The sequence below is a fragment of the Micrasema longulum genome, unplaced genomic scaffold (assembly GCF_059751315.1).
Source record: "Micrasema longulum isolate JH-2025_06_02 unplaced genomic scaffold, ASM5975131v1 h1tg001663l, whole genome shotgun sequence".
NCBI lineage: Eukaryota > Metazoa > Arthropoda > Insecta > Trichoptera > Brachycentridae > Micrasema > Micrasema longulum.
This window is the reverse complement of record NW_028278842.1, coordinates 62,775-206,953: the sequence shown is the minus strand read 5'-3', so window position 1 is coordinate 206,953 and position 144,179 is coordinate 62,775. Positions and strand designations below refer to the sequence as shown.

The window sequence follows — 144,179 nt, the reverse complement described above, 5'->3', positions numbered from 1 at the left end:
TTGAAATATTCTGGTGTAAAAGCACGCTTTTAGTGAAATATTGCGTTTTAAAGGTACGGTGCTTTATGCACCACTAGGTGTGGAAAGGAGGATGCTGATGATGATGGAAATATACTCATACTTCCAGGGTTCTGGTTCTATAATATATCTTACACAAAACTGAATCCACTATTGGTCCAGAAACCGAAAAATGGAATCGTTCTACCATATGTTTATGTTAGGTTTTTGGTATTTTCATTGTGTGTTTTGCTATAAAAATAATATAGATGTACATAAATACCTTGTTTTTAAAACTGTCTGAATATTTGTTAATTATATTCGTTTTTTTTAAGTAAGTCTTCTTTGTGTATTCTCAAATGTAATTTAAAAATGTATATTGTTAAGTGTCCTCGGCACGGGAAACCCCATAAGGTCACATTATTTTTATTATTAATTATATTTTGTGAGCAAAAAATATGAATAAATAAATATACTTTATATTATTAGGGATGATTTCTCGATATATTTGACATGATTAATTTAACCCAATTAAGGTTGACAAAAGAGCAGTTTAGTAAATAACGAGTCGATTGCAGCCCTGTTGGGCAGACAAGGGATCTAGCGACCAGGAGAACTGGAGACCATAGGGGTAAGGGGGGTGCTAAGGAGTCAATGTCCTCGCCCTTTGCATTTGAAAGTCTCGAGAACGGACTTACAAGGGCTGGAACATTCTGTATGTGACTTAGAATTTTTCTTTTTTTACCTGTCAGTCAAAGAAGGATTTTTCGTGGGATTGAAAAAAACATAATGTAAAAAAATGTATCCAAATAAAAAAGCTAATATGGATATCTCGGAGGGCGGGTCGAAACAGCGATTTCGGTTATCAAATTCAAAAGGCGCAGTTGGTTAGACGGCTAGTTGTGAAACTGGCGTCGCAGGTTCGATTCCCACCAGGGGTGATATTCTGGATCTTTTCTTCTCTAGAGAGTGATTAATTTGAGGAATTTTATTATTTTAAAATGACGAGGGTATGCTTCACATAATGGTCACACTGATGATTAAACGTCAAAAAATATAAACAGATGAAATCAAACATAATAATTTTCATTTAGAACATTTTTGCGACCTTAAGAATAACTCAAAACACTTAATTAAGTTGATTTGACCAAACCGTATTAATTTTATTTCCGTTTTTCAATCATCAGTGTGGCCGTTACATAAAGCAAAGTGTTGTCATTTAAAAAAAATAAAACTCTTCAAATTAATCACTCTGTAGGGAATAGAGAAGTTTCATAATTGCACTCCAAGTGCACGTAAAAAATTCAAGAAATATTTTTTTCTCAATTGATGTGGTGCTGTGGATTTTTCATAATTTCCTTCCTTAGCCTGCCCCTTCCTTAGCCTTCCCAACCTGCTAACAGGTTATTACATTTTTAAAAAGGGCTCAAAATTCTCGTATTATTAAGGGTAAAATACTTTTAAAACCCCTGCATTGGATCATTTGTCAAACGAACTAAAGTTTGTAAAAAATTACAAATAACACCGAATTTTATTTTTTCTCTCAAAATTATTTAAGTAACTTTTCTAACTTTATATAACATATAATTTTAAGTGCCTGATGATAGTAAAAAATATTTTAAAGACGTTTTAAGTATACGTTTAGCATTGGCGTGTCTCTATTATTTTGTTTTTGTGATAAATGGTTTATTATGGGAAATAGGACCATCCAAAAACTCTTAAAAGCATTTAGTTTTATCTTCGCTTATTATTTGAGCCTTCTTCGAACGCACAGTATACAAATGAGATAACTAGTTTAAAAAATTAATTAATTAATCAGAGAAGGTACATATAAACTCGAGAATCCTTTAATGCAACTATAAATACGTCTTTTATTACAATCACACAAAATGAAGGTTTAGTGATTCCAAAGACAAGCAACAAATATGGGGAAAGAACTCTAAAATATGTGGTTCCAGTTATGTTCAATTTATTACCAAACAATCTTAGAAATGGCACTACCAATAGGGACAAGGGCGAAATAATACACTGGCTATTCGATCAGGAGTTTAAATATTAATAAAATGGAATATTTGTAAATATAGATATATATAAAACAGAATTTATAATTATGTAATATTCTCATGGATATTTATATGTATGCATATGTATGTTCATATGTATGTTTGTGTATATATGTGTATATATGTATGTATAGATATGTATGTGTGCATGTACGGGTATATATACATATATATATATATATATATAAATATAGATATGGATAAAGATATGATATAGATATAGACTTAGATACAGTTATAGATATAGATGTAGATATGTTTTTTTCATTTTGTTTCTTCGACAATCTGATAGATGGAAAAATAATTCAATTTTTAAGTAATACATTTGTTAGATACACATTTATTTTCTAATTACACATGAAATGCGATTGCATCCTGTTTCTTTAAGATCCTAGGAGTATTTCTACATTTTAAAAGGATACAACACGGCATAGTTGAATTCAAATCAAGAGTTGCATACTGAGCGACGTCTACAAAGAAACTAATGGGTGAAACAAACTGTCCATTATTTATTATAGGAGCAAAAATTCATTAACATTTTCTTGTATACCCACGAACAGGCCATGCTTTGTGGGATTTTTTTGTTTACTATTTTTACTATAAATATGTATTTCATTGCTATGTAATTATGCTTTATTTTTTTTGAACTCTGTTTTATCATTTATGTTTATTGTAAAAAAACAAAAAAAAAATTAACAAGAATTAAAAAAAAAAAAACGAAATCCTACTCATTTATGAGTAGTTGAGTCGCCTTCTGTTTGATGTACGTATGCGGTTTCTGGACTATTCTTAATTCTATGTATAGAAGATTAGTAGCTCAAAAAACATCTTTGAGTTTTTAATTTTGATTTCCCGCTTCATTGAATTGGCCGCGCCCCTTATACGCCACTTTTCCCATTAAATTTTGTCATTTTGTCATTCCAGTACGTACTTTGTATGAAGAGACCGTCGTATATTCATCCGCGTTTATTTGCATGTATTACAACTATTTGTGTTTATTATGTCTGGAAGATAAGGTTATAAATACTGTATAGTACCCAGATGCTCAACGAATATCACAACGCCAAAATCCTTCGTAAAAACCACGCGACTTTATCGGCCCGTACGAATAATAAGAAAAAAAATACAAATATTGTATATGAACATGAATCTTGACGTCACGAGTGTCACGATCAATCATGGCGCGTTTTCGTGAAGGCACATTTTTTAACAATTTTATTTTTAAAATTACGGATGAAAACATTTTTCCACAATATTGTTTTTCTTTAATTTTTTTTAATTTTTTTATTATTATAATTATACATTTTTACAGTTTTAACATTTCAACTGTCATATTTTTACTAAAACTAAAATCCCACCAAGTCACTTTATGTAGCTTGTTGGTGGAGATTTATATTTATATACTAACTTATATGATATTATTATGTTTAAAATATATATTTAAGAACCAAAATTTATTTACCAGCAATTCAAATAGATCAAGTCAAAGAAGGAATCGTGTGTTAGAAATACCACATTGTAAAACGAGGCTTGCACAGAGACATACATATTTTATTAGCCCAAAAATTTTTAATTCTTTTTTTACTGATAATATTTCATTGATTCCAAACTTTCAAAATTTTCCTTCTTTTAAAAAACATGCACTATCCTGGATTCAAACTAAAGATATGAACTCTTTTTTCGATGATTTATTTTGTTGCCCTTTAATAAAAATGTATATTTTGTGATTTTTAAAAAAATAATTTTTATTTCCTTTTTTAATTACTATAAAAAAATGCCATATAATCTTTTACATAATATTTTACATTTTCTTTCTTATGATACACAAAAATTCTAACTGTCCATTTTTTATTATGGGAGCAAAAAATCATCACATTTTCTGGATACCCACGAACAGGCCATGCCATTGTGGAATTTTTTGTTTACTATTTATAATATTTTTGTGTAACATAAGAAAGAAAAAATAAAATATTCTGTAAAAGATAATATGGTATTTTTTTATAGTAATTAATAAGTAAAATCGGGTTGTAGCCCTGTGGCTAGGGTCTCGGACTCACGGACCAATGGTCCGTGGTTCGAATCCCACTCTACTCCAACTTTATTTCCATTTTCTAATAGTGAGTTATTTACAACTCGTCGAAAATGGCTCTAAAAATTAAATATTTGAGTAAATCATAAGAACGCAAATATTTTATTTTTTTTAATATTTAAAAAAAACACAATAATATTCCTTATTATTAAAGGGCAACAAAATAAATCATAGAAAAAAAGTGTTCATATTTTTAATTTGAATCCAGGATAGTGCATGTTTTTTTAAAAAACTACGGATACGGATAGGGAACTCATAGATGATGATCATCATCATTCCATGTCCACTCCCTAGTTAAAGCATATGGTGTCCACTAAGATCCACTGACCATCTCTGTCGGTTGCCAGCTGTGCATCCTCACAAGTCATATTCGCATCCCATAGTTCTAACGAACAGTCAGCAGTGAACGTCCAGGACCTCGAGAACCTGGGCCCCGATTAGAATGGAAAGTTAACAGTTTTATCTACAAAGTAAAATTATGTTTTCTGTATGAAAAACAGAATATGCATACAATTTTTTCTTCTAAATATGTTCAATTATAGGTTACCAACGAAGACACTTCAAATGTTCATGCAAATATACTCATTTTCGTACACAAATATCGGTTTTTCTTTATAGACAATCGCAGATAACTCTCTTCACTTCCCATTGTCATAGGGGCCCTGATGCCTTGTAAAGTAGACAACTTATAACTCTCCGGGCTGGTATGTAAATACACGAGAAAAACTGTTTTCTCGTGCCGCGAGAGTGGTTCAGAATAGCACCCCTGGAGGCATCCGCAGCACATGTCCTACCACAGTTGTCACCGGAGTTTGTCACTGCGTCGGTTCTCTTATTACTTCATGATGATGATAGAGTTACTAAAAGAGCATACTCGCATTACGAAGTTACCAAAGAAGTGTCGATTATGGTGTATTCACTATTATAACAGTTTTTTATAACGGAGTTGAGATCTCTGTAAGAAACCAATTTGATATTTTAATGTTTTATTAAAATCCCGCTACAAATTTATAATGATAATGTTTTAATAAAGACCCAATTTTCGTGTCCATTGAAGCGCGTAAAATGTATCTAGTAGAAGTGAAACAGGTTGAAGAACTATGAAATTTCGTATCTAGAAATGTAGGTCTGATACTCTACACAAACTAAATTGAAATCAATTGCAACAGAGACGAAAAGCATGTTTGAGAAGGGAGTTTGGAAGTCTAGGTATTTTAAGGGCTTATCTAGTGACTTTACTAATATGTTCACGGTCAAAACACTATATTGCTCACTTGTTCGTCCTCTTTTAGAATATGCATCCGTGATCTGGTCTCCCTTCTATGTAGGCCGGATAAATCATATCGAATCGGTGCAACATCGTTTGCTAAGAAAAGTAGCATGGATGATTGGCCACAAGAGGGGAGACTACACTTACGGAGAAATAGAGTCAATGTTAAAAATCTCAAGTCTACAAAAACGTAGAAAAAGATTATTTCCTTAAATTCCTTATAATTTCGAATAATTTTTTTTTTTTTCACTGAATTTTTAGGAACGAAAAGATTGTATTGGACTCATATTTACGTATTCCTATCAGTGCAGTCTCGTATGTAAGAAGAGCTACGCAATTGCGCCGCTAGGCGTAGTTTGACGTTTACAAAAAAAAATATTTATGTTTGAATATTAGTTGTTTTAAGCTTTCAACAATAAATTAGCTATGAAAAGTTACACAACCCTCTTACACTCTTTCGTGACATAAGCAGGCATTTATGTTTCGATTCTGAACGACAAGTCGAAGAATGATTAAATATGCGTTGGGCATGACTGAGCGTTTGGTCATGAGTTTAGTGCATAGAATTAAGAATAGTCCAGAAACCGCATACGCACATCAAACAGATGGCGACTAAACTACTCATAAATGAGTAGGTTTACGTTTTGACCCATTAGTTTCTTTGTAGACGTCGCTCAGTACGCAACTCCTGATTTGAATTCAACTACGCCGTGTTGTGTCCTTTTAAAGTGTAGAAATACTGCTAGGATTCTTAAAACAACAGAATGCAATCACATTTCATGTGTAATAAGCAAATGAAAGTGTATATAATAAATGTATTAGTTAAAAATTTAATTATTTTTCCATCTGTCAGATTTTCGAAGAAACAAAATGGAAATTTCGTTAGTGTTGCCAGGGTAGTAATTTTTTTTACTCTACTTTGCTCATCTAATGAGAGAATTAATGAAAATTGGATTTCGTATTATTCAACTCTGTTCTGGAAATTTGACCGATATTAACTTTAAAACATCAAATATTATTAAACATGATATAAAAATATCCGTTTTATGTAAAATAAATTTTGTTTTGTATTTTAAGTTTAAAGTTCATTACTCTTATTAAATGACCCTTTACGTATCTACTCTATTGTGTCAATTAATATTTCCGCGTGCACAAACAAATTTTAGAGAAATTAACATATTGCTTTTTTTTTACCTTACATTTGTGTTATGATTTTTTTCCCCATCAAGCAACATTACGCTACGACCTCGCGAATGCGCGCGGCGAAAGTTGGGCATAGTGGAAAATTATTGGACACAGTCCGATGTATTCAAATATGATTCTACTCTCCTTCTGGACTATTCTTAATTCTATGGTTTAGTGTTATTATTTTACAGGGCATGCCTATGTTATTATTTTTTTTTAAATAGAAAAACTAGAGTTATTATTATTTACTCAAATATTAAAATTTTAAGACCGTTTCCTAAAAGTCGTAAATAGCTTGTGCTGGAAAAATGGAAACCGAGTTGTGGTAGAGTGGGATTTGAACCTGGGACCTTTGGTCCGTGAGTCCAAAATACAACCGCGGGACCACAACCCGGTTCAAAAAATATGTATAAAATAGTTATACTAATATGTCAATGCATACTCACCTTTGTGATATAGTTTTTAACGCTTTTTTTAACAACTGGCTCTAAGATACTTCGCGTTTAAAAACCGATGACCTGTTTTAGGGTTAAAAAAGAAAAACGTTGAAGCCGAATTAGAATCAAGTAGGTTTTAGGTTATGTACATAGTTGCTGGGTACTCGAACCTACCTGGTTCAGGGGTTGGTGGTTGCTTTTTTATCTTATTTGATAATACAAGAGTCGGGGTAGATACCCTAGCACCTAGTAGATAAATACGTGACCACCCGCACAGACAGACGCCACCCTTCCCTTGAGTTATCTAAAGAGATACGTCATTATTAATTTAATTATAGAGGCCTATCTCTAGACCTTTTTGAAATATAGAATATGTTGTACGAATTTCAGAAACTGAGGCTAGTAAAAAAGAAAGTGCTTTAAAGAAAAAAGTTATTCCTTTTTTTCAAAATAACCCATATTTTAATTGAATTTAAATTTTAGGAAGAATTAGAAGATTTTTTAAAAATGCATAATTATTTACAACACAATTATTAAACCACACATTAATTACTGTAGCAGCATATAAATCGGGTTGTGGTCCCGTGGTTAGTGTTGCGGACTCACAGATCAGAAGTCCGAGGTTCGAACCCCACTCTACCCTAACTCGATTTCAAACAAACAAAAAAAAACCGTCACGCCGTTTTACGCCGGCAGAGAGGATAGATCTTATATAGATATTACTCTGTATTTGCATACAAACCTCGCTTCATCTACATTCATACATTTTCTCATGCACGCACGCCGATTATTCCTACTCTTGACATGTCCGTCTTCAGGTATTTGATGGACTCGATCGTGCCATGTCTTTCTCGGTCTTCCTCGTTTTCTACATCCATCAACATTCGCATCGTAGATCCTTTTAGCCGTTCTTTCGCTGTCCATTCGCTCTACATGTCCTAACCCTTTCTTGATTCTTGATAATGCATGTTTCAGCCTTACACAGTTCACGGAACTTGATTTTCATTTTCTAATAGTGAGTTATTTACAACACGTGGAATATGGCCCTCAAAATTAAAATATTTGGGTAAATTGTAAGAACGCTAATATTTCTTTTTACAAAAAAAAAAATATATATAAAACTAGAAAATTCAAACAAATTAACTGTACTTCAAAAACAAGTTCTTAATAAAAATAAACACTAAATAAAGTACAACTGCTTACATAAAGGCAAATAATATTTTACAGTACCATGATATTTGTGAACAAAATTATAAATAATTCTAAAAATAACACACAGTTTTGGAAAAAAAATCAAAGTCATCATGAATATTATAATCCTAGAGAAAAAGAAAGTTCCGACTCCCATTCCCGTTTTCGTATCCAGCGGTGCATAAAGCACTTCATTTGTTAACAAAATGCAGCGAATAGATCACTAATTACATGATGGTAAGGTGATCAGTCCTACACTTCAGATATCAGTCAAGTTACAATTAAATGTTGCAGTTTAAACAACATGGAAAATCAATATTTCACGTCGACTTTGCCGGGAATCGGAACCAGGATCTCAAGAATGGTAGGCGAACGCACTAACCACTACACGACGAGGCGGACTTATCTCCACTCGATTTTCTTATTCAGGATTTGACCTAAGATCAGCGATTGAGTCGAAAACCCAGCGTTCCATTTTTTTCACACACTTCTTCTTCTCCATTCCCTTTCCGCACCTAATGGTGCATGGGGCAGTGCATTGGTACACCAATCACAGCGTATCTTAAACATTTTTGTTACGTGAAGGAAAGGGGTTCAAACTGTCAGTAGGGTCGCAGTGAGTCACATCTTGCTGAAGAGTGTGATTATATCAAATGCTGCGAACGCCCAGTTGCATTTCACCGGCAGCACTACTGACTAGTCCTACTCGTTAGCGTCCACGTCGTGAATTCCGGGCAATGGAATCACACTCATAACGGTGTGATCACAGCAGATAACGAGAGGATGAAAGGCAAGTTTCTGGCGCCTCTAAACCAGAACCAACCAGCCAAGGGAAGGTAGCCCCTACAGAAAAATCCACCAGAGAAGGCAACGGGAAACCACTCTGGTCACCTTTTTTCAGGAATCCCTATGGCGAGTACATCCAATAAGCAGTTGTTCTGGCTGCGGAATACAAGAGTAGCGCAGGACCGAGATGCTTTCGCTGTAGTGATCGCCAACGTCGGGGGGACCTGACAAGGCACCGCAAGAAGCACAAGGAAAGATGATCAGTCTTACTCTTGAAGTGCCAGTTCAGGGATTACAAAATATTCTAGTGTTGAGACACCGTTTTTTTAAAAAATAAATATTTCATATCAACCCTGTTGGTAATCGAATCCGAGACATCTTGCATGGCAGGCGAACACGCTGACCACGACACCACGAGGCCATTTCTCACACACAACTATATTATTCATTTACCTGGACACAGAGGATTGAAAAGTGTCTTTTAGACCAATGAATCAACCGACTGTCATTTTATTCGAAACTTTAAAAAATGGTTCCATACTAGCTTAGGGTTGCCTTATTTCGGTAGGGTCTCGTCGGGACGTTCTGGAATGCTAATATGTTGTTACCAAAAAGCAATTTTATAACGGTTTTTCAGAAATATATTTGAAATGTTTTTCTTGCATTTTATTTGGTGTTTCTTGCAGAAGAAGTACCGCGGGCCATATTTTTTCTATGATTTAAAATTAACATATTACTGCACTATTGATTCTACAATACCTAGCAGCAGACGACATTTTTTATTGGTCTTTTTCATTGGGCCAACATCAATGATATTACTTTTTTCATATCGGGATATTACAGGTTTCATCGAGACGTCGGGACAGAGAGCTGAATAACAGTGACAGTCTCGATATATCGGGACGGATGGCAACCCAATACTAGCTCCAACTCCTTATTCAGAACGGCTGTGGACAAAATTGAAATGTCAAGCAAACCTGCAGCGTGGAATGGCACTATAAGAAGAAGCCCCTTTCTCCGATCCCAAGAGAAAATCAACGCTGATAGCAATCACAAATCAACCGCCCTGTGGCTTTATTCTGTCACTAATTCGTTTCATAAATTCATTCGTATAGTATGAGAGCAAAATACGATTTAGATTGCGTTAGAGTGAGATGGACATTTGATGAACAAACGACATTACAAAATGAAATTGTGACATAAAAAAATTGCTGTTTTCTTGATATTTAAGAGATAGGTTACTTTTTATTGATCAATAAGAGATAGTCAACCAATCAACTGCTCTTTTATTGATCCTTAAAAGTCAACAAATCAAACGCTATTTTTTATGATCCTTAAGAGATAGTCAACAAATCAACGGCTATTTTTTATTGAATTTTAAGAGATAGTGAACAAATCAACTGCTATTGTTTATTGATCATTAAGAGATGGTCAACACATCAACTGCTTTTTTCCCCTTAACAGTCAATAAATCGACTGCTCTAATCTATTGATCCTTAAGGGGTAGTTAAGAAATTAACTGCTTTTTAAAATAAATCATCAAGAGATAGTCAACATATCAACTGCTTTTTTTTATTAATTTTTACGAGCTAGGCAATAAACCAACTGTTTTTTTTTTTCTTGAATTTTAAGAGATATTCAACAAATCAATTGCTTTTATTTTACTGATCCTTACGAGATAGGCAATAAACCATCTGCTCCTTTTTATTAATCATTAAGAGATAGTCAACAAATCAACTGCTCTTTTTGTTGATCCTTACGAGATAGGCAGCAAACCAACTGCTCCTTTTTATTGATCATTAAGGGATAGTCAACAAATCAACTGCTATTTTTTATTAGTCCGTAAGAGTCAAAAAATCAGAGACCGTCAACGAATCAACTGCTCTTTTTATTCGAAAAGAATATCAGAAAATTATATTACCAACTGCTTCATTTTCTTGACCCCGAGAAAAAACGATCCACTTTCATGATGCCAAAAGAAAATCAACAACCCATTTTTTCATGATTCTGAGAAAAAAAAACTATTTAACTTATTTTTCTATGGTGTAATGTATAATACAAGTTGCCTCTCATTTTCTTTCTTGATTGGTGTAAATAAACCAAATCATTCACGAGGTTACAAGGGCTATGGTTACAAATCTTAATATTTTATAATATTTCTAATGCATTTGCGAGTATTTCATGTGAAATAAATAATCTGATATAATTTGACTACCCACAGTTAGGTACTAGGTACCCACACACGAATACGGCTAGCCTGTAAAAGGAGTCCACACACGTAACGATTGTCGGTGTCCCGTGGTGGCAATGAGTTTGGCACCTACCACCTACCTGACTAGCGACTAGGCTCAGTATGTGGTTTAGCCGAGCAGGGTACCAATTGCCAGTAAACATAAACAGTACCTACACACCGAATATTGCGCAATGGCTCGCATATCTGTACGCTTTATCTTCTGTGGGAAATAAAAGGCGCGCACACACCATGAGGCGCTATTAGGAATATTTTCCTTCCAGCTTATTTAATATGCTTCCCCAACAAAATTAGGTTCTTCTTCGTCAAAAAATCAACTGCTTTTTTTTAAAATGATTAAAACATAGTCAACAAATCAACTGTTACTTTTTATTGATCAATAAGAGGTAGTCAACCAATCAACTGCTCTTTTTTTTTTATCCTTAAAAGTCAACAAATCAAACGATACTTTTTTATGATCCTTAAGAGATAGTCAACAATTCAACGGCTACTTTTTATTGAATTTTAAGAGATAGTCAACAAATCAATTTCTATTGTTTATTGATCCTTAAGAGATAGTCAACACATCAACTGCTTTTTTTGTCCTTAACAGTCAACAAATCGATTGCTCTTTTTTATTGATCATCAAAAGAATATTAAAAAATCTTTAAAATATTTTCCTTCCAGCTTATTTAATATGCTTCCCCACAAAAGTAGGTTCTTCTTCGTCACGTTTCATCTCGGGGCCTCTTGACGTTGACGACCACTTGTGAAAAAGGTTCCCTATCCTGAGCAGTGCAAAACAGTTCCTCCGCAGTTCTAATCCTGATCCATATTCGGATGATTCGCACGAAAAAAATAACAATTACTATCGTAATTTTGTGCTCATTTAAAAAAAGTTACATATTTGAAAAAAGGTGAAAAGGCCATATTCTTTAGAATGGGAGCCAAATTTGTCAAATGCGCTGCGCCGCAAATGATGATGGGCAAGCTGCCTGCCAAACTAAGTTTATTCTAACATATTACAACAGAGATGAAGAACATTTAAGAGAAGGTAATATAGAAGTCCAGGCATCTACAGGGCTTATGACCTGTCAATGGCTGGTTTAAGTGGCCACTTTACACACTGTGTAACATTCACCATTCTGCCTATATTTGACCATCTATATTCCTTCAATTCTTTCATCTGTTGATGTTTGTGAAGTTAAAGAGCTGAAACCTTTATTTATGCAGGTGAGATTCAACGAATTGAATTATTTACGGAAACACACCAACTCCAGCAAATCAGGACAGTCAATGAATGAATTGATCACTTTATGAAGTAATATTAGGTCAGTTAGGATTCTTCTATCAGAAAGTCTTAAAAGATTTGCCCAAGACAACAATTGATTATAATTAAATAAAGCAGCTGGAATATGAAGTTTAAAATTAATATATATTAGAAATTTCTTCTGGACGCGCTCGAGTGAATCAGAATATACACGATGTTGATTGAGTTGATAGACAAATTTAGTTTTAGTTGAACTCGTGTTGTGATATCGCCCGTCGCTTCTCACGAGAACTCGGAGCCGAATCTGGCGCGGGGGGAGTTGCGCAACTCTCGCCATCCACCGGCGGAGCTAGAGGAGAGTAGGTACTTTTATTAGTTTTTTGGTTAACGGGTACCCAACTAACTGTAGTCCGCCTCGCCGGGGGAGGGGGGGGGGGCGGCGGAGGCCGAGGGAGGCTTCCTTTGTAACATGTGAGAGTTAGATAGTTTATGCAGAGACGAATCGAAAAGATTAGTTTTTTATTTATCTGCTGTTTTTGGGACAATAACAAATTACCAGCGAAACTTACGCAAATGCACACGAATAGCAAAATATAAAGACATGCATATTTTATAGGCCCAAAATTTTTTATTATTTTTTTACTGATTTCATTCATCCCAAACGTTCAAAATCTTCCTTCTTTAGAAAAACACGCACTATCCTGGATTCAAACTTAAGATATTTACTCTTTTTTTCATGATATATTTTGATGTCCTTTAACTCTTAAAAGATTGTGGTAAATAATCCCTTTGCACGCGGTGTAACATCGTGTTACCACTAGTAAAAGACTGAATGTTCTAAAGCTCAGACATTAAAAAAAAAAGAAAAACGTGGAGAATACTGCTTAATAATTCTTTCTCCATAATTTATAGGTATTGACATATAATTTAGCCCTGTTATAGCAAAATGAATTAAAAATCTTAAATACGCCGCTCATGTTACGCGCGTGTGTTCCCCATCATTGTCATCAACCGACTGAAGACTAAATCTATTTAAGACGACACAAACCGCAGAACAGCGTCTCTGCCTTCCGTGTCATAACACGTCATAACTTCCTATCTTCGTGCTCTGTCTTGTATAAGGTATCTGTATAGATATGTTGCTGAATTAGCGGACATTCATTCTTCGCGTAGCAAGGATAAATATTTTTTGTATTTACATATAGCCTAGTTATACAAATTTAACTTTCCAAATCAGGTGTGAAAATGTCCATTTAAAGATTACAAAAAATACTAATTAATTTTTTTTTTAAATAAGAGAGATATATCAAGTCTTGTGTCCTATGTCGACTAGTGTGACATCACAGCCACACAAAAGTTAATAATAAGGAATATTTTAATGTTTTTTTAAATATTTTTTATTTCCTTTTTTAATTACTATAAAACAAAAAAGTACCTTATAATCTTTTACATACTATTTTCTCTTCTCTTTCTTATATTAAACTAAAATAATATACCTGTCTATTTATTATAGGAGCAAAAATACATAAACATTTCTTGTATATCCACAAACAGGCCATGCCTTTGTGCCAATATTTGAGTTTGTCCAAATGTTTGTAAATTGGAAAATTGTTTTTGTTGCCTTGTATGTGAAATAATTTAGTCAGATGAATCTCTGCACAACAATAAAGGTTTCAGCTCTTTTACTTCACTAAAATCAACAAATGGAAGAATTAAAGAAATATGGATGTTCAAACATAGGCAAAATGGTGAATGTTACACAGTGTGTAAAGTGGCCACTTAAACCAGCCAGTGACAGATCATAAGCCCTGTAAATGCCTAGACTTTCATATTTCCTTATTTAAGGTATTCTGCATCCCTGATGTAATTTGTTAATCATGCCTATATGGTTGGGATTTAAAAAAAATATTTGGGATTAATTAATGAGATTTTTTGTTTACTATTTTTACTGTTAATATGTATTTTATTGCTGTGTAATTATTCTAATTTTTTTTTAATACTCTGTTTTATCTTTTATGTATATTGTAAAAAAACAAAAAATAAATAAGTAAATAAATTAAAAAAACTACTGAACTTCTACATTTGCTGTTAACATAAGCTTCGTACATTTTTTTTCCTTTTGATTAAATATGGATATTAAATAATAAAGTAGACTTTTAACCTACCTACTCTCCAAAATTAATCTCAATGTCCCCTTTAAATAAGTATTTGTTCCATCTGCTAGTCTGTAGCACTAACTATGCACAACACTCTTTCCTCTATCGTTCTTGCTCTAACTAAATGCTTTTTTTCATCTAAAGATATATTTTACATGCCCCTTAATTTATTTAAAAATAAATTAAGACTCCTTATTTCTGGCTGCGATACAATCCCTCTTACTAATGATGCTCACACTTACACACACCTGAGCACTTACTCCTACACTAATACACATAAACACACATCTACACTTTAGAGAACCCCTTTAATACCCTGTCATCGCTCTAATTTTCTTGCCTCCTCTTTCACAGTAGTAGCCGCTCGATTGTGGACTAATCTACCCACTTATGTTAGAGGCGCCCCTTCTCTATTTACATTTAATTCAATTAAAATGTCACTATCTAAATATTTAAATTGTTCCTTTTTCCTTCTTCTTTCCTTCCCATCCCCTCTCCTCTCTTCATAGTCTAGTGTTATTTTTTTTATGTATATTTTTTTTTGGTAATCTTTGCTTTTAATTTTTGTATAAAATTGTAAGATTCAATATGTCCATGTATTTATAATTTTCTCAAACTGAACGGTTTGGGGAGGTAGGAAGAAATTGCCTTAAGGCAATATGCCCGCCTTTATATGTATATTTATTGTATATGTATATAAAGTGTCAAATAAATAAATACACTTGCTCTCATACAAATACACATAAACACCCCCTTTTGCTGTAACACAATTTAATAATATGTACGATTCTTATTTAGAAACTTTGCTGGTCTGTCTTTAAACTCTATTTTTTTTATGTTACTATATCATTGTCGACTGTTTTTTTCTTTAAAATAAATAAATGACGTTTGAGGAAGACAGCCAAGTCTGGCCCTGTGACGAGTCCAGGCCGGCCATTTAACTCACACCGCGATATTTCGTAACTACACCACCGTTAGCTGAAGCGACCATCGCATCATCCTCCCACTACTCCATAGTCTCCATTCTTTCTCCACCAAAACCGCCATCTACCTCTGACTCCCGCCCGCGGCCCTGCCAACTGCCAACTGAACTAGTACCTACCCGTCATTACAACTACCGAGCGTGCATTCCTATCTACAGTCGAACCCTGATTACATTCATATAACGCACTTTTTACATTACCTGCCTTGTATCGCTGCTTTATAATGACGGTGACATTTACTAACCATCATCAGCATTCCCCTTCCGCACCCAATGGTACATAGGGCACTTGAATTGGTAAACCAAATGAGCCTATTTCGATCATTTGTTACATAATTAATTAATAAAATAATCTAGATTGTCTCATTCGCCCAAACCAATATTGAATCAACTGCTCCACAAGTGTATAGCTTATGTTAGGTTTTTGTTATTTTAATTGTGCGTTTTGTAATATAAATAATTTAGATATACATATATACCTAGTTTTTCAACAGTCAACATTAGTCAACAGTCTGAATATTTTGTTTATTATATCTATTTATTAAGTTAGTCTTTTTTGTTTATTCTCGAATGTAAAAACATTTCAAAAAAGTATATTGTTAAGTGTTGTTGCCACGGGTAACCCCTATGAGGTCACATTATTTTTATTATAGTTTATAGTTTGTAAGAGTAAAATATGAATAAATAAATAAATACAGTTTAATTTAATGTATGTACTTTAAAACCACTGAAATTCATCATTTGCTGCCCTCTTTTGAGTACATGGCGTTGCATTTATATAAGATTGTAAATGGTAAATTACAAAGTTCAAGCTGTTAAAGTAACATAAAAATTAGTGTTCCTAATGTTTTGTTTTTAAAAAGGAATAACCCGCTAAGCCTCTATTTTGAGACTTGTCAGCAGGTGGGATAGAGGGGATATGGAAGGAGGTAATGAAAAATACACCACCACACCCGGACCAATTGAGAAAAAAATATTTCTTGGATATTTCTTCTGCAACTGGCGGGAATCGAACCCGCGACGCCAGTTTCACAGTAGGCCCCCCAACCAACTGCGCCACGGCGCCTTTTGATCATACATCGTAATATAAATATCATTGTAATACAAATAATATAGATGTACATAAATTAATCATAAACATAAATACGTAGTGTTTAAAACTGTCTGAACATTTTGTTAATTATCTCTGTTTATCAGTTAGTCTTCTTTGTTTATTCTCAAATGTAAAAATATATTTAAAAAAAAGTATATTGTTAAGTGTCCTCGACACGGGTAACCCTAGTGAGGTCACATTATTTTGATTATTAATTAAAGTTTATAAGAGAAAAAATATGAATAGATAAATAAATACCTTAAGGAACCCAAAAATGTTCCACATGGATTTGTTTGAGAATAATGTGTCCTTCAATCCAGTGTCAAGAATTTGCAGATTATACAACACCATTGAAAACGTAGAGATCGACATTTTTGACACTGGATTGTTTAAATTTAAGAAAATGTACAAAATGCGTTTATATATTGATCTATATATTTTTTTTACATTTAATTTTGATGGGTTACATTGCTGCTTTTGTTTTGATGCATATTTTGTTCATTGTTTTTATTAGTATTTTATGGATTGCTTTTAATACTTTTGAAAATGAATGATTTCTTAAAAATAATGTAATTTTAATAATTTGTATTGTTAATTTTATTTAAATATGTATTTTATTCATGTTTATTTTATTATCAATTCGTACAATTTTTACAATAATTTATTTTCAATTTAATAACTTATTTTGCTCATTTTATTTTAATATTTATTTAATTAGTGTTTACATGTAATTGATGCAAAAAAGTAGTGCATTTTTTTTATTGTTTCAATATTTATGCATATTATGCATTATTTTTTATTGTTTGTATTATCATCATCATTCGCTTTCCTGCACTGCATTGGTACACCAATCGCAGCGTATCTTGATCATTTTTGTTACACAAGGGAAGATGATCAGTCTCACGCTTTAGATAACAGTCCAGGGACTATGAAATATTTTCAGTGTAAAAACACCCTTTTAAATAAATATTTCATATCAACCATGTCGGAAATCGAACCCGAGACCTCTTGCATGTAGGCAAACGCGCTGACCATTACACCACGAGACCGACAATACATTATTGTTTGTATACCAAATAAATAAATTATTTTTACATAGAACAAATTAGGGTATCTTAGAAGAAACAAATATAGAAATCTCCACCAAAAGTTGAAAATTAGTTATTGATGCCAAAATAAACTATCCATAAAAACCTTGCTTCCTAAATAATAGCGTAATTCAAAACCGTCTCTAAATCTTGTAAAAAAAAAATTCAATTATACTACTTGACACTGCAAACTTAGCATTCTTTTCTTAAAGTTTTTTGCAAATATCTCAATAACTCCTTCATTGGAATTTTCTAAGCTTGCTTGTAATCCCCTTAAATGTAAAACAAATGTCGTCATTAGTTTGACAAGAGAGTATTATCAATCGAAAGTTTACGACCAAAACACCTTTTTTATATTTAAACATTTAAGTTTGCAAATGAAAATTCTTGATCGAAGTTCATTGTAATTTATTATAAAAATAAAAGACGAGTGATACTTTAACCCACAAATTCGGAATTTTCAGTGACCGGTTTTATCGCTTTCGCGACATCTTCGAGACTGGTATATTTATTAAGGAATTCAATGTATTTATACAAAACAGAGATAAGGATATAGGATTCAAAATTATATGGAAGTAAATTAAATTATTTTTATTTTAGGGATCATTAAAAAAGTGTAACGGGATAACTAATGAGATGATATAATGATATTTTAATGAGTTTAAGTATTGAATATTGATTATTTTTAATTGTACATCTTCGTGAGTTTGATTTCTGTCAATTATAATTTCTTAAAAGCATGGGGTAAAAAAAACATTTGTTGAATTATCACAATGGGTGTAGTAATGGGGAATGCGCGTGTGTTGGCTGTTCATTATGTAATTTAACGTCGGGTTTATTTTTTAAGCTATTAATTTCGATAACTTCCTGTTTGTCAAGTTTATGGCCTTTGGTGATCAATCGAAAGTTTAGGTGCAATATGAATTATTTTTACATTGTTTTTTCATTCAAATGAATGTTTATGTTCTATTCAATGATTGCCAAAATTTGAATTATCTTTATTACTAACCATGATCATATTTGCTCTTTTATGCGTGTTTTAAAGGCTCTACTGTTTGGCCAACGTAGCATGTATTTTTACAATTATTTTAAGTCAGAAGGTAAGTTCCTGAGTTAGAAAACTTTATTTTTTGTCTTTATTATTAACTAACAAATTAGCTAAGGAATCACTATTATAAAAGGCTGCCGTGCATTTATTGATATTTATTATGTGTCCAATTTTATCACTTTCCTTTGAATCAGTGCCTGAAATATGTTTACTTGAATAGGGAATTGTTAAGTAATAATTTAAATCGTATTTGTAATAGATCCGATGGTGTACTGTCAGTTCCAGGACGCAGAACTAAGTTCGCACAGAGGCACTCCTTACATGTTGGTCCAAGATCCTTCAATCTTCTAACCGAGGAACTACAAAACATTAAATCACTGGTACAGTTTAAAGTAGGTTTGAGGTCTTGGATTAGCATGGAAGGAGCGGATAGACACATTCTTAAAAAAAAAAATGCATACTGCAAATAAATCATATTTTCGTAATATCAGCATATAAAGTTAATTTGTTTTTTCCTTTATTTTTCTTTTCTTTTCTTTTCGTGGTTATGTCATACCATATATATGTGCTATAAACTTTTTAATTGTTAAAAAAAGAATGGCCCACGCTCAGACGCTGTAGTCTTTGCGGGCATTTTTTACAATTTATGTTATAGCTTCATTTTAAGATGTATTTTTCCAAAGTGTATTTTTGTAATTATATTTCTATGTAAATAATATATGTATGGAAAAATAATAATTAAAAAATCCCCGATCCTTGCCTTTGTTTTGTATAAATACATTAAATTCCTTAAAAAAGATACCAGTCTCGAAGATGTCACGAAAGCTATGAAACCGGTCACTGGATATTCCAAATTTGTGGATTAAAGTATCGCTCGTCTTTTATTTCTATAATAAACCTATTATATTAAAAATTCATTCATTTTTGTCAACTATGAGGAGCTGTCAATTTTATTTGTCGTTGCGTGCAAATACAATCTATTTTTTTTTTTTAATTAGTCATGTAACGCACTTTACGATATTTTGGTTAGACCAGCAATATGGGTAGGTACCTTCTCAAGTATTTCTAGTATCTACCCATATTATTCTAGGAGTGCCTACTCGGCGTACCTGTGGGAGGGTATTGCAACACAGCGCTATGGGGCTAGCGTGACGTGGGCGGTCATGGCAACACTCGCGTTAGCGAGAGCGGGAAATCTGACGTTACCCTGGCGCGAATTGCCCAATCGCTATAATTATTTATTCTAATATTCATTTGGGCAGATCTGGTTTTATAATAATTATACCAAGGTTGTTTTAGTCAACGGGAAATGGTGAAAAGATAATTATCGATACCTAAACAATTAAATACAAAGCTTCAAAACTAATGACGTAGACACATTACAAGCGAGTAAAATATGTCATTTCAATTTGTAGATAGTTAGTTGGCTTCTTGCATCTCTTTCTTGGGTAAATATTTTAATTTTTTGAGGGTAACGTATATTTTTGCTAAAACTTAGATGCTTAGGTTTACTTACACGCGGTAAGTTCCTCAAATATGTATGAAAAAATAATAAAAAACATTTTAATAAAAACGAAATACTTTGAACTACGTTCTTCCGAGTCAACCAATGATCATATTGTGATAGATTTTCAGTTTACTGGAAGCCAATTCACCAATCAGATGAACTCACCGTAGAGAGCTTGTGACGTCACAGGCGGAGTAATTTTAAAATTGCAAAACTTTAAAAAATCATAATCTTGATCATTATAGATTTATCGATATATTAAAAAAAAGTTTGGCTTGGTTTTCATAACAAATAAAAAAAACACTGGATGGGTACTGGGTTTAGGGAGAAAATAATCAGAAAATCTGTTCACATTCATAAATAATTCAAAACGATACTTAAATTAAGTAATGTTTTTTTTATAATTGATCTACACACGAAGAAATGTCTGCCTTAAAACTTGATGTACCTAGTTAGACAGATTTGATGTAATTCGGAAAAATCTATTGACAAAAATTTGTAGTATAGTAGATAAATAAATTATTATATTGTTAATAAAACATTATCCGCCGAAGAAAAGATTTTTAAGTCCGAGTAAACAAAAAAAGTTTTTCCTTTATTTTTTTATTATTTCATTATTATTGTAATAATTTATTTATTTTTTACGTGTGGAATGATGCGGAGTGGCTTTTTAAACTTTTTTTTTTTTCACTTTATATTTAGTAATGTATAGAAAACTATACTTGACCTATATATTTTTTTTATTTGTAAATATTTTTTTTTTGTTATAACGGCTCTTGTTTTTTTGTATTAAAAAATAAAGGATAATTACATAGAAATGAAATACATATTAATAGTAAAAATAGTAAACAAAAAATCCCACAAAGGCATAGCCTGGGTATACAAGAAAATGTCAATGAATTTTTGCTCTTATAATAAATAGACAGTTATAATATTTTTGTGAAAATTAAGATAGAGAAAATAAAATATTCTGAAAATGATTATATGGTATTTTCTTTTTATAGTAATTAAAAAATTAAGGAAATATTTGCGTTCTTATGATTTACCCAAATATTTCATTTTGAGGGGCATTTTCAACGAGTTGTAAATAACTTTTAGAAAATGGGAATCGAGTTGGGGTAGAGTGGGATTTGAACCACAGACCTTTGGTACGTGAGTCCGAGACACTAGCCACAGGACCACAACCCGATCTAATTCTATTTGAAAAATAGATTACAGAAAAATAATACATCAGTCGATCCGAAGAAAATGCAAGTGGACAATTTTGCCCACCGGTTTTTCGCATTCATTTTATGATGGTAATGTCTCAATGATGCTATTGTTTACACATAAACAGTTTTTTTCGACCAAAAAGTAGTAATAAACCGTATGATAAGGATCTATTAAAGCAATTAATAATGAGAAAATGAAAAAGGCTATAAAAAAGTGTATAGTGAAGCTAGGTAGAAGTAAAATGGATTGTCTCATTCGCCCATACCAATACTGAATTGACTGCTCCACAAGTGTATAGCTTATGTTAGGTTTTTGTTATTTTCATTGTGTGTTTTGTAATATAAATAATATAGATGTACATAAATACCTTGTTTCTTAAACTGTCTGAATATTTGTTAATTGTGTTTGTTTTTTAAGTAAGTCTTCTTTGTTTATTCTCAAATGTAATTAAAAAAAAAAAAATTTTTTAGTGTCCTCGGCACGGGAAACCCCAGTGAGGTCACATTATTTTTATTATTAATTATAATAAAGATAAAACCAAAAATAACAGTTAATTACCAAGTTGGCAAAATTGTCAACAAGTGGAGATAATTTTGCCCAGCATGTTTTGTCTTCTAAAATTGCATAAATAAAAGAAAAGCAAACGTTGTGTACTTGTAAAAATGCTTAGAATAATTAGTATAACTATTCAACAAAATGTATAGAAGTAGTCCCATGCAAAAATTTATGATATTGTAAAAGTTTGTTAAAACTGGGCAAAATTGTCACGTTTGACGGTACTGAAAGAAAGTTCAGAGAGAATAGCTTTCTTTTACTTAAAATTACTGGGTATTTTTTGGTCACCATTTTGTCACATTTCAATTATATCGCTCTTTCTTTTCGTGGTATGTTTACCTCGAATAATATTTTTGTAATGCACATAAAACGTATTAAATATATAAATTGAAATGATGATATGAAAGTCTAGGCATCTGTAATGCTTAACCTGTCATCGGCTGATTTAAGTGGTGATTATGATCGATGTAATATTTGCCATATTTGCTTAAATCAGCCTTTTATGATGTAACTGGATCTATTCTAATGGGTACAAATTACAAATGATAATATTTTATGGGTTTTGGAGTCAGCACGTTAATAAATATGCAATAAAGTTGCATTATTTCTGGTGTGTGGTTACATTAAGTCCCCACATAATATTATACCGTCAGGGTAGGCAACCGAACAAAGGTTCAATTTTCTTTGTTACCTACTTCCTTGAAATTTTACCTTCACCGTTGCTTTGAAGAAGTTAAAACAGGGCCGTATTTATGCAAAACTACAAATGGTCTAGACGACAAAAAAAATTAGTTTTTTTATATTTTTTTTTTATTTTTATTTTTATTTTAAAAAATAGACATTTTCACTTCATATATATTAAATGAGTATTTCGTACCATTTTCACTCACTAAAACATTATTTTTTCATCTCTTCATTTTAGGAATTATTTATTACTGACCCATTTGAGACGATAAAAACTTTGTACCTTATTTTTTTACGTAGTCCCCCTAGAGTTGTGTGCCCTTCTTTCAGCGATGCACCAACACTTCCATAGCTTCCTGATATAACATTTAGGTATCTATCTATCAAGTGTTATTTTTTTTTATACATATATTTATTTTTGTTAATCTTTGCTTTTAATTTTTGTATAAAATTATAAGATTCAATATGTCCATGTATTTATAATTTTCTCAAACCGAACGGTTTGGGTAGGTAGGAAGAAATTGCCTTAAGGCAATATACCCGCCCTTATATGTATATTTATTGTATATGTATATAAAGTGTCAAATAAATAAATAAATAAATATCATCTAAGCAAACTTAGAAATCTCCACCAAAAACGGAAAATTAGTTATTGATGCCAAAATACACTATCTACATTCCAAAATAATAGTGTAATTCAAAACCGTCTCTTAATCTTGCAAAAAAACAGATTTCAATTATACTACTCGACACCGCAAATTTAGCATTCTCCATTGAGTTAGTGCTTTCAAATCTCACAATTCTTTTTTCAAAGTTTTTCGCAAATATCTCAGTAACTCCTTCGATGGAGATTTCTAAGTGGACTTCTAATGCCCTCATTTGTCCAATCCCTGCCCTTTCTTTTGCTTAACCCTTCGCTTATCAACAGAAAAAACATTTTTTAGTATGACGATACCGATAGTCAGACCAACCCCCGTATTACAGTGAAAATTTAACAGTCATCTTTAATTTTTACTATTAATTAAATTAGGTTTTTTGTATGACAAAAAGTAGAATATGCATACTTTTTACTCAATTGTATTGCGTTCAACAGGATTTTCAGTATTCCTGTGTTGTATCTTATTTAATTAGATGTCAATTAAGTTGTAAATAAAACTCCAGACAAAATAATAATATGTGAGTTGAAATCTTTTATTTTATACACAAAACGCCACAAAACATTGGTAAAATAATAATTCTATACAATTATCATAACCACACGAACCAGATAACAGTATCAAGTTGTAAATATGTTATATGTTAAATATTGATATTTACTCGTATAGTGTACTTAATATTAAATCTAACACACTATTTTTTATAAAGTACCTACTAACACGTGTGTAAATTTATCAAAAACTCGACCCTGGCTAGTAGACACCCCAGAAAGGAGGTGAAAGAACCAATTAAATAAAGAAGAAGAAGAAGTATTAATTTTGACAATAAACACCGCATGTCGGCATTGAAAATTGAAACTGAAACTGCAGAACATCCTCATTATAATTTTTTTATTTTCTGCCCAAATACGGGCCGGGCCTGTCACTTGACAATCCGTCATTATGTTTTTTTTCTCATTCTGTGGCTATTCACACTCAATAAAAGAGCGCAATGAGCTGAGTTTCAAGTACTCGAGTAGCTAGTTGATTTGTCCTTTTTTATTCGGAACAGTTACGGTCGGATTTATAAAAAGGTACCTTCGTACTCCATACATTAAAGAATGCTGCCCAGTTTCTTTACATTTCTTTGAATAATGCCATGAAAAAATATGGGACAGTCGCATTCGTGGAAATATTTACGTTTCTTACTGTTTTTATTACGAATATTGTGAACTATAGGTACCTGCTTACCGTATTTTTTATCCGATAAGAATCGTGTTCGTTGCCAAGATGCCAATAAGAATAATTGGCTTTATTTAACTTTTCGTTTATGCATATTAATTTGTACATTAGTGGGAATTTCTTTATTTTTAAATCTCCAACTATCCGGATTAACAAGTGGCAGATATTATTCCTTTCGAAATAATACAGCGAATTGGAATCACGTTCAAAACTTACTTAAACGAGTCGTGGTCTCGTGGCTAGTGTTGCGGACTCACAGATCAGAAGTCCCAGGTTCGAACCCCACTGTACCCCAACTTGTTTTCCATTTTCTAATAGTGAGTTATTGACAACTCGTTGAAAATGTTTGGTTATATCATAAGAACGTTAATATTTCTTTTCTCAAAAAAACATGTCCACCGACGTTAATTGCGCAATTAAATTAAAATGATAAACTTCTTCTCAATAAAAATGTTTCCTGATAACAATCTGAATATTTGGCAATCCGAATGACTGACGTTTGCATATAATGGAGTTTTACTGTAATTTCAGCTTCAAAACTTATGGGAGAAAAAAAAAGTTTAAAAATAGATGCAAAAATATTTTCGGACAGTTAATGGTTATTTTTTTTATTTATTTAAAACTTTATATACGAGTACATATAAGGGCGGGCATATTGCCTTAAGGTAATTTCTTCCTACCTACGAGAAAATTAAAAGAACATGGACAATATTTATTCATTTATTTATTATACACGGCACGCAGTGCCTTTTATCTACAAAGATACATATTTAAATTAATAAAAACACTTCAATATATTGTGAAAAACATAAAAATCAAATTGAAAAGTATTTTGTTACATAAATAGTATAACACAGCAGATTCGTAAAAAGAACATAAGAAGATATAAATATTTTTTTTAAAATTAAACAATCCGTGAATATAAAATTAAATTAAAAAAATACTTTGATATTTTTCTCTTTAAGAGGTACAAAAAATAAATATACAAAATACAATAAAATTATTTTATATCTCAAAGAAAATATAAAAAAATAGTGATAATAATAACAATTAAAGTTATTAAAAATTAATTAAATACACATATGGACATATTCTAGGTAATGATACAAAAATTTAAAACAAAAATTAACTAAAAATTTACACTATACTATGAAGAAATTACAGTTCTGATTATAAAAAAGAATCAGAACCCTGGACGAGCGTTTTTGACTCGATGGTTACTCTCAGGTTAAAATCCCTAAGTGTCTGAGAGTAAGTATCGAGTGTTACTCGTTGTGCAGTGGTTAGCGCGTTCGCCTACGATTTTTAAGGTCCTGGGTTTGATTCCTGGCAGGGTGAATGTGAAATATTGGTTTTAAAGTGGTTTTATACTGAAATATTTCATTGTTCCTGGACGGGTACCTGGAACGTATGACTGATCACCTCACCTTTCGCTTTCTGACAATGCTGCGTACTATGGACCTCTAGGTGTGGATAGAGAAATAATGAGATACAATATAATTTATGTTGATAGTTGTCATAATGGGAAAGGCGAATAAAAATGGGGTTTATTACCCTATTTTTGTTAGAGATTTAGGAAGAGAAAGATAAGTCTTCAGACGTGGTTTAAACAGAGATACTGAAGAAACATCTTTGATGGTGGATGGGAGATGATTCCACAGTCGAGCCGCATTGATACTAAATGAGTTAGACAAGAGGGGGAAATGACTGGAATTAGGAAGTTAAGCATTTTTTTTACATTTTTAAATTTGTTAATAGACCATTAAACTAATTAACTTTTTTTATAAGTATTTTTATGTATCGTATTAACAGCGCCATGATTTTTTAAAGTTCTCTAATTTCGAAATTACTAGAGTCGATGAATATTTGTAGGACAGGACAGCTTGACATTAAATTGGTGATTATTGATTTTAGTTGATTTTAATGATGAACTTCAGCCCTACGGGAAATTGGACACAAAAAATGTTTTCTTGCGCGCGGTAAAAAATAGAGTATTAAATTTTACAGCAAAGTTTCTTGAAAATGTACGAATATATATATATATATTAATAAAAGCGCACTACTCTGTACGACATTCATATGAACCAACCAATGATATGAGAGCCGTGAAGGATATCCGGTTTGCCTACCGTAAACAAACCAATCAGAAGAACTGACAGAAGAACCTCTAACGTAACACGCGGAGTCATTTCAGAAATTCAAAACTTTAAAAAAATATAGCGCTGATAATACGATATATAATTTTTTTTTTTTTTTAATTATCTTAGTGTAATAGTCTATTAACAAATAAAAAAAATAAAAGACACGAAACTTCCTTGTTGTGGTGTTGATTTGAATTTATTCGTTTGTTGCGTTTAATTTACTAATTGTTGCATTATGTTATATAGTTGTAATTTATTGACGTTCATGAGTGATTCAATGAATCTTACATAAAAATATACTAAACTAAACTGAACTCCGCGTGTGACGTCACAAGTTCTCTTCGGTGAATTATGTCGTTTAGTGAATTGGCTTCCGTAAACCGGAAATTTATCAAAACATTATTTCTTCAGTTGACTCGGAAGAAGTAGTCGTTCAAAGTAGTTCGTTTTAATTAAATTCGCTTTTTTTCATACATTTGAACCGGGTTGTGGTGCCGTTGTAGTATTGAGGACTCATGGCCGTAGGTCCGAGGTTCAAATTCCCGTTTTTTTCAGATTTCTATTTTTCCAGCACAAGTTACTTACGACTTTTAGGAAATAGTTTGAAAATTAAATATTTGAGTGAATAATGAGAAATCAAGTATTTCTGTAAATATAAAAAAAAATTAAAGAAATTTCGCCGTACAATTTAATGCTCTAATTTATACCGCGCGTAAAATAACAGTTTTTATTTTCAATTTCCCGTAGTACTGAACTTCCTCATTGTGGATTCCCATCCAATTCCCATTGAGAAGGTGCTTTGAGGGTAAGTGCAAAGAGATAAAACCATGAATTGATAAGCTCTGTTATACTCTAATTAATTTAATTTGACATAATTTTATAACACTTAATTTTACTTTATTGTAATAATTTTCACTGTTTTTCAAAGACCAATATGAAGATTTTTTTTATTTTCTAAAAATATTTATTTAAAATTCTTAACATATTACAACAGAGATGAAGAACATTTAAGAGAAGGTAGTATAGAAGTCTAGGCAACTACAGGGCTTATGACCTGTCAATGGCTGGTTTAAGTGGCCACTTTGCACACTGTGTAACATTCACCATTCTGCCTATATTTGAACATCTATATTCCTTCAATTATTTCATCTGATGATGTTTGTGAAGTTAAAGAGCTGAAACCTTTATTTATGCGGGTGAGATTCATCTAATTGAATTATTTCACCTACATACTAGGCAACGCCTGAAAATGTTATTTTTTCAATTTCTATACTTCTTCATGGACCAGGTAATTTATCAACAATATTTTGAGTTTGTCCAAATTTTTGTAGACAAGGACCGGATTCAACTCCCTGGGGAGCTGTTTATATTAACATATTACAACAAACTTGGACAAACTCAAAATATTGTTTTAAAAAATTCTTGACAAAATAGGTATAAAATTACAAAATGGTACATACACAATTAATAATAACGTTCCTACATCTCTAATAGAGTAATTTTCATACACATATAATTAGTATTTACCTACACATATGTTTTATATTTTATTTACATTTCATTTTTAATATCTAAAACAGTTTCCTTAAATTAAGATAGTATATTCTAAATATTTATAATAATAACAATCATAGTTTATTAACAAAATAATAATTACACTTATTTGTTAATAAATTTGTATAAACCACTTAATTTTTTTATTTTTTTTAATTATACTTCGACCGGTTTCGAGGTTACTACCTCATCGTCAGGAATTTAACTAACTTATAATTACACGCGTTGCTATTTAGATAATAAAATATTGTTTGAAAGAGACAGAAAATTAAAAGAAAGAGAGAGAAAGAAGATAAAATAAATCATAACGGGAATAGTTTTAAAAGAGGACTCGAAGTTAAATTTAATTGATTATTTATTATTTGAAGTTTTTCATTAATGGCTAAAATTAAGTGGTTTATACAAATTTATTAACAAATAAGTGTAAAATGTCATACCACAAAGTGAAAAATGTTTTTGATAACAATAATATAAATAATAATTACTTTATCTACTACTTAATTAAATTTCATAGTCCCTAGACTGGTACCTGAAGCGTAGGACTGGTCACCTTACATTAATGTTACAAAAAATGATCAAGATACGCTGCGATTGGTGTACCGATGCAGTGCCCTATGCACCATTTGGTGCGAAAAGGGAATGATGATGATAGTAGATGATTTTTTGAAGATGTATACAGATGGAAGAGTAAAGGAAATGTGAATGTTTGAACATAGGCAAAATGGTAAAGGTTACACAGTGTGTAAAGTGGCCAGTTGAGCCCGCTGATGACAGGTCATAAGCCCTTTAAATGCCTAGACTTCCATATTTCAACGTTTATCAGTTCATGGTTTACCTCTTCGTTCTAATTCTCAAAGCACTCTCTTAATACCCATCCACAATTCCTCTTTCTTCTCTAACTAATATAGTGTCCATGCGGCTCGACTGTGGAATCGTGTCCCATCCACCATCAAAAATGTTACTACATTATCTCTGTTTAAATCACGTCTGAAGAAACATCTCCTTTCTCTTCCTTAATCTCTCCTTCTTTCCTCTTTCCTCTTTTTACCTTTTTCCCATTGAGTAATGATATTGATTTAAGGCAATTTATACACAAATACATTTATTTATATTTTTTAATATCTTTAGCTTTTTTTTATCTTTATTTTCTATTGAATATGTTTTTAACTTGATAAATAATGAAAATAAACTTTCATTTTATTGGTCGGTTGGAAGAAATTGCCATTTGGCAATAAGCCCGCCAATGTAATAAAAATAATAATAATGTTTGGATAATTTATATAGCGCCATTTTTGTGAAAATCACCTCAAGGGCGCTGTACAATGAACTCAACGTACAATGAACTTTATGTACAAAATGTTAAATAAATAAAATTCCCTCCTCAAAGATTTTTTCCTTTCCGTTGCAATAAATTTAAAACATACCTACCGTATTATTTACAATATAAACGCCAATTTTTGACACTGAACTGAAAAATTGAATTGATTATCTCGGGCGTTGACAATCGCCGATTGTTTTATGGCCTCAGTTGCTCAGCCTCCTGGGCCTCACTCAGTAAATCGTCACTTTGGCCACCACTTTTCACCTCAAAGATTTTCATAGTATTTTTCGTAAATTTCACCTTTCATCATTAAATCCTAATCCTCATATAGGGTGGTATTCTGAACGCAAAAGCGCGCGTAGTAAACGCATTTTTACCGCGTATTTACGTACTGAATACACGCTAACAGAACGACCTCTCCGCGCGCAATTGCGTTCAGAATACCAGCCCCGGTGGTTCACAGGGAACTGTTTTGGAAAAGGACATGGATCGTATCTCGATCATCAGTTACAGCAAATTGAGGTGATCAGTCTTACGCTTCATGTGCTAATCCAGGTGAAATATTGTAGTATAATACCGGTTTATAAACAAATACATCATTTTGACACTCCCAGGATTCGAATGCCGGACCTCAAATATGGAATGCGAACACGCCAACCGCTACCCAAGGAGTCGGACTTTTCTCCGTTTGATTTTCTAATTTAACATTTTTACCTGTACCGCCTGAATTTGTCCATTCTGTGGAATGTTTCAATATTAACATATTACAACAGAGATGAAGAACATTTTAGAGAACGTAATATAGAAGTCTAGGCATCTACAGGTCTTGTGACTTGTCATTTACTGGTTTAAGTGGCCACTTTATACACTGTTTCACATTCAGCATTCTGCCCATATTCGAAGATCTATATTCCTTCAATTATTTCATTTGTTGATGTTTGTGAAGTTGACCAGCCCTGTAGATGCCTAGACTTCTATATTACCTTCTCTAAAATGTTCTTCATCTCTGTTATAATATGTTAATATTAACAGCTCCCAAGGGAGTTGAATCCAGTCCTTGTCTACAAAAATTTGGACAAACTCAAAATATTGTTAGTTAATTATATTACAATAGTCCGAGCAGCGTGTCTAGATCATTTTATTTTTAGTTACATAACCGTAAGATGATCATTCTTACGATTAAGATGCTGCCAGTCTATAGATTATGAAATATTCTAGTGTTAAAACACGTAGAATCGGGTTGTGGTCCCTGTGGCTAGGGTCTAAATCTCATGGATCAAAGGTCCCTGGTTCGAATTCTACTCTACCTCAACTTGATTCCCATTTTCTAACAGTGAGTTGTAAACAATTCGTTGAAAATGTCCCTGAAAATTAAATATTTGGGAAAATCGTAAGAACGCAAATATTTCTTTTTAAAAAAAAAAAGAAAAAAAAAATATTATGTCAAATATGTCGGAATCAAACCCGAAACATCTTGGACCACGAGGTGAACGAACAAAATAAATACTTTTTCAATTGTTGAATTCAGAAAATCACACTGATAGTGCTTTATTTAATTTTGCATACAATAATTATTGATATAGATAACATTTTAGGTATGTATGTAAAGACAGATTAGTGTGGCGTTCTAACCTCTCTGCTTGCAAACGAGATAATAATTCTTGAAATAGCGTCAAGTTAGTAAGCATATTATGTAGATTATTCTCATACTATTTACTAGTATAAATCTTAATAACGTTACTTCAGTGATAACTCTAATATTTTTTCTAAAGTTTTGAAAGTCGCGCCTTAGAAATACCAAAGGAAAACTATTTGTAGCAACACAATGAAGGATATTTGTAGCGGAGTTCGAGTCGGGCGCATTCACAGCTCACAGCTCACAGCCCGTAACAATGAAAGTCTTCCGGGATGCAATAGAAAACCGTGGAATAATCTCTGAATAATAATACAAGAAAGGCATTTCTCTCATGGCGTGCCCAAGGATGCGTGTTCTTAAAATTAGAAAGCTCCGCATGCCTCCTATAGATAGGGTTGTTAACCCTGAGCGCTAACGGCGTTCCGAGCGGCCAACGCGCGAACTAAAAACACGAAAAAGCGTCAAAAAGTTGCGACACAAAAACAACGAAAAATTACGCTTCGTGCATCTTTTTTGTCTTTTTTGCTCGGCGCCCGAAGTGTTAGTTGTCAAGTCCGCCTGAGATTTGCTGTGACAGCTACAGCGCGGGAAACGGGGTCAGGTGGCGCGCGCATTCTCTGTGTTGCCACTAAGATTTTTTTCCCTCCGTACATAAAGTAGGGAAATTATTTACGGCAGAGGTCGCAAACCATTTTCAGTTTACTTTCATTTTTTTACGCAATAAGGATTTTTGGATGGTATCTCATTTGTAAGTAAGCGTAATTAACTTTCATCTATTTGACATCGTAAAACTTATATGATTCTATCTTTACTTACAAATTTCTCTTACTCAACAGCATCTTCGACGTCGCGGAACGTTCATTTTTCGGAGTTTTTTACTGTCTCGGATTATCGTTTGCGCAATATGTCTGAGAGTTTTCGTTTCACTAGTTCTTAGAAATCTTTTTGTTCGAGTGGTGATGGCCCTTGTTTCAATGGCGTATGTCATGGTAGGTCTGATAAAGGTTTTATAAAATCGTGCTTTGCTTCCCTTTAGCATAATGTTTGTTTTTCCATACAGCATTTCTTAAGCACCCAGCCACAACAGAGGCTTTATTTATTTGTCCTCTTATTTCTTCATAGAGGTTGTTGCTGCTGGATATTTCAACACCCAAGTACTTAAAGTGCATAACATGCTCTATTAGTATATTGTCTATTGCAAGTTTGCATCATAGAAGATGAAGCTCCTTAATGATTTTGCACCGCTGGGTGCAGATAGGGAAATGATGATGGAGAATGTCAATTTACAAAGGTTTTTTAGTCATGTATTTGATGCTTTATATCGCAAAAGAAATACTCTAGGGGCCACTGGTCAAATCTGAGGATGTTAGAGCACTCGCCTCCTACCTAATAGTCCGATACTTTAAGGATCTGGGCTTGAAAAGGGAGATTTAGCAATATAAGAAAACTCACCCTCCACTCGGTAGCTAGGTTCTTTAGAGACCTGGGCTATGGGGACGAGAACTAATTTACGAGGACCTGTCACAATGGACCTACACAGGTCACAGTAAAGTCAGCAGCTTATATAGCATGGACCCCATTTTCTAAAATAGGATATGCATTTATTTCATTATTTTACTAATAAGTTAATAAGCTTATTTTTATGGTTTTTGACACCTGCAATACCAAATTAAGAAACAAAAAAATTATACTAAGCAAGTCATTTAAAAATAATTTATATATTTGGTAATGTTTTAAATCTGTTGACAAGTACAAGAATGGAAATAAATTAAGTTCTGTGTGCATATCATGGACCATATTATGTGATCCATAGTTTTATGTACATAAATAAGTAATAAAGATGCCACATTTGTTATTTGGACCCCAGTACATCTGTTGCTAAGTCAGCCGCGGAGTCAGCGATGTCAAGAAGAAATTCAGGAATAGATCTGCGATTAGTTGAAGAAGAACCCAATAGATCTGAAAAAAAACAACAATAATTAAATGAGATTAAGTTTTATTAATTATCGCAAGGTAATTATTATAAAGAAAGATATTCAGAGCTGTTCAGGAAAACGGAGTTCGGAGAATACGATTTAACGAAGAAGTCTACAATATCTACAATGAGCCCAACTTAGTGTAATTTATTTCAATAGGGGGGCTACGATGGGCAGGGCACGTGGAAAGCCCGAAGGTAGATGTAGCGTTGGTAGACCCAAACTCCTATAGGTTGATGGAGTGCAGAAGATTATGGATACTATTGCCATCTGGGACTGGAGGAATACATGCCCGGATAGAGGGAGGCGACGAAAGTTGGAGGAGGTTTAGACCCACAGCAGGCTGTAGAGCCAATGATGATGAATTATTATTCCAGCAAATCCCTTTTTAAATTCATGCAAATTATAGATACAATAACTTTAAAACACATTATGAGTACTTTGTTTAATAACTGGAAACTAAATCAAATGAGGTTTTGGCATTAGATCCGTCATTTTGAATTGTTGTTTTTATAAAATTGGTCTAGTTTTGGAAGGTTTTGGAAGTGTTAACATAAGTTTTATTGTTACATATTAACAGGTTGTTCTAGGTAAGTAGAGCAATCGTGTTATTTAATCATATCGCCTTGGATGTCAATATATTTCATGACAGTGGGATTTCTCTCAGAAAGGCAATTTTCAAATTGTAATATGTATGTTCATTTTGCATGACTTTTTTATCTTTTTTCTTTTTAATCAATCTGCTATGTATATGTTCTAACGTATTGAAAATGAATTGGATACTCTGTAATGTTCTCAATGTAAATAAAAAATTAAAAAATGAATAAATGATAAAGAAAAACATTTTTTTACAAATTTACAAATGAGTACCAAAAGTTTAAAATGGTAATGGTTTATGCATCATTTGAAAAAGATTTTTTTGCTGTACAAGATATAATAGTGTTTGCTTTTATATATATTTTATTTGATTACAAGCCTTTATTAGAAAACCAAATGGCAAGTAGAAGAAGGTGAGTATTTTTGACAACTCCTTCTGTTTGCGTTTCATCTAGGAATAAAGCTATCCTTTGCTGCTAGCGATATTTGCGCAGAGTACGGTGAATTACTGTCAGTTTTTTTGTAAAATAATGAAGGAGAAAACATTACTGACTAATTTGTTGTATTTTTTTTTTGTGTCCTCTTGTTCTCTTTGTTTGGAAAAAAATGGATTCAACTTATGTAACACCTAATTGTTTTTATGTACTAACAAGAATCCTAATGTTTTGTGTTGTTTTTTTATTTAAAATTATTTATTAAATATTAATTGGAAAAATTCAAATAATCTCATTATTAGTATTTATTTATGCTATATTTGCTCAGAAAACTCATGAGAACTAATACAAACAATGAATTTCATTTACATTATAACACTATCAAAATTTATTAGGAACATTTATTTTTTTATGTATTATGTTTTCTTTCTTGTATTATGTCTTTTTTTCCCAAAGTTTCATATTTAAATTCGATATTACATAACTCAGACTCTCATTTAGGATATAGAAGAGCCATCTATTGAACACATCCAAAAGTTTGTTGACTTTTTAATATTTTTTCCACATGGCATAAGTTACACTTTCTAAATCTCTTATCCATACCTAATTACAATTACTAATTATACATAAATGTAAAAGAATAAATTTTGCATAAATGCTGTCCAAAGAGCTCTCTGTAATGCAGCCTTAGCATATTTATGCTGAAAGAAGGTAATCCAGAAGTAAATAATACATATTATGTACTTCATTGGATTGAGATGGGTAGTGAATTCTCAACTGACTAGGATTTTTTTTCCTGCATGATCGGGAAAACAGGCATAAAGCCCACAAGTTCTTAATGACAGAAGACAAAGTATTTATATATAGTATAGCAACCTAGTCAAGTTGGAAACAAACACAAATCAACCCATATTGACCGTTAACAATTTATTTTTTAATGACTGTTTCAACCCTGCATCCACTTGGAATAAATAATCAAACGTTAAATGGATTCTTGATAGGGATAAGTGGTTTGATTTAAAGATTGGCAAAAAAAAAATGGGTGGTGATGTTCTGTTCTTCAACTTTGTGCAGAAAAATCATTTGTTTAGTTAAGTTTGGTGCTTCTACGGATGAATGTATTATTTGAACTGTCTGATAATTTACGCCGGTTAGACGAACTAATTAAATGGTTTTAACTTATCATTGTATGTGTGTAAGGTGTCTCTCAAACTATCTCAAAATGTAAGAGTCTAGAGCATTTTTTTTTTTTTGATAGCTTCAATTCTATCCGAATGAATTTTATAATTTGGAAACAAAATGATTAAATTGGGTGGGCATGATTAATTCGCCGAAATGAATACAAAACATTTTAAAAGCCTTGAAATTGTACTTAGAAGCCACCAGATCTGTACATCCAACAGAATTAAAGAGCCACGGATAGAAGCGAGAAGCTTCATACGGTATTCATATTCATCACAGGATTTATTCTGAAGATTTATTAGGATATCCACAGTAGCACAAAGGAGAAACAACAATAATGAATCGGGTTGTGGTCCTGTGGCTAGTGTCTTGGACTCACGGACCAAAGGTCTGTGGTTCGAATCCTACTCTACCCCAACTCGATTCCATTTTCTAATAGTGAGTTATTTACAACTCGTTGAAAATGGCCCTCAAAATTAAATATTTGGGTAAATCATAAGAACGCAAATATTTCTTTTAATTAAAAAATATTAAAAACAAATATTTTTTATTATCAATATTTAAAGCATTAGCTTTGTGGTCAAACGTTTTGCTAAATGTTATTAAATATTAGTATATAACCACTTACCGACTTTTCTATGTCTACCGGTTTCAAGACGTACCTGTCTTTTCGTCAATACACCAATTAAACTAACATGCAAAACCCTTGATCATAGTTGTTGCACAAAAATATAAAACCAACATGCAGATTTGAAACCACACGCTTCTAGTAGGTAACCCTTACATGCACTGATTAGTTTATAAACATGTTAAATGTTGCGGGAGAAATAGTTGCAAAAAGAGGGAGTGAATGAAGGAAGGAGTGTGAGTTTGAGGCTATATTGAAAGGTTGTTCGATTATTGATTAAAGGGATATTATTTTTAAAGCCTTCTTGATGTGAAATATTTCCATATGATTTACTTTTAACCCTTTATTATTAGTATGTAAGATTTTAACTCCTGTATCTTCATTAAAGTCATGATTAATATTGATTTGGAGATTTGCGAATTCGGAGAAATTGTTATTGTGAAGACGCCTCATGTGTTCTTTAACACAAATATTAGTAATATTTTTTCATTTGATCACCCGATAAAAACTAGGAAGTACAATGATTAGGGACCCAAAATTGGACTGCATTAGTCCATCAAAAGCAGTATTCGTTAACTTATATTTACAGTCTACATAACGTAATGGGTTAAACAGCTTGTAAAGTAATGCAGACTACAATTTGTCAAATAAATAAATGAGTCAACAATATTTTGAGTTTGTCTAAATTTTTGTAGACAAGGACTGGATTCAACTCCCTGGGGAGCTGCTTACATCAACACATTACAACAGAGATGAGAACATTTAAGAGAAGGTAATATAGAAGTCAAGGCATCTACAGGGCTTATGACCTGTCAATGGCTGGTTTAAGTGGCCACTTTACACACTGTGTAACATTCACCATTCTGCCTATATTTGAACATCTATATTCCTTCAATTCTTTCATCTGTTGATGTTTGTGAAGTTAAAGAGCTGAAACCTTTATTTATGCGGGTGAGATTCATATAATTGAACATCGAATACATAGAATACAAGATTTGATATATCTCTCTTATTTAATAAAAATAATGAAGTAGTAATTTACCATAACAGGCCTAAACTGTATTATTATCAACAATATTTTGAGTTTGTCCAAATTTTTGTAGACAAGGACTGAATTCAACTCCCTGGGGAGCTGTTTATATTAACATATTACAACAGAGATGAAGAACATTTAAGAGAAGGTAATATAGAAGTCTAGGCATCTACAGGGCTTATGACCTGTCAATGGCTGGTTTAAGTGGCCAATTTCTTAAATGTTCTTCATCTCTGTTGTAATATGTTAATATAAACAGCTCCCCAGGGAGTTGAATCCAGTCCTTGTCTACAAACATTTGGACAAACTCAAAATATTTTTGATAAATTACCTGGTCCATGAAGAAGTATAGAAATTGAAAAAATAACATTTTCAGGCGTTGCCTAGTATGTAGGTGAAATAATTCAATTAGATGAATCTCACGAGCATAAATAAAGGTTTCAGCTCTTTAACTTCACAAACATCAACAGATGAAAGAATTGTTGGAATAAAGATGTTCAAATATAGGCAGAATGGTGTATGTTACACAGTGTGTAAAGTGGCCACTTAAACCAGCCATTGACAGGTTATAACCCCTGTAGATGCCTAGACTTCTATATTACCTTCTCTTAAATGTTCTTCATCTCTGTTCTAATATGTTAATATATTATTATCTTTATAAATTATGGAAAATAGATTATTAAACAGTATACTTTTGTTTTTTTAATGCCAGTATTTCAAAATAGCTTGTCTTCTATTTAATGTAACACAACATTACAGCGCTGTTTGCAAATGGATTTTTAGCAGTCTTTTAAGAGTGAATTGAAGTCTTTACCTCCAAAAAAGTTTCTTTGTTGATGATGCACAAATGGGATTGCTGCCGGACATTTGACATCAACCCCATCAGAACAGCAAAACTCCTTCCCTGCTTTAAACCCGGTTGGTTTCCAAGAACTATCACAGTTTTTTATGAAAAGAGTTGCCTTCTCGCGGAAGCAATCCCGATTGATAGAGGAACAAATCAAAGGAGCTGCAGTTGGCATGTGTTGAATTACCTGAAAAAAATAACAGTTGACTTGAAAACTCCAACAAAAATACTTATTACACGAGATTTAGCTGACCAATAAGATAAAGCTGATAATATGTCATGAACATATTAAATACATCTTTAAATATGATAGTTTAATAATGTTTTTGCAACCTTATTTTAAAACATTTGATTTTATTTGATTACCTTGGCATTTATAATTAAGTAGTTTTAGTTTTTTTTTTTATGTTATTGTTTTATTAGTATAAGACTACTTATGCGCTAAAAGATAAAAAATCTCCATCTTAGAACAGGCTGAGCCATGTAAGATGGAGACTATCATAAACAGAGAACACTTTGTTTTCATTTTATATTAATTAGTTTTATATAGATTCCCTGTTATTAAATATGTATACTGGTTTTATGCAATAAATTTATAAAATAAAAAATAAAAATACGGCACCGCATAAGAAATATCTTGTGTAAAAGTGGAGTCAACTTTAATTATTTTTAAAAACAAATATGCACTCTAATCTTGTACTTGTAATTTGTCATGATTGTAGAACAACGACACATGTGATTTTCTTCAACTTATCACGAGTAATTCAAATATTTTTTTGACACGTTATCTCACAACTCAATTAGTACAAACTATATCATTTGATACTTGGGTTAATTATATACATTTTTTTCAAACCTGGAATATAAAGTCTTTATAAAACCTTTTCAAGATTAAATATAAAAGAAATTCAATGTTGCATTTTTTACACATCCATTGTTGTCTCAATAAATGTTAAAATTAATATATGGAAGAAGAAAAAAAAATTGTCACAGCAATGAAGTAAAAGAGTACCGAGTATATGACTGTCTCAAACACTCTTTACATCTCACTTTCGAAGCTCTAAATATATTTGGGAGCCAGAGAGACCATTTCACGTGTGACGCAGGCCAGCCATACTACCACAAAAAAAATGTTACTCAGCTTTTCTCGAAGCTTCGCTAAGGGTGGTTCATTTGCTCGCATTGTGAGCTATTTTTGTTGTACAATATAATAGTTCTAATACACTTTTATTAATATATTAGCAAAAAGAACCACATTTCTTTTGTTTCCCTCAAACAATTTATAAGCATTTAAAATTTCTATTGGCGATATAAAAGTTATCTTAAATACATCAGTCCTGAAGACGAACACTGAAATAAATTTCATCTGCCGCTCACCAAGTTGAGACACTTTTCAGTGCACAATTTGTTGCCTTGTGATCCACATGGAAAGATAGGAAGATCCATTTCTTTGACAAATGCTGGACTGACTCCTGGAGGCAATCTGTCATCACCGGAGAGCTGGCCATCTAAGAAGACTCCACACGAACATGGAACACTCTGGAAAGTGGATTCAATTGATATATATCGCAGGGTAATTACTACAGCTAGGTAACTTCAAAATCAGATTTTTTTATTAACCATTAAAAACACATATTTGTATCCTCTTCCACGAATACCACAAATAGACAAGTCTTAGTGGTGCATTCAAATGGACGGTTTTATGCAATAACCAAAAAACTGTTTTTTCGGTTTTTAAGTTTAATACAATTTTTTTATTGTGTAATAAACAGTTTAAGTTTAAAAAAAAAAAAAAAAACATTTATATAGATATATCAAAAGAAGAAGAAAAATTATATCAATAATCTGGGTTTAATAAACAATTTGAACTTCTTGAAATGTGATTAACACAAATCAGTATTTTGGTGCTAAACTGAGTGTTGCATAACACCGCCAAATCCAGATAGTATGACTCAAAAATTCAGATTTTTTCCTGGTTGTAGTGATTACCCCACGATAATTAAGTTGAATCAAATTAAAAAACCAATAATTTTTATGGCTTTTTATTAAGGTTTTCCTGTAATTTAAATTAAGTACTTAAAACATAAAACACGTACGACTTTTGCAAAAATATTTTTATTCTTTTTGGCCCCAAGAGTGTTAAATATCCTGGAAATTCTCAAAAACTAAAGCCATCTTCAGGAGGTATATTCATTTTTATATTTTATCTAAAGAAAAAGACCATTACTCCAGACTGTTGCGAGACATTGCATAAATTTATTAATTTTAAATCTAAAAATGGGTGTTTTGACACCAGTTTATTTCCTAAACGCTATAGAAGTATTATTTTATAAATGATTTAAAGCAAAACGATGCTCTTACTTTTACTAAATGTTATTGAATATTTGTATATAACCACTTACCGACTTTTCTATGTCTACCGGTTTCGAGACCTACCCGTCTCTTGGTCCTTTTTTTCAACTATTTCTCAAACAACATAGAATATTTTCATAATTTAATCAGAGCATGTTTGTTCTAATCAGTGCATGTGCTTATTCAAATGCATGTCGCGTTTGTTTTATATTTTTGTACAACAACTATAGTGAAGGTGGATAGTGGGTTTTGCATGCCGGTTTGCATGTTGGTTTAATTTCTTTCACAACTCAACACATGAGACTTTAAGTCTTACGGAGCATGGAGTTGGCAATATGTTAGGTAATATTAGGTATAAATGTAGTAATGAATAAATAAATAAATTTAATAAATAAAATAATGAATGCCTCTGATTTCAATATTTAAAAATTTATTTATGAATAAAGGGAATGTTAATTTTGATTTAACATGATTATTACACTATTAAAATCTCTGTAAACTTACTTAAAATATTAGGTGTTAGCATAAGTTGTATCCGTTTTATTCCAAATTTAAAAATGAGTACCAAAAGTAAAAAAATGGTACAAGTTTAAAATTCGTAATTCGCAAGAAAATTTTCTGCTCTAAAATATATTGTGTTTACTTTTACGTTACATATATTATTTTATTTGATTACAAGCCTTCAAAATGGAATATCAAGTGGATGATTTTGACACCTTCTGTTTGCGTTCACTTGAGGGAATAAAAGAGAAAACAAACAGGGGATTGAATGAGAATACATTATCGACTAATTTGTTGTAAAATAATGAAGAATATTGACTAGTTTTTTGTAATGAGGAACTTAAGCCCTACGGGAAATTGGATACAAAAAATGTTTTCTTGCGCGCGGTAAAAGTTAGAGCATTAAATTGTAGAGTGAAATTTCTTAAAAATGTACGAATAAAATAATAATAAATATTTTTATAAAAACGCACTACTTTGAATGACGTCACTGGTTCATATGAACCATCCAATGATATGAGAGCATTGAAGGATATTCGGTTTGGTCACCGTAAACGAACCAATCCGAAGCACTGTCATAGAACAACCTCTGACGTCGCACGCGGAGTTGTTTCAGAAATACAAAACTTTAAAAAATCATAGCGCTTATAATATGATATATAAAAAAATGTTTTTTTTAAATTTGGCTTAGTTTAATATTCTATTAACAAATAAAAAAAAAAAAGACACTGAGCTTCTTCATTTTTATTTCTTGTGCCATCTTGTTCTCTTCATTTAAAAAAAAAAACAGACACAACTTTTGTAAATACCCAATACTAAAAAATCATATCGCCAATGGAACCAGCATAAATATCACATTATTTCGGAGAAAAAAATTAAGTTCCATCTATTAAATGCACTTACCCGTTTCTGTTTAAAGTTTTCAAACACATTTTTTAACAGCCCAACATTTTTACCGAGTGGCAGGATATTATTAAATTTAATATCCTCAATCGAAGATGTTATTCCGAAAAAAAGTACGATGTGTATTATAAAAATCTCACAAAATTTATATGAAGCCATTATAAAATATTGTTAACTATCGAAAGAGCAATGGAATACTGTTTTAAAATTTTATCCGTTTTAGGAGATACAATAAAATGCCGATGTCATTTGATTTTAAAATGCATTTGTAAGCTCTTTAATATCACGTTATTTTTTTCACTTCCTTATGTAATTTCTTGTTTTGGTATTTATAAAAAAATTCACAAATCATCATTTTTTTTACATTTAGGATAATTTGTTTTGAAGTCGGTAGGAAATATTTACTTCAACTTATATCAATTAGGTATTTTGTTATTATGTATGGCAAAACATCTGAGTTCAGGTCTACCAATGCTACATCTACCCTGGGCTTTGTATAAAATACCTATCTTGTTGGACACTCTCTTTTTTATTGTTTTAGCTTTAATTTTATTTGTTTGAATTTTATTTCAATCGTACCTGTGTATATTTTAAAGAAATGTATTTACGATTACCAATGGTCTTAAAAAGTCCATAAATAAATAAATAAATATAGAGTTTCAAAAATGGGTTTATTGCTTTATGGTATAAACAAAATAATTTCTTATTCATAATTTATTTCATGGTATAAACAAAATAATTTATATAATTCAATCTTAACTGTAAATTGTGTTTTTTAAAATTACGTCAAGTTATGAATGTTGGCCATTTTTTTATTTGTTTACTTTCTTTAGTAAAATGATATTGAAAAAGGAAAATTGTTTAATATAGTTGATTTTTTATCTTGAATGATTTCCTCTGTGCAATATAAAAAAGTGTAGATTTGACACATCAAGCTTTCTACTTAATTTTTTTTAGAAAATGGACCACTCACATATTACAATATTTAATTATAACTATGAGAAGCATAGATTTAAGATAATATATAAAACCTACAAGGAAGGATTTACAATATACGAGTAGAATATTGCTTCAAGGCATTAAAAAATACATAAATCTTCAATGAAAGAAGAAAAAAAACTGATTTTATATTTATGTTTTTAAGATTCTACAACTGAAACTGTTTCTTTCGCCTTTGGGCATAAAATATACATATTACATAATCAACAAATAAGTAAAAAAAAAAATGCTTAAATTAAACTCATAAATGCATGAGAACATTAAAAATAATATCTGAACCATTAACGTATAATAAATTGACATGTTTTCCTTTATTAGCCGCGAACGCTTGAAACATTATATTATATCCTAAGAATCTTAATTTCCTTTATTTTATTCCTCATCTATCCTGGATTCTCTTCCTGTCTCCTTCCAAATTCTTTACGCGATCCAGCATTCCATGCATTGTTTTTCTCATCTAATTAAACGTGAGAAGTATTTTTATGGATAAAAGCACTATCTGCCCACTAAAAACAGCAGTAAATAAAAAATACATACACCGGAATCCCTTCTTACAAAGTTTCAAAATAACATGAATAACTTGAACCTGTAGCAATTGCGCAGAAATCTTTAATCCGAGTAATTAAAAAAAAACATTTCGCTATCCAAGTGACTTGCTCTTCGAAGAATTCACAGTACTGAATATTATTCAACAGTATATATTGAGAACGGTAGTGGTTACACACATAAATAGAGACATTTACCCAAGCGTCAACCACAACCATAATACAAGATACTCTAATAGGGATCTGATACTAAGTGAAGGGGTCAACACTGTTCTGGCATCGAGACAACACTATTACGTAGGCAAAAAGGTCCATAACCTTTTGCCAGAATCGTGAAAAGACGGGAGTGTTGTCAAGTTACGGAAGGTGTTGACCTCGCTCTTTCGTGACATTGGTCGTAGGGAGTCAGAAAAGTTGATGCATGCTACGGATTGGAGATTCTTACTGGATGTCGAAAATAAAATATAAAAAATAAGGAATAATTTTAAAAATATATATTTATAGATGACAACCATGAAGTTTCGCATAAATAAATTGTCTATGTTTTTATGAATGTATGTATGTGTATAGATGATATAAATATATGAAATGGATTTAGAAATATTGTTTGTATTTTCAAAATCAATATGGATATTGTTGGAAAATGTTTTCATTCATAATTTTAGAAATAAAATTGTAAACGAAACGTCTGAACGAAAACGCAACATGTTGTGATGTCAAGATCTGTGATGATTTTCTATTTAAATTTAAGTAGTCACAAACAAAGGTCAAAATATAACTCAATCGTGAGGTGTGAGGGGTGTGGCCAATGCAATAAACCATTTTTGCGGGAATTGAACTTTTTTTTTGTTGCTAATAAGTACAAAAAAATTATATTTTTACTCAACAGTATTTCATAGAACCTTATTAATTTATAACTGTAAAAAAAACTTTATATTTCCCTATTGATTTTTTATCTTGAATGATTTCCTCTGTGCAATATAAAAGTGTAGATTTGACACAAAGCTGTCTCCTTAGTTTTTTTTAGAAAATGGACCACTCACATATTACAATATTTAATTATAATTATTATGAGAAGCATAGATTTAAGATAATATATAAAACCTACAAGGATTTACAATATACGAGTAGAAATATTGCTTCAAGGCATTAAAAAATACCTAAATCTTCAATTAAAGAGCAATTAAATAGTTTTTTAAATTTGGTTGGAAACATTACACAGGCTCAGGAGATGATGATTCAAGAGATGTCGTATCAAATATGCTTAAACGGGTAAATCTATTGTCTGATGGTGATAATACATAATATTTGTTTTAAAGTAATTTGTAGTCGTGTTATATTTTTTAATAAAATTGAGGTACAATAGAAAACAAAAAAAATCTTTTTTTTTCTAACCAGTAACTACTGAGTACCAGTCAAAGTGACCTATACAGAACTCATTTTTACAAACCATGCCATCAAACTATGAGACATTGGTTTCATATTTTTGGTATTCCCAGTTTATGTTGATCGTCAAACAGGGTGGATGTATCGCGACATTTTGTTTTATAGTCTCTGTAATAATAATGTTTATGGTCATATTTGAACAATATATAATTTGTACGTTGGTATTTTTCTGTGATTTTGTCCTTGCTAAATGAAATGGTGATGATGAATATAATTACAATGAATCTAAACATGAACGATTGTAAAATTTATTCAAAATCATCAATAAAATGTGAGTGATCTTTCACGCAAATATAATGCCTAAATTGATGCTCCTGATAATTACCTAAGACAGAGTCAGCATAGATTCTTTCATATTCCGATATACAGGACCATCCTGCAGATGGTTATGCCTGTTGGAAGGGCTACCGCTATGCTGAACAACATCACTCTGGATGTTGATCTGTTCCATGTATCTGGAGGGGTTTTCTGGAGAAGGATTCTCCTACTATTTTGACAAGAGTCTTTTTATGTATTTATTTATTTTTAAAATATGTACGTCTTGAATTTTAGTTTGTAATGTATATGTTATTTTTAATAAATGAATTGAATTGATTGTTAGTTTTTTGGTTTTTAAATATTTTTTTAACAATTACTGTTTTTCTGTTCAATAAATGTTTTCATTTCAGAAGATAAGGAAATTTAAAAATGAAAACAAAGAATTGTGCATTTAATCAGCAACATGGTATGACCATGTAAGATTTTTACAATGTTAAAAGTATTTTTAAATTTAGTTAGTGTGCTTTCCTTTCATTAGTAAACAATGTTTCAAATGAGTAAGAACTTTTATTTATATTTCTACCATACACACTCAATAAACTTTGTATTTAAAATTATGGTCCAAAATACACAGTGGAGACGTAATATTTTTGGACAATAGTAAGTTAAGGGTTAAATCCTGAATACATTTTTCACAAGGAAACCTATTTGCTGCCTTTAAACAAATAATAATAAACAACAGCATTTTTTGCATAGTGTTAATTCTGATAATGACGAAAATCCATTAGAGAATGAAGGAAAGGAAGGCGATTACCCACGAATTGAAATACCATTGACTTTGCGCTTGTAACATGTCTATTTAATTATATGTCATTGACCAGGACTCTTATTAAAAAGGCAATGGGGTATCTATGATAAAAACAAAGAACTACAGCAGAGCCTCGATAGTCCGAACACCCAAAATTTAAACCCTTTTCGAATGTACGAAGCGTCGGAGTATGTAGATATTTTGAAAGGAGTTTTTCGAAATAAAACAAAGTTTTTTTAAAACTGAAAGTATGTTTTAATAGTGCTAAATGTTATATTATTTATTCAAGTATATTGCTGTGGGGTTTCAAGTCCACCCGGTAAAACAATACTCACTGCCGTCTGACCTACGATCATCTCGAGGACAGCGCTGAAGGTGACAACAATAGTACCAGGAAATCCAAACACTGCGTACCTGGTACGGAGGTCGAATTGCTGACGAAAGGGCAAATAGAAGGTGACTTCAATTTCACGCTGGACTCTCTTCTAGACATAAACTACCCCCACTCGGAGGAAGAAAAGAAAAGGGAACGACTACTATAAAAATCCGTGATGCCCTTACTGAAAAAGGTCAGTAAGTGACAAGTACTTTGCCTCATCTCTCCACATCATTATTATCGGGGTCACATTTGTAAAAATCTCTGTTGAACTAATTATTATTCTACGCAACTTCACTGTGAGTTTTAATAAAGTAATAAAACTTAGTGGGACGACTACAAACCCTACATCGAATTAATCACACGACAGACAATACCGACTGCGAGGCACTGCGAGTTATTGCTGAGAAACGGCGGTTGCGCAGAGGTAGGGGGGTCGTTTTCGGACTATCGAGGCCCTGTTGTATGTGGATGCTCGACTATAGAGAAGAAACAATGTCATTTTAGCTTGAATTAACGAGGAAGTTCAGTGCTATGGAAAATTGGATACAAAAAATGATTTCTTACACGCCGTAAAAATTAGAGCATTTAATTGTTTTGCAAAGTTTCCCAAAAATGTATGAGAAAATTAACATTTTAATAAAAGCGAACTACTTTAAAATGTCACAAGTTTTAGAATAATCTATCAATTATGTGTTTTGATATACAGGGTGTTCTTTAAACCCTGTCACATCCGAAACCACGATGATCAGTATGAGCAAGAAGACATATTGGCACATTAAAATAAATTTTTAGAACAAATAAAATTTACAAAAATGAAATATTAAAAAAAACATATGGTTGCTTACTTCTGCAAGGGGGAAGCGTGGAGAGGGGGGAGTCTGATACAACGTCAACCACATGGTCATACCCCCCTCGCTTCTCCCCTGCAGAAGTAACCATTTGTTTTTTTTAAATATTTTATTTTTTTTAATTTTCTGCGTTGTAAATATTTTTTTGAATATGCTAATATGTCTTCTTCCCATACTGATCATCGTGGTTTCGGATGCGACAGGGTTTAAAGAACACTCTGTATTTGCTGTTTCCAGGAAGCCATCTTTAGTGTGATTTTATATGTAACTATAGTCCTTAAAATATAGCTTCATTAGAATGACATTTGTTAGAAAAAGTGACGACATAACTTTGTAGTAACGTCTAAGGAGTTATTTATATTGACACACGAAAAATTATTTGTATCTGGTTTGTTAATTTATTTTTTTAATACAATGCTTGACACATAAATCAACATAAATATATAAAATCAGCTTTAAAACTAAAATGAACCTAATTATTAACAACGTTTTTACAAGGTTACATCATTTTGCAAAAATGTTAGAGATGGGACAAATTGATTGAATAAAAAAATAATTCAAGTGATGTTGTTCATGAAAAAAAGTATAAATGTCTTATTTCTTGGTGAATAATTGTCTTAAACACACAATAATAGACTTATTTTTGCTTTGATCAGTGATCAGTGATTTCCCATCACTAGTTACATTAGTTTGACAGCTGTCATTTTAAGCAAGCTATATTTTAAGGACTATAGTTAACAGCTATTTAGAATAATTAATCAATTATGTGTTTTGATATATTTGCTGTTTCCAGGAAGCCATCTTTAGTGTGATTTCATATGTAACTAGTTATGTCACGGGTGGAGTAATTTAAAAATTATAAAACTTTAAAAAATCATAGCAATGATAATACGATAAGTAAAAATTATATTTCTTTTGGCTTAGTTTGATAGTCTATTAACAAATAATAAAAAAAACACTAAACTTCCACATTGTCACAGTAATTAACATTGATTTTACCTACAAAAATAACCACAAAATTCTTAACAAATTATTAGTCAAAAACATTCATTTACAGTAAACATGAACTCTACACATATGAGCTTAAATACCTTAATATATATTATTTATATTTAACAAAACGATTTCAGGTATTCATTATTATTTTTATTGCATATTCCACTTATTCAACAGGTATTTGAGAAAGGCAATAATTATTAGGACTTATTTGTAATATTACATATATATCATAAAATAGTGAGTTAACAAGATGCAATATGAGAATATTTTTACTCTGACGTAATTTTGAATAAGTTAAAATTTTATTTTAAAAAATGACTATTTACTTACTTTATTAGAAACACCCATTGACCTATTAATGCACACTATAGATAAAAGTATTCAAAAAAGTAATGACACAAAAATTTACCCATAGTTACGGAGTTTCTTTATTAAGACCAGGGCTGCATTTGACGAGAATATGTATACTACAAAACCTGGGAGGATACCGATTTTCGGAATATAAAAAAGTTGGCATTTAAATATTTCATCATCATCATTCCCTTTCCGCACCTAATGGTGAATAGGACACTGCATTGGTACACCAATCGCAGCGTATCTTGATTTTTTTTTTTATATGAAGGTAAGATGATCAGTTTTACGCTTCAGGTACCAGTCCAGGGACTATGAAATATTCTAGTGTGAAAATACACTTATAAATCAATATTTCATATCAACCATGTCAGGAATTGAACCCTAGACCTCTTGAATGGTAGGCTAACGCGCTGACCATTACACCACGTTAGTTTATTATGAATCCCCATAAGATTCATTCCTTAATTCCTTTGATTTCTACCCATTTATTTATTTTTACTAATGTTGGGAAATGCTAAAATAATATTAACTCAATTTATTATATTTTTAAAACAGTATTCCTACCAGTGCACCCCTGTTGGAAAGAAGAGCTTATTTTATTTTAGGCTTATTTAATTACTTATAAACAAATACTTCCCAATGAAAGATTTAAAAATTATTTTTAGAATGGGTATCTATCTGAATGGTTTTTGCATGTTTTTATGACACAAGCAGGCATTTTGGTTTCGATTTTAAATGTCAAGCTCACTTCACATCCGGCTGGCGGTCAAAGTACGACTAAATAAGAATTAGGCATTAGTGAGCATTTGGGCATCAGTTAAGTGTCATAATTTTTAAGGGGTCAGGGCGCGTCCATGTGTATTAATAGGTCGATGGAAAAAACTTTTAAATAATTTTTCATTTAATCTTTATCGAATTATTAAAAAAAGGACCTACTTAAATAAAACTTTCGTTGCTTTATTAAAAAATAACCACACAATTTTACATACATTTTAAAAAACACCACCCACAAATAGTTTTATTGCTCATAAAACACAGATTTGTCATTTAAATCTAATACCAAAAAATGCTGTCACATTTAAACTAACAAGAGTGGAGTGTCTCTACATATTTTTGAAGATATTATTACGAAAAAAAGTTACGTAATAATCTGAAACATATTTTTATAACATTATATTCAAAATTGGAAACACGAGTTAACCAATCTTAATTTTATTCTTAATTAAATCGCAAAAGTTAATATCTATGTATGCATAATTATAGTCTTAAAATCTATGGCAATTTTATATATTATATAAATATAACATAATGTATTTCTGAATACATACTATTGAAGACTTTAAATAGTTGCCTAACATTACATTTTTGTAAAGTCAAATTGAAATATGTTGTATATTTGGCAAGGCTGTTATGTTGTACCAGTTATTTTGCACATTATTTTACAGACTAAAGCAGAATTTTCTTACAACTTTACCTTTTGCTGTGACAGATGGCGGCCATTTTGTAAAACAAATGAGGAGCAATCCGAGCCTCAAAAAGCAAGACAAATCTCAAAAAAAAAATATGATTACGATTAAATTATAAAATGATGTTATGTATGCAGATTTTTAAAGAATTTCTAAAGATATTAACATTTTATTCAAACACATTGTTTAATTTGTAAATATCATATTTTCAGAACTGAATTTCTTTAAAAGCTTATTAAAATACGTTCAGAAGAATTTGATATAAAGATCACCAAATTCAGCTATGAAAAAATTGTAAATGTTAGGGTTTACAGTGAATGTGCACACAGTTAATATTAAAAACATGGGAGACTCGAGATCAATGTACCGCAGAAATATGGCAAAAATATTATTTTTTACTTACACTGCAAAAAAAAACTGACTACAAATGACAAAATGGACAGAAGAAAATTCTTCAAAGAAAAGATAGACACAAAGTCATTTTACATTAGGGCTATCAAGTATTTTCAGTTCTAAGATACACAGGTTTATTTTTGCATCAATTTCGTATGTTTAATATTAATGAGAATTATTATAATCATCTCAAGAATGGCTGCCTTATAAATGTCATATATTTCGTTGAGATTTTTAATAGATTAAATCTAATTCGAGAAAATCACATACATATATTATTTCTTAAAACTTAACACTAGGCGATCATTATCATCTGTGGTAGGTATAGAATGCAATAATTTAAATTACATACTATTCTTAAATCCATAAATTTACTTACATTTGTACTTTACAATAATTATTTCTGCCTCGTATTCCTTGTACAATAAATAAAACATAATAAAACCTAAAATAACGATAACTTCTTAAATAAGTAATAAATTATTAAAAAGAGCGGAGATTTAATTACACATTGAATTATTTCAGTCAAAATAAAATGCTACAAAATTCGGTACGCATAATGTTGCCAAATTTTATAATTGTATAATCAATATTTGAAGCAATAACTTGGTGATTTTCAATTTGAAAAAAATTAAAATATCTTGTTTAAAATCACTACAACACCTCCGCTAATGTCAATAGGTTTGAGACGGAGTTTTAACAATAATTATGTTCCAAAACTCGGCGGCATTGGTTAACTTTTAGAATTTATCACTGTTTATTATAAAGGATGCTCCTAAGTTTGATAGAATGTTGCTGTATAATGTAATTTATTGCATAATATGATCAAAATATTGAAATGAATAATTGTACATTGAAAGCCCCACTGACTTACCCGTGTCCATTATAGAGGTCTGTGGCATCTTTTCAGATCCGAACATTGGAAAAACATATTTTTTTAGCTTTAATAAACGGTTTATTACTTAATTTCATTTATTTTTTGTTTCCAAAGATCAGTATTTTTTTTAGAATTTACATTTACTGCTTTCAATCCCAATTCTGACAGCTTGCCCACCACATACCGCGTCTGAGGACATAAGTCTCCTTGGCGGTGCCCACATACACGGAAAATTTTCTCGTTGTCAAACGAAAAAAGCTGCCCGAAGGAGCTCTCTGAAATCTGGTAGCCTTAGCATCTTTGTGCTGAAAGAAAGTAATCCAGAAGTACATAATACGTACTTCATTAGATTGAGAAGAGAGGGAAGTGAATTCTTCACTGACTGGGATTAAATTGATTGGACATGATCAATTCGCCGAAATGATTACAAAACTTTTTAAAAGCCTTGAAATTCTTTTTAGAAGCCACCAGATCTGTACATCCGACAGGACCTATAACAGGGCCACGGATAGTAGCGAGAAGCTCCATTTGGTAATCATAGAGAAGGGGAAAGGGACAAGACCACAGGATGTGTTCAGAAGATTAGTTAGGATATCCGCAGCAGCACGAAGGGGAGTCAACAATATTAAAAACAAATATTTTTTATTAAATTTACCATGACCTGATAAAAACTGCGTAGTCCAGTGATCGGGGATAACCCAAGAAGATTCTAAGGGCTGACGGATTGAAGGAAAAAAAAGAAAGGTAACCCTCCCTGAAGGGGAAGATTCCCATCGCAATTGCCAAGCATTAAGAAGAGCATTTAAAGTCATTTTTTTTCCCAATTCTGACAGCGATAGGGTATGTTAATCCATTAGCTTGTTAGCAAACCGGGAGAAACAAGTTCAATCGGGAGAACGAGTCGTCACCACACCTCCACCGGCCATTCTGTAACAGTTCGAACATAGCAACCTTTTCACGTTATTTTGCCTGTTTCAAAGACACTCTGATTCAGACATCAACAAAGAAAAAAATGTACATTTAACAAATCAACTTTAAATCATACGCCGTTACACCGGCTATTGCCGTCAAAATTGTGTCCCTCGTTTGGGAAATGTCAGTCCAAAAGATATTGGTGAAAAAAAGGCCGTAGCATACGTGAAGCTGAAGTAGCTATATGGTAGGAGATATTGCGCCCCTATAAAAAAGTTAGGAACAAAAGTGTTGTTAAAGTATGTTAATCAAATATGATTTATTTCAAATATGAACTACGTTCCAATCAGAAGTGAAATATAAAAATAAAAAAAAAGAGAGTTATTATGTGTCCATATCTGTGGATCTCGTAAGAAAAAAGTGTTCGCAAACTTGTTAATAAACAAATAAACGTAAAATTGTTTGAAATATGCATTTAAAAAGAGAAAAATTCTAAATATATTGGATAGTGAAAAAATTCAACAGTATAAAGCCCCCATCAGGAAGGAATAGGACCCAGTGAGAACTCGTAATTTAATTTGTATTCAATTTTTAAATAGCTTTAAAAACATGACATTTTGTAATTTCTACGTTTAAATTTTGCACTGTGAGAGCATAAATATTGTCCCTTGCATATGAAGGGCTAAGCATTCTGAAAGGTATTTTAGATATTGTACTTAGTGATTTCAAACAGACATTTAAAAAGATTTTGACATAAATCGATTGAGCCCGTTGCAGGTGAAGTGAACCAACTGAAAAAAAGGTCAAACTTTTGTTATAAAAGTTTTAACTCTATGAGCGTTTTACTTTTTTTTTACTAAACTGTTCTAATATTTTGAATTGACACGGATGTTTTTTACACAAAGAATTGGAAAAAAAGGTTTTTGAATTATACTAATTACAGAAATGTTCAGATTTAAAATGTCAGTTAGTTTACTTCTCCTGCAATGGGCGCGATTGTAACATATACTTAATTTAATCAGTTTTTGTAAACATTAACTTGGCTTCGCCTTCGAAGACTATTTTCTTTTCTTCTTCGACTTCGCAATAGAATTTGACCCTCATGATTTTTCTGACGTCGACCAGCTCTACGCTGATGGTGAGTTTTTCTCCGACGAAGCACTTATTGGGAAACTTCATGGTCTGAGATACAACGACGGTACCGGGTCCTGGGAGATGCGTTCCGATCAGTCCCGCTACGAGGCCGTTCAGAAGTGCACCGTGCACAATCGTTCGTTTACTGCCATTGCTCAATTTGTGCAAAGAATTATGATCGTTTGTCAAATTTGAGAACGCATCCAAATCTTTTTGCGTCAAAGTTTTCTGTATCCGAATTTTGTCACCCGCCCTGAACGGGGTATTTGTAAACGACGTTGTGTGTATTTTGCATATTTTTTGGTAGTTTTTATTGTTGACGACAAAGTATGGAAATCGGTTTGACAACATTTTGAAAAAATACTTAACAAGTCCTTCGTTTGAAACTGCAAGTACACTAGAATGTCAATGAAAAAATTATTAACACACTTTGATTATAACTAGCAGGTTGAACTTAATTAGCTGGTAAAGGAATGTCGTCGATCGCATGATCATGTTGGAAATCTTTACTTTTAAAAGCGTTTAAATTATTTTTCCCGTAAACGTCTTCGAGAAATATGTTAGCAAGATTCTTCAAACGGTTGTCTTGCGAATTTTTATATGATAATATCAGTTTCACGAATTCTGGGTTACCGAGTGATTCCTTACTTACTCGATCTGATAGATAAATTAAACTTGTGATAGCATTTAATACCGTTTCTTGGTTATCAGATTTTGAAATGTTGATGAGCAAATTCACTCCGTTGTATTTGATGATGTGGTCTGCGTTTAGTGGATCTGAAATGGCAAAATATTCAATTGAACAATGATAAAAATGCATTTGTCATAAATATTTCAAGAAGAAGAAGCCAAATACATCACAAAATTATTTGGATTATTATTGATATTATTACTGATACTATCAGACCATTTTCAAACAGGGGTAGGCAGATATTTCTCTATCTCTGTTATCATTCTATCTTGAAGAGAAATTGAATAGTAGAAAGTACAGTCTTTTTTGTTTTATCTCATATGTTGGATTCATTTTAACTACTATTGCAGGAGCCATCTTCAGGGTAAACTATATGAAGATGCAACGCTTCTACAACGGTAGCTGAAATGTCGAAATGAATCTAACCTACATGGGATCGCCGAAAAAGACGATACATATCGATAACAGTGACCCTGAAAATCTACGCACCTATTTCAAACATATCATCTTAATCTAAACGGCAAGGTTAAATTATAGTGGATTGACATTTATTAAATTCGTTAGCACCTATTTAAATTTGATGATATTAATATATTTTTTTTATAAAACTCCTTAGTCAATGACTTAAATAAAAATATCAATAAAAATGCCTCACAAGATGTACTAGTTATTGCGTTTGCCAGGCATAAAATAAGTGTAAAACAATCAATATTGATCCACCATATTGTATTTAATCATGACGTGTAGATTTTTGCCATGGTGCGAAATGGGCCAGTGGGCTCGTGGTTTGCACGTACACAGCGGTCCAGTCTCCAATAATGTAGGGCAGTCATGTTATGTCTTCTCTGGATCAGTGAAGTCATCATGAGCGTTTTCAGGTTCATTTTAAATTTGTTTCTAGTGTAATTTTTCAAGTGGTAAAATAAGTCATTATAGTGTTTAAGTCCATTGTATAGTATTTTTGACTGTCCTATGCTTGTTTTTGCTTTTTTAATGTGATAGTGTTGTTGTTGTCTAGTGTTATATTTGTGTATGTCAGCATTTTTGCTAATGTTATGTCATTGTCTTGTACAATTTCCAGTGCAATTTTAAGAACAATTTTTGACAAGTATCTTATGTCAAACTGGTGTGTTTTGAATTAAAATCTTTATCAAAATATTAACGGACCGGTCAGACGTTATCCTGCCCGAACGTTGGCTTGCCTGCTATTTATTACCTTGGAAAAATTTCACTTTTTCTGCAAATGTCAAACTTCGGTCTTCTCACCAACAGAGGGGTGTACATATGTAGGAATTCAATTTTAAAAATGTATTGAATTTAAAATTATTTTAGTATTACCAAAAATCCAGTATTTATTTATTTATATTTGGATAATTTATATAGCGCCGTTTTTGTGAAAATCTCCTCAAGGACACTGTACAATAAATAAATATCCCAGCACGTCTTGCAGCTACAGAGGGCATGGACGGTTAGGATTCTTGTTTCTCGTCTCCAGTTATGATATATAGGAGCTAGATTACACGTCTTGCAGCTACAGAGCGCATGGACAATAAGAAATCTAGCCCCTATTTACATTTCTATTTTTTTATTTGACAATGGAGTTTAGAGTTTTAGTGATATTTTAAAAATGAAATAAAAAACAAATTTATAAAAATAGAAGTTAGATAACAACAAGTCTTGCAGCTACTGAGCGCATGGACGGTTGGAATTCTAGACCTCATTTACTATATTTGGATATTTGATAGTTGATAACATTTACCTATTGAAGCTAGATTACTAATCGTCTAAAAGAAATAGATGGGTAGAAATTATAAGGAATTTAAGGAAAGAATCTGATTGAGATCCACAAAAAACTAATGCTGTTTGTAAACATTCAAAAACTTTTTTATACACAAAAAAACAACATCTTTCCAATATTTTTGTAAATGCAACCCTGGTAGATCGATGAATAAAACATTTATACTCCTCGCTTCTTTTTTACATATTAGATCAAAGATTTTAATATCTACGAACACGCACAGCGCAAAGATCTATATTTCTCTGAAAATCACACGTAAATCGGTTAACCCGTTTAGAAGGAGTTCAATAACATCACACGTACAGAGGCATTATATATATAAAGATTTATTTTAAAAATCATTACCAAGACAAAGATTACATATGCCGCTGCAAGCATACTGGGTCAGTATCGGGTTAGTTGGGGCAGTCAGTTCATTTAGAAAAAGGTCTAGAGCGTTGGATTCTCTGAGGTGTTCATAGTTGATTGGGTCGTAAGCAAAGTTAACAAGATTCGCCAGGACTTGGCGTTTGGCTTCTGCAAAAAACACATGATTTATTTAAGTAAATCGCAGCTATACACAAAATTATTTGAGGTTCCTTCAAACACACTTGATATTTTGTTCTCGGCCAACATCGAGCATATCCGTCGATCCGACAATCGTTTAAAATTAAGCAATCGTTGTTGCGACGGTTTTTGTATAATTTTTGTATTTAAGGGCTAGATTTCACCCTCTAGGGAGTTCTTGTGATTAACATTTACAACAAAGATGGTGAACATTCTTCATTCTTCTCTCATTTCATCTAATTATAAGGAAATTTCATATTTATGGCGAACTTTCGCTAACTTTAATGTAATTACAAAATCACTAAACATAGATTTATTTGCAAATCATAATAACATGCAGTGATCGCTTTGCAAATAACATGTCTCTTTTTTTCGTTTGAATTTATTTTACTGCTCATTACTATTATTTAATTTATTTATTTTTAATTTTATTTATTAAAAGAAAACAACAAAAAAAATACAATATTTACAAAACCAAAATTATAGGCCAATCATAGTTTTTTTTTTATGTATAAGTAAATTCAACGCAAAAAAAATAAGAATAAAAGCATACCTGTGAAAAGCCACTTAATATAATTCTACTTGTAAAAAAAAAAATATAACAATAATAATAATTACGTTTAAGAACATAATTTATGTTATTGCGGTGCTACTTGTGAAAATCTGTGATTGGCTAATTGTTATTTGTTTTTCATATATAAAAATTGTAGCTGGTCCACAATCCAAAAAAAATATTAAAAAATAATTTTAAAAACATTTTAGAGAAGAAATACGGAAGTCTACGCATTTACAGGGCTTATGACCTGTTATTGGCTGGTTTGAGTGGCCACTTTACACACTGTGTAGCCTTCACATAAAAATCAATATTTCTTAAATCATAGTCAAATCATCATTATCATCATCAGCCCTGTTGCGTCCGATGGTGGACATAGGCATCCCCGCATCTCCCTATCCTGAGTGAACAGCATCCAACCACCTCTTGCGACCCGTCTTAGGTCATCAGACCACCCTGCCTGCAGCCTACAGACACTTCTTCTGCCTGTTTTGGATCGCTATTCCGGGACTTCTTTAGTCCACCTATAATCTGCGGTTCCGGCAATATGACCGGTGCTCCGTTTTTGATTGGCAATCCTGTGGACCACATCGGTGACCTTGGATCTCGCTTTTATCTGTATTTTAGTTATTCTGTACCTTAACAAAAACCCAGCATTCCCCTTTGTGTCACTGACAATTTGTGTAATTTTTTTTCATGAACACCAAGTTGCACAGCCATACACATAAATAATATGCCATATAATTAACAATATTTTGAGTCAATTCTTGTGTATAAAATATTAAAATGTAACATTTTTATAATAAGAAGTTGCAAATTAACAATCAATGAGAAATAATCTTATTCGAAACAAGCTTGGATAGTGAATGAGAGAAATATAAGAAAAATATTTTTTAAATCTAAATAAATACAGTTATATATATTATTTGGTAGCAAGAAATCACACCCACCCTAAAAATTCTAAGACACTCTGTTTATAACTTTAAAAACCAAAATAAATTATATTAAAACTTCACAGAGAGGAATAAGTATTCTGAAATAGCGTAAAGATAAACGCTATGCAGTAAATTGTACAATAAACATAAAAATAATCAAACGTAACAGATCCTAACCTTCGGGACATTCACAATAAACATAAAATAGGGCACTAACCTAACGCGTTTGACTGCAGAAACTCTTCTACCAAAAGATTTATAAATTGTTTTCTATCCACGCCGTTTTTGGGGGTCCTTTTTAATAATTTTTCTCTTTTACTGAACATTGATATTTACAACAGCAAAATATAAACAATAAAATCAACCACATCCGTCAAATTTCGGACATTTTTCATTTGACATAGACAATTTTTAGTATTAAGTTCTTACTTTATCATCATTCCTTTATCTTAGGGTATTGTGGGGCACTGAATTTTCTAATTTCAATCGAAGCGTATCTCGAACATTTTGTTGCAAGAAGAAACAGACAAGATAATCAGTCTTATGCTTCAAACGAAGACTCAAGATATAAATTTAAATTTTTATTTTCTTAGACATTTATTTTGATTCATTAAAATATGAGTTTTTGAATGGCCAAATTCCTTTTGAGTCTATTTTTATCAATCATTAACATGCCTCTTTAGTAAAAATAAGTTCCCAATTACAAATGGACTATGGAAAAAATTTGAAACTCGTTAAATTCCATAGGCTTTTAATTTAAAAGCACTTTTAGATAAATTATTACACGACAAAAATAGTTAAATGCTCCAAAAATCTTTTTACCGTGATTTTTTGAGGCTCCTAAATTTAGAATACGGTATTAATTCTTGGTAGGATTTGAACAAACTACGTCAGACTGTATAACAATGTCAGAAACATTAGCAAGAAGAAGAATACGACAATAAAATTTAAAAAATATTATAAATATTTAAAGGAAGTTTTTTTTGTTGTTACAATATCAATCAAACATTGTTTACCATTCAGAACAATAATTATCATGCAAGAATGTTAAAAACTTTTGTGTCGAAAAATCGGCTAAAGAATTAAATTGATATGTTAGTCTGTTCGGATGTGTGCAGTTGTTATTAATTTATTATCAAATTAATAAAATGCAAAAAATAGTAAAATATTGTTTTTTACGTTTATAGATTATGAGCAAAATAAACTATCCCATAAATATTTTTGTAAGCTTTTTAGCGAACTTTTAAATATTGAAAAAAAATATCAATATTTCGAAAACTTTTGAATGTTTTAAAAAATGTGCGTGCGTAGTAAATTAAAAATTTGCTGTGGTTTAAATGAAGAAGAGTTATGGAAAGATTAAATCTGTAAAAAATGTTTTTTTGGACAAAGAAAAAGAAAAAATCAACTAACGGGGCTTTTACTGAGTAATATAACTATAAATAATATATACACTAGCAAATCGTTTTAGAATACATTTAAGAAACTTGGCCAAACTTACATAAAATTATGTTGGCATAACTGACACAAACTCAAAAACATTACGTAGAAAACAAATAGGTAGATAGTAGATTGTCTATGATCAAAATTTACGTGTCTGTCACTTGATTAGTTGTCAATTTTCTGTTTCCCGATTGTAATAAGGAAGGTTATGTAGACAATTAGTTATTTGGATGAGGTAATGCCCAAAAATACAATCAAAAGGAATTTAAATAACTGTATTCGCATTTAAATTCCTTCAAAAATGGATTCCTCAAGCTCACAAATGGATAAAGTAAGAAACTCATTTTGTTCAAATTGTATTTGTTTACAAATTTAGCCTTTATTTTTTAAGACAGCAGTGCGAAGGTATTCAAAATAATTATAATATTATAGTTATTATTCAAACGGTTGAAATTTTCCTAAATTCATTTTAGTCTACTGAGGAGTCTTCAAAAAAAAGTCCATTTGATGACCTGTCAAAAGATGAACTGATTAAAAAATGTGAAAGATTCCTCGTCATTGCACAAAAAGCGAAACAGGCTAAAGCAGGTTAGTTCCTTGTTTTGTTTTATATCTTGAAGTGAGTCAATATTATTATATATCAGATTGTATCTCAAAAAATAATTTTAATGTTTTTCAACAGAACTTTCATCAGAATTTAGTTCAGTAAAAGAAAAATGTCAACAACTGGAGACCCAAAAACTCGCCGACAAAGAAAGTCTCAAGACGATGCAAGAATTTGTTGATACGCTCACTGAGCAAAAACTCAACTACACAACAGAAATAGACTCTTTAAAAAAACAGAATGCGTCACAAAAATTTACTTTAGAAAAAATACAAACTGAATTCGATTCTCTTATTCAGTCTCACGAAAACCAGCTGAAGAGTTTGAAGGATGAGCTCAATAAAGCCGGAGAAAATTTATCTACCATGGATACTGAGGTAACATCATTGAAAAGACAAAATTTAAGACTGGAAAAAGATAACGATGATTTGATGACACAGTTAGATCAGTTAGGAAAAGAAATCGATACTCTCAATAAGCTGGGACTTGAACAACGGAATCAACTTTTGGAATTGGAACACAACTCCAAAGGTAAATGTCTTAACAATTGATATTCTTTTGTTTTTTTTCAAACATTTTTTGAATGCATAGTAATGTGAAAATATTTTTTTTATTTTTATGCTTCTTATACCAGTTAGTTTAATCAACAATGTTTTGAGTAAATCCAAATGTTTGTAGACAGTCTGGATTTTCTGCCTAGGGAGTTATTTAGGTGTAAATTTGTTGTTTTCCCTCTGTTGCAAGACAATTTTTTTATATTTTTTATTTAATATACGAGTGATATAAAGTTACATGTTAACATACCAAAGAAATACATAATAAAACAAAAGTACAAAAACAAAAAAGAAACGAAATACCACACCAAAAAAAGCAACCAAATATTAATAATTTAAGTATAAAATACACATATATTATATTTCAAAAAATAAATGAAGGTATATAAAACCTTTTTTTTATAAATAAGTGCATATACATTTGTATGCAAATGAGCATGTATAATTACACAACATATACACGCACACGCACACTCACTCACACGCACATACACATTTACATCTAAATAAATCCCTAGACAGGAAATCCAGACTGTCTACAAACATTTGGACATACTACTGGCTTAATATTTTTTAAATTTATTAATTCAACAAAATTCTGTTTTCTTGTTTTGGATTTCCAGGATATTTATGTATTTGCCAAATGAGAGTTAGTAAAAAAAATGAACTTTTTAATATTTAACTGAAGATTTAAAGATATTTAATTCTTTTTATTTTTTGTTTAGTATCACAAGAAAAGAAGCAAGATTCTTTTCAAGACATGAATTTTGACCAGATCACAAAAGAATTAGAATCTTACAAAAACAGCTTACAACAAATTCTAGAAGAAAAATCAAAGGTAGTTGAAAATGTGAACACTCTTAGAGCAACCATCGATAGCAAGTCTGAAGAATTCTCTCGGATGGAAAATGAAATTATAGAACTCAAGTCTCAGTTGGATAATAAATGTCAAGCTCTCGTTGATGCTGAGAATAAGGTTGTCGAAAAGGAAAAAAGTTTAGAAGAAACATTGAAAACGGTGGACTTAGAAAAGGTAAAGAAAGAAAAATTGAACGCTAAGTTAAAGCTGTATAAAGAAAAAATTATAAAGTGTTCTTCGAGTATCACACAGTTAAAGAATTCTAAGTTTGTTTTATTGAAGACAGTCAGTGAATATTCTGAAAGTGTGCCCAAATGGCAAAAAGACATATTGAACGCATCTAAACTTCTCAGTGAACAGTTGCTAACTTTAGAAAATGAAAATAATTTATTAAAAGAACAGCTGGCTAATCTAGAAAAACCAACCGACACAATGGATACTGCGGGAATCGACCAATTGAAGACAGATCGAGACCGAGTTGAAAATCAACTTCAAATTACAAATGCAAAGATGCTCGATGTAGAAACTAAACATAACCACTTGATACAAGAATTGAAGAATTACCAAGTTGCTAAGGAGTCGCATCTACAAATTATAGAAGCTTTAGAAAGTGAAAAACTCATTTTGATAAATGAAAAAAGAGAAGTAATTCAAAAGAACGAAACTGAAAAAGATGAACTGCAGAATATTTGCCAAGAGTTGAACAACACTATTGTGGAATTAAGATCGGAAGTAACTAATTTGAAAGAGCATTCCGCTAATTTAAAAAAAGAAAAGAAAGCTGTTTCCAAACAACTCTCATCCTTGAAAGAGAGTAAAACATCGACTGAAAGTGATAAAATTACCTCTCTTACAAATGACCTCGCCGCTCTTAAACATTCACTTCTATCCGTCGAAGAAAGAAACATTCTCCTTTCGGAAGCGAACGAAGAACTCCAAAACAAAATAGACACACTGACAAGTTCTCTCGATGAACCGAACCCAGAGATGGATTCTGTAGTAGAACACAATAACATGCTGCAAGCGGATATCTCCAAACTAGAAATGAAAATGGCAGCGTATAAAACGGAAAATGCATCATTGTTGCTCGAAATGAAGGAATCGCGAACAAAAATCGAAGAGTCAGATGCGATGGTGCAAGAGTTTTCAGACCTAAAAACCAAACTCAATAATTACAAGTGCGAAAATGTCGAACTCTTGAATGAAATGAAAGAAATCAATCAGGTCTTGAAAGAACGAGGTGAAACAATTTCCAAACAGGACATGGAGATTTCTGAATTCAATCGCAGAATCAAAGTTCTCGAGCAGGAAGTGAAGAAAGCAAAGGACGACAAAGTTTCCAAAGACGAAGAGATCAGGGTAATGGAAGATCGGCTTCACGAGAAAGAAAGCAGATTGAAGATGGTTGATTCGGATGGGGAAGAAAAACTACAAGCGCTCAAAGCTAGTAAAGAAAATTTGGAAGCTCTCCTGAAGGAACGAGATTCAATAATCATATCTTTGAATGAAGATATAGAAAAGTTGAAATCAAACCAGGGGAATTATGTTAATGGTGAGTACTTACTTGCTTACTTTTTATCTTGGTTTATTGGTCAGCTAACGTGTAACAGCCAATTGAAACATGGCCCCGTTTTCCTGCAAAGCAAAAAGGAAAGAACACCTAACCGTAGTTTTAAACAGTTATCTATGATTTCTTCTTCCCTTTTTTCTTTCTGTTTTTGATGCGTAAGACTCTATCTATGTATTTAAATATAAAAATTGTCTTATTATTCTACGTTAAAGCTATAACTTCCATCTTTTTTACCCGCCTTTGTTCGGGATCTATTTAAACTCAATTATCATTGGGTATAAAATTGGGTATTTCTGTGAAGCATCATGTCTGATCATGATGAAAGTCCATTAGAAAATATAGTATCGGAAGGCAATTACGCACAAATTGATATGCCATTTTCTTCGCGATAGTAACAAACCTATTTAATTATATGTTATTGGTCAACATAAAATGTAAATCTAGTAAAAACTATTATTGTTAAAATATGTTGTTCAATAATCAACTTTTTTTATAAGCCGTGAAACTATTTAATTTTTAAAAATTTTATTTTATTCAGAAAACTTAGTCATACATAAATAAGTATTAAAAATAACAATTTTTTAACATAAAAAGACCAACTAAGTTTTCGTAAATTATGCAAACGATATAAACATTAAATGTGACAAAAAAGTAAATAAATAAGAATTTCAAGTGAGAAAAGAATAATTGTTAACATTTGGGTTTTCCATGGAGGTAATAAATTAAAATAAATAAAAATACCGAATGTACACTCCGAGCCATCCACGCACACACATGAACGCACATACAAAACATACACAAACATATATATTACACACGCACAATAAGGTTGACATCAACCCTGATGATGGACGCTGTAACGCGATCCGAAACGTCGGTAAAAAGTACGAACGACACACGGCATAATAACCCAGAAAAACTTATTGTGCATTTAAACGGCCGTGAAAATCTAAGAAGTTTATATATATTACATGCGGCACATATACATAGCATAAACCACTCAAGATGCACATTCAGCAACTATCCCAAATAATCGACCCCGTGAAGAAATTTTCTGTATAAATGCAACGTGTAGTTAAAAATGTCTACATCAATACTCAGTCCATTATAATTTCTACCTACCAAAATAGTGTTTGAAATCTTATAAAATTTATATGCAATAGATTTTCTTTTTAATATGGGCCTGATGACAAGTCAGCGTCGTGGTTGATATGAAATATTTATTTAAAGTGGTGTTTTCACACCAGAATATTTCATAGTCCCTGGCCTGAAGTGTAATACTGATAACCTTACCTTCATGTAACAAAAATGATTACGATACGCTGCGATTGGATTACCAATGCAGTGCCCTATGCACCATTAGGTGTGGAAAGGGGATGATGATGACGGTGGCAATAAGTTTTTTTTACAAATATATTTCTGTACTTCAGATGCACCCAGTGAAAGTATGTCAGTATCAACTGTCTCTCGATTAGAAGAAACATCAAGACTTAAAGATTTGGATGAATCTTTTGAAGACAGGTTGGGATCTTTTTTTGCATTAAAATGATTTAATTATTATATTTTAAAGCGTAAATTATATCATCCTTAATGTAAAAAGTATTTATTTATGCTTTAATTAGTTCATAGCATCTTAAGAACTAATATAATCTTATAACAACAGTCCATTTTGTATAAAAAATTAATAAGAACACATTTTTACGTATTGATTTTTAATATTTTAAGGCATTTTATTTCTTTTGTTTGTTCGGGTAACTCATCGCACAATTCGAAATGAGTTTTGAGATTCTTTTTTCCACTTTATTGGTAATCTCTTTTTTTTTATCTGTAAAATTAAATATCGCAATAGCAAAATATATGCACATTGGGATAAAAAATATACAAGGATACAATATTATGGATGATGAAGCTATTAATTCCATGGAAAAAATCAATTATCTTGTAGTGTTCTTAGATTGAACATTAAATTTTAAAACACATTTCAATAAGCTAGTAAAAAAAATCATTATAATTAGGAAGATTAAGAAATATGATATATATCATACACACCTTATCTATAAAAAGTATGGTAATAAAACTTAGAAAAACTATTGTATTTTTTTGAATAATTAAATATTTAATGGTTTTTGGATATCAAAAAAATATATAGTATATATATTTGCCATATTAGTAGAAAACTAATGATAATTTGACTTGTGTTAGCAAAATTGTGTTCCATATTCAATTCCCTGTAAAAAAATAAAACGTTAATTTTATCTATGGCTTTGATTTTAATGTGTTTTTGAGTTAAAACATAGATATTTTATAGTTGTTTAATGTTCTAGATATGCAAAATTACGATTATTGGCTGTCAAACTAAAGAAGAGAGTCAGCGAATTGACATTGCAGTTAAAAACGTCCGAAGAAGAAAAATTAAAATTGGATCAAGATAAAAACGAATTGGTCCACAAGATGGAATCCGGTGGAAACAGAACAAAAAATATGCAAAGCATACAAGCAGAATATGACAAAGCCATAGACAAACTGGAAGAGAAAGACGCCGATATAAAAAACACCGACAAAGTTTGCCAGAATCTCATGTTGACCATAGAGAAAATTAATGACGACTGTTCAGCCAGTAAAGACAGAGTATCCAAGTTAGAAAAGGATTTAGAGTTTTCGAGAAAAGAGAAGACCGCCTTAGATTTAGTAGTAAAAGAATTGCAAACTCAAATAGCTAGGCTTAATAAAGAATTGGAGACACTGAAATCAAAGGATGGAGAAATATTAAAAATTAAGGGTATGTGTGCTTATTTAATTATAATAGTTTTTATTTATGATGAACAAATTGCAATTTCGGTTTTTCTAACTAGAAACAAGCCTGGCAGGCAGATGTTCTCTAAAATGCTGTGCTAGGGGAAGTTCTGATATAAAAGTAAAGCAATAACATCATTCTGCCTATGTCATAATATCCATCAGTTTATCCATCTCTAATAGTAAAAAATAATTAAATAATCAATCTTGATAATCTGCCTGGTTATCATCACCATTTCCATTTCCCCACCCAGTGATGCATAGGGCACTGCATTGATTCACAAATAATAAAAAAAACATCCAAATTACTGATGTCTAATTGCTGACAGTCAGGGAAATAGAATACGATCTCAACTCCCCACTAGGGAATAATGTGAACACTGTGGACAATTATTATATAAGCAGTAGCACCCTTACTCAATAAGTTAAAATACTTCATTCAGTCAGTAACTCTCATGCTTCATTACCGATTCTGTATATTGTTTAAGATGTAAGTAATACACATCAAAGTATCAACTTCGTTTTTCTACTGTCACTCCAGCTGGGGCAGGAGCTTCCTGCATTCACAAACAAAAATCTTACAATGCCATGTGTTTTCACAGCTGACTTGGCCGCTAAGGAGTCCCAACTGGCCGTAGAGGTGACCAGCCACCAGTCGACTCGCGAAGCTTTGGAGAGGACGAAGCGCGATGTGAAGAAGAAGAGTGTGCTGAGCCTGGAGATGGAGGACTATGAGCGCTCCATGAAGGAACTCACAACCAAAATGGAGGACAATAAAAAGAAAATTGTGCAGGTAAATTGTATATTAGTCTCGGCATTTTTTTTGTTGCTTTTTTCCCATTTTTTTTACTTCAGCATGATTTTTCTAAAAAACTTCCCGAGTACAGTACAGTTCTACTTGAGATGAGCTAACTCACAAATTGAATCTGCTTAGTGTTGATTTCAGTTTCTTGAATTGAATTTTTATGGAAAAATATTATTTGGCATATTATGTTTATTATAGGCAAAAATTTTATATCGTTTTTTAAAATAATATAAAAAAGGGATTTAAATGTTATATGTCAGTTCCAGGATGCAGAACAAAGTTCGCATAGAGGCACTCCTTACATGTTGGTCCAAGATCTTTCAATCTTCTACCTAAAGAGTTACAAAACATTAAATCACTGATACCGTTTAAAGTAGGTTTGAGGTCTTGGAATTAGCATGGCAAGAATAGATAGACACCTTTAAAAAAAAATAAAAAAATAATGAAATACTGCAAATAAATCCTGTTTTTGTTCCATCAGCATATATTAATCTTGTTGGTTTTTTGTTTTCATGGTTATGTAATACCATATTTATATGCTATAAACTTTTAAATCATTAAAAAAGGAATGGCCCACCCTCAGATGCTGAAGTCTTTGTGGGTATTTGTTCCAAATTATGTTGTAGCTTAATTTTAAGATGTATTTTTTAAAGTGTATTTTTGTAATTGAAATTCTACGTAAATATATGTATGGAAAAATAAACAAAAAAAAATGTTATTTCATATTAAATTATAAATATGTATCTAATTTTTTTGCAACAGAGGGGGAAACATTTTCCCTTCTCAAAAATATTTCTCTCTCTGTTGCAAGAAATTTAGATCAAAATAACTCCCTAGGGAGGAAATCCAGCCAGTCTCCAAACATTTTGACATACTCAAAACATTGTCGTAAAAATATATAAATCATCATCATTCCCCTTTCCACACCCAGTGGCGCATAGAACACTGCATATTGGTAAACTGAATGCAGGGTATTTAGATTATCTGTTAAACGAAGATAAGGCAATCAGTTTTACACTTCAATTGCCTGCCCAGGAACAGTGAAATATTGCAGTATTCATGCCAGGAATCAAACCCAGAACCTCAAGAATGGTAGGCGAATGCGTCAACAACTACACAATGGGGGGAACTTACCTGCACTCGATTCCTTATTCAGAATTCCCATCAAAAATGCTCATACAGGGTTCTGGTTCTATTTCACACACATAACTGTATAACTGTATTCTTCATCCGTCTGGACACATACACTGCTGCTTTCTAAGTGAAACTAGGTTTGTAATAAATTATTATCTTTCAGATGGAATCAACTATAGACACTCAGAATGCCACAATCACTTCATTAAGAACTCAGATAAAAATGTTGGAAGAGCAGCTACATACGGAAGAAAAAATCACCAGAGAGACGAAAGAACTCTTCAACATGGCCACAGAGAATCTCAAAGAAAAGGAAACGACAATTAATTCGAAATTGGAATTTATCTCCGAGTTGGAAAAAAAAATGGAGGAAGCGAACTTTAGAAGCGAAGATTTAAATGTTCAACTTGCGTCGGCTTTGGGCGATAAGGAGAAATCCGCTATGTCAATGGGACACGAGAAGTCGGAGTTGATCGGCAAGTTAAAAAGGGCGGAGAACAGGTGCAGCGAGATGGAAGAAAAATTACGAGTTAGAAATATTGAGCTCGATGATTTAAAGACTGATTTTGCTGGATATAAGGTTTGTAAGATAGTTTTTGTGTTTATTTATAATTATGTCTTCGCCCAGGAACATGATTATGTAAAAAAGACAAGAATAATTAAAATTTTAATAATCCTCTTTATTTAGACATCATTTGGTCATAGGTGCAAGGATTATTTTTCTGTGAAATTGTTTAACCTTTCCCTTACTGTCCTAAAAACACCCTCGAGTTACGGCGCTGTGTAGTCACTACACATTAATAAAATAAGAGATTTAAAAAGGGAAAAATGATATATTTATAGAGAATGGCTTTAATTAACCATAATTTAATTCAAAGATGATAATATTTCAAATCTAACTGCTGAAAACATGAAAAAACCATTAGGTATCGCTAACGACTCAGGTGAAACGTGCACCCGCGCCAACTTCCCGAGAGATACTAAGTACTCGTAGCTAGTACTGGGCTACATGACTGACTGATAGTATACTTTTGATGATATTTGTAATTTATCCCCGATTTCCGATAAAATGCTTTTTTTGTGCCTAATAAGTACTTATTATTCAATAAAAAAATATTTCAGTCGATACATATATGTGTAATCGAGGAATACTGAAAATCTAAACCCAATATTTTTTATATTTATAAAGATATTATAGTTATTAGACGCAATGTGTACTAGCTACACATCACCGGGGAGGGAGGGTTAATATGCTTCCCCAAAGCCTTAAAAGCTCCTTCATTACGCTTTCCCGAGCCACTGCAAGGTGAATCCACTCATCCTTATTCAAGCAGTGGCTTCAAATGCTGAGACTGCCATTAGGACATATAATAGATTTTATTTTATTTCTTTCCCGTAAAAATTCATTCATTTTTATTATTGACCTGAGGTCAACGTCGGCGCCCATATCTCGAGAAGATGAAGGGCTTGGTAAAAATCTAGCACGGACAAAATACGACGATCCCGGATAGAAGATCCCGGCGCTTTCGTACAAGGATCCCGGATGAACCAGGATAGGGGGCAGAGTGATGAAGATACTGAAAGTTGAATGTTGGTTAAGAAAAATGTAGTTATTTGGTTATTGTGATAAAATTTTATTTGTATCACTTTAGGTGAGGGCCCAATCTGTCTTACGGCAGAACCAAACTAAGGATCTCAGTCAGGAAGAGAATCTGAAGGAAGAATTAGCTGCATTGAAGGCAGAACTGGAAGTCCTTAAACCTGAACTTCAGACAACCAAGTGAGATTCTTATCTTTATTAATTAAGATATACAAAATAGTCAATAGTCACAGTGCTCCTATACTCTCATTGTAATCTTTCTGGCTGTCTGCCCTAAGTACACTTTCAAACAATTTTCACAATTTAACACATATAAAAATGAGACTCGTATATCTGTACCTCAGAGGCAGACGGATGCAAATCCAAACATCAAATGTTCAAAACAAGCCTAAAGAATCTACTTTCTCTAAGTAATTTTTTATAATTTATAACATTAATTTAATGCATTGGTTATTTAATTATAAGGCTTACTTTTCTTCAAAATCAATGAACATGATCATAAACTGGACACGAAAATCGAAATGTCATTTCACCAAATTCTGAATTTGCATCCGTCGGCCTCTGAGGTACAGATATTATATGCTTGTTTTTATATTTGAAATTTTTAGCAATCGAATGCCCGGATACTTCATCAATAAGATAGTGTTAAATAAAAATTTCCATAAGTATATTACCAAGGATAGAATAAGGCTGACATTGAAAAAATAAATAAAAACCGAATCTTAAAATTGCATTATGTATAAAGGTTTGAAAATGAAGGGATGCTTAAATGTATGAAGAATGAAAAGAGTTTGAATGAATGAAAAAGTTCAGTGGTTTTTTTAACATTTTTATTTGTTAATAAACTATTAAATCAAGCCAAAAACTTGTTAAAAGTATTTCTGAAATTATTATGCGTGTGACGTCTCAAGTTCTCTTCCGCTTCTTCTCGATCAGTTCTGCCGCTTGGCCTGTTTATTTATTTTACATAAACGGCATAAATTGCCTTTAACATATATTGAACATAAATATGAAAAAAAAAAATACATATATAAAAACATAACAAAAAATTATAAAATTGCATAACTATAACAATAGTAACAAGTAGGTAAATACACATAAGCAACCAAAAATATTAACGAAATAAATACATAAATATGAAAAACCAAAAAAAGGAAAAATATTTTTAAATATAAAGAAAAGTTTAAGAATAATATTGCGAGAGAAAAAAAGAAATCAGACTCGTTTTATAACTATCAAGTCCAGAACCAAAAATATCAGCCTTGTCCTCATACTGATTGCCATATCTATGGAGCCTAGGGATAGGCGAGTGCATGTGATAGTTGGTTCTAGAACTTGCAGAACAAAAAGGAGATCTGTGGCGGGTATGTCGACCAGGTACACGGAAACACACCAACTCCAGCAAATCTGGACAGTCAATTAATGAATTGATCACCTTAAAAAGTAATATTAGGTCAGTTAGGATTCTTCTATCAGAAAGTCTTAAAAGATTTGCTGAAGACAACAATTGATTTTAATTAAATAAAGCAGCTGGAATATGAAGTTTAAAATTAATATATTTCAGAAATTTCTTCTGGACGCGCTCTAGTGAATCAGAATGTACACGATAATGGGGTGACCAGACTGGAGAAATATATTCTAAACGACTTCTAACCAGGATGTTGACCGAAAATCTTCCACAACTCTCTTATCATTAGTTGATTCATATGAACTAGTGACGTCTTTCAAAGTAGTTCGCTTTTATCAAAATATTTTTTTGGAAATTTTCAAGAAACTTTGCCATATAATTAATTGGTCTAATTTTTTACTGCGCGTAAGAAAACATTTTTTGTATCCATTTTCCTGTAGGGCTGATGTTCCTCATTAAAAAAGAAATTTTTACTGTAAGATAATGTAAATAGGTATGTAATTAAAGTAAGTTTAAATATTAATTAGTTTATATACTAACTGTAATGTAAGCTAGCTTAAGAAATAAATGAACAAATATATTTGGATGTGTGTTTGTTTCGAGGGGGTCCCGCATCTCTGATTTAAACGGTTTTAATTATTTTTAAAGGTAGTTTAAAATAACAAAAAAAAACTAAAATGGTAGTTTCTCTAAGAAATAAGTCATACGAGGACCGCTTAAGGGAGCTTAGGTTAAGTTCACTGGAAGAACGGAGGCAGCGTGGTGACTCGATTGAAACATTCAAAATCTTAACTGAGCAATATAATGTACCCAAGTTGAAATCAATGTTCACTATGAATGAAAACTGCCATCTCAGAGGTCATTCATTGAAATTAAACACTACCTCCTTCTCATCCAACCCCAGGAAGGACTTCCCGACAAACCGAGTTGTGGAGGAATGGAATGGCCTTCCTGAGAAAGTGATTGGTGCTAGTTCAGTTAATGTATTTAAAAACCGCCTAGATAAGACAACAATGTATAATGTTTAATAACCATGTACACTTGATATACACGCATCAGCTTTATAGTTGCTCGTGTATTATTATTAATAATTATAATAATAGTGTTAAAGTCTAGTCATTTGCACGAGTTCCTACCTGTCAATGACCACTTTCCGGTTAACGTGATCACTTTCCGCTCTGTAACACTCAATATTCTACCCGATTTAAGCTGTAATAAGCTCTTTAAATGCCTGCATTTTCGTATTGTCTTCTCTTCATATTTATTTATCTTCTGTTTTGTATCTTAGGGAGGAGTTAGAGGTGGTTGTGGACGAACGAACACGATTAGCCGGTCGATGCTCAGAGCTACAGAGCACCGTACAAAGCGAGAGGGAAGCGGCAAACAACCAATCACAGCGTGAGCAGCAGGAACAAAAGAATATCAAATTACAGGTATTTCTACAATACAATAATAATTGTGTACAATAATAATTATGGATTTAATTAATATTAACAAATTACATCAGGGATGGAGAATACCTTAGAAAATGGAATATGGAAGTCTAGGCATTTACAGGGCTTATGACCTGTCATTGGCTGGTTTAAGTGGCCACTTTACACACTGTGTAACATTCACTTTTTTGCCCATATTTCTTAATTTCTTCCATTTGTTGATTTTAGTGAAGTTAAAGAGCTGAAACCTTTATTGTTGTGAAGAGATTCATCTGACTGAATAATTTCACATACTAGGCAACGCCTGAAAATGATTTTCCAATTTTAAAACTTCTTCTTGGACCAGTTTAAACCTGCCAATGACAGGTCTTTTTTTCACATATTCTCCATCCCTGTTGTAATTTGTTAATCTTAATGACTCTCGAGGGGGTGAAATCCAGTCTTTTGTCTACAAACATTTGGACAAACTCAAATATTGTGATTTAATAAAATTTTTGCAGTCTAATTTTTTTTTTCATTCTACAAATAAGTAGATATAAAAATGAATTTAAAATTATTTTTTATAAAAGTATGTATTTATATAAAATTCAAATATGAGAAAAACAAAATTACCCTAGGTAGTTTCTCTCTTTTCCTCTCACATAATTTTATTTTGATAAGAACATATTTTTAAGCTATATAAAATGTGTTAGGAATAATATAATCCAATGTAAGAACATTGGAAGATCTCAATATTTATTGAGGAATTTCACTACAATTAGACTTTTAAAATGACATCTTACTTCAATCGCACGTTTTTGAAAACATAATACAACTTTGAATTGAAGTAAAAGAAGCAAATATTTGTTGAATTAATTAGTTTTTATTGTGTTCGAAAGAATGAAAATACACATTTGTTTTTTTAAAAAGATATCAGCTAAATGTTTTCGGCGACCACCAATTACATAGGGCATTCTGTCAATCTTTTTTTAGGCCAGGTTTTCCCGCAACTGTAAATTTGCTATTGTAAATTCCTTCTGTATGAAATATAGGATGTCACCAATCACTAAAAAACTGCAATTGTAATCCGTAACTATCTTTCTCATTTAACCTCAAATCAGCTCACGCACACCCGTTCTATAGCAATGTATCTCACAGATTTTTGCACTCAAATGATTGTCGTGCGCTCATTCTACGATTCCAGATTTCGGACTAACAAGAGCATTACCCAGACTTAGGAAGGTGTGGAGGGGGGCGATATTGTCACGTGAAGGATGAATGAGCGACAGTGAAAAATATATATATAAATATAAAGCCAGCAAGTTAGAATTAAATATTTAAAAAATGTAAAATAGTGTCTTTATATAGAGTGAAAAAACCTATCTCTTTTGATTACAAAATAGAAAATATTAATTTAGATGCAGTCAAGTCTATTAAGGACCTCGGAGTTATCATAGACCTCCAATTCATACCAGTTTCTTTATTTTGCTTATTTTACTATCAATTGTTCCTTTATATTTTTACGTAGCAGTGCCCCGCACTTATGCACGTACTAAGACCAGTATTCTGATATATTTTTTCCAGATGACGACACTGATGCAATGTTACAAGAAGCAGATATCTGACCTGGAGGAACGCACTTCCGAGGAGATATCTTCTCTTCGCAAGGAGTTGGAGTTCAGCAGAGCCAGTCTGGAGCGAGCCGACGCACTCTCCAAGGAAACTGTTACAAAGGAGAGAAAACGCTCGGCACAGTTCTCCACCGTAGGACAGCCCCCAGAAGTGATACAGGCCGATAGCAATTCTAATGATTCGCACGATTCCATAGGGGAGATCAATGTGGCTCTGCTTCAAAGGGAAGAAGGAGAGGTTAGTAGTTTTATTATTAAAAATACATCCATAAAAGTAGATACTTTTATGTTCACATTAAAAGTAGTGTAGTGAATCTGTTTTCTGTGTTAAAAGAATAATTATATATAATTTTGACTTACCAAAGTATTCTTACAACGTTGGGTGTATTCAATAAAAGATTTCACTTACATATTAATGTGGAGTTTCATTATAAACATAATTGACTATAACTAAATAAAATGCAATTATACGAATACCGAACAACACTGGCAGAACCTAACTGTGATATTTGAAATTAATTTATTGATTGGTGCTTACTTTGTAGAACTCCATATTTAAACTTATAATAAAAGAAATCAAACACTGATTTGAGTCTATTGAACACTTTATTTTATTTTTACAAATATAAAAACAAAAATTTCGTGACAATTGTTTCGCATTGTTTTATTAAGTAAAGCATGTACATTAAAATGTATGAAGTTTTTTTTTTTAGATATCAAAGTGAAAGGGGTCTAAAAAGTTGTCTTTTGGATCGCATTGAACGTAAAAATTATTTAAAAAAATATTCCAGACTACTTTTGGCCCTCAACAGAAGTTTGAAGTTTATAACTGTCTGAACATTTTTTAATTATCTATATTGATAAAATTATTTTTTTGTTCGTAAAGATATAACTTAATCACATTACAAATTCGAACACGCTTTAAAACTACCGAAATGAAAAAAAAATACACTCCGCGGAACTGATTCCGTTAAGCGCCTGACTAAAATTGACGAAAACAATGGCACATTAAAACAATGCTACCCATTTATTACAAAACAAAGTGCAACTCACGCCCTTGGATGCTTATATAATAAGATTTAATGCAGATTATACAATTTAATTAGACTGATTTTCTTACTTAAATACGAAATGACAGCCGGTTTAGGGCAAAAATGACTTTATCGAAAACTTCAAGCTCTGGTTGAAGGCCAAAAGTAGTATCAAATATATTTTTATATGTTTTTTGCATCCCGAGTAATCCAAAAGGCAACTTTTTAGACCCCTTTCATTTCAAAATTCGGAAAAAAAAATTATCGGCCTACCCTAATGTACATGAATCATAAATATGGAAAAAACTAATAGTTAAGTTTGCTATAAATTTATAATAAAGTACGTATTTATTGACTTACATGTACTCTTATGTATTGTGAGATAATTAATGAAGCTTATAGTTTTACATCTTCATATAATTGTTGTGGAATTTTATTAAATTTTTCCGAAATTCAAATATAAATACCTAAATTCCCCATCACCTATTAAACACTTAGCCTTGCCTTTTACTATTGGTTTTTCCCACAATTATGATTAATGAACATGTTATACTTATTTTAGTACCTTGAATTATATAACTATATTATAAGGACATTCAATCCATCTAATCTTCACATTCGTTTGAAAATTCCATAACAAGGCGAAACAATCGTCACAAAATTTTGTTTTTATATTTGTAAAAATAAAATAAAGTGTTCAGTAGACTCAAATCAGTGTTTGATTCCTTATGTTATAAGTTGAAATTAATTTACGTTAAATGCTGAAAGTAGTTAACAATGTCGTTTCGAAGACAACCGGAATCAATGCTGGGCAGAGAAAGTCTGAATTTAGTTTTTCAGTTGCTGACGTGTTGTGTTGCAGCATTGGTAGGCCTGCCACCTGGTGTTGGAAATGTCAAGTGTTGCTAGTTGCCCAAAGTAGCGTGTCAACAGAAAATCCATTTTTTTATTATTCAGTTCTATATAAAAAAATATTTTAACCGATATGTAAATGTATAACGGAGTAATACCGAAAGTCTTAACCCATAATTTATTATATTTATGGAGATATTAAAGTTATTAGATGTAATGTGCACTAGCTACACATCACAGGGAAGGGAAAGTTAAAAGATTGTAAAGCTGGTCCCCTGGAATGGGCATCTTTTCCTACCATAAAACTCTGGTTAATTTTTTTGCAAACATTCTTTAAGTTAAGTATATTTATTTATTTATTTATTTAAATCTTAAAGTAGGGCACACATATATCAAATAAGTTATGAAATTCTGAAAAAAATCCATGTATTCTAGGGGTCTGAGAGCACTCCATCGCCATCTCCGACATACCCTCGTTCCACGCAGACTAAGACTCAGTCGAGTCGGAATCGTCGTGAGCCAGTTCCTCTAGAGCAGCTTCTCGGGGCCGATATACCTGATCAGGGGTATGAAGAAGGAGATATTGAGAATCGTTTGGAGAATGCTCTTAGGCAAATCGAAATGCAGGACAAGAGGTTTGTTGAATTTTAGGCAATTTCATTATTTATTTTGATTCCTGGATAAGTGTTTTTTTTCCGATGTAAAAATAAAATCGAATGGAGATAGTTTGACTCGTAGCGTTGTTGTTTACGCATTCGCCTGCTGTGTTTGAGGTTCCGAGTTTGATTCCCACTGAGGTCGATGTGAAATATTCATTTAACCTCTAATTATTAAGATCTTAATAGAAAAGGTGTGCATTGAGGTTTAAGGGGGAAAAAAAGGTTTTTTTAAAAATATGAATCTACATATTATGTGTGATGTTTAACAGTATTTATGACATAAAGCACCAAAACTGCAATAAAATTCTCTTCTTAAAATAATAAAAACTCTAATTAAAAATAAAATTATCTGTTTCCAGGTGTCATCAATCATTACTATGCATTAAAAAAGTATTTTTAATTAAAACTAAACACAACTGTCACACAATATCAAATAAAACATTTTAATTAAGAATAAAATTTTGTAATTGAAAATTTGCAATTGATCGCAAGTAATATAAAATTTATTGCAAAATCATCACCGTTCTGTGTCCGCTCCCTAGTTGGAGCACATAGTATCAACAATGAGCCTCCACGCATCTCTATCGGCTGCCAACTCCTTTGCGTCCCCCCAAGTCAGGTTCTCGTCTGTTCTGACATAAACTGCCGATGGAGAGTCGGAAATGGAGGTCCAGGACGTCGAGAACCTGATGCCTTGTAAAGTAGACAAGCGTGGTTAAGGCCCTCAAGAGACATCCGCAGTATATGGCCTAGCTAACCATATCGCCTCCGCTTGACGACAGTTTTCACCGAAGTTTGCTGTGTCCATTCTCTGAGACACCTATTCTCAAAACTCGGAATTTTGCTGTTTTGGGCCCTAATGAGGTGCCACGATTCACATCTGTAGAGGAGAATAGGTGTTATGCAGGCTTTATATAGGCGGCATTCGGTTTTCACTGAGTAAATATCTGATCTCCAGACAGCCTTAATACTAATGAATGCGGCGCCTGCTACTCCTAACCGCACTCCCAGTTCTTTTTGAAAGCTGCCACTTTCTGTAACATATATACTCTTAAGTATTTGAAACTCTAGACCCTTTCGATGATTTGGTTTGACAGATATTATTGCAACAGAGAGGGAAAACATTTTTGAGAAGGGAATATGGAAGGCTAGGCGTTTACAGGGCTTATGCTCTGTGATAGGCTCTCATTGGCTGGTTTATACACTGTGTAACACTCACTATTCTGACTTTGTTTAAATATCCACAAGTCAACAGATGAAAAAGTTGAGGAAATTAACTTGAAATTTACAAAAGTAGTTCTAATGGAATGAATTTTTCAGATTTGTTTGATTATTTTTAATATTTAATTATTTATAGACTGGCGCATATGACTGACATCGTGGCGGAAGCGGAGCGAGAGGTGGCGCGGCGTACGCAGCTTAACGAGGTCTTGAAGGAGGAGGTACGGAGGTGTCAGCGTGCGCAGGACAGGGCGCTGCACCAGCACAATCAAGAGTACCTCAAGAATGTTATTGTCAAGGTAATGAACTGCAGAGCACAACCCTTAGGATCTAGAACGAACGTACCGCAACCATCCTTTTATTTTATTTAAGTTACTAAACCCATTGCAACACAAAGCCTGCGAATTGCCAGCCAAGGTCAATTTGTCACTGACACACAAAGCCGGCGATTCTTAAGATATTTTAAGGACTATAAGTAAACAAATAAATGCACGTATATTTCATACAGATAATAAAAAAATAAACTTTAATAAATGCTTACCAACATGCAACTTTTTGAATTTCAAATACAGATAAATAAAAATATTTTGTTCCGCATTGACACATTTCAAGATTTTTCGCGCCACATTCTATTTCCCAAATAATTGCCACCTTTTCCCGAATTGAGAGACTCTTTCCCTTGTTAGTAAACATGTTTATAATTCAAGGGTTAGTTTTTAACTGACTAAACTTCACCCACATGTAAAGTTTCTTATGCATTGACCATAGAGCATTACAAAAAATCGAAAAGCTCTGCAAAAAACCGCGAAATACCGGTGTCATTCATAAATTACAAAACAAGTTGTAAATTGTAATGTGGTGTCGAGCCGGTACTTACTGAGTTCAGAATGTTTGGATTTTTTACGATATTTAATGCTGTTATTATTATTCCAGTTTCTGACATTAGGAGCCGGAGATGAGAGAAGCCGGCTGGTTCCCGTTCTTCACACCATCCTGACTCTTAGTCCCGAAGAGAAGCAGCAATTAACTGCAGTCGCTAAAGGTACCTTACATATATTAAAATGAACTTGACATTATATTGTATTACAGGTGTGGGAAGCTTTTTTTCTAGTTTGAGGCCGGATCGCCATTAATCCTCTGAATCGCAGGCACATACTAATCTGTACACATAATGTTTTAGCGAAAACCATATGCAGAAAATACAGTTAATCCAAATTAATGACATCATATTGTAGAATTCTAAAATTTTAGAATTCCTTTTAAGACCGCTAGACCACTATACTAAATCATTTGAAACAAATTATTCTCCATTCTCTCCGTTAGTCAGATTTCACCTAAATGCCAATAAATTTAACCATCGTTTTGATATATTTAATACTTCGCCTGCTTTTAATTAAATCAAAAATTATGTTTAGTACAATATTATAAGTTACCAGTTAAATTAATGTTTAAATTAATCACTCCCTTGCTACTAGAATATTATAGTGATGAAATAACTTTTCTATATTTGTTTATATAAATATGTGTATATGCTTTTAATTTCTTTTTTTTTTTACTCTATCAGATATATTAAATTACACATTGTAACAAGTAAATTACGAAATTTTGAATTACTTCTATTATAACTTCTTAAGCATGTTTTTATCAACTTAATTTTTTAACCTCTGTACTCGTATAACTGCTACCTATTTTTTGTTTATAAACTTTATTATGTTTTATATAAGCAAATTTGTATTAAAGTAAAAGCCCTATGGGCGTTTAATGTATAAATAATAAAAATAAAATAAAAATATTCCAATCAATTTTGTGTACATGGCACGATCATATCCAACAAATACTTGAAGATGGACATATCAAGAGTAGGAATAATCGACGTGCATGTATGAGAAGATATATGAATGTAGAGAAAGCGAGGTCTGTATGCAAAGACAGAGTGATATGGCATTCTGTCCTCTCTGCCTACCCTTACAGAAAACGGCGTGATGGTTTGTTGTTGTTGTCAAAATATTTTTTATACGAAAAAACCTATCTACCATTGTAAAAAGAGGTTCCGGTGTAAGTACGTCAATCTCAATGACTGCGTTGAAGCATTTCTATGAGCAATGATTATCATACATTATAATAGGCTAGCAGCATTGATCCGTTTAGACTTGCATCTATATTTTACTTTTTTCTTTTTTAGGATTCGATCCAAACTCAAACCGCGGTTGGGGGAGCTATCTTCCTTGGCCCGGGAAAAGTTAAGCGTATTACAATAAAGAATAAACACAATTGTAACTACGCATGTCTGTTGTTGCTTTGTATTATTGTCTTAACATTATTGATTGATAGTTTTCGGGTCGACATCAAAATCACAAATCTGCTGAGACGTCGTTTTGAAATGGTAAGGTTTACAGTTCCCAACTGCTATTAAATGTATGCTATTTGTATTAAATCAGCTCTATAATGTGTGTAGTTAAATATCTTGTCTTAAAACTGAACTTTCATGGTAAATCTCAAAACTGTCCTAAATGCGGATTGCTAATGTTGGCATCGCCCCGAAAATATATAAATATGTAATAATATTACACATACCTAGTCTTGCCATAAAGTATTTTGATTATATATGTATGTAATAAAAATACAATGAATGTTACAAATCTTTTAGGATATAACTAGCACACACCTAGTAATTTTGCTTGTTGAAGTTTTCTTTGATGTTTAATATTTTTTCATCAGAAAACAGATTTAAAGATGCAAATTGTTTGGCTTTGGTCTTTGACCAGTGCTGAGCAATATATTTTGTTTGCTGACCGGATTTCTATGAATTCTGCTTCAGACAACTCCCAAAGTCTGCATAGCTCGAAGACGTCCACTTCTACACTTCTACACGAATATTCTTGAACCAATTAATGGTTCAATACACAAACTGGTGACCGATACCTATTTTTTTTTATGTTAAAAATGTCGCCTGGCGTCTTCCCAATTTTATGCTACAAAATTACGGCTATTTGATTTTCTAGATCACCCTTTTTTTTGTTTTTTTGCCAATTTTAATGATTTATTATTTATAGCAATAGCAGAAGATAGGAAATTATGTGAAAATAGATTCCGAGTCTTTACCTGCTTCAGTTAACAGTATTTATGGCAGGACTGGTACAATAATATTATATGTAGTTCCTTCTAAGAGTGACGCTAATGTTTTGATTGCAAGACTGAACTATATTTTGTGTGACATCAAATGCAATGAGATAAAAGATTCTACGTCTTATTTCTTATGTGATTTATTTTATTTCTTGTCATTCAGAATTTCACTACTTTCTCAATCAAACTAAATGTCGACGATCTTTAAGAAAAGTAAGTCCTTATTTGTTATTTTCATCTACGACATTTCATTTGCCGACTCGTAATTAATTCAAATATAATAAAGATGGCTTATTTACTGAAATATGAGGGTTTTACTTGCAAACCCGGCAAAATCCTAAATCTCAGAAGAAAGAGACACGAATGAAAACTTATTCAGAATACAATTGCTTATATTAATTATAACATTGTCAGTTCAAATTACGGCTTTATTTGTGAGAATCTGACTTTGATATTATTAGGCTTGTTGCAAACATGGCAACATCTACTTGAGTATTGTAAAGTTTTCAATCTCCAGAATTGAATTAGTTATTTCACTTTTGTTTCTTGACACAATCGTGATTATTTCATCACGAGTTACATATAATAACTGTTTATAATAAAAAAATTAAACATAAAAAAAAATAGCTATTGTATTAGTTTTTTGTGATTTGCTTGTGATTTTGGTGAGTTTTGCCAGGTTTTCAAATAGTACCGTCATACATTTGTACTTTGAAAGTTAATTCACGAAATGTTGATTTCAATCCCTTAAAGCGACTTTTTAAGGTTTATGAATGTAAAATTTTGAAATAAAATGAAACATGGATTCAAAATTTAAATTTACAATTGAAACATTTTTCTTTCTTAGAAGCATCGATGTTCTTTTCCACATGTTTTCATAATTTTCTATTGTTTCTATAATCTGTCTCCTTTTATGTAAAAGTTAGCACTTGGGTGTAGCATTAAATCCACAAAACAATTATTTATAATATACTTAAAATGTTTAGTTATGTAATCAATATTTTATCCTTCTAAAGGTATATAGAACTTAAAAATTACTTAAATTAATTATTGATAATTCAAATTCATAGATAAATTGATGTGATAAACATGATTCATTTAATATTTACAACCTTCCTTATAAAACATATGTTAGATATTTTATTATATTTTTAGTGCCTAATAAAATAATATCATAAACCAGTTGTTGTACGCACTATCCGAATTAAATTAAATTTTAACCATGTTATTTTTAATATATTTCAACAGAGATGGTAACATTAAAAAAAGGGAATATGGAAGTCCAGGCATTTACATTTTATCACTGGCTGGTTTAAGTGGCCACCTTACTCACTGTGTAATGTCCAAACTATGTCCAGACATGCAAATGGGCCGAATTGCCAATTTTCCTCTGAGTTATGGAGCCGGAATATCAAAATAAACATGTATAGATCTTGAGTAGTCAGCGGCCGTATTAAAATAAATCACTGTAATTAAATCAAAATGAAAAGACGTGTGATTGAAATCATTTCTTGATTAATTTTTTTTTAATGATTTTATTGTACCTACAATGCATGTATGCTCATATTTGCCATCAGATCTGTTATCCCAAATTCAACTTTCGTGTGGCTATGGTGTCACATAAGTTAACATATAATACAAGACTTGATAATATCTCTCTTAGATTTTGAAATAATGAAGTCGTATTTTGTTGTAACATGCCTAAAGCACCGTACATTCACGGAGACTAGACCGCTGTGCACGTGAAAACCACGAGCCCACTGCGTGATATCGCATGATTGGCCCATTTTACGCCACGGCATGATAAAATACAATACAGTGGATCGCTATTTATTGTTGTACAATTGTTTACTTATTTAATGCCTGGCAGTTGCCATAACCAGTACACCATGAGACCGACTAATCTGCAGTCGATTTCCTCTTTCATGATTTTTACCTGAAAGTACTCACTAAATTTAAATAATGATTTTGATAAAATTATCATTTAAATCTTTTTTGTTAAGTTTTACTATATTATTTTAATCGGGTTGTGGTCCCGTGGCTAGTGTTGCGGACTCATGGATCAGAGGTCCGAGATTCGAACCCCACTCTACCCCAACTTAATTTCCATTGATATATTGAGTTTTTCTACTGACATTTCTTGGTGGAACTGCATTTCTAATTATAATAATAAAAATATGTATATAGGAATGAAAATTCCACTTTTATTTATAAATTTTTACCAGTGACCGGGTTTCGTCGTGACCGACATCGTCAGACTGGTGGGAGACTAAACAAATTTCTATGTTATATACAAGTGCAAGCAGGGGTTGTAAATCATTTTTTTAAAATAATCATGGAAATAAAAGAGTTTAAATTAAAATCATTTATGTATAAGGTAATAATAATTATATGAATATAAGTTTTGTTTGAATGTTTATAATAAAAACTGGTGTAAATTATATAATTTTATAAAGTTTTATAATGAAAATGTATTTGAATTATGTTTAATATGTTAATAAATATTTTTGATTTAAATATCGAAGAGTCCCGACTTAACACGGAATTTTCTAACAAGTCGGGACAAAAAAACATATTATTGTGTCTATTGACAAAATTGTGTATTTTGTGCATTAAATAAAATAAATGATATGTATTTAAATTTAATTAAAACTATAACAGGGGCTGCTGGTTGGTAGTTCCATCGGCAGCTACCGGTTTTTAGCTAGCCAGTTTTTATTATATACCTTCAAACAAAACTTATTCATATAATGGTTATTACCTTATACTTAAATGATTTTAATTTCCATTTTCTAAATGTGAGTTACATATTTACAACTCGTTGAAAGTGATCACCAAGATTTAAATATTTGGGTAAATTATTAGAACGATAATATTTTGTTTTTTTTAATAACGTATTAACTGAGGCAAACACCTCGGTTAATATATTATTGATATTTTTACTTAAGTCATCAACTATGGAGTTTTATAAAATAAAACTAAAAATACAAATATTATCAAATTTAAATACATACTAACGAATCTAATGAATGTCAATCCACTATAAATTTATATGATATGCTGCATGATAATGCAGCTGGTTTGTTTATTTGGAAGTTCTAGTAATAATAAACAGACTTTACATGATTCTTTTTATGAATTATGGAAAATAGACTATTAAAAAGTTACATTTTTATTTTTCATTACCTGTACATACATTAAAATATCTCATTTTCTCATAAAAAAATATTAAAATATCTTACCTAATTTAACACGAGTTTACTGCACGGTTTGCATAGGAATTCTTTTCGCACAGTTTTTTAAGAGTTAATGGTTTATGTAGGTGGGGAGTAATTGCCTTAAGGCAATATATATGTATTATGTATTAAAACTGTATATCGTCGCTTAGCTAACAACGCCGCTTAAGTCATTTGTGTTCTTTTTTCGGGACTACGAAAAAACTGCCTATTTTATTGAGTTGAAGAGAAATTAGACTTAAAGTTTTTGAGGGAATACGTGGTGGGTGAGGATTTTGACGAATAGGTTTGAACGTTGTCTTTCTGTCACTCTCTTACAGATGCTTCCCTAATACGGACTGATTTTATCCAACTGAAAAAAAAATCGAAATTTCACTGTCCCGTTTTCCGTACCTCGAAACCTAACCTATTTGATGTGTTTTTTATAAAAAGTATCAGAATAAAATTCTCTGTTTCGGTATCCTTTCCATTTTTGAAAATTTATCATATTTGTATACAGTACACCCAGAGACGGCAGATAAAACTGGGCACTTTTTACAGTTTTTGGATGGTCCTAGCTCGCATAAGAAACAGTTAATCAAAAAAGCAAAATGATAAAGACACGTCAATGGTAAATATCTATAGTGTGTAAGAAAATCATTGCTATAATTCCATAATCCAGGGAGTAAATACGAGACTACGTTGTGTGAAGAAAAGTATGACCGCGTTTCCTCTGAATTGGCGACAGTTTATGGATAAACATTTCATGTTATTCATATTCATAAAGTTGAGATTTCAATAAAATAAGCAGATTTTTCGTCGTCCTGTAAAAATAACAAAAATGACTCCCCTATAGGATGATATGTATAAATAAAATAATATTAAGTTCCCTAATAAACGCCTACTCAATAAATAAAACACTAGGTTTCCTCATTGTTTTTCTATCTTCTTCTTCTTCGATGGCGCTACAGCCCAAATTAAGCCTTGGCCTACTTTAACTTTTGCCTCCAACTCCGCCTGTCCTCAGCAGCCATTTTCCGATTTGCAACTTATAGAAGCTGTGCTGCATCTATTTTTACTTCATTCCTTCATCTAAGCCTGGGTCTCCAATCCTTCTTTTACCCCCTGGATGTCCAGTCATGTTTTTCTATCTACACACCCAAAATATTTTTTTTTACATTGTATATATTTGTTGCATTGCCATAATGATTTAAAATATCATAATTTATTAGAAACCCTTCATTATTTTTATATATCTAATGCCAGAAGAGCTTGAAATGAAAGTTGAAAAGTGTTTTAAATATTTATTCCGAGTGTGGCATTTTTAGACTGTGATATTAATTGAAAAATGTGTGTTGGAAATATTAATTTTAGGTGTGATTATTTCTGCGACTTTTCTAAAACACAATCAACTAATAAATGTATCGGATTGTTACATGCGAGGGTTGATTGGTATGATTCACCTCTGATCTATTTAGTACCGTTGCAAGTAGAACTGTTGTTTTTTTTAATTGAATTAATAAATAAGTTCTGTGACAACAAGTCAGTAAATGTATCACATTTAAATTCTATGTCAATACACTTTATTTTGCATTATTTATAGAGGAATTTGGGTATTATGCGAATATTTTTATCCTAAGTATTTTAAATAAAGCTTTATGAATTATAATTTGTTTTATTTGTACTCCAGAGTCTCAGATATTTCAAGAGAGATGGAGAATATCTTTGAGAAGGGAAAATGGAAATATCTATTTTCATCGGTATATATGTATCAGGCGCGTTCTGTCCATACATACTGTGGATGCGGCGCATCCCTTGAATATTTGAAAATAAGAATATGTATTTTTCTATTGAAAATTATAAATGAGAAAAAAAATATTTAAAAAATCGTAAAATTATCTCAGAAAATGTTCAAACACACACAATTTACAATTTCAAGCAATATTTTCAGTATAGATAACTTAATACGTATGCGCATTTCCTATATAAAGGTACCTCAGACTTGATAGTTGATAGTATTCGTTTGATACGCTGGAATCTGAATACTACTCTTCATTTAGAGTCCAGTCTTATTACAAAATGATCAAATTTCTGCGCACACGCATTTAAGTTCATAACAATGTCGTATTGTTCTACAAGACTCACAGAGTTAAGAGCATCCAACTTGAGTAATGCAAAGAAAAAACTACTCTAATAACATGTAGCATAAAGTTTTAAATAGCGTGTTATTGAAATTTCACCAAAATTTTAGAACATCTCGAGTTTAAGTTACTGTCCATGTCCAAATGCTTACAGCTTCACCGATAGACGCGCCTGCTCCCGTGCTCCGTTAATTTATATGTGATCAACTTCAAATTATTATTATAATGGAAAACTTGCATAGGATCATTTTCATAATATAATAATACAATCTCAAGTGTACTTTACAAAACTGATTCTATGCAATATTTATTTTAGTTAGATATCTACCCATATGTACTGTCACACCCACTAAATGTAAACACATGATTATTTTTGTCAGCATCCCTACTGATAATATTCACCGCACGCGCCTGATATGTATCTAGATTTTTTTTCTTTATTTGTCTTTTATTCAGAAACCATACAGTACAATTTCATAGTTATACAAAATTAGACTTAATTCTCTAATGGACCAGGGAAGTTTCCATATTGTATAACTTGCTTAGGTTATCAATTAACTTTTTATATTATTCAAATGAATTCATCATTATTCCCTTTCCGCACCTAATGGTGCATAGAGCACTGCATTGGTACACCAATCTCAGCGTATTTTGATCATTTTTTTGTTACATGAAGGTAGATGATCAGTCTTACGCTTCAGGTACCAGGTCCAGGGACTATGAAATATTCAAGTGTGAAAACACCATTTTTAATAAATATTTAATATCAACCATGTCGAGAATCGAACCCGGGGCCTTTTGAATGGTAGGCAAACGCCCTAACCATTACGCCACGAGGTCGACAATTACAAGACTAATATTATAAGGAACAAAAGAGAACTGAAGTAATATTGAAATTAAAAACATGCTCAAAGTAATTACAAGAAAAAACAATATTTAGAACTAAAATGCATGCAACGATCCGTCGAAAGACAGATGCTCGGTGTATGTCTAAGAGGGGGAATAAGAAATTAAGAAATAAGGCTCTGAACCGGAGTCGCAGATATGATGGATTGGGCAGCAAAATTAAATGGCAGTGGACGGGACACTTGGCGAGGCAAAATGATGGAATAATAAAGTGTTAAGCATGGGCAAACAAAAGAAGTAAGAAAGAAGAAGAAGCATACAAAAGAAGAAGACTGCATACACAATAAATAAAACAAATGAAGTGTTGGAAGGCCACAAAAAAGATGGATCGATAACATTGCCACGTTACCCAGTAAAACATGGATGATAAAAGCGGGGATTGGAAGGAATGGAGACATTTGGAAGATGCCTTTATCCATCAGTGGAGAGAACAAGGCTGAAGAAGAACAGTATTTACATAAGTGAAAGTTATATTAGATATGAAAAAACATACTAAGATTTGTCCATTTTTATTTTAATTATGTGTAACTATAAATCTTTATATCTGATGCTTATCAATTGTAACTGTGCCAGAATGAGTTTGCTAACTCATAGGAATACAATTAGGTATTGTACATTCTTTGTATTTTGAAATAAAAAGTAATTAAATAAAAAAGAATGAAAAACATTTTTAAGAAGAAAAAAATAGGCTTTTATGACTTTAAAAAATAACAGATGTGAAGCAATAAAAGAAATGAAAGGTAATAATATTTTTTTAAAAAACAATTCTGAAAATAATAACAAATTACAGTAACAAAAGTAATACATACAATATTTTTTAAATAAATTGAAAGTTAAAAAATCTAAAAACATGCTCAACAAAATAAAAACACTTCTTAAAGTATTTTAAATAACAGTTTTAAGAGAAAATTTTCAAGTAAACGTTAGTAATATAAAAAAACGATATTAACAGTAATAAAAATTTCATTGTAGAAATTCAACTAAAAAACAATATAAAAATATGTAATGCAATGTAAGAGAAAAAAGGGTACCGCGAAACCGTCCAATTTTGCCCTTTATGGATATTTTGCCCAAAGAGTCTAATCTATGCTCGACCTTTAAAAACATATATTTTCATTTGATTTCGGTAAATTTGGTACATTAAGGAGGAAAGTAGATTTATGTCACTAACTCCGTTTAGAAGCTTTTGTCACTAACTTTACTCAGTGGCTTGTCAGAACCTGTCAAAGTCCGCGTGTAGTTTGTTGCGGGCCAATTTGACTGATTTTTAATATACTGCTCGATGGCGAAGACAGAGGTAAGTTTTTCTTGTTGTATGATATAGGCAAAGATTTTCAGATCATTTCCTGTTTATATTATGTGATGTACTGACAATGGTCAGACAGAAAAGCTACTGAGCTTAAATCAAGAATTATGACGATGGGCAAATTAACCCGCATAATTCTGTGCTGTCAATTTTGCCCAAACGAAAAAATGTGTTAGGGTTGTCACTGTCTTATTTTAATAATTAGTTTAAATCAAATTAAAACCATTATGAAGGTTTTGCACACATTAGGTATTTTAGATTTTCAAAAGTATTATCATTATTGTGCATACTTTGATTTAATTCTTCTTTGCCTTTCTTAATTATTTTGATAATGTGTTTTCATATCCTTTATATAGCTTTTTAATAGTTTCTGAAGCATTTCTTATTTTTTGCATGGTATACAACTTGTTTCTATATTAGATCATTTTCATTATATCTGGAGTTAACCAGCTTCCATTATTATCCACCCTCAAACGATATTTTTTAACTTTCGTAGCTTTGGACTTAGATTCCGAAATAATTTCTATTCATTTTAAATTGATGTCGTCTGGTTTTTAACCTTCTTAGTTGTTCATAAACTATATTCCTGAAACAGCTATTATTTCTCACACCATTTTTTTTTTGCACCACAACAGGCCAGGGGGCCTAATTACAGTGGTGAATTACATCACAGAGCACCCAGGCTTGAGAAAAATCACATTTTAATTTTTGTGTTCTCACCGGGAATCGAACCCGGAGCCTTCCGTGCGTGAATCAAGCGTCTTGATCACTACACCACGGAGGCCGTACCTACCTGAAATTAAAAATTGTCAATTGTCTTGTATGAAAACAAAAAGAGTTCGGCGTGTAAATTTGCCCAATTATTTTTAGACGAATAATTTATCAGTTAGCCATTGAAAATATGTTCAAACGACAATTTGGCCCTTGAATTAATAATTCGATAAAGTAGTTCTTAGACAAGAACGCCGTATGAGTACAAATAATGGTTGCGGGCAAACATGGACGAGCATGGAGGTAATTTTTCCAGCCATTCAAATTTTAAATTGCTTGAAATCGCATTTAAATATGACTGAATTTACAATTGTAACCCAATTCAATGATTACCAAGGTCATTCTTAGTAATTAAAAAGTAAAGCACTACGTACATTTTTTTTGAGAAAATCAACATAATTGTAAAAAAGCGGGCAAAATTAGACGGTTTCGCGGTATCTATTGTTACCATCAGAGTAAAAGTGCGGCTTCTATGTCTTCCGATCGTGATATTTACAATGTTTTTATATAAAATGAAACCTATCGAGGTTTCTCAATATATCGTCGCTGCGTCAACACTGTTAAACGTATAATATAAGAAATTAAACATCTCAAATCGGTGTTTGATTTTTTATATAATAAGTTTAAATACGGAGTTCTACAAAATAAACACCAAATCAATTAAGTGACATTTTGTTTTTTTATGAAGATAATTTAAACAGTGTATCTTTTGATGATGGATTTAATTTTTCAATACATTTTTATTCTTTACAAAAAGGAAAACACATAATTTTACTTTGACAAAATATTTAACTATATTTTGTAGAAACGAAATTGTGAAATCTTAATGAGAAGTTAAAAATACTTTTAAAAAATAATCACTTAACACATATTGCCGGCGCAATGACGATATTTAGAAATAAAAAAATTATGTCGTCATCCTGGTGTGCTATATACCTTATATCTCTTTTGTAATATACTCTTACAAGTGTTTTCTTTTGGGATTTGTAGTAGATTTGTACGTTAATCTGGGCCTCGATTATCATGGGAAGTTAAAATTTATCTTCAAAGTAAAATTAAGTTTTCTTATGAAAAATAGAATATATTTACATTTTTTTCTAAATATGTTCAATTACCGGTTACCGACGAAGACACTTTGAATTTTCATACAAATATGCACACTTTCGTACATAAATATCGATATCAGTTTATACCTCAATATACCGATGAAGATAGCCGTTTATAATCGCGGCCCTGGTAATAAATATTTCCTGAAGGTTTCATATGCGGGTTTGAATAATAGTGAATTTTCACAAATCGGGAATAACGTAAAAATATATATATATATATAGTATTTTGATATATATAGCGGATTTTTATGATTATAATCATAAAATTATCAATGCATAAAATACAAGTTTTTATTCATACTTTTCGGGTTTGAAAACGAGCACATATAAATCAAAACAGATCGCCGCTGGCGTCACGTCCCTTGATGTCTCACGCCTCACGTCATGCCCGCGGGTGCGCGTCTAACAAACATTGCGTGCAGGTATGGCACGGTAACGTAATACGTGACGTTTGTTCCATAGGGCGCGAAACGTTTCATTTTCAGGCAATTCAAAATATACATATTTTGAACCTCTGTAGAAAATTTGCACGGAAAAAATAATATTGTTATCTCATGGTAATTTTTTGATTATTTGAAAATAAAAATTAAAATATGAGTATAGACCCTATTATCTATGCAGATTTTTATTTTATTTATTTATCCGCTCCCTTACATTTACCAATAGCGTGTTGCTATCGTTTTGTTTTTTTAGTAAATATTTTCTTATGGGAGCTAGAACCATCCAAAAATTCTCAAAAGCGCGAAGTTTTATCTGCCGTCTTCGGACACACCGTATACAAATATGATAACCATCTTTGTAAAACGCAAAAGGCACCGACACAGAAAATTTCAGTCTGTTTCTTTTTTTTTTAAATCTGTTCAGTGTTTTAGGGTGCAGAAAACGGGACTACAAAACGTCGATTTTGTCGATTTTAGTTATCATAAGTAATTTGTCCGACGTGCCGTTGTCTTTTTCGCACAGTATCAGGGAGACATTTGCGAGAAAGTGACAGAAAAACAATGCTCAAATACGTATTCATTCAAATCATTACATATTATATTTTAATTTTAACTTTTAATTTTAACTTTTGATTTTAACTTTTAACTTTAACTTTTGATTTTAACTTTTAATTTTAACTTTTAATTTTAACTTCTTTAATTTTTAATTTCAACTCTTAATTTTTACTTATTCAATATGTACATTTACTACCTGCATCTAATTAATTATTGTTGGTTGTGAATTTTTACTAAGAAATATAAATGTTCATAGAAGCAGAGCGAGAGGGGAGGAAAGTAAAGTTGGAGCTATACAATGTCTTCTCCCTTTAAGTAATTTTTATTTAATTTTTTAGTTTTATATAAAATATTTTTTCCGCTCTCCTGCATTCATAATAAATTAATTTGAAATCTGTAATTGGTCTTACTTTTTTTAATTGTTCTTTTGTACCTTGTATTTATTTAAAAAAATGAATGATTTCCTTAATAAATAAATAAAATTTTCTTTTTCGCATATCCTTTTAACTTGTCAATTTTAAAGTCATTTTTCTCAAAACCATGGTAGGTATTGTTACTCATTGCCAAGATGTATTATCAATATTGATGATAAAAAGTATAAATGGCTAATGCGTCAAATTTTGCAGGAGAGCCAATTATTTATATATTTTAAGGAAAAAGGACCTTAAGTTCACAAGTGTGATGGATTGATATTTAAAAACTAATATATAAGTAAATGAAAATGATTCCAGACTGTCAACTACTACGATTATTTTTAATAGAAAAATGTTTTATATAATTCCACCTCAAGTCATATCGAATATGTGATAGTACCTGCACATATTTATTCCAAAAGTTCTTAATTACATTCCAAGTTCAAACTCCAGCCCTAAGCGGAAACAAATGAACCCTTTTTCCAAACTTCCGATGTCACCTGTTCCGAGTGTTCAAATTGTCATCTAACAAATCCGTAAATTCGCGAAAGTTGTTTTAAACGCAGCTGAAAATAGGCTAATATTACGCGATTGTTATTGGCGCATAAACCGTATTTTATTATAACAAAATGTGCATATTGTTGCTATGTATTGATCGAAGTTCCCGGATGGACGTGAGCTTGGCGCGCATGCCCGGAAAATCTTCGAGACTTTAGCCGCTACAGGGGGTAAGCGTGTTCTTTCCGATATTTTCCCTTATTACAACACATTTTACTCACTATTTCCTCATTATTAAACTCGCATTAAACCTTTGCAAACGATATCACTAAGTTTTCTCTTGTGCCTTATTTAAAAACGCTGTAATTTTTAGATTTTGTCCGAGCAGATAGCTCGCCGGTACACATTTTAGTTACGCAATTTACCGGCAAGGTTTCAAGAGATTTAAACATAAAATCAATTAAAGGTACTATCAATATTTAACTTAAATGTGTAATTGATTATTTTTTATTGTTTTTTCGTGATAATTCTTGTTTGATTTAATATTTAGTGGTGTGTCTGACATGACTCATGTCGCCATTACTTTGGACAACGCACGCCGTTTTTCATTCGATCATATATATTTTGGCCGACTTAATAACTTAATTATTTTATTAACTATCGTAAAAAAACATGTATTAAACATGCAATGCATTCTCACGCACCGTTATTTATTATTCAATCGTAATTTGTTAACTGTTACAAACGTTTCAAGGCCAGTAGACATCCCTTAGTCTTAGACGAATCGATTTCATTTTTACAGAAGATCTAGGCTTATATTATTAATGTGTGATATATAAAACAAGGTTAAATATCAAATTTCGTCTCAAAATGGACGCTATTGATATGTCTAGATAAAATAAAATAGCGGAGCAGAGCTAATAAAGTATTTCAAACTATTATTAGATTTGCCGAGTGCACATTTGCGAGTTGCACACACGACTTGTTTTTTTTTGCAATTGTCGCAGACAGCACGTGGTATGTTGTTTTATAGCAAGCTTTATTCCCAAGCTCAAATAATAAACTGTAATAAAATTAATTTCGAAATATTATATCACCGAGAAAATGTAAAATTCACCTACATAATACGCATGCAGAATGTATGTTTGTATAAAAGAAATAGTTGCGACAAATTCACTTAAGAACATTTTCAATTTCTTTAATTATGGCCGTTTACTATCTTGTAATATTCATCATTCCCTTTCCGCACCTAATGGTGCACAGGGCACTGCATCGGTACACCAATCGCAGCGTATCTTGATCGTTACATGAAGGTAAGATGATCGTCTTACACGTCCAGGGACTATGAAATATTCTAGTGTAAAAACACCATTTTCAAATACTTTTTTTGAAATTTATTGAAAATTTTTACATTAGCATTTTTTTGAACAATTATTGAATTCCCGCCAAACTGTAATGGCAGTTTTTTTTTGCAAGGATTTATCTCTTTAAATATTTTAGTAACACAATATAATTAATTATGTATGGATAAAAAAAAAAAAAAAAAAGTAAAAGTAAAAACCATAAAAATCAAGTCATTTTTTGATACCGAAATATATAAAAAATAACAAACAAACACTTTTTTAAAATTGTACAATGCATCTCTTTATTTTTTTAGGAAGCTTATTTTTATTGCCATGCATATGGCCCCCTTTTAGTAAAAATGATTTTTTCGTCAATGGAATTTTTAACCTACTTTTATTCCTGGTGATAACACCATGAGAAAGTGGCTTTTTCCTTGTGTACTAAAATATTCAGGTCTTGATTTAACAATAAAACTAGTTCCATGATATAAATACCCGTCACTGTTAACAAATTTAATCTAATAAAAATTGGCTTACATGTTTATTTATTTATTTATTGACACTTTATATACATATACAATAAATATACATATAAGGGCGGGCATATTGCCTTAAGGCAATTTCTTCCTACCTACCCAAACCGTTCAGTTTGAGAAAATTATAAATACATGGACATATTGAATCTTACAATTTTATACAAAAATTAAAAGCAAAGATTAACAAAAATAAATATATGTATAAAAAAAATAAATAACACTTTACTATGAAGAGAGGAGAGGGGATGGGAAGGAAAGAAGAAGGATAAAGGAACAATTCAAATATTTAGATAGTGACATTTCAATCTCGACTTAAATGTAAATAAAGAAGGGGCGTCTCTAACATTAGTTGGTAGATTATTCCACAATCGAGCGGCTACTACTGTGAAAGAGGAGGCAAAAAAATTAGAGCGATGACAGGGTATTAAAAGGGTTCTCTCGTTACTAGAACGAAGAGATAGTCCGTGTTGTGAAAGAGGTTGGATGAGCTCTCTCAGATAAACAGGCGAAGTGGGATTATTTAAAATATTGTGAAGAAGTGATAGAATGTGAATGTTTCTTCTATGCCTGATACTGAGCCAGTGTAGTTGCGTGCGATACTCGGTTATGTGGTCAAATTTGCGAAGTTGCCAGGTAATCAGCATTTACCATTTGCCTAACACGTCTTTTCTGAATTAAAAAAAATATTCATGATAAAGATGACGCTGGCGGCTATGCTTACGTAAACTACTGTGTATCGAAGCCACAGAGATTAAATAATGTTTAAAATAATGATAATAATTTTAATTTACAAAAAAATACTAGAGTTGAAATAGACTCTTGTAACTGAATTTAATAAGAGAAAACACAGTTTTGCTACCATTCGTGTTTGCAATATGGTCATTGGTCGTGAGAAAGAATTACGATATCCGACATAACCCCTCTACTTAATTTGCCAATCGACAGTCGACGGTGTAGCAGTCGGTGCAATTGCCTACCATGCAAGAGGTCTCGGGTTCGATTCCTGGCGTGGTTGACGTGAAATATTATTGAAGAAGGTGTTTTTACGCTATAATATTTCATAATCCCTGGACTGGCACTTGAAGCGTAAGACTGATCAAGGACCGGTGCAGTGCCCCATGCACTATTAGGTGCCGAAAGGGGAATGATTATTATAATGATAATTTGCTAAACTCACAGTGAAAGGGGCGATGAAAGCAGTAGTTTTAAATTAAATTAAAAACCGCTGTTCATGAAATTGAAACTTTAAAAAAGTACCTAACTCGATTGTACACTGAAACCCACTGTCTTCAAAACGGTTTTCGGGTATGTGGAGGGAATTATTTGACTGTATTGAAATAAATTCACTCTCAGAAAAATTAACTAAAACTAAATCACGTCAAAATAATGATAATTAACAGTTTGTGGACGCGTTTTTAATACGATCAATCATAGGAAACTATCATGCAAAAAAATAGACACACGTTATTCCTTTACTAGCTGCATCTAATATAATCAGCAAATATTCACTTTCCTTCAACAATTAAAAATAATACGTATTACGATACACCACACGCGCATACATTAATGTGAGATAGGCACTACTATATTTTACTATTATTTTGTTGATTTCAATGAAACTATTATTCTGTATATTTGATTATGTATTAATCTAAATTTGCACAGTTTATATTTTAATACTTATATCTGATTTTTTTTTACCTTGTATTCTTTGAAATTTTATTATTTATACCTTGTTTTTCTGGGTCTTTATTCTATTGCATCACATGTCATTATTATTAAATCTAATTAATTGTACTGTTTATTTTTTATTGTTAATTAATATGGCTTGACACGGGCTCAGCCTAAAAAGCCTTAATAAGTTCATTAATTTAAGTTTGAAAGTGAAAATTCTTGATGGAAGTTCATTGTAATTTATTATAAAAATAAAAGACGAGTGATACTTTAATCTACAAATTTGGAATACCCAGTGACCGGTTTCATCGCTTTTGCGACATCTTCGAGACTGGTATCTTTACTAAGGAGTTCAGTGTATTTATACAAACAGAGGTAAGGATAGAGAATCCAAAATTGTATGAAAGTAAATTAAATAAAGTTATTTTTATCTTAAGGATCATTATCAAAAAATTTTCAGGTTAACTAATGAGTTTATATAATGCTATTTTAATGAGTTTAAGTATTTTATTTTTAGTGTCTTGTTTTAAAATTTTGATAATGATCCTTAAAATAAAAATAACTTTATTTAATTTACTTTCATATGATTTTGAATTATCTATCCTTACCTCTGTTTTGCATAAATACATTGAACTCCTTAATAAAGATACCAGTCTCGTTGATGTCGCGAAAACGATGAAACCTGTCACTGGCTATTCCAAGTTTGTGGATTAAAGTATCACTCGTCTTTTATATGTATAATAAAAAATTCATTAATATTTAAACCTGGGTAATTTTGAATGAATAGATAAACAAATATACCTACACATTTTCTGAATTTCTGTGTAATTCTTTACCATAACTATGACACTGCTGTCAGCGTTTTACTTTATGATATTTCAAATCATTAAAAATACACCATGAAACAGTGATGACAAACCTTTTTGAGAAGTGGGTCAAATTTGGTGCTTTATTTTTTTTTGTACTGGCTCGTGGGTATCATCGCATATCATGGCATAGTCCGCGCCTCCGTGGGTAGGCGCCAATTTTATTTATTAAAAAATGAAATTGATACAATAATATAATTGTGTATGAATCTTAGCGTAGAGTATGAATCTTTGTATTGCAAAGAAATGCAGGTTTTTCTACCGTCTGTAACGTTTTATTTATGCGAAACTGGCTATTCGGCCCTGGCTGCAATGAAAACCGAATATCGAGCCAGGTTAGTAGTCGAAAAGCAGATACGAGTGGCACTCTCCACATTGCTCACAAGATTTGATAAACTTTGAGCCAATAAACAACAACAACCCTCGCATTCAATTTTTAGATCATATACCATCCTTCAAAATGAATATACATGAACGTACATCTATGTTATTAAATCATAACCTTTTTATGATTCTGTTGTTTTTAATTTACGGTTTTTTGTTGTAATTAAGTTTTTACTATTTTAAAAGGTCATTCATTGAAACTCAACACTACCTCCTTTTCATCCAACCTCAGGAAGAACTTCCTGACAAACCGAGTTGTGGAGAAATAAATTGGCCTTCCCGAGAAAGTGATTGGTTCAGTTGATGTGTTCCAAAACCGCCTAGACGCACACATCAATTTATAATGTTAAATAACCACACACTTGTTTTACACGCATCAGCTTAATAGCTGCTAGTGTATTATTATTAATAATAATAATAAAACGTGTCTATATTATTATATGCATGTATTCCCTGGACTGGTACTTGAAGCGTAAGACTGGTCACCTTACCTTAATGTAACAAAAATGATCAAGATACGCTGCGATTGGCGTACCAATCCAGTGCCTCATGCATCATTAAGTGCGGAAAGGGAATGTATTAAAAAAAAAAAAAAAAAATTAGCGTTATTATAATTTACCAAAATATTTCAATTTTCGTGGGCATTTTTAACGAGTTATAAATAACTCACTACTAGAAAATGGAAGTTGGGGTAAAGTGGGGTTCGAACCTCGGACCTCTGGCCCGTAAGTCCACAATACTAGCCACGGGACAACATTAAAAATATTATTATAATTATTTAAAAAATAAAAGAAAGGGAGGCGCGGAACACATTTTTTTTTCGGGGAGGCGTAGTAGCATAAAGGTTGGAAACCGCTGCTCTAAGGTCCTGAATATTATGTTATATAAACATCTAATGTTGTGAAAAATCAAGTAACGTTTCGCTCTTGTAATGGAGTTGCGTGATTGGCGAATCGTTAAACGCGGCCAAAAGTTTCATCAATATTGAAATACCAAATCTACCCACAGAACGGCCGTATCGATTTAATTAGCTGAACTCATAAAGCATTTTTTTATTTTATATATTTTTATTTTATTTTATCATGTTATGTATGTGTTGTATATATTGTATATATCAGGTTGCGGAAAAAGTAATTTCGTATTTCGCGGCCTGTTTTTCGACTAAGTATATCGCGTTCACTATTGGCCACATTGGATCATACGATACGGCGTTGTAAAGGTGTGAGTGTATACTACAAACGCTTCTTCAACATTATGATATGCGCTTAGTCGGTTCAGTCGTAAACTATCATGCGTCGAGTATGGAGGTCTCAAAGGGAGAAATTCGCCATATTTTACATTTTTACTACCAAGGGAAAAATGCGTCAAAGGCGACCAAAAAATTTTGCGATGTATACGGGGCCGATACTCTTTCGGTTCGTGCTGCACAACAGTGGTTCGAACGATTTCATTTTGGTCTAGTGGAGGTGAATGATGCACCACGCTCTGGCAGGCCTGTTGTCGAAAATGTTGATAAAATCATGGAAAATATCCAGATAGACCGTCATGTTAGCAGTCGTAGCTTCGCCCAGGAGCTGAATATTGATCGTAAAATCGTTTTGAACCATTTGCAGAAGGCTGGATTTAAAAAAAGCTCGATGTTTGGGTGCCACACGAGCACCATAGCATAAAATTTGAAATTAACATCTTGCACTTATTTTTTTTATTTTTTTAAATTTATTTCTTAAGTTAGCTTATATTAAAACTAATATAGACTATTATGTACATTTACATCATCTATATATATTTACATTTCCTTACAGTAACTTATACATTTATTTTTAAATTCTTTCAGACACTTTTCATTCTTCATACATTCAGGCATCTCATCATACATTTTTAAACCCTTATACATCAAACAATTTTGCGACTCAGCTCTTTTCAATAATGGTAGTCTTATTTTATCTTTTTGTCTAGTAGCATATTCATGACAATTTTTGTTTAAGACAACTTTATCCTTAAAATATTTTGGTAATTTATCGTGAAAAAATTTATGTATAAATATCAACATATTAAATTGAATCGGGTTGTGGTCCTGTGGCTAGTGTCTCGGACTCACGGACCAAAGGTCTGTGGTTCGAATCCCACTCTACCCCAACTTGATTCCCATTTTCTAATAGTGAGTTATTTACAACTCGTTGAAAATGGCCCTCAAAATTAAATATTTGGGTAAATAATAAGAACGCAAATATTTTTTTTTTTTTTTTAAATAATAAATTTAAGTCTCCTTCTTACAGATAACCATTTTAGTTCATCTCTCATTTTTTTTACATTGCTATATTTATTTTTGTTTAAAAATATTTTAAATATATGAAGGCTGTTGACTTAATGCATTCTGTCAGAATATCCTCGGTATAATAATGTTTCATTTTGTATATGAAGAGGTAGCTCATGCCAAAGTCTGCCACTTTTGAACAGAAAATGAATTGCTAAAGAACGATGTGTTACCTACGTGAAGGAGATGGCTCTCTCATTCCTCCCAAGAGAGAAAAAACTGTATTAACTGAATTTTCCAAAAAGGAGAAAGAGAGAGTTTAGAATAAGGAGATAAAGTAGAGAACAGGAGAGGAAAGTTTTCTTTCTGTGCTGGCCTTCGATAATCATCTCTCCTCTTTTTTCATGTGTAATTGTATATGTCTAACATGATGAGGTAACGACAAAAACCTTTCAAACATAAAATACTCTTGCGAAAATTGGCTTATTTACTGGCCACTACTGCGGGAATGTCTCAGTACTGTAACTTTGAAGAGGTTCTTATATTCTTATTTTTGTAGCTGGGGCTAAGTGCTATATAAAGCTCCCGACGTTACTGCGGCCTATGTAGATCTATTGTAACGTGTCCCCATAAATTAGTTCTCCCCTTCCAAGCCCAGATCTTTAAAAACCCAGGCTACTGAGTGGAGGGCGAGTGTTCTCATATTGTTAAATCTCTCCCTCCAAGTCCAGATTAATAAAGTATCTAGCTATTAGGTAGAGGGCGGTCTCTCTAACATCCTCAGGTTTAGCCAGTGGTCCCCCGATAATGAGACTTCTTATTCTGAAGTATCACATTTACATAGAATGTGCAAAGTGTTTCTGCACTGAAGAACCTACATCTAGAAGTTTCAGAAAGGTTAATTCTATCAAGGTGTTTATATAGTCTGCAGTGCCCTGGGCGGGCTCTAGTGATAACCCTCACTTGATTTCGGCTGAGCTTTATTAGGTCATTTCATATTTTGTATTTTGTTTAGCTAACACAGAAGCGCAGATCAAGTATATAACGACAACAGCATCAGCAGCATGGGTAAGGAGAAGACTCACATCAACATCGTGGTCATCGGCCATGTGGACTCGGGAAAGTCCACCACCACAGGCCATCTCATCTACAAGTGCGGTGGCATAGACAAGAGGACCATAGAGAAGTTCGAGAAGGAGGCGCAGGAGATGGGCAAGGGCTCCTTCAAGTACGCCTGGGTGCTGGACAAGTTGAAGGCCGAGAGGGAACGCGGCATCACCATCGACATCGCGCTGTGGAAGTTTGAGACGGCCAAGTACTATGTCACCATCATTGACGCGCCCGGACACAGAGATTTCATCAAAAACATGATCACAGGGACTTCGCAGGTACCTAATTATTTACATTAAAAAAAAATTTTTTTTTTAGCACACCACAAGCCAAAATTTATTAGTTTTCAGGCAGACTGAGAATATTGTTCTGTGTGAAATTGAACCGGAACCCGGAATGAGTGTTTTCGACTCAAATGCTTAAACTGAAACTCTCAGATAACAAGGAAATAAACCGGGGATAAGTTCGCCTTGTTGTGTAGTGGTTTCGCCTTTCGTCTAATATGCTTGAGGTCCCAGATTCGACTCCTGTCAGAGTCGATGTGTAAATTTTTTTTTAACTGTGTCCTCTTGCTCTCTTCGTTTGAAAAAAAATTAAGAAGTATTATGCTAACACCAAATTTGACAATAATTCATGGCATCTTTACCACCGTACACTGCGCAAATATCGCAAGCAGCCATGGAGCTTTATTCCTTCGATTGAATGCGAACAGAAAAAGGTGTCAAAAATACTCACTTGATCTTGTAAAGCAGAATTTTTTCTTTCGAATGACGTTTAACCTTTATGATTTTGTTTTACTTTTGGTATTCATTTTAAAATTTGAGAAAAAAAACGAAAACACAACTTATGTGAATACCAAATAGATGATCGAGCCACGCTGCATTTGGTTTTCCAATTTAGTGTCCTGTGTAACATCAATTTAGAACTCTTTTAGTGTTTCTTTTACTAAATCGAAATATTTTGTTCTGTTCCAGGCTGATTGTGCTGTGCTCATCGTCGCAGCTGGCACTGGAGAGTTCGAAGCCGGGATCAGTAAGAACGGGCAGACACGAGAGCACGCCCTTCTGGCCTTCACTCTCGGGGTCAAGCAGCTGGTGGTCGGTGTCAACAAGATGGACTCCACAGAACCTCCCTATCACGAGGCTCGCTATGAGGAAATCAAGAAGGAAGTCTCCTCCTATATAAAGAAGATTGGTAAATCCCCCTCATTATTGCATATAGTCGATTTTTTTATTGTTTATTATTTTATAGTACGGTCTTATTCTTTGAAATGGGGGTCAGTGCTATGTAAGCTCCTGACATCATTATGACATGTGAAAATCTTTTGTGACGAGTCCCCGTAAATTAGTTCTCGCTCTCCAAGCGCAGGTCTTGAAGAAGAATCTGAAGAACCTGGCTACTGTGTGGAGGATGAGAGTTCTCATTTTGCTCAATCTTCCCCTCCAAGCCAAGATCCATTAAGTATCGGGATATTATCATGCGGTCAGTGTCAAAACTTGGGATTGGCAAAAGCATAATTAAGGCGTATGGAGAAAGTATGTTCCATTTGTATTTCTTGCCTTTGCAACGATGCGATCGCGATTTTACGCATTCATGGTACTTACCCTGATCTATTGAGGAAGTGATGCTATTATAAGTCAGCTGACTGTTGTGTACGCTTCGTGGTACTTGTTTGGAATGCCGAATAAAATTGAAAATCCAACCTAATTATAAGATAAGGTCTGTAATTTGTTTCCTTAATGTGGAGAACATTAAAACAGTCAACATTCATTGGGTGATTCAATGGTATTGCGATAGGTAAGACAGTTCAATTATGGTTGTGATAATGTGCCTATCTATGGTCTCCATGGTGTAGTGGTCAAGACACTTGACTCACCCATGGAAGGTTCCGAGTTCGATCTCCGGTAAGGACTCAAAAATAAAATGTGATTTTTCTCAAGTCTCATGTGTTCTGTGGTGTAATTAGGCCTCCTGGCCTGTTGTGGTGCCATAAAAATATATTTTTTTAAATATGTAGAAAGAAAGTCAAAGGTCAAAATTTTTCTTTTCTGATAATGTTATTAAAGAAATAAATTCAAAAACATATCTTTATATTAATTTGTTTATAAATTTGTATAAACTACTTTAATTTTTTTAATTACACTTCGACCGATTTCGAGGTTACTACCTCATTGTCAGGAATTTAACTTAGTTAAGGTCGAGGTCGAAGTCGGTCGAAGTGTAATCAAAAAAATTAAAGTGGTTTATGCAAATTTATAAACAAATAAGTGTAAAATGTCATACCACAAAGTGAAAAATGTTTTTGATAACAATAATATATTTTTATATCACTAAAAATTATATTTTTATTATACTTGTTTAAATACGTGTGTGTAACAGAGTATTTAAATATTATATTTAATTTTATTTCACTAAAAATTATATTTTTATTATACTTGTTTAAATACAGTCCATTCAAATCTTAATAGCCTTGTGTGTGTAACAGAGTTTTTAAATAAAATATTTAAATGTGCCTCCCAACACACAAACATTGTATGTTTACTCGGTTTGCCGACAAGCACTGACACATTAATGTAGGCTATTAAACATTTGGACGCACTGGATTTATTTGATCTTTTAGTTTGGTTTTAACTGTACGTATTTACCCAAATAACTCTTTAAAATAATATTTTGCAGGCTACAATCCGTTGTCTGTTGCCTTTGTCCCGATCTCCGGGTGGCACGGAGACAACATGCTGGAGCCATCTGACAAGATGCCCTGGTTCAAGGGGTGGACCATCGAGCGCAAGGAGGGCAAAGTGGAGGGGAAGTGCTTGATTGAGGTAATTTATAACTAATAATTACATAATGTCAAAGAATGAGAAATTATTTTTGAGAATGCGAGAATCTTGAACACATAACTTTTAATATTTTACCGTTTTTGCTTGTATATGTAATTTTTAATACTATTAAAATGTTATTTGTGTTTTTTTTATACTTTTTTAGCTTGTTAATACAAAAATTTGTTAAAACTTGTTAAAATTACGTATACATTATTGTATACGTAATTTTAATACGTTTTTGATATTTTTTTAACCTGTATTGGGTGTGCGCATATTTTGTTAATTTAAAAAAAACTTTTTTTATTCTTGTAATTTCGAACATTTGCACTCTCGTACTAGTTCAGTTTGTATATATACATACATGTAATTTTTAAACTTTTTACATTTTTTAATTTTTCTTTCCCAGATTGTATAATGTATACATCATTTTGAATTTATTTCCATACCCTAGTATTATGTTTTTTTTGTTACTAGTAAATATTTTTCATACCCTTTTAATTTGTAGTGTCTCATAATTTTTATTCAGCTTTTGTAAATAATGTTATAGTTTAAAATATAAAAACTTCTTTAAATAAATATTGTTATCTGTATGTCCCTAAACGAGTTTTAAAAAAAAACTCCTTGGGAATATTGTATAAAATTATGTATAGTATGTTTTCAATTTAATAAAAAAATATTAAAAAATGGCCCCTTAAAAAAATTCTCAATTGAATGTCTACTCCACCTATTTAGATCTTTATTAATTCCTGCGGATTAAAAAATATTTATTTTTCTGTGATATATACTTATTTTATGATTAATTTTGAAGAACTAAAATCAACAAGATTCATGAAACATGTGTAATTATCTTACAATCTATGTCTATTAAATCGAATTAGTTTTATTTAGGTGAAATATATTTTAAACTTGCCTTAATTATCATTTGAAAAAGACGACAAGAATTTGCTCCAAAACAAACAAACCACCCAGAATCCAGTTTTCAAACTAAAAAACAAGCTTATCCATGCAATGCCAACTGCCAACATATGCAGAAATAAATAAATACGTACTTAGGAATACCGGTAATTTAAAAATAAACTTGCCATTTTTTAAATTAGGTAGGTAAGGAAGTAAATGCATTTTAAATTTCTAATGTGAACACCCAGGTTGATCCATTTAGAGCTGAACCTACCGTAGGTTCAGTTTGCACAAAGAACCAGACACTTACTTACAAGGGAGGGGAGAATAATGTGCTCGTATTCACTTACAAACCTAGTGGAAAATATCCATCCCTTTTCATTTAGTGGCAGGGCGCTAGCGCCCCTTAGATTCGGCGCAGGGTTGAATGTTATCGATATTAAGTAAATGTGTAATAATATACATCCAAATTCTTTCACTTGTATCAAGGTAATGTTGTCATATAACATTCATAATCCAGATGCTATGCAGTACTACATTCTAAAACAAATGTGGCTGTGTTGTAACATAAGATTGACTTGCCGTTTTCAGGCTTTAGATGCCATTTTGCCCCCCTCTCGCCCCACGGAGAAGCCCCTTCGCTTGCCGCTGCAGGACGTTTACAAGATTGGAGGGATCGGGACGGTGCCCGTGGGTCGAGTGGAGACTGGAATCCTGAAGCCAGGTATTTATCACGTAGAATTTTCTTAAATACGTAATTATTAAATTAATATTGTAAATTTCACTATATAAATTCTAGGTAGGTAAACTGAAAAAATACAATTTTTTTAACTCCTTAAAAATACATCAGTCTCGTGGTGTAATGATCAGCGCATTTGCCTACCATGCAAGAGGTCTCGAGTTTGATTCCCGACATGGTTATTGATTTAAAAGTGTGTTTTCACACTAGAATATTTCATAGTCCCTGAACTGTTACCTGAAGCGTAAGACTGATCATCTTATCTTCATGTAACAAAAATTTATCAAGATACGCTACGATTGGTGTACCAATGCAGTGCCCATGGGTGCAGAAAGGGAATGATGATGATGATGATGAAATAAAATGCATGGTACAAGTTACATTGGAGAATATATATTTAGACACTATTAATTGATAAACAAAAAATCCCACTATTTATATTCCTAAATCAATCTACTGTAAAAATATAACTTGGGATGTGCATTTTAATTACATTGAATTTTCATTATAATACGATGAACACAAAATATTAAACAAAAAATGTACACATCTAAAAATAAGTTAATATATTTATAACATTTGCTTAACCGATTGGTTTTTTTTTATATACACAACTTTCTAATCCAACAGAGGTTTTTAAAAAAGATGGCACATTTGGTTAAAATTTTATATAACGTTTTTAAAATCACCATGCTGTAAATTTGCAGCTCTTGTTAATCGATCCATACTCTAGTGTTAAAAAAATAAGATACATATCAAGTCTTGAATTCTATGTAGATTCACGTGACATCATAATCACACAAGAGTTTACAGGTATAAATATCATTATTGTAAATTCATGTTAGGTGAAATGTATTTATTTTAATACTAAAAATGCATTAAAACACAAAACTTTCCCTCCTTGAAATTTGTCATCTTGTGTTTTCTAGGTATGCTGGTTGTATTTGCTCCTGCTGCCCTAACTACTGAAGTTAAGTCTGTGGAGATGCATCATGAGGCCCTCCAAGAAGCTGTTCCCGGAGACAATGTCGGCTTCAACGTCAAGGTTACTTTACTTACATCACTTCTTTTAATATGACCCACAGCATTGAATTCAGTAAAAATAAAATATTAAGGCAAACAAACATAATTAGTGCCTTAGAGATAACAAAAATTACAATTATATCGCAATGTTTTTTATGGTTAAAACTTAAAACTACGATGTCAAGTAACATAAAAATCATTGGTTGGAAAAATATTAAAATATTCTTAACATAATCAAATTAATTATTTGAATCGGGTTGTGGTCCCGTGGCTAGTGTTGCGGACTCACGGGCCAGAGGCCCAAAGTTCAAACCCCACTACCCCAATTTGATTCCCATTTTCTAATAGTGAGTTATTTATAACTCGTTGAAAATGGCCACCAAAATTGAAATATTTGTGTAAATTATAAGAACGCTAATATTTATTTAAATCAAAAAAAAAAAAATACAGCAAACAAAGATATAATAATTGTTTTTAAATAAAATAGGTAAACAAAAGTAAAGATAATTTTAAATGAATTACACCTATTTTAAATGGCAAATAATATTTTACAACACCATGATAGTTGTTAATAAAAGTATTGATTAAAAAAAAATATACACAGAATTAAAAAAAAAAATAATCATAATACCAGAGAAAAAATATAGATCAATCCCATTTAGAAAAAAGACAAAGTTCAATTTTTTATAAGGCAGTAAAGAAGTGTTGTGAAATGGAAAAATACATTTTTGTTTAGCAATTTAATTTTAAAAGAATCTATGTTTTATTTGCTTTTTAGAATGTATCGGTGAAAGAATTACGAAGAGGATTTGTGGCTGGCGACTCCAAAAACAATCCTCCGAGAGGTGCTGCCGATTTCATTGCACAGGCAAGTATTTTTTTTTATTGATTTATTTTCTTTTATCTATTTATTGAAAAGAGCAGTTCGTAATTTAAGTCTACCAATTTTCTGATACTTCATAAATAGGCAACTGAAAGTTTAATTTCAAGAATTAATTTCACCGACTTTTTTAACTAACTCTTTCCAACCAGGAAAGGCGAAATAAACAGACTCTTAAGAAAAGTTCTACATACAAGGAAAATAAACAAGGCTCTACGATGAATAAAAATAGGATTCAAATCAGCGTTAAATATATTATATGAAATATAATGAGAATCTTAAATTTTCTTCTTTCTCCTTATCCAGCCTTCATCTCTCCGCTGTTGGATATAGGCATCTTATAAATCAGTAAAAATCACTGAACTTCCACATTGTTGGAATAAACACAAGAAGGACACAAAATGCCGAGCACTGCCTAAGTGGAACGGAAGGTCTGTTGATGTCAGTCTATGGTCTGGCAATCCTGAATGGGTTTTCTGTGGTTTCCTCCTCTTCTTAAAGCAAATGCGGAGAAATATCTTAAAGAAGGTCACAGTGGATTATCCCACCCTCGTAATGATATTATCCCTCATACAATAATTTGTTGTTAGAAGGAACATACCTTTTTAAAAATAAACCTTGTACATAATAAACGAGGCAACTCCCATCTGGAAAAAAAAGCCCATAAGTTATCATCGTTGGGTATTCTGTGTCAAAGACCTTTTCTTTAAGACTAATCAATTATAAATTAATTATGATTGCAGGTAATAGTACTGAACCACCCCGGCCAGATCTCCAATGGCTACACTCCTGTACTGGATTGTCACACTGCGCACATTGCCTGCAAGTTTGCTGAGATCAAAGAAAAATGCGATCGCCGTACAGGTAAGAAAGTATTATTGCATATTGTTTTAAGAAGTGTTTATGAAAATTACGTTTATTTGCCACTGAAAAAAATCTACACCATTGTTTCTTCATTCGCAGCCAGTGATGCATACGGCTCTGCATTAGAATTCCAATTGGATTCATTTCCAAGCATTCATCCCCAGGGTTCTTGTTCTATTTCACATTTAGATCTGTATTCTTCAACTGCACGGACACAATAAACCAACTGAATAGCTTAAAAAGTCTTACTAAACAGCACTCTACTATTTTCTAATGTACCTAACTTTTTTTCGTTTTGCATATACATATATACAAGTAGGTGTTAATTTTTATAAATGGTTTTATATTGCAATGAATTGAATTTTCTTTCATAGTATCAAATGATATTTAAATTGCATCATTGTGTGACATAAAACAAATTAACATTATAATATTTTTATCAGGTAAAACTACAGAGGAGAATCCGAAGGCGATAAAGTCTGGAGATGCCGCTATTGTGAACTTGGTCCCTACCAAACCACTCTGTGTGGAGTCCTTCCAGGAGTTCCCTCCCCTGGGTCGCTTTGCAGTGCGTGATATGAGGCAGACAGTCGCTGTGGGAGTTATCAAGGTATCAACCAATAGTCTCAATCCATTAATACTTTGTCGAATTACTCAACCGTTAAGTTGATTTTAAAATTACAAATAATTTCATTTTTTGTACAGCTATATTTCTTTATTTATTATATATACGGCCTAAGCCAATTACAACAGTTACATGAAGAAACATGTATACAAGAAACTGAACATAAAGAACATAAAACTATGTAGCAATCACAAACAAGGGCAATAAAATAATAGTATACAATATATTCGTAAACACGATAAACGTACAAGACTTCGAGCTAAACCATGCCTATCCATCTTTGTCCTAGACTGTTTTAGTGGCGAAGAGATCTACGAAAAGCCGGAAGATCTATCCCAAAGAATAGATTATAATAAGTAGATTTATACAAATTTGAATACAAAAAAAATATTCATCTAAGGTTTTCTAAAAAAGTAGTACTGCTAGATAACTGCTACGTAGCAGCCACGATATGCTGTGATGCTGCACTGCAGTGGGCGCAACAGTTCGGCCGTCATAGTGGTGACCAGAAATGTCAACTTACAAAGAGTGGTGCCGTTACTTAGCGGCTGTGATCACAGAATTTTATTAAGTAATCAGCTTATTTTATTAACAAGCTTTTATAAAACCGAGGGTAAAAAAGGAGAATCTAAACAAACGTAGCATCATGTGGAAAATGAGGGGTCATCCAAAGTTTAAAACTATCATTTGGAAAAATCTAATTTTAAAAGCTTTCATGATTTTCTTACAAAACCAATCAAAATTTTGTCAGTTTTAGTAATAGTCGAAATCACATTTGCACTCATTTTCAGGCTCAATGCTCAGCGCTGCACGAGAAAAAATATTCTGAAATTGTTCGACCATCCTGATAACCATCCTGCAAATGATGGCACCCCATTTCGCTTACAATCAAAGCTCTCTAGGAAACCTGCGCTATCAAGTTAATACAGACAACGTTCTAAAGATATCATCCTCAGCGCTACATGACATCCGCTAGATGCGCCACTGCTCTCTTAGGAAATCATAGTTTTAGATGATTTGATTATTTCTTACTTGTCAATGATTCTAGTAACATTTTAACAATTTGAAATTCTTTTCTTTGCTGGTGAAAATCGCCATAAACTAACCAAGATGTATTCAAATAAAAATATTAAATTCATATTTGGCAAGTGTCATAATATTAATGATAAAATGTCAAATCGTCATCAGCCTCTGAAAAATAATCCATGTATTTGATAATGTGATCTTTTCTTTTTCTTAGAGTGTGGTGTTTAAGGACGTGTCGGCTGGAAAAGTAACAAAGGCCGCGGAGAAGGTGCAGAAGAAGAAATAACTAGGGAGAACTACCCTCGAGTTTGGGCCATCGGCCTCAAAAGTCATCAGCCCCCCCTCCTTCGTGTCTCCCTTCCCCTACGACATCAACCGCTCCCGCCTGGACCCCTTCTTCTACCATAAGGAGTTCCGTAGAAAAGGAAACGCTTTTACTTCAGGCGGTGATTACCAACTCGGCACTGAAAACCCAAATGTCGATCCAACCGTCTTCGACATTGAATTCTGCATTCATTTTATATTATTTCTTTTAATTCTGAAGCTGTTTGTTTTTGATTTCGTCGGTTGCGAAGCGCAAGAAAATGTATACTCAGAGAACGGATGCTCTAGTTGCCAAAATGATTTACGCATACTTCAAGTGTGCAAACACAAAACGGACGCCAAATGCGAGGATCGGGCGATCTCATCACTAGATAGAGTTTACGAATATATCACATCCGTCACGAACACCTGACATCATTTTAACACGGAGGCGACTCCAAAAAGTTGTTGGTTAATATTCAGAAAGATTTATTCGATGGAACGGACGTTAGTTTATTTTTAGTAATACGTTTAATATTGTTGATTGTTTTCATTATGTCTTGTAAGTTTTCATTACGCGATGTTACGGTAATTGAAATTGAACATTCAGAAATGTTAAAAAACACATTTATATTTCAATTGGTACGTTATGATAAATAAAATAAAAAGCACAAATTTTATCAGATAAATTTATTACGATTCGATCAGTATTATGAATATTTCTTAAGGAAAAAAAACAACACTCGTAGATTATCTTCTACTCAAACCCAACCTATTCCAACTTGATGGCATCATTTTATGTTGACCAAAATAGAGAAGGTTTTACTTCTCCGTTACGTAAGGGAAAGAGATTGCAGCGTATTTTGCTGGATGATTGGATAGGTTGAAGTTATTAATAAAACGTGTTATTGTTAATTTATTGAGTAACGTTTGTTCAATTTTAATTGTTTTCTTTTCATGAACATGACACGATTTTCGATTGAGTGATAAAATGAAATCATTGGAAAAAATGTCTATGCATAAGCGATATCAGTGTGTACTCGTATGTTGTATTTTTAAGTTTTTTGAATATTTTTAAGAGAAATTCTGTTATTTATTATTAGAAATTGTTTGGAGTGAGAAGTGTCTAGTGAAAGGATTGCACGAGAATTGTTTATTTTGTAAATGCTCATAATTTGGCATTGTTTTAGTTTTTAAATTTTAACGAAGGCATAATTTTTTTTACCTTTAAATGTGTAGATCACCTTACATAGGTGCTTTTTAAGTAATCCTTACAATTCATAGATTGTTTCCATTAACAAAATAACAAATTAGAATGGCAATCATTATTTTTATCCCCATAGTATGATTTGATTACTATTTGTAGTATTCTTAAAATATGGACGATCTCAAATGTGTATAACGCATAGTCTCATAAGAATGCATTTGTTCAATATAATTTCTCACATGTTTTTATCAAATTTTTATTGCATTTATTACCATTGTCAGATTGGCGGTCAGCAGCGATTTGTAGGTATTACGAACTCGCGACTATTAATTTGAAATTAGCTTGTTTAGTCTACCCTACCCACCCCTACTGCTCGGATAGTAAAGCTACACAGCTCTAGTATAGTGGGAGGACCTGAGTGTGTAGTACTCGATAATACGGAGTCTTAATATGCGTGTTGTGTCCCCGAAGCAACAATAACCATTGATTGTGTAATCCTATTTACTCACTAGTTTATTACTACATTATATGGGTATATTGTCTCCCAGGTATTGTAATATCAATAAAGAAGCTACTGGAATAATCTGAATTTTATTTTCTCTAAAACAAGAAACCCTTTTTTGGTTCTTTTTATTTTTTCTGTCACAGTAAAATAAGTTTTATTTATTATATCTTGTGTAAACACATAAAAAATATTAAAGACATGGGGGTACAAATATGCAATTCTAAAGAATGACATTTACTATTTTATTTTACTACTTTACTGTTGTTGAAGTGTTACCATACACAAATCACCCTGTTATTATTTTCTACACTTCGTTGACTGTATCTACAAATTTTGCACCCTTAGGACGAAAATGACTCAACTGAAAAAATCTACTTTTTGGAAATTGCAAAAGAAGAATGTAAATTGTGACATCTTCGTATTCTTTCGTCGATTGTTTCGTATTTTTCGAAGTAAGCACCAAATTTTGAGTAAAAAATTATACCGCAGGCTTTCAGCTATGAATCTATAAAAAAAAACTTTAAAAAAATAAATTATTTTAAGTTTAAACAAGACATTTATTTAATGAGTCATTATTAGATTGAAAAAAAACAAACAAAAGCACTTTGATAAATAAGATTGTAACATATTTTTTATTAGGTCAGATCAAGTCACCCCAAACACGTGTTATTATTTATTCACAAAAGACATAAAAGATTATTGGTTAGTCGGAACGAAACAATCACAAAGTTGAATTGGTCATTTTAATAATTAAAAAATAAAGTAAACATGCCGTTTGTATCGACTTTCGACTCAACCGACTTTCGGTCACTATATGTTTGTCTGTGTTGCGTCCTTCACACGGCAATGTAAACACAACACTTATTGCGTCACTTCCGTACTGACATGGAATCTAAATTCTCTGAGTAATATAGAGACCGACGTAACGGTTTTGTCCTATTCCTACCCAAATGTTGAATTTTTTTAATGCAGAAAGATGGATAATGTTCATTGAAGTCGTTTTATGACCTTAAGTCATTTTAAGATTTTTTTAGTGAAGTCGTTATCGTCCTAAAGGTGCAATATGTACTTAAAAATATATGTGCCATGATATAATCTCGCAGGTATTTTTTTGTATTCATGTTTATTTTGTATGTTTCACATTTGAAATATTTAAATTGATTAGATGTTGACTGATATTTCGATATAAGTCGTAAATTAAAATACTTAATATACTTTCCGTTATTTATTTGACCAATGAGTGCATTTAACCCCTAACGAGCATCTTTAAAATGGTAAATAAAATATTGTCTCAAGTAAAGTCCTTACGACTTGTTTTTTTAAAGTAATACTTGCCAGTCTGAAATGACTGGTAGAGGATGAAGCGCTTAATGGTCAAATAAATAAGTTATAGTGTACCAAGTATTTTAATTAATAACTCATAAATATTAAAATATACCTAAATACTATGGAATTATTTCAAGAATTGTCAACAAATACCAAATAATTTTAATTGATATTTAGATGCTTCAAGTACCAAGTATACTCTTGTAAAAGATTACAAAGTATGGTATATTCGAGAACCTTTTGAATCATTTTCAATTCTGAGAAGTATAACTAATGGTATTTTATGGCCTGAATAAATCTTAAGATTACTGTCAGTGAAAGACTGATGCAAATTCTTTGCCATTAATAAATGTTAAAATTGATCAATAATCCGCAGTACTTTACCCTTTCAGACATGATTTATTTTCTGTGGATATAAAAATATCAATAAAAGAATAATAAATATAAAATATTTTGTATGTACTAAAATATATCTTACGGAAAATGGCAGCTTTTAAAAACAGCTGGAAGTACAGCCAGGAATAGCGGGTGCATTCAAATCATGATGATATTATAATTCGAATACGCAACTTGTCTATTTGTAGCATTCACGGGGCCAGGATACAAAGATGTGTTTTTAATGGTTAACTCAAAAATTCTGATTTTAAAGATATCCAGTTGTGGTAATTACTCCAAGATATAATGCCTGCATAACACCTATTCTCCTCTACAGATGCGAATTATGGCACCTCACTAGGGCTCAAAATAGCAAAATACTGAGTTTTGAGAATTTGTATTTCAAGAGAATCTTGGGTGTGCGGTAGTCGGTGGTTTGACTTTATGAGGAATGAAGAAATAAAAGAACGGACGGCTAACTCCGGTGACAACTGTCACCAAGAAGAGGCAATACAGTTGACTGGGCTATATATATACTGTGGATACCTCCTGAGAGCGTCTGGACGCCTGCTGCTGACTGCAGGATGTGAACCTGACTTGTGAGGATGCATATAGATGCCTGGAGACTCTTTGTGGACACCATATGCTTCAACTAGGGAGCAGACATGGAATGATGACAATTATGTATTAACCCATTGCAACACAAAGCCGGGGAATTGCCGGCCAAGGTCAATTTGTAACAGACACACAAAGCCGGCGGTTTACCGGTTTGTCTTTGAAGGGATTTTTATCACATTAAAACTGAATGACAATAACTTTATTCATCAAAATCACATAATTAAGTATATTTCGGTTACTGATTTCATAATAAAATCTAATAATCACAATTTATTTCACATTACTTGTTACAAAATATTAATTTAGTCTTAATTGTAATGAAAAAATGTGTCTAAGTTATTTTATTTATTTAACACTTTATATACATTTACAATATAAATACATATAAGGGCGGGCATATTGCCTTAAGGTAATTTCTTCCTATCTACCCAAACCGTTAAATTTGAGAAAATTACAAATACATGGACATATTGAATCTTATATTTTATACAAAAATTAAAAACAAAGATTAACAAAATAAAAATATATAAAAAAAATAACACTATACTATGAAGAGAGGAGAGGGGATGGGAAGGAAAGAAGGATAAAGGAACAATATAAATATTAAGATAGTGATATTTCAATCTTGACTTAAATGTAAATAAAGAAGGGGGCGTAAATAGTGTGTTGTATGAACAAATTATGTCATGTTTATTAGTAGTGCAATAGGTTAAAGAATTTTTTTTTTTTAAATGGATAGTTAAAAAATATATTTTATGCTTTAGAAATGATTTATTTAATGTTAAAATTTTAAAATCATTAATTTGCTCTCTAACTGATAGTAAATCGACAAAGTTAATAAAACATATAAAATATTATTTTCAACATAAATAGGTTTGTTCATTTACTCTATTAAGTTTAACTTTATTGAAATGTACGAGTATTTAAAACTTACTTTAAATGACATTAAGAAATATGACAGGAATTCGCTCCAAAACAAAATTACCACCAAACCAGCAATCAAATTAAAATAGAAACTTATCAGTGTCATGTCAACTACCAACATAAACAAAAAAGAATCGAGATGTACTTAGGGATACCAGTAATAAAAAAAATAACTCACTGCTTTTTAATTTCAGTATGAGCGTGAGTATTTAAATTGTATTATTTTTGTAAATTTTAATGAACATCCCGGCTGAAAAGGTTTATTTAGTTAATCCCAGGAAGTGAATACATTAAGATAAGAAAATAATAACACAATATTATGGATAAGCTGATTTATTGCAGTAGGTGCCAGTCAGACTATTTATTATATATTTGAGCGAATGACGAAAACAGTTCTGTTTATGAATTCGAACAATAATTCTGGACGGGTGCTTTGGACTCAATGGATTCTCTAATAAAAATCTTGAAAAGGGTAATTGAGTGGAGATGAGCCCGCCTCGTAGTGTAGAAGCTGTTGCATTCGCTCACAATACTTGTGGTCCTGAGTTCGATTTCTGGAAAGTATTTAATTGTGGTTTTGCTCTAAAATATTTCATTGTTACTTTATTGGCACCCGAAGCGTAAGACTGAACACCTTACCTTCATGTAACAGATGAACAATATACGCTGGATTTTTTGTACTGCAGTAACCCTATATCTACTAGTTGCGGAAAAGAAAATGACTATAAAAAATATCAATGTAACTTGGTTTAGTTTTACTATATTATTTAGAGACAAATGAATGCTTTCGCCTCAATTGGGATCTTCAAGACTTTTCATCTTTATTGGTTAACAAATTAGTATAACTAAACCAAACAGTTTCATTTATATTTTATTCTAAAATTAATAACCATAGAGTTTTATCAAGAAACATCTACAAAACACATGAATATTTTACACAGGATGCCCTCTGGGGTGTAGTAACTAAGATGCTTGTCTCACAAACGGGGATTCCAGGTGATCCGTGATGATCCTAGGTGATCCTCAGTGATTCCGTGGTGAAATCACTTAAATAAACTTTAAAAATTCTAAAATGTGTATTTGAAGCACTAACGTTGCGGTTATTCATTAAAATAAATAAATAATAATTAGAATAGTTTTTCAGTATAGTAAATTCATTAGTTAAATATACCTTGATAAAGAAGCTTGTGTAGCTTTAAAATCGGTCAGTAGAAAAAATAAAAAATAAGTGGTTGCAATCAAGATTGTTTTATATTTATTTTAGAGGTGTTAATGAAATATAAAAACGATTGTTTACTTTATTCCTATTGTTTTTACAGTTCTTAATAACTTTATATTTTTGTTTATTCAGAAAAAATTACATTTAAGATATTATAAAATTAAAATAAGTAAGTATGCTTTAAAAAACAAGTTATATAATATATAAATTCACTTCAAAAATAAACTGCAAACATTCTTAAATCGTTGCAATAGTTGGTTGAATTTGCAAACTTGTGAAAAGTAAAAAGAAAGAATGAATTGCCCAATTTCAGTGTTGTCAATTTCAATGTAAGATGTTTTTAAGACTTAATCAAAACTATTGTTGATCAAGAGATTGGTAAATGCCAGCTAAAAATAAGATTATTACTTTCACTCGGATACAGAAGGCGGACATAGCATAATCTCAAAAATACTAGTATTAAAATAGACTGAAAAAAGTTGTCTCAAATAGTATGAAACCAACACATATTGTTATAGTCCACAATAAAACTTAATAATAAAACTTTTCAGTTAGAAAAAAACTGACTTATTTGGTCAGTTTGAGTCCTGAAGGATTCAGCAAGACCCAGATCGGATTAACCAAGAAATTCTAGAAAAAATAAGCTATATCAAGTTTAAAAAATTTAGGCTGTATCAGAAAAATATTGTTTTTAAATGCATACATTTATCATCATCATTCCCTCTCCGCACCTGATGGTGCATAGGGCACTGCATTGGTACACCAATCGCAGCGTATCTTGACAACTGAAATGGCTCAAAATTAGACAGCGGAGAGACTATTACTCCCTCTCACTTCTGTTCAATGTACTTCATAGTCCTAACGCTCCTATATACCTGTGTGAAAAATTTCAACGCTTATCAGTTCATGGTTTACCTCTTCGTTCTCATTCTCAAGGCACTCTCTTAATACCCATACACAATTCCTCTTTCTTCTCTAACTCATATAGTGTCCATGCGGCTCGACTGTGGAATCATCTCCCATCCACCATCAAAGATGTTACTACATTATCTCTGTTTAAATCACGTCTGAAGAAACATCTCCTTTCTCTTCCTTAATCTCTCCTCCTTTCCTTTTTCCTCTTTCCGCTTTTTCCTTTTTCCCATCGAGTAATACTTTTGATTTAAGGTAATTTATAAACAAATACATTTATTTCTATTTTTATATATTTTTAACTTTTTAATCTTTTTTTTTTTTCTATTGAATATGTTCTGTAACTTGAATTATAAAAATAAAACTTTTATTTTATTGGTTGGTTGGAAGAAATTGCCATTTGGCAATAAGCCCGCCAATGTACAAATAACATTATGTACAAAAAGTTAAATAAATAAATAAAATAAAATAATTTTTTGCTAAATGAATTACATAGATTTTGTACAGTTTTTGAAATTTTTATTTCGATTCGATCACACATTTTTCTTGGTTTTTTTAAAACTCTTTATATAAAAAAAAATAGTGGAACAAATTGGTACCATAAAGGAAAAGCAATATAAAATGATGAAATTTTTCCAATATGGTATATTTACAAAAATAAATTAAAACCCCACATCATAATCAAACCATAAAAGCATTTAAGGACAAAAAGAACTAACTTGCTATCATAATAATTATCATATTGAGGTTTGTAATGGAGTAGTGATTTTACACAGCCAAACGGGTGACAGCTCACAGCACAACTGATTCCCAGAAGTAATTTTTAGGAACCAATTACTTTAAAATGGCCAAAACTACTAAAAAATGAGCAGATATGTACGGGACAGTGATAAGGTTACATCAAATGCATTTCATATAAGCGACGTATTGGTTATTTTACATCAGATCAAATTCTATTTATTAAATGTCAGTGTTTTGAATATTAATCTATACACAATAATAATTATGAGGACAGAAAAAACTTTCTATGTATGTAGAAAATAAGTTAGTTTTATTTAGATATGCCTCTGAAGGCTATGTCCATTTCAGGATACAAATTGGTTAATTTGAAAGTAAGAATAATCAAAAACTGTTGTTCCTGCAGAAAATAAAAATTGAGGTCATTATTCTAAAAGTATATCACGAATGTGAAGGAATTTGTTTGAGTGCAGTTGGTGTAGTAATAATTATTCTCGCCATGTTACGCGTGCTTTGATTTCTCAAGGCCAGTAGATTTAAAAAAACATTTCCTGCTCCACCTCTCACTCGGCAAGTTATAATATTTTGCCACAGGCGTTTAATGTAATAAATATTTATACTATCGAAAAACGTACGTAAATATTTGAGAATAATTACTGTTTGGCGCTATTATTAAGGTGGCAATGGCGCTTAAATTGCATATTATAACAAAGTCGTCAAAATTCAAAATTTATTAAATGATAATTAAGTGTTGTATAAATGTGAGTACCTACTCTTGTCGATACGTATTGCGTAATTTTCAAAAATACCGCCCTTTTAGTATTCCATAGCCATCTGGTAAAAAAAACTTGACGACAATTTTTTTGTGACGTTTTGCTATCTCGTTCTATCGTATATGGGTCATATCGAATAGAAAGAAACAGAGAATTCCAACATCCGACGTGACCTGTCAAAATCGAATCTCGGTTTTCCAAACTCAATCGGAAATTTCGGTTTATTTACACGTCAAAAGTTCGAGACGGGCGTTCGAAGATGTTAATCGGACAGTCTGATAGATAATTAGCTAATATCTCGCATTGTTCGCCGTTTGAATCGAGATAATAGAATATGGTGACGTGTGCTAAGTGGGAAGTGAAAGTAAACCCGTTTTATCGTGGCATTTTGACGTGCCACCGTGTTTTATCGTAATGTCACAGTGACGGTGTCGGGCCGCGGAGCAGCTAGCAGTTCGCAGTTCGGCAGCACAGTCAGTCAGCAGCGGGTCGCGGATTCGACAAGTCGCGCTTTCAGTTTCGCCAGCGCCGAGTAACAGCCCGCCACAATGTGCGGCATATTCGCGTACATCAACCACCTGGAGCCCAAGACGAGGAAGGAGATCCTGGACTTCCTGGTCGCGGGGCTGAAGCGGCTCGAGTACCGCGGGTACGACTCCGCCGGGGTGGCCATGGACAGCCCCGGCCGGAAGGACATCACCATCATCAAGAAGAGCGGCAAGGTGAAGGCGCTGGAGGACGAGATCGCCGCCACGGCCGCCGAGCTGGACATGGGCGAGCTGCTCCACTCGCACTGCGGCATCGCGCACACCCGCTGGGCCACGCATGGCGAGCCCAGTGCCGTCAACTCGCACCCCCAGCGCTCCGACGCCTCCGGCTCCTTCGTGGTCATCCACAACGGCATCATCACCAACTACAAGGAGCTCAAGACCTTCCTGGAGAAGAAGGGCCATGTGTTCGAGTCCCAGACCGACACGGAGATCATCGTCAAGCTGGTGTACCACCTGTACCAGCAGCACCCCGAATACAGCTTCCAGGAGCTCATCGAGCAGGCCATCCAGCAACTGGAGGGGGCCTTCGCACTGTGCTTCAAGTCGCGCCACTTCCCCGACGAGTGCGTCGCGGCGCGGCGCGGCTCGCCGCTGCTGGTGGGCATCAAGACGCGGCGCCGCCTGTCGTCCGACCACATACCCATCCTGTACAACAACAATAAAGCGGCGCGCACCCTCCTGCCGCCCACCCCGCGCACCCCCACCCACACGGAGTTCGAGCCCGACGAGGACAAGGAGGTGGAGTACTTCTTCGCCTCGGACGCCTCGGCCGTCATCGAGCACACCAACAAGGTGCTGTACTTCGAGGACGACGACGTGGCGGCCGTCAAGAACGGCGTGCTCAGCATCCACCGCCTCTCCTGCAGCAGCGACGACCCCCACGCTCGCGAGATCACCACTCTCAAGATGGAGATCCAGCAAATCATGAAAGGCAACTATAAATATTTCATGCAGAAAGAAATCTTCGAACAGCCCGAGTCCGTAGTCAACACCATGAGAGGTCGTCTCAACTTCCAGACGAAGACGGTGACTCTCGGAGGAATCAAGGATTACATTCCCGAGATCAAGCGCTGCCGGAGGCTGATGCTTATCGGGTGCGGAACTAGTTACCACAGCGCGGTGGCCACTCGCCAACTGCTCGAGGAACTCACCGAACTTCCCGTTATGGTGGAGCTCGCCTCCGATTTCCTGGACCGGAATACCCCCATCTTCAGGGACGACGTGTGTTTTTTCATCTCCCAGTCCGGGGAGACGGCCGACACTCTGATGGCCCTACGCTACTGCAAGGGGCACGGAGCTCTTATCGTCGGCATAACCAACACCGTGGGGAGCTCCATCTGTCGCGAGTCCAACTGCGGAGTGCACATCAACGCCGGCCCTGAAATCGGAGTGGCCTCCACTAAAGCCTACACCTCTCAGTTTATCTCGCTGGCCATGTTCGCCCTCGTGATGAGCGAGGACCGTATTTCTCTGCAAAAGAGAAGGGTGGACATCATCTCCGCTCTCCAGAAGCTCCCCGATCAGATCAGGCAAGTGCTGGCGCTCGACAACGAGGTGCTCGCGCTGGCCCAAGATCTGTACCAACAGAAGTCTTTCCTCATCATGGGAAGAGGATACAACTTCGCCACCTGCCTGGAGGGAGCTCTCAAAGTAAAGGAATTGACCTACATGCACAGCGAGGGTATAATGGCGGGAGAACTGAAGCACGGTCCCCTCGCCCTGATAGACGACTCCATGCCCGTGATGATGATTGTGATGCGCGACCCCGTGTATACCAAGTGCATGAACGCGCTGCAGCAGGTCACGGCGCGACAGGGTCGCCCCATTCTGATCTGCGAGGAGGGCGACACGGAGACGGCCGCCATGTCTAGTAAAACTCTGCACATCCCCCGCACCGAGGACTGCCTGCAGGGAGTGCTGACGGTCATCCCTATGCAGCTGCTGGCGTACCATCTCGCCGTGCTCCGCGGCTGCAACGTCGACTGCCCGCGGAACCTCGCCAAGTCCGTCACGGTGGAGTGATCTCGCTGTAGTTGCGCTCGGTGGACTGTCGGAGAGCTGTACGTAGATACGGAAGACGTAGTCTTTTCTAACGGGAACCGTCTTATAAATAACTGCGCTAATGTTTAGATTATCGAATTTCCGTTACGTTGTAAGATAGTCGGTCGTTACAGATTGGATATTGTGATTTAAGTAGTTAGATCGGTACTCGCAGGTTCGGCCATATTGGGCTCACGCCGGCGCGCGACCGTAACTCGGACCGCAGCATATCTGGGCTAGTGTAATAATCATTTCCTTAACGTTAAGTTTCTCAAATTCTCTATGTATGTACTTATTATCCTTTACCACATAATTGATAGATCTACGTTGGCAACTTGTCCGCAGTACGACAATAGATTTGTATACTGTAAATGGAATATGTAGATACTCGCGAGTTGGGGATCGCTGTACCGTAGAATAACTCGCTCTTTGTAAATTAATCTCCAATATTCGGAACTGCGCAATATTATGAAACATCACTCTTATGTGGAAATTTCCCAACAGACTCGGCTATTGCGATGTAACAAACTGGTGTATAGAATGGTTCGCAGATTTGGCGTTCTTCAGCTCCTAATTTAAGGTATTATAATTTTATTTTGCGGTATAATGCGGTGGTTTTATAACTTTTATTTTATTCTATTTGATTATTAATTAAGATATTGCATTGATTGCACATTCCGATGCTCCCGGAGGATTCTTACATTATTAATTTACTTTTTTTGCCATTATATTCTCGCTTATTATAATGTAACAATAATTGATTTCCGCTCTGCCATCTTACACGATGTAAAACTCGCTACGAACTTTTTCAAAGATAGGATTAAAGCATCAAATGTATTTACCTACTCCAAAGCTCTTGTTTTTAATATTTGTAAAATACTTATTATTGAAATTTAAAAATGACTATCAATATTTATCCGTCTGTGCCAGACTTGAAAAGAAAGATTTATAGTACTTATACTATTATATTTTATGAATAATTGAAATTGACGCGATAATTTGCAGAATCAATTTATTTAATTTATAAGAATCTTCTCGATATGCAGATCAATCAGAAATATTCTGTAGTGAGGATCTCGTAAGATTTTTTTGCATTTTGTCGATTGTCGCAGTTCGGATCTGACTTGCTGGCGAGCGAGTCGGTCGCTAGTGACAACTGCAGCGCTATTTGGAAGCAATAGTTGTCTGGCCATAGCTGTGATTTAATATAGGGATTTGAACATCCAAGGCCGTAAGGCGATGCCAACAACCTGACCACAAGAAATGAGAATTATAATTACTTTGCTTAGAAGTTTGCGCATCTGATAAGATCCTGAATTGTATCATTTGTTTTTTATTGTATAAAACACAATTAATTTATTATACGAGGCTTCTTATTTACTTAACATACTTTATTTATTTATTTAACTTTTTGTACATAATGATTATTTGTACATTGGCGGGCTTATTGCCAAATGGCAATTTCTTCCAACCAACCAATAAAATAAAAGTTTTATTTTTATAATTCAAGTTACAGAACATATTCAATAGAAAAAAAAGATTAAAAATTTAAAGATATATAAAAATAGAAATAAACGTATTTGTTTATAAATTACCTTAAATCGAAACTATTACTCAATGGGAAAAAGGAAAAAAGAGGAAAGAGGAAAAAGGAAAGGAGGAGAGATTAAGGAAGAGAAAGGAGATGTTTCTTCAGACGTGATTTAAACAGAGATAATGTAGTAACATCTTTGATGGTGGATGGGAGATGATTCCACAGTCGAGCCGCATGGACACATACTTCTTATTCTTCTTATTCAAATAAAAATTCCTGTTTAATCTTACAGTGTAATTAAATTAGCAGAAATCAGATCCGAGAATGTTAAAACAAGGGGATTTTTTTAACGACTTTTAATAATGATTTTATTTAAGTATGATCCTATGCTCGATAAACATCTCAAAGGTGTATTTCTTGCAGTATCTTTTACTCACAGAATTATACATCTGCCTTGATCGTTATTTTTTCAAATAATTGAAGACATGATACTGGTGTTATGTGGTGTTAAAAACAAAAAAGGGTGAAAGTTTTGAACACCAATACAATTATTGATCAAATAACATCTTCATTCGCTCTCAAAATCGATTTTCTGCTGATTTTTAACGATGTAGTTGGCTTTATGTGAAAGGGCTGCTTGTGTAAAGAAGTAAATTTAAAAATAATTGCAACAATGCCTTCATCCACTCATGTCTTCAATTCACAATATATTTTATTTTCGCCTCTAACAAAGATCCAAATGATACATTTAAAACTTATTTCAATGTTTGCAATCTTCTACGTGACTAATTTTTCCAAAAAAATGTGTAAAGAATTAACATTTCCGTCGTAATTTTTGAAATCACAACGGATTGTTATTTAAAATCTGCTTATTTCAATTGATCTGTATACTTTGTGAAATAGTTATGTAATTTTCAAATATTCTTATACATGAAATGTTTTCATATTTCGTAATAAAACATTACAGCACTTATTTTGGTATTTTATTTCAATATTGTGCACAATGGTAGTCGCATTAATGCGCACAATATAAAAACACACATCTCTTGTGTACTCAGATGGAATATTTTGTGTAATTGACGGAGTATCAGATGCCAATGGAAAGTTATTCACTAAACATCATACATTATTCATAAGTGGGAAATATATCTATCTTTATTAGAAATCTACTCAGGATGTTTCTACACTTTAATTCTATCGCAAGAATACAGTGCTCATTCAGTAAGCTGTCGAGTCGGGTTGATGTTAATGTCATTAATGCGGGGGTCAATGCTTCACGAGCTCCGACGTCACTGTGACCTGCGCAGATTTATTTTTATCCTTGTAATTTAAATACTGCTCTTAAAAGAATCTGGTTACTCCGCATTTAAAACAGTTGAGTTAAAATCTAACAATACATAGTTACATTTTGTCGAAATGGGCAGCTTTAACTTGTTTTTCATGTAATCCATTTTGCTCATTTTGACTCCATTTTTTATTTGTTTTGTTTAGTTCTATGATTAACATAGCCTTAATACAATATGTATATCCATCCTTATTCTAACATTATTTATCACTATTGTACTTCTTCTTTGTTTTTTTAAAATTGTTTTTTCATCTCCCAACTGGGGTGCTCTAGCCAGTATTGAGTTTCAAGTGTTTATTTATTTTACTATTTACACATGTGTTAGTACTATATAAGTGGGTTAAATGCAAAACCGCCACTGTGCATGATCACTATTTATGGGAAGATCCACTAAACCAGTAGCCAAATGGCTATTTCTTTTAAGTTCTTTTTCACGTAATTATAAATGCATCTACACCATAGAATTCAAAATGTATTCTAGATTTATTATACCCACGCACAGGTCTTGCCTATGTGGGATTTTTTGTTTTATAAATATAGTTATATGTATTATTTAATAAAAAATGTAACAATTCTTATTCAAGAATCAAAACAAAAGATGAAAAGTATCTCTCTAGAGCTGTTGTCGGTTGCTGCATATTATTCCCCAGTTCCGGGTGATCCCCATTCCAGTCCACAACACAAAAAATGCTATTTTATGGTGCCCATGAATCTTAGTAATGTCAAATGCGAGAATGTCTTGTAAAAACATAGACACCTTTTAAATTATAAATATCTTTGATGTGCGGACATAAGAGTATAATTGCATTTTGTGATTTAAATGAGAAATGTTCCTCGTATATGCCTGCATCAATGGTATTAATAGTTTACTTATACGACTACTCCAAAAGATAAATAAATTACTTTGTGCCTATTAAACTTTGGTTGTAATAAAATAAGCATGTGCATTTGTGTCATATTTTCAGTGGCACAAATAGTACAAAATGGTTCATTGAAACATTCATTGAGTGGTACGAATAGTATAATGACTTACGAATAGTATAGAACTGACGTTCTAGTAGTATAAGGTAGACTCATTTATGTCCCTATCTTTAATGGTTCAAGTAGTATATGTTGAATATTTCTGTTATTTGTATAAATGAATTAAATGTTTCACAGATTTCAATCTGTAAATTATTATCTCATCCACCTATTTTGCAAAATATGAGTTCTGTACCTGAATATGGACAGGCTGGAGGCTTTTGAGATGTGGTTGCATCGCAGAATGCTTAAGATATCTTGGACAGACCTGGTAACGAACTCAGAAGTCTTAAGTCGATCTAGAACAAACTGAGAACTCTAACCACCATAAAATTTCGTATCTGGGGCATATAATGCGTGGAGAAAAGAACCACTTGCTTCATTTAATTTTGAAGGGCAAGATTGAGGATCACCGAGGGGCTAGACAGATGTCTTGGCTGCTAATATACAAGACTGGACTGGCTTCAGGACTGTGGAGCAGATTTTCCGGGCAGCACAGGACAGAGATACTTTCGCAAGAGTGATAGCCAACGTTGAGGATACCTGACAGGGTACTAAGAGAAGAAGAAGTAGCTAAATAATTGGGTTCATAATTCTTTTTTGCTTTCCTGAAAAGTTATACTTTAATGTCCATTCCTCAAAGATATATCAGCAATAAATATATGTATTGTGATACATATCTTTGGATTATAAAATAACTATAATGCATTTTTTCCATCTTTCTAAATTGTATTTTATTTTCTGGCATGATTTTAGATTAATTAGTATGAATAATGCTTTGTTTATTGTATTAGTACATTTATTACACGTGTTATCAATAAGATTACAATAATCGTTGTTTGATTCTGCAATTAATATTAAAAGCTAAATGTTTTATCTCTTCCTGGCAAACTGATATAATTTGTGCTAAGCTCGTGAAATCAGTTCGTATAATTTGTTCTCGAAATGTTTGATAATGAAATAACGTAATAACTGTGCTATTGTTTATAATTGATTAGTTTTTAATCATTATTTAAAACAGCAATAAATTCTACCAATAGTCTAGTACATATATTTGAGCATATTTTCATACATATACATGTATTTTTTAAATGGTTGAAATTGATTTATTTATCAACCTAAATGGATTATAACATTAACAAAATAATAATTTATTTAACAAAACAATTTATATTTTTTAAAATTCATATTTATTTATTTATTGTGGAAATCATACAGTCTTTTTAACAAACTCAAGGTACAAAGAAAACAATTTTAAAAAGTAAGACCAATTACAGATTTCACATTAATTTATTTTGAATACAGAAGGAGAGGGAAAAAAACAATACTAAAAAAAAGAAATAATATAAAAAGTACATAAAAGGGAGAAGATATGGTATAGTTCCAACTCTACCTTCCTCCCCTCTCTCTCTGCTTCCATTATTTTATTGCTAACAATAATATTTTTAGCGTCTTTTGTAAAAGTTGTCTTAGTCTTTTGTTTAGTTTTGTCTGGTAGTTTGTTGTATAATTTCAGTCCTTGGTTTATTAGTCTCGACTGTCCTTGTCTTGTTTTAGAATGTTGGATATGATATTGTTCTGATATTCTCGTATTAGGTCAATGTTTACCTCAATTTTTTTCAAGTTTTAGTTCTTTGTTTGCAATTAAATCAGTATTTATTTTTCAAACCAATAAAAGCATTATGACAAGAAAGATATTGGCTTCATAGCAACCAAATTATTTATTCATTTTAGGCTATGCCCGTGTCAAGCCATAATAATTACCATAAATATACATAGTTAAATTAATTAGATTAAGGTATAATGACATGTGATGCAATAGAATAACAATCTAGAAAAAAGGTATAAGTAATAAATAATAAAATTCCAAAGAATACAATGCAAAAAAGATAATAAGAAATAATTTTTAAAATATAAATTATACTAACTTAGATTCACACATAATCAAATAAACAAAATAATGGTATCATTAAAATCAACAAAATATTAGTAAAATATAGTAGTATTAAAAAAAAAACTAAATAATAGTATCATTGACATCAATAGAAAAATAATATATATATAAAAACATAATTGAAATGATAATTGAAATATGTTTTCTAGAAACTCACCCAATACGTAAGTAAGAAATAGGAGTAATAAGTAATATGCCAAATAATAGTAAATACTGAATTGAATAATACATAATGAAAAAATATCAAGATATATAAAAAGCAAATAAAAGTCAAAGTATGGAAGGAAAGCAGATTTGTCCATTTTTGCTAATTGCTAATCTCGAACTTCAAAAAAATTGACAACCTCGTCCCTATCGATGTGCAGCAACCAATTGCAAACATTTTTCTTAAATACATGGCACTTGTGGAGTACTATACTTTAGTAATCCAATGTATCCTAAAAACAGAGTTCAGACGCGTTCAGTGGATATTTTTTTAGTACGAGTATCTAAAGAGCATGAGTAAACACACAAATATTTACATCAAATTGTATAGATTTTTACCAAAAAAATTTATGTGTTTTCTATAACTCAATTTTTTTTGGTAACTCGTACATTTTGAAATTTTAACCTCTGGTATTCTTCTCATTAGTTATTTGTTTATTTCTACATTTGAAAAAACTCTTTTTTTTTTAATGTAATTCATTATTTTTTATTTATATTTTGGTAGCCTAATCTTCTATCTTCTTCTTGCGGTGCCTTGTCAGGTCTCCTCGACGTTGGCGATTACTACAGCGAAAGCATTTGGGTCCTGCGCTACTCTCATATTCCGCAGCTAGGACAATGTGGCGAGTACTCTGATAAACAGTTGTCCTGGCTGCGAAATAATCTTCTTTAGTATGCATTTATTATACAGTGGGTAATGTTGAAAACTCGAGGATCAAAGGTCCGAGGTTCAAACCTCGCTCTACCAAAACTTGATTTCAATTGTCTAACTACGAGTTATTTACAACTTATTGAAAATGGACTGAAATGTTTGGATAAATCATAAGACCGTAAATATTTCTTTAAATAAAAAAGACACTCTTTTGTTTATGTCATAATTTGTTATTTTTTTTAAATATAAGGTTGTTAAGAATTTTTAATTTAACACTACTAAAAACAGATTTTATTAATTATTTAAATTTTTTTTTTTTGGTTTTTCTCTTTTAGATTTGAATTTTATAACAGCCTTAGAGTAATAATACGCCACTGGCTAATAGAGTCACCCATACGGACGAAAACCGTTATATGATTATCAACCACGAAATTATTTATTTATTTTACAGAAACAAACAGTCAACAATGATATAATAACATAAAAATGATAAGGTTTAAAGACAGACCAGCGAAGTTTCTAAATAAAAATCATACTTATTAAATTTTGGCACAACAAAAGGGTTTGTTTGTGTGTATTTTTTGTTTTTTAATCATGGTAAATGTAGCTGTTTGTAATCCAAATAAATAATAAGAACAAAAAATCATATTCGTATGAGAGTAAGTGTAGAGGTGTATTTATGTGGGAGTAAGTGTTCAAGTGTGTGTAAGCGTGAGCATCATTAAATAGCAAGTGGGAGCGTATCGCAGCCAGAAAAAATGAGTCTTAATTTATTTTTAAATAAATTACGGGGCATGTTAAATATATCAATAGATGAAAAAAAATCATTATAGTTTGAGCAAGAACGATAGAGGAAAGAGTGTTGTGCATAGTTAGTGGTACTGACTGGCAGGTGGAATAAATACTTATTTCTTGTCACGCGAAAGGGGACATTAAGACTAAGTTACCTACAGTTTACAGTAATACAACGGGCCGTAGGAACTCAGGTCATGAATTGCAAGCGCAAACTGAAATCGTCTGTTACACGTTTGTTGTTCAACTAAAAACCAAACAAAAAATATGGAACACTTTTGTTTTATTCAATAGAGCTGAAGGGCTTCTCTAGCAAATTATTACTCTGAGATACATCACTCTATCATTGCTTGATTTTTAAGAACTTGTGACATAGTTCAAAGTAAAGGGGTTTTCAATTGGCGCGGGTAGATTTGGACGGCCCGTGGCGGCCATTTTGTTTTGATCACATCAGTCAAATATTTTTTTTTATTATTCAGCTACTTATGTCAAATCATCATGGCAAGTTACACAATTGAACAGCACGTTCAAATGATAAAAATTTAGTATCAAAATGAGTGTTAGTGTAAACGTTGCGCGCATTGAGCTCATTTTACGGTAGACTTGGTGGCCCTTCACAGTCAACTCTTCAACGTTTGGTGCCCAAATTTGAGACGACCGGTTTGGTAATCAATCGGTCAACACCTGTACGTTCAAGGAACGCAAGATCGGCCGAGAACATCGCCGCTGTCCGTGAAAGTGTACAGCAAAACCCGTGGCAGTCGATTTCTCGCTGTGCACAAGAACTTGGCCTTTCGCAGACTTCAACTTGGTGAATATTTCGTCGCGACTTCTGAGAGAGTACTGTATTGTAAAGCAGAGAGCGAACCATGAATTTTGACCTGGAGTGTGCCTCCCTACCACGGGACCACAACTCGACTCATTTACATCCAGCACTCGGGTGTTCTGTATAAATTAAAATGTTTGTTTTTTAAATTAATTAAACGATTAATTACAATGTAGGTACCTAGAATAATTGTAATAAACTATCATGTTGCACTTCGTTTAGATAAAATATGAATTATTATACGAAGTCGTAGGAAAATTTATTGAAATTATCATGTAGCCTTTTCATGCAATTGTGAAATGCATAACTCTCTTGAAATAAATATTACCTACTATCTTTTATATTGTGAAAGGGGGAATTAAAAATGATTAATTGTTTCACAATTATTTTCATCATTGGAAATTATTTCCAAAACGGTTGTAATCATTTTGTGTTGTGTGTAATTTTAATCTCATTTTAAATCTTTATTCATACATCATCATCATCACAATTTTCTTTACCACGTTTTGTGGTGCATAGGGTAATGCATTAGTGCAACAAATGGGGCGTATTCCGTTAAATAATGGCAAGGTGATCAGGCTTCAGAGCCTCAATTACGATGGGACGTTAACAGAGTTATTTTCGATTCGTCTATAAAGTACTCGTAAAATCGAATTTTCTCGATGAAAATATGTATATTTGTATAAAATTTTTAAGTATCTTCGTCGGTAACCAGCAATTGAACATGTTTGAAATATACACATTTCGGTACAGGTAAATTGATTTTACTTTATAGTCAATGAGGAACTTTAGTGCTCCGGGAAATTTGATGAAATAAATAAAAAAATATTTTCTTAAACGCGGTAAAGATTAGTACATTTAATCGTACAGCGAAGTTTCTCGAAAACGTATTGCGAAAATAATAAAAATTAACTACTTTGAAACGTCACAGGTTCTTGTGAACAATAACCAAACAATAGGGAAATATTACTTTTTTAACATTAAAAATAATAAAGGTCCAGTAAAAAAAAAGTTTTTTGCTAATTATTAGTAGCATGAAAAATACTTTTAAATTTGTAATTTTCAATTCCCGCAAAAACGGCGATTCCATCGGCCACGCCTTCACGATTACGATACGTCACGATTCATGTTTATTTGTTCCTGACCGTTGAAATTTATGTAGAATAATATCACAAATCTTGATGTCACAACAACCAAGGCCAAACACGTCGCGTTTTTCTACGAACGTATTTGTATTTTTATTTAATTTCTTTTTTACATTTATGTATGAAAACATTTCTCCACAATATCCGTATTGATTTTTAAAGTACAATTAATCATTCTAAATCCATTTAATATATTTTTATCCGTATTCGTACTATGTGATATTTATCTATTATAGCGTTGTGATGTTTTGCGATAAATTTCCGGTGTCCGGGTAGCTATTTTTTCAACGTTTATTGTATTTTGACAGCTACGGGGTCTTACTTTTAAATGTCAGCACAACTCGTGAGGTCAGGGGCGGAGTAATTTCAAAATTGCAAAATTTCATGGCGGTGATGATACTATAAACTTTTTTTAAATTTTGGCTTAGTGTGACAGTCCTAACAAAAGGGAGGGTTAGCTTTTTTTTTTCCTTCAATCCTTGGCTCGTGGCTGGATCTCCTCCCTAGGGAGTCATTCATATTTAAATTTATTTCAACAGAGGGGGAAAACATTTTTAAGAAGGGAATATGGAAGTCTAGGCATTTACAGGGCTTGTGACCTGCCATTGGCTGGTTTAAGTGGCCACTTTACACACTGTGTAACACAGGTGAATAATGAACATGCTTAAGTTATCGCAGTCATAAGTCAACGCGTGTGTAATCTCTAAGTCAACGCTCGTGTCAGTTTGTTTTTTTGTTTTCCTCGTAAATAAATACAGTACACTGGCGAATGATCGGCGTTTACTTTAAAAATCATACAATATATTGCATTTGCAAAATAGTAAGGAGTATCAAATACAAAAAAGATAAAATTAAATTACAATTACTATGGCATCTCTTTTCTTGACATTTGGCTTGCCAACCAATAAAAACATTAGGACTTATTTATCATTTATTAGACATTTGGCTTGCCAACCAATAAAAACATTAGGACTTATTTATCAATCATTAGCGGAATTAATAATTAGGTACGGTATTACCAGTTGGGGCCTTATTGTAAAACCAACATTAAACAAATTCAATCTTTACAAATCTCGGCTCTTAAATTAATTAACAGATCAGCTAGAATTGATAAGGAAGAGGTACCCGAACTTTTTAAAAGCAAGGGTGCCTGTCCGTAAATGCTATTCTATGGCTCAAATTTGTTACTAGATATCGATTTGATAGTAACTACCAGAAAAGGTATATATACATACACATAATACAAGGCTAGCACAATGTAAAGGCTTGTCAGTACCAAGGTTTGTAAACAAGTATGGCCAAAGAACACTTCATTATACAATTACTGAAATTATTAATAAGATTCCTAAGCAAATCTTAAAAGAAAATGTTGACAAAACTTTTTTTTAAAATAAATTAAATGGCTAATATGTAACAAAAATTGATTATTATTTTATGTTAACATTCATCTATTTAATTTTTTGTAAATAAATTTCGTGTAAAAATACGTATGCTCTTAGTTCTAAATAATGTGTAAATTACTTTTTAAATTTATATAATTTTTATAACGTTTAATATAGCGTTTTTCTCTGTAAAGGAAAAATAGGAAACCTGCTGACGAGCCGGTTTCGCGGTTTAGTGGGTTTCATTATTTTTCCTTTTATATTTTCTGTTCGTGTTTACCTTCTTAAATAAAAATAAATAAAAAAAATAAACAACCGCCGGCTAAATGCAATAAATAGCGTGATAAAACATAAATCAAAATTAGCAGTTTTGGAATATTTTCCATATTTACACCGGTGAAATTCAAATATGTGATTGCGCAGCAGGATTGTACGTCGCAAAACGTAAATATTTTGTCATTTAATATTAGATGTTCACAGATGTTGCATTGTGGTTGCGAATACGATAAACAACCATGGTGAGAAATTGTAATCACGTCGCTTATTAGCACGTCGATAGTTATTCGCGATTGAGCTGCAGGAGAACCCTGTATCGAAAAACTACCCCAAGAGACGTAAAAATATATAATTACTACCAAGACGATGGTATTATGTACTTAGTACTTACATTAACTCGTTAACTTACATTAAAATGAATCGCAGTACCTACTTATAACTTCGTTTAATGATTTATCTACCATCTAATCTTCAGAGTCGTTAATCACAATTGTTATCAAATTTATAATCACATCTTCGCAGAAATAATATCGGGCAAAGCAGGAGTATATAATAGTACGTTCTACGAATACTATCTACTGATAAAACAGAATTATTTCCTAGATTTACAAGTTACTTATTCCACCTGTTAATGAGCGGGTATGTACCAAGTTAAATTTTAATTGGTTTGTTTCTTTGTTTCGAGGTCGAATGATAAGATTGGCTGGCTGGTTACCGATATGATATAATATTTTTTTTATTAGTCTGCTTCGTGATATTAAATATTTTAAATATATACTATTCATAGTGTCCTGGGGTTGATTCCCGATAACGTCCCACCCGTGAATCTAAAAAAAGACTCAACAACTTTAAAGAAGCACCACTCATAAGGAAACTTAAAAAATGATATTTTATTTTAGTTGTCTGTTTTGTCTATGTCCTAACTCTGCACAGGGGAAAGGTCCTGAAAAGTTGAAACATGTAATAACAATAATTATTTTTGATAACTTATATGGCGCTGTTTTCGTAGTATAATACCTCAAGAGTGCTTTACAAAGGGATTTTATGAAGGTGCGTAGGTTTTCACGGTCTATTCCCCACAAATTCCCCACATAATTATCTCAATAAAGAAAAAACAGTTTTATAAAAATATATACTCGTATATGTATGTTATCCAGATGCTAACTCTGAATTACTTGATAAGTTAGAACGATTGCAGAATATTTGTATACGTTATATCTTTGATCTTCGCAAATTTGACCACATAACCGAGTATCGCACGCAACTACACTGGCTCAGTATCAGGCATAGAAGACACATTCACATTCTATCACTTCTTCACAATATCTTCCAATCCCACTTCGCCTGTTTATCTGAGAGAGCTTTTCCAACCTCTTTCACAACACGGACTATCTCTTGGTTCTAGTAACGAGAGAACCCCTTTAACACCCTGTCACCGCTCTAATTTTCTTGCCTCCTCTTTCACGGTAGTAGCCGCTCGATTGTGGAATAATCTACGCACTAATGTTAGAGACGCCCCTTCTTTATTGACATTTAAGTCAAGATTGAAATGTCACTATCTTAATATTTAAATTGTTCTTTTATCCTTCTTCTCTCTTCATAGTATAGTGTTATTTTTTTATATACTTATTTTTATTTTGTTAATCTTTGTTTTTAATTTTGTATAAAATTGTAAGATTCAATATGTCCATGTATTTGTAATTTTCTCAAACTGAACCGTTTGGGTAGGTGGGAAGAAATTGCCTTTAGGCAATATGCCCGCCCTTATATGTATATATAGTGTATATGTATATATATTGTATATGTATATATATTGTATATGTATATATATTGTATATGTATATATATATTGTATATGTATATATATATTGTATATGTATATATATTGTATATGTATATATATTGTATACGTATATATATTGTATATGTATATATATATTGTATATGTATATATATTGTATATGTATATATATTGTATATGTATATATATTGTATATGTATATATATATTGTATATGTATATATATTGTATATGTATATAAAGTGTTAAATAAATTAACATGAAATACAAACTGGCTAGAATCGTGAGTGTAGCGAGGGTCCACCACCGGTAATTTTACCATTTATGTACCCATAGATAAAATTACAACATTTTTTAAATTCAAACAAAATAGATCCTCGATATTTCGATGGGACGTTTGTGGGCTCTTAAAAAGAATTTAAACTAATATAGCTAATATTCTACTTTAGGATTATCCTGCGCTTTTTTGTCAACAACTTTTAACAACCATTTATCAATTTTTTCACAAAACCGTTACTATTTTGAAAGATAATAAAACAAAACGTAAGCAGTCGTAAGTACCTAATGTGCTCATTTGACGTTCATTGTTTTCATTTTCGGTTAAAAAAGGGATCCCGAATTATTATTTGAAGTTGATGTGTTGCTATTAAAAAATATCGATTTCATTCATCGTAATTGATGTTTTAATCACTTACCATCAAACTGTCGATGTGTTAGCTAAAGATAAATAATTAATAAATGGTAAAAAGTTAAAATTCCCGCATTTTCCCCGCATAATACCAATCCCCACAAAATCCCCAATCGAGTTGAGATTCCCCGCAATTTGCGAAATTTCCCACACATTGGCAACCCTGGTGTTTATGCACCATAGTCCTTAAAATGTAACATGATTAGAATGACAGTTGTCAGAAAAAGTGACGACATAACTTTGTAGTAACGTCAAAGGAGTTATTTATATTGACACACGAAAAATCATTTGTATCTGGCGTGATAATTTAATTTTTTAATACAATGCTTGAAACATAAATCAACATTAATATATAAAATCAGCTTTAAAACTAAAAGAAAACTAAAATAAACCCAATTATTAAAGACGTTCTTACAAGGTTACATAATTTTGAAAAAAAGATAGATGGGATAAATTGATGGAATAAAAAAATAATTCATTTGATGTTGTTCATGAAAAAGTATAAATGTCTTATTTTTTGGTGAATAATTGTGTTAAACACACTATAATAGGCATGTTTTTGCGTTTTTTATGTCAATTTTCGGAAACAGAGTTTCATGATTGCGTGAAATAACTGATAAAATCGATTTGATCAGTGATCAGTAATTTCTCATCACTAATGAAATTAGTTTGACAGCTGTCATTCTAATCAAGTTATATTTTAAGGACTATAGTAATTTATACCGTGTCGCAATCGGCAGTGTGTACATACCGTGTTTTCTGCTTCTGCATGTAAAAAATGTAAAAGTAATTGCGTATTTATGATATTCCAGAATATTTTAATTTCGTGGACACAAATTGATATCTGTATTATGTTTATCCGGAGTGCGCGTCTTTACGGACCGCAATTTGGATCCTAATAGTAGTTTTGTTTTTCTTTATTTTTGTTTTATTTTTATTTTGTTGTTACACAAATATGCATATTTTAATAAAGAAAATTTAATTTTACTTTATAGACAATCGAACATAACTGTTGACATCCTGTCGTAATCGAAGCTCTGAAGCCTGATCACCTTACCATAATTTAACAGATGAATGAAATACGCTGCATTTGGCGCACTAATGCAGTGCCCTGTGCACCACTTGGCGCGGTAAAGGAAATTGCGATAATGATGTATGAATAAAGTTTAAAATGAGATTAAAATTACACAAAACGATTGCTTAACCATTTTGGATATAATTTCCATAAATGTATCTACAACAAACTACAGTGCACACTCGCCAGAATACGCAAATGACGTAGATATATTTAATATAACACTTTTGAATTTTAAAAGGTAGTGTATCAATTTACTATCTTCAAATTGTAATACCTAAATAATTTGGTTTCAATTTTTTACCGTTTATTGACTTAAATATGTATTCTAAATAAGTATTTTTCTAACTTCTTCTAATTTTAAGATTATTTTAATACAACCTATACGCAAAAATGTACTCCTGTTCTCCACTACATACATATAGTATGTATTATTATGTATCCTAATATATTTTCTACTAATATGTAATAATTTCTATTTATTTTTTATTTAATTTTCATTTTTCTTTCTCTTCTTAATTCATTTTTATTTTTGCTCCTTTCTTTGCGTAAAATGCATTTCTGTCTTCATATTTAAAAATGCACTTCTGTTCTTTCCACTTTTATACTAATATGTAAAGATGATATTTTTCTTTTTCTTCTAAAAATCATTTATATATTTTTTGCTACTTCTTTGTAAAATACATATCTGTCTTTATTTGTATATATGTATGTAAAACATGTAAAAGCCCAAAAGGCGTTTAAATAAATAAATCATGAAAAGATACGGTAACGTAGCACGAAGACGCATGCAGAATGCTGGCTACGAGCTCACCCAGATGCTTACGGGTCATGGTGCGTTCATGAGCTACCTGTATCGCTTCAAGTTCTTCCAGATCGACAGCTGCCCATGCGACGATGAAACTCCTCAAGATGTCCCTCACCTGTTGATGCATTTCCCCCTTTTCAGCTTTCAAAGACAACAGCTGGAGGCGCGATGCAGAAGCCTGAGTGAAGATCTATACAACATCTCATCGGTGATAGGTAACAAAGAACTCACACGAGAGGTAGTATCATACATGGTCAATATAGTGCAGGCAATTGGTAAAATAAACCAAAGTAGGGAACAAAATGCTGAACACTAGTGGAACGGAAGGCCTGTTGACTACTGCCAACAGGCCGGCTTCTCCTGAAGAGTTTTAAGCGGTTTTCTCCCCACAAATGCTGAGAAGTTCCTGATTGGCCCACATTAGTATATCCCTCCTGATCTCAACACAGAAAAATCCACTTTTTAAAAATATAAACCTTGTATATTATAATCAAAGTAAATAATAGGGCAACTCTCAGATATTTTATTTTTTTTAAAAGCACGAGGACGACCAAAAAAGACGTGGCGTGATCAGATAAACCAAACTCTGGTCATGTCAAAAGCAGACATAACCGAAGGGCATGTATGGCAAAATGTACAAGATGGATGTGGAAGAAGTTAGAAATGTATGTCTGGATGGATGTGTGTGGCGGTCCATCCTCTTTGCCTACCCCTGCGAGGAAATGGGTAAACAGTAGTACTAATTGTAGTTCTTTGTTGTCGAAGTTGCGGACTACGTGATATTTCTCAAGTGCCACATTGTCATATATATGAAACTGTTGCCTACTTCAGTTTCTTGTTTGTTGCGTAAAATGTTGAAATATAACCGACTCTACCCAAATATTGTGCAATAACACCTTAATGCCTCCAATTACTACCGCCACCGCCTTAGAACTTAAAACAACTCTGATCAACTCATTTTCCCAATGTTTAATTTCATAAATCATTCAATCTTATCATCAACATTGCACTTACTATTGACTACAAAAATGACTAACAGTGAGATCACGGTTAATGGGATTGTGCTAACGCAGCTAGAGGAATTTGTGTATCTGATAAAGATATTGAAAGGAGGATGAATGCCGGGAACAGAAGCTCAATCACAAACAACTATCGTCGTCCTTAAAAACATGCCAAGCATTTGAGCGATCACAATGAACAACAATAAACATATTGATTGATTTGGTGTTTATTTTGTAGAACTCCATATTTAAACTTGTAATATTAGAAATCAAACACTGATTTGAGTCTACTGAACACTTTATTTTATTTTTACAAATATAAAAACAAAAATTTCGTGACAATTGTTTCGCCTTGTTAGGGCATTTTCAAACGAATGTATTGACACGATTTTTTTTATATTCGTAAAAATTAAGTTTTAATAATTAAAGTTTTAATAATGAACATGTTTAAGTTATCTCAGTCATAAGTCAACGCTCGTGTCGGTTTGTTTTTTGTTTTCCTCATAAATAAATACAGTACACTGGCGAATAATCGGCGTTTACTATAAAAAATCTTCCAATATATTGCATTTGCAAAATAGTAAGGAATACTCCTTACTATTTAATACCAAAAAGGGAAAATTAAATTACAGCTTTTCTTGACATTTAGCTTGCCAGCCACCGGCTAAACGCAATAAACAGCGGGATAAATAATAAATAAATAAATAAAAACAGCAGCTTTGGAATATTTTCCATATATACACCGGCGAAATTCAAATATGTGATTGCGCAACAGGATTATACGTCGCAAAACGTAAATATTTTTTAATATTAGGTGTTCACGGATGTTCAATTTTGATCGCGAATACGATAAGCAACCATGGTAAGAAATTGTTATCACGTCGCTTATTAGCACGTCGATTTGTGATTGAGCTACCGGGTGCACTTAAATCAATCTACCTTAGCAAATAAATCGACGGTCCCTACGTATACTATCAAATCTGCATTTCGCGAAGTTTATAGGAGAGCACAAACAAAGCTTGATATTATTTTAAAATGCTATCAGATACTTTAGAATTGCCAAACGCGTTTTTTTCGTGCGTCGTCGGATAAATTTTCTACATTGGTTTAAAATATGCATATTTCGAATTATCCGAAAACGAGACGTTCCGCGCTCTATGGGACAAACGGCACGTATGACGTTTTGGTGCCAAACTTGTAGGCATGCTTATTAGAAGCGCAGTCGGAGGTCATAACGTGTGACGTCAAAATGACGTGATGCCAACCGCGAGCCATCTGTATGTGCTCATTTTAAACCCGAAAATTATAAATGAAAACTTGTTTTGAATACATTGATAGTTATATAATTTGTATCGTAAAAATCCACTTCAAATATATATTAGATTTTTAATGTTATTCTCGACTTGTGAAAATACCCTTTATCATTATGAAACTAATATCCTTCATTGCATTTTATAGTGGGGGTACAAATATTTACAGGAGGTATAACTTGTTCTTTCAATGTGAAAGTGATGTAGTATGTTTTTTCGGTGTTCAGAGACAAAATATTATCATCAAACCATTCTTTCAATTCATCAATATCTATATTTGATTGTATATTGACTTCAATGACTTAAAGTTATTATTTATAATGACCCTGTTAAAAAATGTCCATGATGAGAAACTTCAACTAGTTAAAATACACTCCAAAAAAACCAGAGCTATAACTAAAGGTAGTCTTGTAGTTCCTCAAATGAAGACAATTTTTGCCCAAAGCCACTCAAATTTTATAGGAACCTCGATGCTATAATAAGCTACCTTGAGAGATTACTCATTCTTCCAGAAATAAATTCCCAGCGAAGTTAAAGAGTGGCTCCTCAGAATCGGATTTTTTTTTAAGAAAAAAAAAGAGGAAATAAGAACATACAAGATGTAGTAAAATAAACTTAAATTAATTTACATACACAAAAATAAAGATTAGGCATTTGATTTAAGAAACATGGTAATTTTTTATTTATAATCATTTTCTCTATCATGATAAATGTCAATGTTAACTTTTTTTCAATTTTGTTATATAGTCTTAACATTCTTGCAAGAGTTTTTTTAATTATTCATTTTATTTAATTGATTTTTTGTGATATATTTTATATTTCATTTTATTTTATATTTTTCTTATCTTTGTTTTAAAAATTTCAACTTGTTTATAAATAGATTGAGTTTTTCTACAAACATCTTGGTGGAACTGCATTTTAATTATAATAATAAAAATACGTAGATAGTTACTTATACATTATACTTAAATTATTTTAATTTAAACTCTTTTATTTCCATAATTATATAAAATCATGATTTAAAACCCCGCACTTAACATAGCAATTTGTTAAGTCTCCCACCAGTCTGACGATGTCGGTCACGACGAAACCCGGTTGCTGGTAAAAATTTATAAATAAAAGTGGAATAAAACTACGTATATACGTATTTTTATTATTGTTCATAAATGTTTTTAGTATTTTATTTTTGTTATTTCTTTATTTTTATTACAGTGAAGTACTATTATTGTTATTATAGTATATTATTAAAGTGTTTATAGTATATATATATTGTTAATGTAGTTTTAGAACAGGTATTTTTGTACCTAGAGAAGTTGCTAGGCTTATTTTCTTGCAATTAAATACGATGTAAAATACTTTTTTTTATTTGAAAATTTATTGAATAACCCTTACGGATTATTACATTCATTTTACAAAAATAATATAAACATTTTTTATTCATACTCATTATATTATATTCAAAATAATATTTTTTACATCTTTTGAAAAGTTTGTCTGAGTCTTTTGTTTAGTTTTGTCTGGTAGTTTATTGTATAATTTCAGTCCTTGGTTTATTAGTCTTGATTGTCCTTGTCTTGTTTTAGAAAGTTGTATATGATATTTTTCTGATATTCTTATATTATGTCCATGATGACTACATTTTTTTACAAGTTTTAGTTCTTCGTCTACAATTACATTAGTGGCTAATTTATAAATAAATTATAATGATTCTAGTTGAAAGAGTTCAGTTATATTTAATTACTTAGTTTGTTTAAAAAGTTCTCTAGATGCAGTTAGATAGGTAAGGTCATTTACTAACTTTAGTATTTTATTTTGTAGTCTGTTTATGTCATTTTGATATCCTGCTCCCCATAGTAGTTGCGTATAACATATTTTAGTTTTTACATAGGCTTCATACATTAGACTTTTATCCGTTTTTGGAACAAAGTTTTTGATTTTTAAAAAAGACTCGATAATGTTGCCACTTCGCTAATTAAATTTTTGAGAAGAATTGTCCTTATTTTGTATTGCATGTATTTACTTTTATTTTTTGCCAATAATCGCTGTATTCCGGCACTGAACCTGAAAAAAAAAAAGGTTCGCCACATATCGTAACGGTAAATAACGAATAATAAAACACAACATAACTGTCGATACTGGCGATAGTAGAAGCACGATTTTACCAACAGCCAAACACATTGTACGACGTGACAAGAATAAACAATAACACAATTGTCACGAAACAAAACAAATAATACGTTTATGTTTTTATTGTCATTCAGGTGACCCTGCGACGAAAGTAGCTTATCAAAATATATTACAATAGCTTCGGAGACAGTGCATTGATATAAACGATGACGATGATATATTGGAGTACGGTATCATCGGATGGGGTGGTGCGAGTGACACAGTTTTAAATAGTGTATTTGTTGCACAAAAATCCATAATTAAAATAATACTCAGAGTCCCGACACAGACATCTACTGAAGAAATATTCCACAAATCACAACTTATGACACCAAAACAATTATACGCTAAAACAATACTCACTTTCATATTCAAAAACTACTCTTACTCAAATGAAAGACATAACCCCTACAATACATCACATACAAATAATATAATCAATAGATCCTCAACACAAAGACAACATAAACAAATACAAACTAATGCCACTTTCGGACAGAGATTTTGAGTATTATTTCATTAAAATCTATAACCTACTTCCACTATCAAATATCGAGAAAATGTTTAAAAGGGCTCTAAAAAATAGATAGTGGAGCTAGGTAGAAGTAAAATGGATTGTCTCATTCGCCCAAACCAATATTGAATCAACTGCTCCACAAGTGTATAGCAAACATATTTGGCTTAATATTATTATTATTTTTTTGTTTTTCAAAACATAAATTTCCCAATGATTTATTAAAAAAATTAAACCTAAAAATTATACAAGATTTATATTTTTAAAATTAACCTCAAAATTATAAAGAATATTCAGTAGAAAGTTTAAGAATAAATGTAAAAAACAAAATGAAATAATAAAATATTTTAAAGTAATATAACAAGAAAATCATAAGTACTGTCTCATACAGCTGGGCAAATTGAACAAAAAACTGTATATATTATGAAATGCATGAATAAATTAATAAAATTACCACTAACCATCTTTGAAAAAGTTCAAAAGGTTTGTTCTTATATCAATTCTATCAATAATTTATATTAAGTTTATTAAGACAATATTAATAAAAAATATTATCTAAAATAATGTCTTCGTTTTAAACTTTCATGTCTCAAAAAAAAGTTATGAATCTACATAGAACCTTGTTTCCCCAACGTGACGAATTATTGTCAAATATAATCCATCAAATAATTATTGTTGTATCTGTAAATAATATTTTAAGCTCAAATAGAAATAAGTTCTCATTAATTATCTTTATCTCTAGAATAATATACCTATGTCAAATAAGTTTCCATTTTATATTTTTGTTATAAAATACGTATTATCAAGGTTTTGGGTTTTTTTTCTAAATTGGCATTTTATTATTGCGATTTTTGTATTTTAATATCTAATATGTTCTATGTATTTTTTAATTGTTTAAGGTTTATCTGATTTTTCTGCCTTGTTTTCTGTAATATTGTTTTGCTCCCATTTAACATTTGTAAATATCGCGTGTTTCTGGCTAATATTACCAAGAATGGTAAATACCATGATAAATTTAATTTTTAAAAACTATTTGAAAGTGAAAACCAAGGATTCTTAATTAAAGAAAATTCTTTTAAATTTGGTCCGATAATTTTCATTTATGTCTTGAATTAAAGCTAATTTAAAAAAAACATTGAAAGAAAATCACGTACAAAATTTATTTACCGCGTAATCGATAATTTTCGTATTTACAGGGTCTGAGAATCCCGTCTCCAGTGGGTATGAAAAACAAACCTATTTTGTAAAATCAAATAGTTTATCATGAGTAATTTAAGACTAAAATTGTTTTATGTAAATAAAAATTTGAGTTTACTTTATAAATATAATTTTTTCAGGTTTGATCTTTTTAATAAACAAAAAAACACGATGGTAACCGTTTCCTTATTTTTTCCGCGCGACATTGGATAAATTTTCTGCAGAGGTTTAAAATACGCATATTTTTAATTATCTAAAAATGAGACGTTTCGCGCCCTGTGGGATAAACGGCATGCATTACGTTTACGCAACATACTTGTACGTATTGTTCGTTAGAAGCTCACTTCTCGACTGGCATGACGTGTGACGTTAGTGGCGTGACGCCAAATGCGAACCGGTTTCTATGTGATCGCTTTTAAACTCGAAAATTATGAATGAACTTGTACTTTTACATTCATAGTTACATAATTTGAATTGTAAAAATCCACTATAAATATTTAATACTTAACATTTTGAGCACCGGCCGAATGCACGTAGAATGTACCCTGTGCCCGGCCCATTTTTGTGAAATTTCATGCTTTGTGAAGGGTTTCTTAAAAGTGTCATAATAATGAAAATACTGGGTTAAATCAATTGAAACTGCTCATATTTATTTTTTACTATTTAATAAGTCATTTTTGTATGATAGTTTTGCCAACATTGGCCTTTATGGACAGCCACATTGCAATGTTCGCACATATACAGGGTCTAACTCCTTTTATTGTGCTTTGTATCCCGGAGCCGTGTAAACACGTGATTATAATAACTATGCGTTGTGTCCCGGTCCCGTGTTGTCACGTGGCTTACCAGCAGCAAAAAAGTTCTAATAAAAGTCAATAAAATGCACTTTTTAGACAGTAATCGCGTGTTTACACGACTCCGGAATATTAATACATTTTTAAGGTTATTCTCGATTTGTGAAAATACCATAATGAAGATGACTGTTTATTTCCTACTATAATGCGAGCCCGGGTAACATCTTTTGCTTACCAAGAGCTACCTAAAACTAGTCATTTAAGAAATCTAATTACTTGTATATGCGTATTTAGTCAAATTGTTTGTGCGTTTACCACGCCACACATAGTACCTATAAAATCATATCTCGCAAATATTCCACCACGATGCTACGTGCATGGATAAACACTTTATATTATTCAAATCGTAATTTGATGATAATGTATCTTGAAACGTATCTAAAACCTATCTTAAAAGTCAATCGCAGTTATATTAATATCAAAAATATTCTTACGATCTAAGGCAACCTCTATTGGATTTTCCCCAATACAGTAGATTTTTTTCTTAATTTTATTTTAAAAATACATTTACAGAGACTTAAGAAAATTGTCGTGTTTATTTAATAATATCTTCGTTCGTACAATATAATTTGTCATTGTTCGACAGTTTTTCCATTACTTATTTTATTTTGGTCACTGTTTCCTGCATTTTTGGTGGATTATGTATGTACAAACAACTAAAAATATCACTTTAAATTCCGTAGGTCTCGATTGCTTGAGTTGTAACAGACAGGCTTTTAACTCTCAGAAATCAAAAGGTGTCCATGTGATGATGAGACACTCCAAGATGTCCCTCATTTGATGATGCGTTGTCCCCTTTTCAGCCTAGAACGAATGCAACTAGAGGCGCGATGCAAAAGGCTGGATGAGGACCTGTGCCTCGATTATAAACGCTATCTTCATCTTTTCTGTGCTATATGTATCTTCCTCGGTATGTTCTACCTACTTGCCATATCGACATCATATGATCGAAACAAGCCAATGGAATGACCGCAAACAATTAGTCCGCGTTCCTTACGTCATTAATTAGCAATGTTCAATCAAATAATTTTACTTACGAACAACTTAGGACTAACAGAAAAAGAAACAGTTTTGTGTATACAGCAATAAAGTGGTTCTACAATCCACTTTCTAATCATTTAAAAGATATACAAAACAAATACGCACCTAAAAACACGTTAAAAAAACTGTTCTTACAGCCCATGTGACGAGTTATATGCGATGTTATTTTATCGACTTTTATTAGTGTCGTAAAAATATATATTTATATAGTGCCTGAAATATGTTCACTTAAATAGGTAATT

At 32.2% G+C, this 144,179-nt stretch overlaps 5 protein-coding genes across 7 annotated transcripts; 3 read left to right on the top strand and 2 right to left on the bottom strand.

The window, feature by feature from the left end:
* Nucleotides 1–32,099: 32,099 nt before the first annotated feature.
* Fcp3C (Follicle cell protein 3C) lies at nt 32,100–40,093 on the bottom strand. Its single transcript, XM_088237165.1, has 3 exons — nt 39,447–40,093; nt 38,037–38,256; nt 32,100–33,331 (listed from the first exon to the last, which is right to left on the bottom strand). Exons 1-3 carry the CDS (start codon nt 39,513–39,515, stop codon nt 33,225–33,227), a joined length of 396 nt encoding a protein of 131 aa, XP_088093291.1. The 5' UTR covers nt 39,516–40,093; the 3' UTR covers nt 32,100–33,224.
* A 2,386-nt stretch (nt 40,094–42,479) lies between these two features.
* LOC148274406 (armadillo repeat-containing protein 7) lies at nt 42,480–58,142 on the bottom strand. Of its 2 annotated transcripts, XR_015824304.1 has the most exons (4): nt 57,984–58,142; nt 56,078–56,248; nt 45,141–54,020; nt 42,480–44,923 (listed from the first exon to the last, which is right to left on the bottom strand). XR_015824304.1 is itself a non-coding variant. In XM_088237163.1 (3 exons), exons 1-3 carry the CDS (start codon nt 58,090–58,092, stop codon nt 53,698–53,700), a joined length of 603 nt encoding a protein of 200 aa, XP_088093289.1. In that variant the 5' UTR covers nt 58,093–58,142; the 3' UTR covers nt 42,480–53,697. The 2 variants fall into 2 exon arrangements, 1 of the variants encoding a protein (XP_088093289.1); XM_088237163.1 differs by having other exon boundaries at nt 42,480–54,020.
* Nucleotides 58,143–59,391: 1,249 nt separating this feature from the next.
* On the top strand, nt 59,392–80,764 carry LOC148274405 (uncharacterized). The gene is made up of 15 exons (XM_088237168.1): nt 59,392–59,540; nt 59,683–59,797; nt 59,892–60,344; nt 61,093–62,778; nt 64,227–64,317; nt 65,121–65,575; nt 66,192–66,382; nt 67,692–68,108; nt 69,181–69,308; nt 71,825–71,969; nt 73,533–73,817; nt 75,898–76,097; nt 77,479–77,641; nt 78,276–78,384; nt 79,525–80,764. Exons 1-15 carry the CDS (start codon nt 59,511–59,513, stop codon nt 79,584–79,586), a joined length of 4,530 nt encoding a protein of 1,509 aa, XP_088093294.1. The 5' UTR covers nt 59,392–59,510; the 3' UTR covers nt 79,587–80,764.
* An 11,008-nt stretch (nt 80,765–91,772) lies between these two features.
* Nucleotides 91,773–110,952, top strand: LOC148274404 (elongation factor 1-alpha-like). Of its 2 annotated transcripts, none has more exons than XM_088237166.1 (10): nt 91,773–92,049; nt 99,892–100,264; nt 100,961–101,180; nt 102,663–102,808; nt 104,297–104,429; nt 105,374–105,489; nt 106,246–106,335; nt 107,091–107,211; nt 107,655–107,821; nt 109,077–110,952. In XM_088237166.1, exons 2-10 carry the CDS (start codon nt 99,941–99,943, stop codon nt 109,146–109,148), a joined length of 1,389 nt encoding a protein of 462 aa, XP_088093292.1. In that variant the 5' UTR covers nt 91,773–92,049; nt 99,892–99,940; the 3' UTR covers nt 109,149–110,952. The 2 variants fall into 2 exon arrangements, with proteins under 2 accessions (XP_088093292.1, XP_088093293.1); XM_088237167.1 differs by having other exon boundaries at nt 92,040–92,285.
* A 6,956-nt stretch (nt 110,953–117,908) lies between these two features.
* Nucleotides 117,909–122,391, top strand: LOC148274403 (glutamine--fructose-6-phosphate aminotransferase [isomerizing] 1-like). The gene has a single exon (XM_088237162.1). The coding sequence runs from the start codon at nt 118,311–118,313 to the stop codon at nt 120,333–120,335; it is 2,025 nt and encodes a 674-aa protein (XP_088093288.1). The 5' UTR covers nt 117,909–118,310; the 3' UTR covers nt 120,336–122,391.
* Nucleotides 122,392–144,179: the final 21,788 nt, after the last annotated feature.

Coding starts and splice junctions, on each gene's coding strand:
- LOC148274403 (XM_088237162.1), top strand. CDS start 118,311: ATGTGCGGCATATTCGCGTACATCAACCACCTGGAGCCCAAGACGAGG.
- LOC148274406 (XM_088237163.1), bottom strand. CDS start 58,092: ATGTTCAGTAAAAGAGAAAAATTATTAAAAAGGACCCCCAAAAACGGC. Junction 56,249..57,983: donor TCTGCAGTCAAACGCGTTAG/GTTAGTGCCCTA, acceptor TGTTTTTTGCAG/AAGCCAAACGCCAAGTCCTG. Junction 54,021..56,077: donor CATATGTAATCTTTGTCTTG/GTAATGATTTTT, acceptor TTGCCATTTCAG/ATCCACTAAACGCAGACCAC.
- LOC148274405 (XM_088237168.1), top strand. CDS start 59,511: ATGGATTCCTCAAGCTCACAAATGGATAAA. Junction 60,345..61,092: donor ATTGGAACACAACTCCAAAG/GTAAATGTCTTA, acceptor TTTTTTGTTTAG/TATCACAAGAAAAGAAGCAA. Junction 77,642..78,275: donor TCAAGAATGTTATTGTCAAG/GTAATGAACTGC, acceptor TTATTATTCCAG/TTTCTGACATTAGGAGCCGG.
- Fcp3C (XM_088237165.1), bottom strand. CDS start 39,515: ATGGATCTTCCTATCTTTCCATGTGGATCACAAGGCAACAAATTGTGC. Junction 38,257..39,446: donor CTGAAAAGTGTCTCAACTTG/GTGAGCGGCAGA, acceptor TATTTTTTTCAG/GTAATTCAACACATGCCAAC. Junction 33,332..38,036: donor ACAAAGAAACTTTTTTGGAG/GTAAAGACTTCA, acceptor GTTTTTTTTCAG/ATCTATTGGGTTCTTCTTCA.
- LOC148274404 (XM_088237166.1), top strand. CDS start 99,941: ATGGGTAAGGAGAAGACTCACATCAACATCGTGGTCATCGGCCATGTG. Junction 100,265..100,960: donor TGATCACAGGGACTTCGCAG/GTACCTAATTAT, acceptor GTTCTGTTCCAG/GCTGATTGTGCTGTGCTCAT. Junction 107,212..107,654: donor AAAATGCGATCGCCGTACAG/GTAAGAAAGTAT, acceptor TATTTTTATCAG/GTAAAACTACAGAGGAGAAT.